The 144179-nt window shown below is 34.1% G+C and overlaps 11 protein-coding genes and 2 long non-coding RNA genes across 19 annotated transcripts in view; 6 read left to right on the top strand and 7 right to left on the bottom strand.

Annotated features, from left to right (window-relative positions):
• LOC132313532 (ferredoxin-dependent glutamate synthase 1, chloroplastic/mitochondrial-like) overlaps positions 1 to 19151 on the bottom strand; it is a 58428-nt gene extending 39277 nt beyond the window's left edge. For both annotated transcript variants that reach the window (XM_059812332.1, XM_059812333.1), the window contains exons 1-8: positions 18690 to 19151; positions 17679 to 17991; positions 11925 to 12367; positions 11704 to 11835; positions 9151 to 9249; positions 8826 to 8896; positions 4703 to 4799; positions 2377 to 2469 (exon numbers count right to left, since the gene is read on the bottom strand). In XM_059812332.1, the coding sequence (XP_059668315.1) occupies positions 2377 to 2469; positions 4703 to 4799; positions 8826 to 8896; positions 9151 to 9249; positions 11704 to 11835; positions 11925 to 12367; positions 17679 to 17991; positions 18690 to 18959 (1518 nt within the window). In that variant the 5' untranslated portion in view covers positions 18960 to 19151. The remainder of the gene's footprint in view (positions 1 to 2376; positions 2470 to 4702; positions 4800 to 8825; positions 8897 to 9150; positions 9250 to 11703; positions 11836 to 11924; positions 12368 to 17678; positions 17992 to 18689) is intronic.
• An 11219-nt stretch (positions 19152 to 30370) lies between these two features.
• On the bottom strand, positions 30371 to 32428 carry LOC132314745 (uncharacterized). Its single transcript, XM_059813567.1, has 5 exons — positions 32095 to 32428; positions 31637 to 31969; positions 31160 to 31369; positions 30986 to 31044; positions 30371 to 30826 (listed from the first exon to the last, which is right to left on the bottom strand). The coding sequence occupies exons 1-5, from the start codon at positions 32426 to 32428 to the stop codon at positions 30371 to 30373; spliced, it is 1392 nt and encodes a 463-aa protein (XP_059669550.1).
• A 3452-nt stretch (positions 32429 to 35880) lies between these two features.
• On the top strand, positions 35881 to 45067 carry LOC132313529 (nonsense-mediated mRNA decay factor SMG7-like). Of its 4 annotated transcripts, none has more exons than XM_059812326.1 (8): positions 35881 to 36094; positions 38584 to 38734; positions 39347 to 39958; positions 40139 to 40261; positions 40619 to 40851; positions 41521 to 43462; positions 43636 to 43777; positions 44460 to 45067. In XM_059812326.1, the coding sequence occupies exons 2-6, from the start codon at positions 38666 to 38668 to the stop codon at positions 43439 to 43441; spliced, it is 2958 nt and encodes a 985-aa protein (XP_059668309.1). In that variant the 5' UTR covers positions 35881 to 36094; positions 38584 to 38665; the 3' UTR covers positions 43442 to 43462; positions 43636 to 43777; positions 44460 to 45067. The 4 variants fall into 4 exon arrangements, with proteins under 4 accessions (XP_059668309.1, XP_059668311.1, XP_059668310.1 ...); XM_059812328.1 differs by having other exon boundaries at positions 38580 to 38734; positions 44479 to 45067; XM_059812327.1 differs by having other exon boundaries at positions 38580 to 38734; positions 44469 to 45067.
• Positions 45068 to 45662: 595 nt separating this feature from the next.
• On the top strand, positions 45663 to 57380 carry LOC132313530 (nudix hydrolase 16, mitochondrial-like). The gene is made up of 4 exons (XM_059812329.1): positions 45663 to 46118; positions 48610 to 48724; positions 54067 to 54150; positions 56902 to 57380. The coding sequence occupies exons 1-4, from the start codon at positions 46048 to 46050 to the stop codon at positions 57181 to 57183; spliced, it is 552 nt and encodes a 183-aa protein (XP_059668312.1). The 5' UTR covers positions 45663 to 46047; the 3' UTR covers positions 57184 to 57380.
• A 3108-nt stretch (positions 57381 to 60488) lies between these two features.
• Positions 60489 to 61194, bottom strand: LOC132313531 (sigma factor binding protein 2, chloroplastic-like). The gene has a single exon (XM_059812331.1). It carries the CDS (start codon positions 61037 to 61039, stop codon positions 60650 to 60652), a length of 390 nt encoding a protein of 129 aa, XP_059668314.1. The 5' UTR covers positions 61040 to 61194; the 3' UTR covers positions 60489 to 60649.
• Positions 61195 to 69263: 8069 nt separating this feature from the next.
• Positions 69264 to 73430, top strand: LOC132313528 (uncharacterized). Its single transcript, XR_009483435.1, has 3 exons — positions 69264 to 69646; positions 72311 to 72452; positions 73304 to 73430. It is a non-coding gene; the product is annotated as an uncharacterized LOC132313528 (long non-coding RNA).
• Positions 71930 to 77510, bottom strand: LOC132313526 (uncharacterized). The gene is made up of 8 exons (XM_059812324.1): positions 76302 to 77510; positions 76044 to 76176; positions 75567 to 75782; positions 75064 to 75219; positions 74539 to 74791; positions 73324 to 73727; positions 72527 to 72643; positions 71930 to 72431 (listed from the first exon to the last, which is right to left on the bottom strand). Exons 1-8 carry the CDS (start codon positions 77306 to 77308, stop codon positions 72096 to 72098), a joined length of 2622 nt encoding a protein of 873 aa, XP_059668307.1. The 5' UTR covers positions 77309 to 77510; the 3' UTR covers positions 71930 to 72095.
• A 4272-nt stretch (positions 77511 to 81782) lies between these two features.
• LOC132314743 (uncharacterized) lies at positions 81783 to 89244 on the top strand. The gene is made up of 3 exons (XM_059813566.1): positions 81783 to 82064; positions 82468 to 83112; positions 88759 to 89244. The coding sequence occupies exons 1-3, from the start codon at positions 81783 to 81785 to the stop codon at positions 89029 to 89031; spliced, it is 1200 nt and encodes a 399-aa protein (XP_059669549.1). The 3' UTR covers positions 89032 to 89244.
• Positions 85553 to 87620, bottom strand: LOC132313527 (uncharacterized). 2 transcript variants are annotated; one of them, XR_009483434.1, is made up of 2 exons: positions 87268 to 87620; positions 85553 to 85968 (listed from the first exon to the last, which is right to left on the bottom strand). It is a non-coding gene; the product is annotated as an uncharacterized LOC132313527 (long non-coding RNA). The 2 variants fall into 2 exon arrangements; XR_009483433.1 differs by having other exon boundaries at positions 85553 to 85822.
• Positions 89245 to 94780: 5536 nt separating the features above from the next.
• Positions 94781 to 99680, top strand: LOC132313525 (F-box protein At2g26850-like). 2 transcript variants are annotated; one of them, XM_059812321.1, is made up of 5 exons: positions 94781 to 96376; positions 96527 to 96612; positions 96929 to 97101; positions 97372 to 97446; positions 99147 to 99680. In XM_059812321.1, the coding sequence occupies exons 1-5, from the start codon at positions 95747 to 95749 to the stop codon at positions 99332 to 99334; spliced, it is 1152 nt and encodes a 383-aa protein (XP_059668304.1). In that variant the 5' UTR covers positions 94781 to 95746; the 3' UTR covers positions 99335 to 99680. The 2 variants fall into 2 exon arrangements, with proteins under 2 accessions (XP_059668304.1, XP_059668305.1); XM_059812322.1 differs by having other exon boundaries at positions 94782 to 96376; positions 96533 to 96612.
• A 1687-nt stretch (positions 99681 to 101367) lies between these two features.
• LOC132313524 (rhomboid-like protein 20) lies at positions 101368 to 112227 on the top strand. The gene is made up of 8 exons (XM_059812320.1): positions 101368 to 101534; positions 101639 to 101739; positions 104563 to 104703; positions 106607 to 106673; positions 107967 to 108118; positions 109401 to 109502; positions 110621 to 110746; positions 111572 to 112227. Exons 1-8 carry the CDS (start codon positions 101510 to 101512, stop codon positions 111737 to 111739), a joined length of 882 nt encoding a protein of 293 aa, XP_059668303.1. The 5' UTR covers positions 101368 to 101509; the 3' UTR covers positions 111740 to 112227.
• A 1042-nt stretch (positions 112228 to 113269) lies between these two features.
• Positions 113270 to 120752, bottom strand: LOC132313523 (CDPK-related kinase 7-like). Its single transcript, XM_059812319.1, has 11 exons — positions 119608 to 120752; positions 118529 to 118659; positions 117899 to 117940; positions 117701 to 117809; positions 115842 to 115920; positions 115460 to 115756; positions 115074 to 115186; positions 114630 to 114737; positions 114495 to 114557; positions 114161 to 114328; positions 113270 to 113922 (listed from the first exon to the last, which is right to left on the bottom strand). Exons 1-11 carry the CDS (start codon positions 120088 to 120090, stop codon positions 113785 to 113787), a joined length of 1731 nt encoding a protein of 576 aa, XP_059668302.1. The 5' UTR covers positions 120091 to 120752; the 3' UTR covers positions 113270 to 113784.
• A 13829-nt stretch (positions 120753 to 134581) lies between these two features.
• On the bottom strand, positions 134582 to 136470 carry LOC132313521 (transcription factor bHLH106). Its single transcript, XM_059812318.1, has 2 exons — positions 136058 to 136470; positions 134582 to 135151 (listed from the first exon to the last, which is right to left on the bottom strand). Exons 1-2 carry the CDS (start codon positions 136343 to 136345, stop codon positions 134711 to 134713), a joined length of 729 nt encoding a protein of 242 aa, XP_059668301.1. The 5' UTR covers positions 136346 to 136470; the 3' UTR covers positions 134582 to 134710.
• Between the last annotated feature and the right edge of the window lie 7709 nt (positions 136471 to 144179).

Genomic DNA, 144179 nt, shown 5'->3' with positions numbered 1-144179 from the left:
TCTTATTTACTTTCTTCTATTTAAACCTGTCCTTTGTCCTACATCAGAAAGGTTAGGCGTAAGAAGAACAGACTGTAAAGATAAATCAGGAGATAAAGGGACAGTACCCTTACTAATGATCAATGTAAAAGAATCATCAGCAAGGTGTACCTGCCCGGAGGATGCTTCCATATCCCCAAAAAATCGAGACTCACTAGTCATGTGATCAGAAGTACCAGAATCTATGACCCAAGTTGGAGGAACAATACCAAATTGAGAGGCATGGAATGCAGATGGGGTACCTAAGTGAGCTGCAGTTGATGTAGCTGAAGGGATGGTACCTAAGTGAGCTGCAGCAGATGTAGCTGAAGAGAGAGATGCCTTGATAAATTATCTCGGATAATAGACCCAATTTGTGTATGCAACTAATGCATATCAATACATCCAGGCGGAGGAACAAGTGGCTCATGGGCACCATAGGACTCGAAAATAGCAGCAGTAGAAGAAGTTGTAGTACTGCTAGATCTGAGGTGTGGGTAGAGCTGGAAGCACCTATCCTTAGCATGACCAGTTTTTCCACAGTGTGCACATATGGTAGAACTCCCCCGTCCATGGTTACTGCCACTGCCACGGCCACGGCTGCGAGTACCAGATGGTATAGAAGAAGCAACTAATGCCATCTGATCAGTGTAGCAAGAGCCATCGAAGGTGTAACCTGACATCGACAATCATCCCCATTAATAATAGAAAAAGCCTAAAAAAGAGAGAGTACAGGTGTAGTATTCAAAATTTGAGCACGAAGGGCCTCAAATTCTGGACGGAGTCCCATAAGAAACTGATAAATCTGATGCACTCGTGTCTAGCCTTAATAATCCCTGCAGCCTCTGCTGAAATATCATCAAGGGGCTCATAGTGAGCAAGTTCCTCCTAATGTGACTGAAGGAAGGTAAAGTAATCTGCAACTAGCAGCTTCCAATCGTCTTCAGTAGCTCGTGAGATATCTCGATGCAACTCATAGATCCGGGCTTCATTACAAGCATGAGCATAAGTCTTAGTGAGAGCAGTCCATAAGGTGTGTACAGTTTCATGATACATAAACATATTATAAATACACTGCTCCATAGAATTGAATAACCACCCAAGAATCGTACAATTATCAATGTCCCATTGTGAAACCGTGGGTTCAGCAGGTGCTGATTTTTTAATAGAGACCAATAAATATCCAGTTTTACACCGACTCCCTCAATAAAGTCTCACCGATCTCAACCAAGACGGAAAATTTTTCCATTTAATAAAACTGTAGTAATCCTTTGGGCTTGGGAACTATGCCCATAGGATGCATTATCCATAGTCTGAACAGATTCCATTTCTCAGATTGTGATGATATAGAATCAAATCGCAGATTGTAAATACGGATGTCTACAAGTCACAAGAGCTGGAGAAGTCTTCCAAATGAGCAACTCTGTCTGCAAGAGTTAAACTCGGCCGGACAGCATGTACTAACCTTGCAGAAGTAGACAGAGAATGAAAAGAAGCTGGACGAGGCTGGACAATTCGTCAACGGCACATAACGGCCGAGTCGGTCATTGGTTTAGAGAGAGACCCCTCTACCACATGAAGCAATGGAGGGAAGAAGAAATATCCCCGAAGGGGTTTGGTTTGCTTGGGTGTGGTTTAGTGGTTGGTGACTGAAAAATTTAAAGAACACAAAAAGAGGAGAGGATGAACCAAGAGAATATGAAGTAGAGATCAAGCAGTGGAGTGTGTGTCGTGGTGTTGGCTCTGATACCAAGTTGAATGTAAAAGGCTCTTGTAAGCCACAAATTATCATTAGCCATGCTCCTAATTTACATTAGAGACTGAATATTATATAAGTGGAAAGTAAATCAAATCACTGATCCTATGCCTCTAATAGGCACATGATGAATATCATATAAAATCAAATTAAGATAAGATCAAATCCAATCCCTAAAGATACTCCCAATATGTATCAAATCCCTATATTTTCTCCCAATAGAAACTAAAAGAATTTATTCTCGAACCATGATATTTTAAGAAGGAATCCTAGATGTATCTAACAAAAACAAAATCACATACAAGCAACAGTAAGAAAACAGAACATTGTACGTCTGATATATATCCATTCACATAGAACCTTCAAACAATAATGTTTATTTCTAGTAAAAATATTTTTTTCAAGAGAAACCTGCCCATGAGTTTTTAAAAAAGTACAAAAAAAATACATTGGAAAGTGGATTTTGACAATTCAACAATAGGGAGAATGACAAAAATCCATCTACCTTGTGCATGCATATACAATCATCAACAAACAATCCCATCACCAACAATCTTATAACTGAAGCACCAAGCAGTTATCAAATTAAACACAATACAAACCTGGCCATTCAGGAGGTCAACTGTGATCATCATTCCTGGACCCAGACGGCCCTTCATAATAATCTTTGACTCATCCACTGGTAGAACACCAACCTGTATAAAAGTAAGTTGTGGCATGATAGTGTCTTAAAGTCATTATAAGTGCATGGTGAACAATTTCAAGGCCAAGTTTAGATGCAATGAAAATATAAAACATGAGTAGATAATATTACGCATGTATAATTATCTCATTTCAGCAATCTCTGAAAAGAAAAGAAAAAAATTATTAGTTAAATTTACCACGTTTTCAGTATTTTATCACGTTAGCTTCTGGAAAAATCATCTAGAAAATTAAAGTGAAAGGAAGTCCATGTAATACAAAAGAAACTTCTGAAGAGCTTCAGTTTTCATCCATATATTTCAGCTTCTTTTTTTATTTGGGCTATTATCAATTTTAAGATTGTTAGAAATTTGACTTTTGTACAAAATAAGAACAAAGATTTATAACAAATTTGCAAGAAGGTTGTCAAACCCAATTTGTCTGAGTCCTATTGAAGCCATTGGAGTCCAACTCCTTGTGGAATCCCCCGTCAACAGACAAATTCTGAGGAAATTGACAGAACCGGAACCTCGTCGTGGTTTTGATTTGCGTAATAAATCAGCACATTTGATATGCCTTTTACATAACAATAGACAAGAATTCTATCACTATATGGGGACATCACCACTTCACCAAATCAAAACAGAGATAAGATAGTTGATTGTTAATTGTTCTCCACAACTTTCAACAAATTAGTTTTTTTTCCTTTTCACTTTCCTTTCACACAAGGATGAGCTTTTTTTTTTGAGGAAAACTGCAAAGCCTTAAGAAAAATGTCATTTTTGGTGTGGGTAGATTGTAAGGGAAAGAGAGGGGAAAGAAAGAATGAAACACAAAGTAACAAAAAATAAATATCCAGAAATGGGTGTTCTCAGATAAATCTGCAGGCTGGAAAAGAAGGGGAAGGAATAGCAAAGTTTTTAGTTACACTTCCTAAAAAATATCTGCAGAATCACATTTTGTTATTTCAAAAAGAATCACAAAATTTAGCAAAACTTCTGTTTAAAGTACAAGTTCAGAGAAAGATTGCCAAAATAATCAATTCATGTGCAGAACACAGTGCACAAATATTAGATCATATCCTTTTGCAAGAAAACATATTTCAATGCACTCATACATTTTCAATTTTTAATCCAGAAACAGTTCTCATATATACTGCAGAATTAATTTTGTCAAATGCATGTGTTTGTGTGCGCGCACGCATGTGCGTGTGTCCAGCAGATATAGAGAACACATAAGTAATCATTAGGCAAAAAACTTTTCCTTACATCCAATGTGAAAACCAAAACATTCTCGCAAGCACAAGACAACATTCTACCACGACTTCTGATAGGAGGGGCAGAGTGTTACACTTTGGAAGTAACTTAGAAGATGAACACTATAGATGTGATCAGAGCTACCAGAACACCATAATTACACCAAATCTCAGGGTGGCAATTGAGAAAGAATTAGATGTTTGCAACAATATTAGACTGCCTAGTTGTGCTTATTCAAATAAGCCTGCACATGCACATGCACATAAGTGAACTTTTTGCAACAGGGGAAAAAAGGCCAGTCATTTGAGGCAAAATTATTTAATGTATACATTGGCTTCCAGTAGATCAAGCCTGAGTGATTTGCTACTTTGCAAGCTTCTAGATTCATTAAGGCAACTATAATGATTTCAAGTTGCAATAAGAAAGGTGCCTATTTCATCGCTGTATTAGTTCTCTAAACTTCAACATCTTTAACAGGGATACTATACTGCGTGATTAATTTCTACTAATGGGAGCACTGATGCCAAATTTACAGATAAAGAAGACAAGCCACTCTGAACTGATTTTTCTAAGCAGAGCCTGGGTAATTGCGTGGGTTTTTACAGCCACTAAACTAGCATGAGGTTGGTCAAACTCCGAGAGCTGTCCTAAACATATAATTCTTATTTATTAGCTGCAGCGAACGTATTGTTCAGTGACTACTTGGCACCACTTCCGCATAATCGTAAGAAACAATACCAAAGACACTCAGATGTCTAATAAAATGATACATTTTATTAATAACCCAAATCAAATGAATCCGTTCACGCTTAAGATGACAGATGCAAGAAATTCAGCACTCAAGCTCAGTTGCTAGGACTCCTCAGAAGCCCAGGTCAAGCCAAAGCCTCAGGATGAAAACATAAGCCTCAATTATGCTCAAGTTGCCAGCACTGGCAATAGAATACCATTTTAGAAGAAATTCTCAGGTGATAAAGAAAACAGAACACACCTCAGATGCGACGTAGACCACATTCTCTATTGTCCGCCAATATCTAGCAGGGCGAAGTCCATTTCGATCAAGAGTAGCTCCAACAGTTTTTCCGTCACTGTGACACGTTGGAGGAAAATGAAGAACAATTTTAAAATTTTAATTGTATAAATTAATAGAACTAAAATGTGACAACTCATTAGAAGTTTGTTCACCCAAAAAAAAGAAAAAATTGAAAGCTACCTTCAAGATATTTTTTACAAAAACAGAAAAAGAAAGAGAGAGAGAGAGAGAGAAAGAATGGCCATCTGATGTGGAAGAAAAACCCGAAGGTTAAATTCGGGTTAACAAACTTTATATTTTTGACTGTCATACTTCTGTTTTGATCATTTCTGGGCAATATTACTATATAGACCTTTCACCATTTTTTGAAGCCATAAGTATAACTGAGTGTAGTAATTGTGAAGGGAGGAACAAAGTGAGTTAAAACATGGTCAACTGATCATAGGTTTGGATTATCATGAAATGACACGATTTACACTTCCTCATACTTCTATAAGAAACTAAAAAAACATTTATTGATGAAGAAAAGGAATAACAACAAAAAGGAAGGATGAGCCGTTCTTCTGAACGATGAAACATAATATTGCCCACGACTTGAGCTAAATATGCAAAGGATAAACAAACCTAATACCCCCAATGAGCTACAGAACTTCAAGGATGAAAATGGCCCCTCATAGTAACTAAAGAATAAGCCCCTACAGAAGACAAATCTATTTCCCATTGGTTTAGTCAAAGAATCAGCTTTCTCATTGGTTCACTTGGAGACATGTCACACATCTAATCACTGCCCCTACAGAAGACAAATATATTTCTTTCTCAGAAGTTGTCTATAGCACTATGGGTCAACCAGTCAAGAGATCTAGATTTAACCCATCTCCACTGAATCTCCCTCAGTCAAAAACAGATGTAGTTCAAGGGAGAGGGCTTTCTAAGCCTTATAAAGAGCTCGAACCTGGATTCCAACTGCCACTGATTACCAAGGGTGCAACCATCAAAGTTGAGCACAGTTTCTCAACATGGAGTAGGAGGCCAATCATGGGTACAACGCAAACACTAGAGGCACACTGCACTCTAGTCTCTCAAGATCAAGGATGGTGGTACATCTTTGAAAACTTATATAACTGAAAAGCCCAAAGGAAGCCAAAAATTGAAATTTGCTCCAAATCTCCTCAACAAAAGACCCCTTATCTTCAAAAATTATTCATTTCTTCTCAATCCAAATAACCCAAATAATGGCCATGTTTGCACAATGCCATACAGTTTTGGCTCTGCCTTACCAAGGCCCCTTAAAGAGGTTTGTAGTAAGCATCAAATACCTGTTAAGAAATGATTTTAAAAGATTGAACCTAGTAGAAGATATGGCTTATGATAGAAAAGAGTGGACAAAGAGAATCCATGCGGCTGACCCCGTTTATTCAGGATAAAGGCAAGGATGATGATGATGAAATATCTAAAACTTTTAAGTCAAAGAGAACAAGAGAGAAACCGCGGATAACGCAATTGTTATAGGTCACGTTATCCCTTCTACATAAAGTAAAGACAGGACTAAGGGCTTTATAGGGTCTCCTCTCCTAAGGCAACTCATTGGTTTAAACTTCTTATCAGCCACATATCAAACCAGATCTATGGCTTTAGGAGGTAGCTTAGCCTTCCATAGACGATAAGCCAAATGGGTATGGGATGATTGAACATTTCCTCAAACATTTGACCACCATACCAAAACAAATTTGCAAGGGTTCCTTTCAATAACTGTGAAATTTCTTACTACCTTTAATAATAGGGCTTCCAATATATCAACAATACAGCTCGCTGTAGCAACTTGTAAGAATACTTTTGCAAAAAAAAACTGATAAAGATACTAATTGTCAACATGAAATGGTATCGGTCAATATTTAATTTTTAGGTTAATAAAACAATATATAGCAACACAGTGATCAATCAGTCAAAGATTCTGTTCTTGGTTTCATTTTCTATAAATTAAATTCTACGATAGCAACATGAAAAACTGAAAGTATTTCCAGACAAACCTCATTCAGTTAAAAAACTGCTAATTTTTATAGTCACTTAACATGTAGTTGTATAATGTTCAAATATGAAGCTAATTCTCCAATATGGTCTAATATACTTAACATGTAGTTGAAACCTTAATTCTATACATTAACACTTCTGATAAATCTACATAATCTGATTCAAGCAGAACATTAAAAATTAATGCTGACTAATCATAGTTTCAGTGCTTAATGTTACATATGGTTGTGCTTGTAAGTTATAACAGAAAAGGGATATTTATCGTATAAGTAAACTTCCAGTACACCAAAGTAGGTTACCTAAGCAGGAGTGAGACCTGAAGTAAGAACGAGAAAGCGAGAAAGTAAAGTTCAAAGAAAGTTGTATGATACAGAGCAGCTGTGTATAGACCTATGTATATGCAATTGTGAAATTAATAATGTAATTATTCTAACAAGGCACATCCTACTATACTATTGTACTAACCACCAGCGTTCACTACAGCACCTTCACCCTACATAACGGAATCGAGGTCTGGAACCCCAAAACCTGGTCAAATAATAGTATAGATCATCAAAGATCAAGGAGAACAATCGTGATCTAATGGTACAATGGGAGAGTCTCCATATTACCAAGGTGGATTTGACTCATTCTGTGACAACCTCTGTGGACGGGTGTGATGTGGGCGAGCACTGGCGGTATCATGATCCCACATCGCCTGGGAAAGGTGAAATGCTATATGAAGGTTCTATGCCCTTCTATGACACAACGCGTTTTAAAGCCTTGAACTTGTCAAAACTCCAGAGTTAAGCGTGCTTAACCTGAACTAGTACCAGGATGGGTGACTCCCTGGGAAGTCTCTGATCCGAGAGAGCCAAAAGAGGACAATATTGTGTCTGAATAGGATGAGAGTTGTTACAAATGGTATCAGAGCCAGAACTTAGCTGGAAATGTGGCCAACGAGGACGTTGGACCCCATGGGGGGGGTGATTGTGAGGTGTGATGTTGCAGAGCACTGGCAGGCTACAGGGTGTCATGATCCCATATCAGCTGGGAAAGGTGAAGTGCTATATGTAGGTTCTACACCCTTCTATGACACAATGCGTTTTAAAGCCGTAATGACCGTGAACCTATCAGAACTCCGGAGTTAAGCGTGCTTAACCTGGAGTAGTTCAGGATGGGTGACCCCGAGAAAAGTCTATGGTCCGGGGGAGCCAAAAACAACAATATTTTGTCTAGATAGGGTGAGGGTTGTTACAAATTCTTTTTCATTTTTTCTGTTCTTTTTTTATTTATTTTTTTTTTTTTTCATAGTTGCTTTTTTGTTTTTTTATCTTTTTGTATTAGATACACCCAAAAAAACTCTGGGTCAAAAATGCAGTTGACTTGGTTAGACTGGCAAATTCTTACAAATTATGCAGATTAGATGAAAACTCATTCCCTAGTTGGACGGATTGGGTATCCTTGTATCCGATGAAACATATTATAGGCGCATCAGAAGATTTAGTTTAACATGCAGAAATTATCCTGTCCTAATAAAATATATATATGGAAAAACACGTGAGGGACTCGTACAGAAAACTGCAGCAGACCATCTATTGTTTATGTTGATTTTGTAAAAAGAAGCTCATTAGATCTTGGCAACACTTGTTCCATCTTGTTCCATCCAGTTCAGACAAACGATGCTGACCTTAAAATAATCATTATATAAATTTGAGAACAATGGAATAATTTATAAAATGGACAACAAGCACATGGAAGAGACCGGATGGACTAATATTGGGTCTGCTATGTGCTTTTTGTTTTATAGAGGCTTATTACTTACAGCAAGAACCTGCTGTGTGAAGCAGACAAGAAATGCACCTATTCCAAACAAACTTAGTCATGATGAGAAACTACATCAGGATGCCAGCAACACATGGCCATACTTTCGCTAGTTAAAATGATTGACTACCACAAGTTAAAATGATTCACTTTTATAAGTTTAAATTTTTCATTATTTTTAGACATGTAGTCCATTAAGATAGCAGCTGCTTGTATATTAAATGACACTAATTTCCTTTGGAAGCATTACCTGAATAAGAGCAAGGCAGGTCCATCCCAAGCCTCCATTTGACCCTTGTAATAGTCGTAAAAATCAGCAACCTAAGGAGAGGTAAATAACGAGTATTATCCGAAAGGAATATCAACTAAAATTGTGTAAGGTGACAGGAATCAAATTCAGTGTATTGGTAACACTGGAAAATACCTAAGGCCAAACACATCATACAAATTTAACAATCAAACACTTAAAAGAAACATCAAGTTTAAGTGATGAGAAAGAAAACTGAAACAGAAGACCTTTACCAAAAGCATATTAATTAATGCTTTAGAATTATAAAATGGCCAGCATGAACTACCTCAGGATATTTTATCGACAAAGTGGGATGATTCTTGTATGCTTCTGGAACAAGAATCATCAGAGCTTCCTCGGGACTACGGCCACTTCTTAGTAAAAACTGAACAGAACAAAAAGAAAGAAACCTCAACAACTAACAAAAGGAATGAAAAAGATAAATATAATAAATGAGATGGACCATCCATTTTCCAAAGATACCAACAGAGGAGAACAAAAATAGAAATTTTGTATACAGCTTATGCATCCAAACAATATCAGAGTACCCTAAATCAGTCAACTTCATGTCAATATGCAAATAATAATTCAACATGGACCTACACACTGTCAATAACTCAACTAAACCAAAGAAAGTATTAATCACGACTACTTAAAGTCAACTACATGAATTCTTCTGTGTCATCATCTTTGCTCCATGTAAAGCCATGCCCTAGTAAAAACCTTATAAAACATGCCTTTTCTCACCACGACAACTACTTTCTTTCAGCCCTCTAGTCCTACTGCTATATTGCATAAAAAGATTCCCCAATACCAAAACCCTTATTGACCTTGGTTGCATCAAAAGGGGCCATCTTTAATGATTTTCCATTACTTTCCCTCAATTGTTGCCATAAAAACACACCAATACATTCACCCATTTGTATTTCCATTGATCCATCTTAATATCCTTATATCTGTAACCATATCTTCTATTAAACACCTAACATTTTAGACCATTAAACTAATTGGCCAAAAAAACCGTCTTACAAAATTATGGCATAACTTGACATTTCTAGCAACAAAACACTCCATAGAGTCCTTCCCTCTCTAGCCTTCCTCATGGATAATTTATAAACAAGAACGAAACAATCACTAGGAATTCTCTGAGGCAATAATTTTCACAAAATCTATAATGCTCCTTCTAATTTCATTATAATTATATTTGTAGCTCTACCTCTTAAAGCGGATCAATTTTATAGAGACACGAACAAAAAAGAAAGTTTCAGAATTAGAAGCAATCTGCAAAAACCCAAGTGACTTTCTGATGTTGCAAGAAACTGCAAAAAAAAATAAAAAATGAGCTAGTGCTTCAAACGAAGAACTCAATTTCCATTCCTCGTCATAGATTCATTCCATGGCTTGCCATTCTCAATTGCCTTTCCACCCTTGACAGGAACTCTATGTCATACTGGCATTTCCCAAACCACTGCCCCTTTTGAGAACATGTTGAGAGAAACTAGAGAGTGTCTGAGTGAGTGGGTCAGCAATCAGCATGTATTTGTATGGCAAGATTTAATTTGTATGTGACAAAATTTCAGCAAAATTACATGGTGTCCCGTTGCAATGAATATCTTATCCCTGTCTAAGGAAAACTTCTATAACCACCTTCCCAATAAGGCATAATTGATACCCTTAACTTTAGCACACTAAAAACTCCCTCATTTAAAAGAACTACAAACAATCATCCAATCCTCAAAATGTTACTTTTAACTCGTATATCCCTCCCCTCACCACCCAAAAGATATAAAGGACACATCAAAGAACCACAACTTATCTCACCCAGCCAACAAAACATGATCGCCACATTTTTACCCAGATTAACTCTCAACCAAGACACCACCTCAAAGAATAAAAAGGACATATCAAAGGAACAGCAACTGATCTTGCTCAGCCCCACAAAATGTAGTGGTATCATCAGCACAAAAAAGGTGAAATATCAACAAAGGAAAACACCTCAGAGCTCAACCCAAGAAACTACTAGCAATCTGATTTCAAATGCTCGAGCCAACAACCCACTAAAAGCCTCCATTACCATGATACAAGGGAAAGGGGAAAGCAGATCACTTCAGCTTAAACCTCTCAGACCAAGAAGCTAGCTGACTTTTTAAGTGCTTATAAATCAACCCTGTGAATTTATATCGACCTATAACGACTTAAAAACAGATTATTAGACCCAATCTTGTAAAAATATATAACTTTCAGAGGTACCAAGCATCCAAACAGTTACAAGTAAAAGCAGTTAGCATTCTCTCATTTTCAAACTTGATATTAGAGAATACATTTGAAAGCAGAGAAAACCTCCAGCAAGGCAATGTAATATATTCCAAATACAATTCAGTTTCCTTCCTTTATTGTTTATCTTCCAAGTTCTTCTTAACACCACTACCAAAGCACTGCCAAAAGAACAATGTGTCACCTTATTTAAGTCAAGAAGTTAAGTCTGCTAAGAGCATCCAAACAGAAGCAAGTAAATCATTTTAATACATTTTCATGTTTGTATTACATTTAAAAAAAGAGAAGTAAAAGAAGGGATTTTCCTCCGGTAAGTAAAATCAGGTTATTTCTCTTTTAGAAATTATTTCTGTACATTAAAATTGATACTAGTCAACACAACTGAAAAGCAAAGGAAACTTCCAAGTAGACAATGTAACTATATTCCAAATGCAGTTTAGTTTCATTTTTTCTTGTTTTTTGTTTTCTCATGTCTTCTTAGTGAGTCATTTAATTTGAAGCAACCCTAAGAATCGTTGCCAGCAGAAATTACGCATATTATGTGAATAAAAGTGCTAAATCATACTTCTGCTGCACTATCAAGATTCGCTGAGTCAGATGCCTTCGGGTTGCCATAAGGACGAATTTCGTTTTCACGACCATGCCAAACAGGAGACTTCATTGAGGATTCTCGAGATTGCATCCAGTTCAAGTTACCCTGCATAAATACTTCAACGTCAATATACTACTAATAAGTAACGCAGTTATGATATGCAAGATACAGAAAATGAATTAAGAGATTGTGACCTGTATGGTATTGATCTCTCCATTGTGACCAAGTAACCTCATTGGTTGAGCAAGAGGCCATCTCGGACTAGTATTTGTGCTATACCTCCGATGGTAAATGGCGAAAGAAGATTTATAAAGATCACTTTGCAAGTCAGAAAAAAATCTTGCGAGAACTTCTGACCGAAGCATTCCTTTGTAAACTATTGTTTGGTTGGACAGAGAACAGAAATAAAGTTCATTTCCCCAAGTTTCTGAGTTGGCTGCTCTTTCAATCAATTTCCGGCAAATGTACAGTACCCTTTCAATATCATCAACATTTTCTTCTTTGGCAACTTTAACAAACACCTGCTGTATATTGGGCATGGTTTCTCTGGCATAGTATCCAACTATAGAAGTATCTACAGGAACAGGCCTCCATCCAAGCACCTCAAGACCCTCTTGTCTAAATGTATTGATAATAACTACAAAATACAATCAAATCCACATTCAGAAAGCAGATTACATGTGAATGACGTTTTAGGGCTTGCTACAACAGTATTAGTAAGTACAAAAACTAATGGAGTACGCAATATATTGCATGTCGAGAACGAAAACTAAAGTTCATGATAAGAATCCATGGTCGTGCATGCATTTGCAAATATGCCAACAAATATACGTAACATACTCCCTCCGTCCCAAAATAAGTGTCCCTTTTTGGGAATCTAACTTTTGAGAGAATGATTTTTATTATTGATTTATTGTATTAGTAGTGAATGAATTACTAAATTTACCCCTAGTGGGTCCACAGTGATGTGATTGTTTACTTTTATAAGTTCAATGCAAGAAGGTTTTGGTAATATTACAAAAAATAGTACATTGACTTTTCAAATGGGAAACTTATTTTGGGACGGATAAAAATGGAAATGTGGACACTTATTTTGGGACCGAGAGAGTACGATATAACAAAAGAACAAATAAAGGAAAATTTACATGAAAAGGAGAAAGTAAGAAAGCAGAAAATGAAGTAATGAATCTTATTAAACCATATTTCAGGTACTAATTGACCATAGCATATAAAAGCATCGTAGTTGATATTATTGATGAAGTCCAAATAACAACTTTCCTTCTATAAACTTTTTTTCTCTATTACTGTACATATTACGTTATAGTCAAAGCATATCTATCTTGTATAGCTTATATTGTTAAATTCATGTTTACATTTCATATGCTGTTAATGAATTGCTATGCTCCAGGATTGAAAATAATATTTAGAAGTAATCTTGTTAGAAACTGAAACTAAAAATTGAATTTATTGTATAAAACAGAACCAATTCTTCTTTAAATTTAAGACACAGCCAAAATTTAATATAAACTACCAGACCAAGTGAACAACTATTCTATAGTGGGTGATACAATATATACATTCTTGGGACTCCTTCTAAGGTTACAAATGATAGACGCTGACTCTTAGAGGTAGAGGTAGTCTTCCCATTATTCTCATCGATAAATCTTAAGCTGTTTTATCGAACCAATATGTTCAGCATTGTTCTTTGTGAAATCAACTAAACATTATGCAGTTAAATTGTGATTTTAGGTTGATTGTATCTGTGGTTAAAATAGTTAGGAGATCTTGGCATTGATGTCTTCTTTACTTGTAAAGGATGACTTCTGAAAAATGAAAAACAAGATAAAATTTCTTGCACGAGCCTCAGATACTGTATAGCAAAACAACAATCTGCTGTACCAAGATAAGGTGGACGACTGGTCAGACGAAGCATCAAGCAGGTAGATTCATTAGCCAAGAGATAACCTATCATTATCATTGCTGGTCCCTGCATTAAATCTTCCTTCCCCTAGTAATCCTTGCTCTTAATGGTAAGCTTTTGGTGACCTATTTTCATAAGAAGCTGCTTTCCTTTTTTTAAATTATTTCTTCATTTTGTGAACTGTTGGTCTCCTAAGAAGACATAGCAAGTATGGAGCTTTTTACCAGAAAAATAGGTAACAACCCCTAAAGAAGGGCCAACTTATCACGGCAACTTTGTGGAAAAGGAATATTAATTTTTCAATAATGACATATCACCCATGTGTCATGATGTTTGTAATGCAGTTATCGGTCACCGAAGTTTTCTGCCTGTTATACAAGTGTTTTAAATTTAAATAAATAAATAGCTTCTATAGCTGATCTTATTAACTTCCCTTAAAGAAGATGATTGAGTTTTATTGAAGAGAATAAGAAATAAAAGAAGGATAAGACATCATTCAATGAGAAAAAAGAAAAACAAAGATCAATGGCTTCTAACAGTTGTAGAGTGGGAACTTTTTCCTACATTAAGAATCAAACATGGTTGTATTAAAAATAACTCTTCTCTTGATCCAAGTCCTTACTTCATTTCCTTGAACTTACAGATGTGCATAAATATTTCAGTCATTTAATCCTTGTACATAACAAATTCAGTGTCAGTTATAACCCTCCTAACTTCTTCTTTAGCAAACTTGCATCTGTTAGGTCTTTCATCATCTCTACAAATATGTCAAACCTTATAACATAATCTTTCTGCATTAACCACTAATCAAAAATCCCTCATTCCACTACCAGTTTTATACAGCTAATGACCAATCCCCATAATTTATCTACAGGCCTCTTTTTTTTTTTTTTTGATAAGGAAAATTTATTGAAAGACGCTCCAAGGGGGAGCGGAACCCAAAGGAAAACACAAGGCCAAAAAACGCCTCAAGCTTTCAAAGAGGCCAAAAAAACAACGATCTCCTCAATAGATCTATAATCTCTCCCAAAAACCCAACAAAAAAGAGTGGAAATAATAGAGAACTTTTTTATTTTTTTATTGATAAGTAAAAATTTTATAAAAAAGCGCTCAAAAGGGGAGCGGATCCCAAAGAGACACAAAGGCCAAAAAAAGCCCCAAGCCTTCAAAAAATTGGCTTCTCCTTTCCATCAAAAAATCTTCGATTCCGCTCAAGCCAAATGCACCACCAAATACAAAGAGGCGTAGCCCTCCAAGCATCCTGAATGAGGGCCCCCACTGAAAAACCTCTCCAAACCTCAATTAGCCCTCTGGATGAACAAGGCATGACCCAAGGGATCCCAAACAAGCCAAGCATCAAATCCCAACAGTCCCTGGCCATACTACAATGTAACAGAAGGTGATCGACTGTCTCCTCATCATGCAAACACAAATAGCAACGATTAACCACCACCTGATTCCTCCTCCTCAAATTATCCTGGGTTAAAATCCTACCCAGGACAGAAGTCCAAACAAAGAAGGCCACCTTGAGAGGAGCCTTAGAACGTCAAATAGACTTCCAAGGGAAAGAACCACTAGAACCAACCGTAAGACACCTGAAAAAGGACCGAACCTCGAAGCGACCCTGAGAGCTAGGACCCCAGAGCCAACAATCAGACTCCCCAGCTAAAATCACCTGGCGATACAATAACTCCAAAAAGCGAGTAACCTCCTTAATCTCCCGATCCTGAAAATGCCTCCTAAACTGATCCCAAGATTATCAAGATGATAACAGTCAACCACGAAGGCCTGCCTATGGGGAGCAATCCTGTAGAGCCTTAGGAAAGCGAGAGCAAGAGGAAGCTCCCCACACCAACATTCCGTCCAAAATCTGATTCTCCTACCATCCCTGATCCGAAAACGAACATGCTTGCTGAAATCATTCCACCCTTTCCGAATAAAAGTCCAAACCCCCACCCTTCTAGGACCACGAACCTCAAGAGAGCTCCACCCTCCACAACTCTCCCCAAATTTGATCACAATAACCCTCCTCCAAAGCCAATGCCTCTCCACCCCCAACCTCCAAAGCCATTTCCCAAGGAGAGCCTTATTAAAAGGCAACAACCTCCTAATCCCTAAGCCTCCATTCCGAATCGAGTAACACACTTGCTCCCAGCGCACCAACCTTTTATCCCACATAATGTTGCATTCTTGACCTCAATCTTATTTTCCACCATTATCAATATATTTTCTTCTTTTATTCAATGATCCCACTTATAGATGTTTATTTGCCTTACTATTTTCATTTATTAATGCACATATTAGTATCACTTTATTCAATTTCACATCTTTTGCATCTTACCCAACCCACGCACCTATCTAAGGAGAAAGTTACTTGTAAAGTGAATTTATTTAATATTTTTTAACCGTCAGTACCTCTTTTTCTAAAGTATGTCTTTTGCTATTGTAATATCATATTCAATGCAAATTCTAAGAGTTAGTAACTGCCAGTACAAATATGTCATAACAACATGGGCATTTCTGTGTCAACTATCATCTAACATCCATTATATTTAGCCAATAGCCATTTCACCTTATTAAACAATATTTTCTTCCTTTACTTTCGCTTGGATCCATATCTCCCCAATATTGGCAAATAATGTCTGCATACACTCATACTTTGATGCACATGCACTAATCATAGTAATTGAATCCTCTCAAATCATATCTCATGTGCTGTTTTATAGCTCAATTCATGCTAAATTCTGTATAAATTAAGTGTTTATTCAATCAGACTATGTCACATAACCCATATCGGGCACACGAAACTTGGACATCAATATGAGATAGAGTCCGACACTTTTGGTTGGACATGCACCTAAAAAAAGTTCAGTAATTCAATTTTACTATATTATTGCTTAAGGCTTAGTTTGGTTTGATGGTTAGATGGAAATAGCAAGAAAGGAAAAAAATTTAATTTTTTTCAGAGTTTGGTTAGCAAGAAGAGGAAAATTTTGTGGGAAAGTAACTTTCCATAACCACCCAACTTTCCCACAAAATTTTCCTACAAAAAACATAATAAATTTTTGCTTTGTTGAGAAAACTATATGAAATCCAAATTATACCCCCCTTTTCACTTTCTAATATAAATTGTGTTAATGCATGATTTTTTATAAGAATATTATAATAGTTATCTCTCACTACATATCTTTACAAAAATTATAATTTAGATTCTTATATTACTTTTACTTTTTAAAAAAATTAAAATATCTATTAAATATAAATTTATTTACACCTATTGTCATATTTAATAATAAAAAATAAAAAAAAAAATGGACAATTTAGGTAAATCATAATATTTTCTATTACCTATGAAATGAGATTTTCTCACAAGTTTCTTGAAAAAATTCATGCTAACCAAATGAATACTAGAAAATTTATTTTCTTTTCCTTCACTTTCACTTTCCAGCATTGATTTCCATCTAACCAAACGGACCCTAAAAGAAATGAATGATATAAGTATTTTACATAAAGACATTATTTCACTCTTAAAATAAAATAGAAATATTAAATGATACAAGTATTTAGCAATTTGCAAATTTCTCTGTGTCCTTTTGTTTAAGTATTTGACAAATCCAACGTTTGGTTAGATACCCACAACCGACGCATAATACCTGGGTCCATGTAACAGAGCAATCAAGTGTGTATAATAAAACAATACATGTACCACTTAAAAGAATAAGTGCCGTAAAATTTTAAGTGATTGCAACTTCCCTTATCCCTGAACATTTCATAAATAAAAAAATAAAAAAATAAATAAGTAAATAATTCTCAATTCATAAATAGCACTTACAATTTGAGCACTTAAAATTTAGCTCTTAGAAATTTTCAATTTTAAAAACAGCACCTTACTAGTAATATTATATCAACATCATATTGATCGTGCATGGATAACCATTAAAGGACTTGTATGCTTCCTAATACTTGCAAAATCACAAGGAAGAATATTTACAAGATTAGGAGCAATTCAAAGCTCTTAAAGACTCACATGTTTTGGCTTCTTTCATAAGATCATCGTCTTTGGGAAGGAAAACCATTCCAACACCAGTTTGCAACTTATCGAAAGAAGCAATCCCCTGCTTTTCAGCCCAATTGTTAAAAAGATCCCATGGAATTGAAGTCATCAATCCCGAACCATCACCAGAGTCGTTATCTGCTCCGCATCCTCCACGATGTTCCATGCAACCGAGAGCTGTAAGTGCATCCTTAACAATGTCATGTGATGCTTTATTTTCCAAATTGGCTATAAATCCAACTCCACAAGCCCCCCTTTCTGATATTATATCATTCAAGTTTGCAACCTGAAAAGCATAAAAATCATATCATGAAGACAGATTGAAACTTGTAAAGAACTACGAATCAAGAGACGTAAATTTTTTCACAGAAACTAATGATTTATAAAAAAAGTACAGCAAACCTAGTTTCAGTAACCAAAAATGCCCTACATAAATACAGGCTTCACAAATAAATTAGCAGTCTGTCAGAAATATGTAAATGTAAAACAAAGTGAAACTAGTAAACTGCTAGTAAGGCTACAATGATTTAAACATCCTGTTCTGCGCATAGGTCGCCGTGTGGGGACTAAAAGACAACTCGCCAAAAACTTGTGAAAATGTCTCTCAAATGCAAATTTGATTACCAGTTCCCATCAAAATCCAGTCCATAAAGCATTTATAGTTTGATATATCAGTATATCCGATGGGCAACCAATGTCCAATTATACTCCCATCAACTGCGACCGGAAACATTCAATTTTCGTATGCTAAATTCCAAATAAATTGTCAAAGTTACATAATCTGTAAATCTTAGTACAAAAAATTCATAGAGCAACGTGATTCAGACTCTGCTTCAGAATTGATAACAGATTATTAAAAAAAATTAAAATGTAAAAAAAAAAATTCACCGTAATCAAGAACTCAACTGTCTAACACTTCCAACAAAAATTTACACTTGTAGCAGTTGTAAATGTAGTTGTTACTCAATTCAAGAAAAGCCATACCTTAGGTTTTGAACCGAAAGATTTTCCAGGGGCATTGGCGACGCGTTCAAAATCAACAACAGCTTTGACAGTGGAACAGTTCTTGGTCGCTAAACTCCGAACACCATTTGAAACTCCAATTCTTCGTCGAGTTCGCTTCGATTTACAGTAAAGACCAACAAAATCGACGAAGAGAGAATCTCTGTTCGACGCGAAAATTGAACTCGGTCTCGAAGACCGGCCATTGGAGCAGAGATGCTGAGGAGTGAGAGGCAATGACTGCAGAGACATGGTTGATCGATGGAAGAAGCAATTCTTGAGAGAGAATGATTATATGTGTGTGCATATAGAGAGATGTTTTAGAGAGAGAGTGTGGGTTTAGAGATAGAAGGAAATGGATCGTGTGGAGAAGGAAGGAAATGGATGTGAAGATAAAAAAAACAGAGGTCCGGAACCACCCTCCTCCTCTAGCGTCCACTTCGCCTTCGTTGATGTTATGTTATTTATGCATACATTACAGACCAAAAAGCCCAATTTAGTGAGTCGCGATGCACCTTTTTATTATGCATCAAACACTATATCACGCAATATCAAAGTCCGAATTTATCGGAGCGCCCAGGCTCGGAAAAAGTCGTCATTTTCGTGGCATTACATTATTAACTAATCAAATCATCGAATGGACGCATGAGATCTCTTGGACCAAAATATTTGATTACATCATTTTAGGCATATAAGAGCCGTGCACACCTAGCTCAACGGACAAAAGACCGCTCTCACCCAATAACTATTAATAAATTCTACTTTTGAATTTTTTTTTTAAATGTTAAATTATTAAATCATCCATTTATATTTTGCTAAATTAGATATCAAACTTTGGCTCAAATTTTCATTTATACCTTTGCAATCAGGAATTTTTTTTTTTTTTTTTTTTTTTTTGGGCATATCAACACTACGGCACAAGACACATTAAATAACAAATTGGGTAAATTACACTCATTTCTTTTTTAGTTAAGATTTATTACACTTCGTTACATTTATATAATAAATTAATTTATATTGTCAACTCTATTAACTATCACAGATGTTCAACTCTTATGTTGTAAGTATTTTAGCTTTGTGTGGTAAATACGCCCTTCAATTTACTATGAAAACAAATTTTTTATAGCCCTTCAATTTACTATGACATTCAACTACTCTTATGTGACATTCAACTCTTATGTGACAAGAATTTTACTTTCGTGTGATAAATATACCATTCAATTTTAAAATTTGCCACGTCCGCCATCTCTTACCGTTAAATAAATTACCTAGGTCAGTTTGTTACATATGGTAAGTGTAATTATCCTAGATAGATTAAATTAAGTGTAATAAATCGTAATTAAGGTAAGTTTATTGTACACTTATTATGTTTACAAATTAATTAGATATCCAATACACTTATTATGTTTGGAAATTAATTAGATATCCAACAAATCAATAAGTAGTGATACTGATACCGAACACTTGTAGTGAATTGCCTATTTTAATAAATAAAAAAATTTGACTATTTATACCAAATACAATCATGCGGGGGCTCTATTTTATTATTTATTACATAATTGACCAATTCAAATAGTATGTCTATCAATTCACTACAACTATTCAATGAAATAATCAATTTTCTAAATGAATACTTCCACCATCACATTAACTAGTCATTGAAAGAAACATGAACAATTACTATCATCAAGCAACTTGAATTCTTAAAATTACCTTTGATTCATGAAAAATATTTGAATTTCATGAACTAGAAGTGAATGAAATTCTTCAAAACCAAAAAACAATAAGAATATGAAAATAAATATACCTATAAGTTAACTACAAATATTTTTAAAAAATTGCAAAGATGAATGAGCAAGAGAACTAAATAACTCAACGGGACATAAGAAGATCTTGAACTAAATATATCTAAAAATATTTATTACCTTTGTTTCGAATAAGAGAATATCTGGTTGGAGATCAGTCAAAAAATCATCAATGACTTATTGGACCTTATTTAAACAAAAAGAGTCAAAAGACTATTAGAATATGTGAATTAAATATATACATAAATGCATATATGTGTGTGTGTAACTAAAAAGATATATACGCCAAGATTTATTGAGGGAGAACAAAAGATGTGAATAGAAGGAAGATAAAAAAAAATAGTATATTATCATTTTTCAGTTAAAACGGTGAAAAGAAAAAGGCACGAATGTAGAATTGAAATTAATAACAATTGAATTGCAATTAATATGAAGAAAAAAAAAATGTAATTAATAGCTATTGAAATAATAATTGTAATAGAAAAAAATAGTACACTTTAAATCAAAGCAAAAACTTGATTTTATTTTTCAGTTAAAACAGTGAAAAGAAAAAGGCACGAATGTAGAATTGAAATTAATAACAATTGAATGGCAATTAATATGATAAAAAAAATGTAATTAATAGCTATTGAAATAATAATTGTATTAGAAAAAAAATAGTGCATTTTAAATCAAAGCAAAAACTTAATTTTAATAAATGTAAAAAAATGTTTGGAAATCAAAAAATTCCTTACATTTTTATAATAAAAAATATTAATTTTAGAATAAAATGTAGATATAAATAGATAGATATATACATATAGATATATATGTGTTGCTGAGCTCACATTGCAAAAAAAGAAAATGTGTTGAATTTTGGAGATGAGGGTCCTTGGTATTAGTGGCTCAAGTGATTATTAGGGGTGTTCAAAAAATTCGGTAAACCGAATAATCGGGCCGGACCAAATTAAATTGGGCAGTTTGGGCTAGTTGTATAGCGATTTGGTCCGGTCCTAAGTCCAAAATTATGGAACCGTAATTTTTCGATCCGATCCTGGTTTAGGGTCCTGCTGGACCAGACCAGCTTGGACCGAACCGTTACTATGTTATATAATATATATATATGTGTGTGTATCATACCTAAAAATTAAATCAAGTAAAGTTATCGTATATTTTTATATTCTACAATTATCTTAAATTTTTATTTCTTTTGTTCTTTAAATTTATTTTTAAAAAAGTCAAATTTCCCTTTTCAAATATATCTCAATTTTATTTCCTTTCCTTTCAAATATATCTCAATTTTCTTTCATTTTTTTCTTCTTAAAATTCATCTTTTTGCATGTTATACAAATGTTAGTTGAATTTATTAGTATTATTATTATTATTATTATTATTATTATTTAACTTTGTCCCCTCTTAATTAAAATAAAATATAAACCGGTTTTTCGTGGTTTGATTTGATTTGGTTTAATGGGCATTATAGTTCTGTCTGATTTCAAAAATAGTGAAACCGTTATAAATGATTTGGTCTGAAAAAACTTTTAATTCGGTCTAAACCGGACCATGTACATCTGAGTGATTATGCTGTTTGACTGGGTGATGGTGAGGTGGTGTTAGGTTGATTAAAATAGCGAGTCATTTTGAAGGGTTTTGATCTAGATGGCATTTCGGCTTAGCAATAGTGGAGTGCAGTTGCCAAGGTGGGAAAGTGAGAGGAGATGTCCCAAATTAATTGTTTTTCTATAAAAGTCAAAGTAAATAAATTGTTTTTTATGTTTTTAAAAAATTTCAATCTTGATGACTATATATATTTAAATTAAAAATGATAAATTCATAATTTTATAAGGGTACATGAAAACCCCAAATTATCATCTATAAAGGAAAAAGAAAAAAATTTAAATAGAAGGGAGAGGAATGTTCTCTCATTGCTTCCTCCCTTATAAAATAAGTTTTTTCTTCATTCTTATATTTTATCCACTCCTCTTTCTTCTTTCTTACCAAATGGAGCATAAATATGAACATCTAACGTGATATGAAGGAAGTAATATTTGCTAGAAAATAATAATAATAATAATAATAATAATGTGTTTGAGAGGAACAAATGAAACTTTGTTGTATTAGCCGAATTGATTCACACCGATATTTGTTCAAATTCAATACACTACTATCGATACTGCAATTGCGAACCTAGTATGAAACACGAATGAATATATATTTAACGGGATTACAAAGTGTATTATTTACTCAATTAAAAATATTATTTCACTTTTTTATTCCCTAATACGTAAAGATAAACTAGTGTTAGTGGATATGCAAACTTCCAAAGGGTGCAGACAATATTATTTAAATTATTGTTTGGCCTTTAGTAAATTTTGTTGTATATAAGTAGTTATTTTTTTAAATGTGCATTTGTCCACCATTCAATGGCCAACCCTTTTTTTATTTATTCAGACTAAGATGGATTAAAATTTTATTTTGTGGGTGTTTAAGTTTTCTGGAAAGACAATTTATAAAGGTCGAACTCAGACCCTTGGGGCACTCCAACAATTTTACTACAACTAATATAATAGTATTTGGGTCATCAACTAGTGAGGTGCTGTTGTGTTTCATTTTCAAAGAATCATATATTGTTTGTATACAACTTGCTTTTCCAATGTCCTAAAAGCCAACAACCCTTTTCTTTTGGGTATTTGTTTTTTTCTCTCCTTCAGCTCTTGCTAACACATGAGACACGTCGCCGGTTTGTATAATGTTTATACTTTTCCTTTATTTGGTTTCTATTTTTGTTTTGTTTCTTTTACTAATACCATTTAAGTTCAACAGCAAGTTAGCAACATGTGTACTGTGTTCCTCTATCGCACTCTCAATGCTGATTTTTCGAAATTTATTTATTTATTAATTAATTAATGCTTTTGTTGTGGCAAACCCTGTATATATATATATATAGTCTAATTATATGGTTGACTTTGATATTAATGAATGGCAAGGAGAACGAAGCCAGCATGGGCCTATGGGCACTTGCTCATGCTGGCCTAATACTATTTTAATGTTTTTTATATCTCTATTTCAATAATTTATACAAAATGTCCCCTGAATTTTTCTTTTTCAAAGCTGCCCTCTGTAGACTGTGGTACGCTATCCTATTAAATTATTATATATTTTACGCATATAATTTATTAAATTATACAAAATGACCCCCTAAATTATGTTTTCTTTCAAAAAAAATCCCTTTTTTTTCTTTCCCTTCTTAGTCTTTTTCTTCATTTTTTTTAATTCTCTTCAAAGAAAATTCAATCAAATTATAATTTTTTTATTTCAAACTTTTACCATATTTTCTTTTTTACTAAAAAAATTATTTAATTATGTGTTAACCTGAGTCAAATTCAAATTCCTCACTCCGCCATACCAATACACAGTATGTGTGTGTGTGTGTTTTTTTTTTTTTCGTGTATTCTTAGCCTTTAGTTTTTAGTTCTCAATCGGGTGGTCTAATTTAATTGTCTTTTATTCCATAAATTGTATATTGTAATCTCTTATATATTATCAATGGAATTCACATTAATATTATTTTTCAACAATTTAAAAATACGTTACTATTTGTATAATCTATGGGGGATCTAGAAAATGGCCCGACAAGAAAAAATAATGATAAAACTTGCTCGCCCTTTAATGACCAAGTTGAGTTGGGCCAAGTCCTAATTTTTTATTTTGACACGGGCCTGGTTGGACTTGCTCAATGTGTTCTTAAACTGTGATGGCTGGCGGCATTTTCCAATTACCCAACTAGAGTAACATTTTGAACCATTTGAATTCCAATAATCATTCTGTGACTTATATAGAGTGCTATATGACACCACTATAGTGAAAATAATAATAATAAATTTTGGCAATTAGATTTAAAATGGCTTGCCTTATGATCCGTTACTAACATATTTATTTTAAATAGTTTAAGGTGTGAGTAATAATTATGATTTTAATTATTTGTTTTAATTAATCAAGTTATTTACAAGGTGAAAACTAACTACAAAATATCGTGGTATATATAAGCGCATGGATTGATATATTAAACATGCAGATGATTCGATAGTCAGGTGGGTTAGTATATGACGTAAAAAAGTAAATATATAAAAACGATTTGCAAATTAAATCACTTAAAAATCATCCTAATGAAATAAGTCGGCATGCGGTGGGTGTTTCAAATATTTTTTTTGGTATTTATAAGTGGGAGCTTCTGATAAGCTAAAATACTTGAAATAATTTAAAGGGTCAAGTGCGAATAAAACTCATCTACTATTGATATAGTGCAAAATAATCCACGTGGAGTGTAAAACACTTTTATACTATTGATTTGGTATAAATAGCCCACTGGAGATTTAAAATGACAATAATACCCTCATTTCAGTAAAATAAATTAATAAGTATAAATACCGGCTATGCAAATGACCATTTTATCCTTCTATCATCTTAAGTTACTACCTCGTTTTGTCCAAACGATCTTCTTTTCCTCTGATTTCACGAAAAACCCTTTGCTTACATTAAATATCCATATATATGTTTATTTCTATCGTAATTTTTGGCAATGATCATATCTATTTCTTCCTTTGATTTCAATTCCTGGTAATCTGAGATGTTTCCAATTTGAGATCACGCCTATTTCTTCTTTTGATTTCAATTTTTTGTAATCTGATATGTTTCTTTCTTTGATTTCAGTTTTTGACAATCTGAGATCCCGATCGAATATATATATATCAATAATAAAAAATTTCTCATCTCTCACTAATTTTCCTCAAATCTCATTTTGTCTATTGATTTTCCTTAATATATACATATATATTTGCACATGCCTAATCGACGCCCACGACGGTTGGGGCCTACAATTAGATTTCATTTGTGGGGCTAATATCAGCTCCCTTTTTAAAACAATTGGAGAAGTCCTTGTTATTTAAGGCTTTGTTAGGATAATACAATATTAGTTATGAGAGAAATAAATAAAATAATAACTTCTATTCATTTGATAAATTATTTATAATTGGACAATAAAAAAAAATGAAATGATAATATTCTTATTTGGAAAAGGTAGATGAGAGAAAACAAAAAAAAATGAATGAAATGAAAACAACTAAATTACTCCCGTACCCTCAATAGCAGCAACTTTAAGTCTTTAACATATAATCACTATCCTTTTCTTTATTTTCTAAATCCATCAATCCAACACAAGCCTAAGTGAAAAGTGTTGTGTTGCTTGTATGGTTGGGTTGCCCTCCGTATCTAGAAGTCCGTGTTCGAGCCTTACACCCTCCCTCTCCCCTCTAACAACTAACTACTAATCCCTAATGTTACATTAACGCTATGTTTGGTGTACAGGAATGGAATGGAATTGAATGCCCAGTCCAACCATTCTTTTATTTGATGCGCACGAATGAAATGGAATGGCCATTTCATTTGAATGACAATTCATTCTACAACTAAACCTATAAAATAACCATTCCATTCCCAAGTAATTTTTTTTAAAAAATCAACTTCCCAAAAAACCCTCATGTTTTAAGTCAAAAAACCACCATTACCGTCCACCACAACTACTTCCGCCTTACTCACCACCACCACTACCACTGTCTTCCACCCCTACCCCCACCACTTTCCACCACTACCACCGGCACGGCCTTTCACCACCGCTACCGCCCCCGTTTGCCACAACTACCACCGCCGGCTTTCACACCACTACCGCCACCATTTGCTACAATTACCACCGCTGGTTTTCACCATCACTACTGCCACCACCTTCCACCACCACCACTGTAATATCCCTAATTTCAAAAGGATAGTCCTGGTATTTATTATATTGTTTACATTGCATTTTTTTTGTTTAATTATTTATTTGATTATTTATTTAATTGTTGTTGTTTATTTAACTGACGGTTTGATTATATTTGCATTATTTGAAATTGTTTATATTTACATAAATTGTATTGAATTAATTATTAGATAATTGTTTAACAAATGTAATTTAGTTGTTTTAATTGAATTAAGTTAATTATATTTAACTTGTTTTAACGTGACTGTATGGAGGCACATATGTATTTATATTAGGGTTTTAGTTACACGGATGTAGCCGACTTAGGGTTGGTTTTTATTAGAATTAGGGTTGTGCTAACACTTATAAATACAGTATTATACGTTGGTTTAGGGTTACATAGAAAAACCCTATTCACTGATACGTATACCGTGAGACAGAGAGATACAGAGAGTGAAAACTGGTAAGGTTGACGGAGAGGTTCAATGATACACTGGACGGAGTGGTTCTGGATTGAACCAAGAGCACTTGAGATTTAGAACAGGAGTCTCGAATGTGGATAAAAGTTTCAGAGACAGTAGTTTAGAGTTTTAAAACTCAAGGTAAGTCACTATTCTATTCCTTCCATTTAATTCGTGTTCTGTGCATGCCTATTTAGACCCCAGGGATTAATCAAGCATTAAAATGGATTAAATTAAAGTTAATATTGATCTTGTAAGCATGTTTGAATAAATTTTTAAATCGTTGCATAAATCTATTTTGTGTAAGAAGTTATTATTGTTTAAGAATCTGTTTGCACTGGTTGTAATCTTACTTACCTTTGTGTATTTTGGATTGAATGCATGCTTTTAATAAATTATAGGACATCAATTGAACCCTGGAATAAATTTTAAAAACTGTACGGTGACTCTGGAACTCGCCGGAGGCGAATAAGACGAACAGGTTAGGGGATACGGCTCTCAAAAGAGGAGAGCTGGCTCACCAAAAGGGTGGAGCCGGCTCTAGGGCTTGTATAGCCGGCTCTACAAGGGGTAGAGTCGGCTCCACATAAGGTGGAGATGGCTCCACGTAGGGGGGGAGCTGGCTCCAATGTTCTGGAGGCGGCTCCAACCCTATTTTCCTCCGGTTTTGTGATTTTTCGATGGTTTAGGGTACTGCTGTGCAATTTGGATTAATTTTAAGTTGTTTAGATTTCAGTTTATGGTCTATATAACTCTTATAAGCATGCAGAAATACTGGGAAGCATGTTAATATAATTATGTTATAGCATGAAACAACACAGGGTTAAACAGGAAGCCTGCATGTGGAAGGTTGAACAATTACTTTAAATGGCTTACTGAAATTTGTTTAGCAATTTATGTTTATATGATTTAATACTGTTAATCATGTTGTAACACTGTATTGAGCATAGTTGGTTACTTGAAATAATTATGCTTAATTTGGAGTGCTTGATGTGGAAATATACATAACTATGTAAATCTATGGACTGGTTGGAGGAGTAAAATGCGTAGTTGTACTTCGTTAATTTAAAGGATTGGAACAGGATTTCTAAATCTATTATTGAATGCATGATTCAGTTTTACGCATGTTAGATTGTAATTGTGCTTATTTTGGAATGTAGTTAATAACTATTTAATTGTTTTGTCAACTATGGTAAATGGAGGATGGTGTGCAACGGTATGGGACGGTGGCATACTAGGTATGGACTAGTTCAGACACTGAGCCTACCTAATCTGGATTAAGGTTCGGATTAACAATAAAAGTTAAGTCCTACTTCTGTTGGTGTTAGGTCAGTAAATAACTGAATGACATAATCGGATTTATGGGATGAATTATTATACAGATAGCAAGCCATTATATCAGACGGATGATATTTTGTACTAGGAGGACACGGATTTTATATATTTATGTTATGGTGCCATGGTATGAGCTTGAGTCTCGGGACCATGGTTAGGGCGCGTATATCGTCTAGGATGGATAACTGGACATAGGTGTTGTTCCCTGGTAGGTCTAGGCACACATGACCACATTACGTGCGATTTGCATAGTATCTCTACTCAGGCTGAGACAAACCTACTAGACTAGCGAGCGTCCTATAGTGTGTACTATATATATACATATGCATTACTCTAGATATTATTGGGTCTTCCTATGATGTATCTGCGTATCAGATTACTGTATGGATTGTAGTAGAATAGAACTTGCATGTGGGCCTGACCCACTCTCTTATTTTTCAGGTGTTCGTCAGTTCCAGGGTTAAAGCTTGGACGTGCAGTGCAGATACGGACATTCATTCCTCAGACTACGTAGGAATTCTTTCTATGTTTAGCTTTAGATTTTATTTCAGTTATTTTAGTTTCTATTGGGATTATTAATAAGGGGCCTACTGGATGGATTCCTGGGTTGTTAACCTTATGGAGTTTTGGAGTATTGGATTTCAATAATTATATTTTAAGGATTTTCAATTAGCAATCTTTCAGCTTATTATTTTCATTTCTTATTTCATCTTGTATTATGTGTTCAATTACGTATTGATTGGTTGATATTTCCCTCGGGTTTGGGCCTGGGCCTGATCAACCCGTGTCTCAAATCCGAGGGGTATCACAACCACTGCCATTACCTTTCACTACCTTTCACGCCGCCATCGCCTTTCACCACTGTCATCACCTTTCGCCACCATCACCAACTTTCGCCACCACCACCGTCGCCACCGCCTTACACCAACACCACCACCACTATCGCCACCGCCTTCCACCACCACTATCGCCACCGCCTTCCACCACTTTCCATCACCACCACCTCCGCCACTACTTTCCACCACTGCTATCGCCTTCCACCACCACCATCGTCACCACCTTCCACCACCGCCACTTCCACTGCCTTCCACCACCACCATAGTCACACTACTATCTTTTTCTTCCACAACCACCACACTACTGCCACCGCCTTCCACCAATAGCACTGACACTTTTCACCGCCACCGCCACCTTCTAACACCACCACCTACACCATTACCACTCTCCACCATCCACTACTGCCACCATTTATTTTTAAAAATTATTAAAGAATGTCATTTTGTTAATTTGATTTATTTGTTAGTAAGAGATATATTTTGGAGAATTCAATTAGAAATTTATTTCATTCTAAATTTAAAATTAGTTCAACCAAATAATATAATGGTTATTATCATTTCATTCCTACACATTTCATATTTATAACCAAATAATAGAATAATAATGGCCACTCCATTCCATTCCCATTCCCACTTGCATTCCTGCACCCCAAACATAGCATTAGTGTGCAGGAATTGAATGGAATGGAATTTTCATTCCAACAATTCTTTTATTTGGTATGCAATTTAAAGTGGGAATGGACATCCATTCCACAACTAAACATATGGATTGACCATTCAATTCCCATATATATATATATATATATTTTTAAAATTAAGTTTTCAAAAAACCAACATGTTCTAAGTTCAAAAACCACTACCACCGTTGTACGTTACCACCTTCCGCCACTATCACCGCCACCTTTCACCATTGCCAACTCTATTACCTTTCACCACTGTCGCTGCCACCGCCACCATTATTGTTGCCTTCAACCACCACACCGCAACAGCCTCCACTGCCTTCTACCATCGCCACCACGACCACCACCATTGTTACCACCACAACCTCCATTGCCTTCCACCCACCATCATTGTCACCACCATAGTTGTTAAAGGCTCAAGGCGCACAAAAGCGCAAATGCCTCTTGGAGCCTGAGGTGCAAGGCGCAAGGCGAAGCGCGCGCCCGACTGAAGCAAGGCGCACGTTGGAAAAAAAAAAAAACCCACCCAATAAAGTATTAAAGATGCAAATCATGCAATAGTATATAGAAAGATGTAAAAGTCAACTAAATGAATTACTTAAGTTAAATATTCAACATAAAGATGCCAAAACCAAGTAAATCAAGTACTTGAGTTCAAAACAGTGAATAATCAAACATATTAACATAAAGATGCAAAAGTCTACTAAGGAGAAGTATAAGATAAAACTAAAACAAACATAAACATCATTCTTCCTAAGAAGACAACACCAATGAATTTAAATATCATCCTCGTCATCAATAAGCATAACATCATTTTGATCGTCACTAAATGATTCATAATTCTCAGGATTCTCTTCTATCTCATCTGAATCATCCTCATCCTCATCCACAAGTCGAACTGAAGAACTTCCTGCTCCCTTTGTTGGTAACCGTGAACTATAACTATATTTTGATCTAGTAGACCGTTGCGGCCTGCTTGCCTCTCCAATACCAGCAAAATTAGCAACATCACCCCATGTCAAGGAATCATCTTCATAGACTAGATCATGTTCTGCATCAGAATCATCCATCTTCCCCGTCAACCACTCGTTGCTCTCATCAATGTCATCGAGTAAAATGGGATCAAGAGTGTCACGCATATTATATCGACGCCTCAATGCTCTATTATATTTAATGAACACTAAATCATTCAACGTTGTTTGAGCGAGCCTATTTCTTTTCTTGTTATGAAGCTGCAATAAATTCAACTTTAACTAGTAAGTATAAAAAATTAAAATTTTAATTTTCAACAATTAAATTACAAACCTAGTTAGTAAATAGTATATACTTACATGCTCAAACACGCTCTAATTTCGTTCACAACCAGAAGAACTGCAAGTAAGGCTTAAAACCTTTATAGCAAACTTTTGGAGAAGTTTTGTTGACTTGCCATAAGCTTCCCACCAATTCGCTATTAAAAAAAAATTAATAATGATGTTTAGCAACTTTAGCTTCATCTTTCTATCGACTCTATTGTCAAAATAATTTTAACACTTAGCTATACTAAATATACTTTACCACTTTACCTGGTCCTCGTGTACTTCTCTGTCTAATAGCAAAGGGATTACCAAAGAGGCCCTCAGCTTTAGAATATAAGGACAGCTCCTCAGTAATTTTGTCTTGATCTTTGACATCCGGGACTAACCTTGCAATGCATGCATACAAACCCTTTGCAATCTCTTCATCTTCTTCAATTTTCGAATTTGAATAAAAGTATTCTGGGTTCAAATAATAACCTGCTGCATGCAAAGGGCGATGAAGTTGAACATTCTACCTCTTATCAATTATTTCAAAAATATCTGAGTATTTATCTTCTACTCCCCCAAATGATTTTGCAATGGCTTCTTTAGCCCTATCCATAGCCGCATAAATGTATCCCATGGGAGGCTTTCTCTCGCCATCAACTAATCTCAAAACCGGAATAAGAGGACCAGAAACCTTAAGGCTAAAGACAATGTTGTTCTAAAAGGAAGGCATCAAAACATAAGAAACAACTCTTTTACCGGCTTCCTCTTTCGCCCATTTACTATGATTCCATTCTTCTGAAGTAAACATCTTTCTCAAGTTATTCTTTTGCTTGTGAATACTTGATAATGTGATTAAACATGTAGCAAATCGAGTCTTAGCAGGCCTAAGCAACTCCTTTTTGTGAGTAAAGTTCCTCATAATGTTCAACAACTTTGGTCGCATATAAATATAACTATTCAACTCCACTGCCCTCTGCATTGTTCTAGAGATGGACGGTATTTTCCCAATGTCTTCCAACATCAAGTCTAAGCAATGAGCAGCACATGGGGTCCAATACAAATGTGGGTGTTCTTTCTCTAACATCCTCCCTATTTGAAACCAAACGAAAAAAAGAAAAAATGATATAAAGAGAATGAGTAAATCAAAATTGATTTAAATTATATATTTGTAAAGAATGTAAACTCTAAAAGTTATAAACATTGAACATTCTTACCGGCATACTTATTGCTTGACTCACTATTTGTGACGACTTGGACGACATTTGCTATTCCAATGCGGTTCACAAATTTATTAAGTAAGTCAAACATCTTATCACCATCCTTTGAAAAAGAAGAAGTATCTATCGACTCAATAAACATGGTTCCCCTTGGACTATTTACTAGGAAATTAAGCAATGTTCTCCCTCTCTTGTCTGTCCACCCATCTGCCATTAATGAGCATCCAAATTTTGACCACTCCTCCCTATGGTCATTCATTAAAGCATTGGTATTATCCAATTCCTTCCCAAGCAAAGGAACTTTCACCTCATGATAACTAGGTGGTTTCATGCCGGACCATATTGTCCACTTGCTTCAACAACCTCGGCAAAGCTATCATACTTAACAGCATTGAATGCAATTCCTGCATCATACATCCACCTTGCAAAAGCAGCACACGCTCTTCCTCTCAACTCTTTCTTACATGCATCATTAATGGCTATTTGTTTTCCCCCCTCCTTTCTTTTTTGTACCACAATTTCCGGTCTGGGAGTGAAATATAAATCAATCGGTCCCTTTTGCTTTTGCATCTTTGAGGAATTGACACTAGCACTGCCACTGCCTGCACTGGCTACCCTTTTTCCTCGATTGTTAACTTCCATAATGTCATCCTCATCCTCTCCATCAATGAAATTAATTTCATCACTAGGTAACAAATTTATTTAATCTTTTTCTTCCTTTTTCTTACTCATGTATTCTTTGATTTCTTCTCTAACACTAGATGGGCATCTTGGGCACGCACTCACAATTCTATACCCTCCAGTTAAGTGTTATTTAGCCCGATAAATACCTCCTTTTGTAACTTTTGCACAAAAGTTACAAGTGACGGCATTTGTATCTTTCGGATTCTCCAAATATGAGTAATTCCATGCCGGATCCTTTCTTGAACCATCACTAGGCATCTTTTAAAGTACAAACTACAATCAAATTCAAGATAACAAAATAATAGCATCATGTAATTAGTGTCTGCAACAACTCTGGCAAATAAATAAATAAATACAGAGCTTCAAAGCAATTAGCAATATTAACATTTCAATTTAAAAAAATAAATACAAAGCTTTGGCAGAATGCAAAAAACAAAATATTATTCTTTAAGGTCTCATACTCTCATTAGAATTTGGTTACTAGCTCAAATTGGATGAATGCTATGAATTTATTATTATTATTAAATGGTAAACTCTGAATGTGCAAATCCGGATATTGAATAATTTATTAACTTTTCATTTGTTTTTTTGAGTGGGTAAGGTAATGTATTAAGTATTGACAATGTGACGGCTTCATTGGCAAGAGCAATCACTTTCGCTTGGGTGCCTGCTTTCCTTTCATTCTCTTTCTGTTCCAAACTTCCATGTTGAGATTGATTGTGCTTTTTGAGTCCACAGTTAATCAACACATCTTATGAGTTATGATCACTTTGCATGTATACATTTTAAATTTTTTTAATGAGAATATGATTCCGTATACACCATAATTTACATGTTTCCATTTTCACCGAGCAGCCGAGCTTAAGTATAATTTAGTGAAGAGCAAAAGAATTTGGAGAAAAAGCAGTCCGTGACACGTGATTACTGGCCTCACCAAAAATATTAGTTACTTTCTATTCAGCAATTTCAGCTCTTCATGGATTTAACTCAATCATTACCTTAAGAAAGTGGTATATATGCAAAGCACTTTTTTATCTTCGATTCTTCTTTGTACATAATGGTCCTTAATACTCGAGAATATTAATTATCACAAAAGTTTAAGCTGCCAAAAATTTCGATCCAACAATGTATACCAAGATTTTACAAAATTAGAGTACACTTAACTAATTATTAGAGTACACTTAACTAATTATTTCATTTTAACAAAATTAGATAAAAATGCATTTCCTCAAACCAACAACATGTTAGAATGGAACAAATACAACTGTTCACACAAATAAATCAGATTAATATAAAGTACCTCACACAAATAAATAAATAAATAATAAAAAAATGAAAAAAAAATAAAAAAACTGGAGTAAGAAAAAAAAATAATAATAATAAAAAGAAGAAAAAAAAAAAAAATCTGCCAGGAGAGAGCCGAGACTGAAGAGAAGAGAAAAAAAAAAAATCTGCCAGGACTCAGGAGAGAGTCGAGACTGAAAAAAATAAATAAATAAATAAATAAAAAGAAAAAAAAAAAAAAAACAAATCTGCCAGGAGAGAGCTGAGACTCAAGAAAAGAAGAAGAAAAAAAGAAAAAGAGAAAAAGAAGAATAAAACTAGAGGAAAAAAAATAAATAAAAAAAATAAAAAGAAGAAGAAAAATAGAAATAAATGACATAAATATCTAGCAAGAAAGAGCCGAGAGGCCCCAGGGCCCGGACTCGAGAGAAGAAAAGAAGAAGAAAAGAAGGAAAAAAAAAAAATCTGACCGAATCACCGATCCGGCAGATCCGAGAAGAGAAGGAGGAGAGAAGAAGGAGAGAAGAAGAAGAACTAACCTGGAGAGAGCCGACGCAGATCCGAGAGTCCCGAGTGAGTACTTCGCTGCCTCTGTCAGTCTGTGTTCTTCTTTCCTTTGCTTCTTTTTTTTTTTTTTGTTTTTTATGTTGCAAACTTGGAATAGGCTTTGGCTTTGAGCTTTTAAGTTTAAAATAATACAATACAAAATACAAATAATATAACAATACAGACTACAAAGTCACAAAGAAAACAAAAAAAAATAAAGAAAAGAAGTTAAAAACAAAAGTTTCATGCGGGCGCGCCTTTCTAGCGCCTGTAGCCTGGCACCTTGATCCTAAAGGCGCACGCCTTATATAACCCAACCGCCTTGAGTACACTCAAGGCGCTAACCTGGCGCCTGGAGGCGCCTTTAACAACTATGGTCACCACCATTTACCGTCATTACCACTACGGCATTCCACCATCGTTTTCCACCTTCACCACCATCCAATAGTACCACAATATATTTTTAAAAAATTATAAAAGAATGTTATTTTGTTAATTTAATTTATTTGTCACTTACAGGGATATTTTGAAAAATTCAATTTAAATTCATTTCATTTTTTATTTTAAATTGGTCAAATCAAACATTAAAAATGATTATTATAATTATGTTTAGGGCTGGCCCTAGCCCAAGGCGACCAAGGCGGTCGCCCAAGGCCTCAGAATATAAGGGGCCTCCAAATTTATAGGCCCATGTATGATGGGCCTCAAAAAAAAAAAATTTACTACCAGATGCAGCAAATCAAAATTTATAAGTCCATGAATGTTGGGCCACACAAAAAAAAAATTATAACAGAAGCAAAGGGGATCAGGAATGATGGGCTACCCAAAAAAAAAAATCTAACCAAATGCAGTAAAAAAGGGTCTAAAAAAAAAAAATTAGGACAAGCATATCACTTATGTATAGAGGGCCTCACATTTAAAATCCGCTTAGGGCCTATCGAGATTTTTTCAATATCAAGATTGACCTTGATTTTATTCTTACACATTTTATATTTACAACCAAATAATAAAATGAGAATGATTATTACATACATTTTATATTTACAACCAAATAATAAAATGGGAATGATTATTCCATTTACTTTGATTGCATTCCGTTCCCAGTACCAAATGTAGTATGACATTATTGCCTGTTATAAAAGAAAAAAGTAAAAAGCCCAACCATTCAACTAGAGAGGTGTAATAATAATAATAATAACAAATAAATAAATGAATAAATTAAATATTTTAAGTATGAAATTAGTCGTAGAAAGTTGGATTTAATTAAACGTAGATAAGAAAACCTTGGGGGCGTAGACCTCTTGGACCAAACCAAGTTAAATCCCAATAAGCCTGAGGTGGTATTCATGTTTTGATTGCCAAACCGTAGACTTCTCCAATCGATTTCTTTCGGGTTCTTTTTTGTCACAGCATCAAAGGAGCAATTCGTCTAACATTCGGGTGATTCTTTCCTCCACACGACCAACAGATCCGGTTTGAGAAGGTAACATTTTGGATACAACTTTCATATATATATATATATATATACATACATATATATATTTATAACCTTTGGCGTGATTCGTTCGAAAATCGATATCTGGGTTGTTGATTAATCGGTCGATGTATTCGTTATGGGTTGTATAATTTTGGGATTCTAATAGTTTGATTGATCGATCAATTTATGATGCTGCTTTTGCCTTCTTTTTAATATGGAAATTTTAGTGCGCGCGATAGAGAGAGGAGGATGGGTTTAGAGAGAGAGAGAGAGGACAAACGTGTTGGTTGAATTGGAGTTCAAAAGCACAAAACCTCGCATTCATGTTTATAATCATAATAACTTGAGAGGGATATTGTAGAGAGGGACAAACGGACACCGAGAACTTAGTCTTAGTTTGAAGAAAAACTCAGGAGGCTCAAGTTCCAGATATATTTTGCTTCATTCTAATTGCGGCTCTCAGTTGCCTTGCCAGTACTGTATCAATTATAGTAATGCAGGAGTCCTGAATTCGACTGATTTTGGTTGTTCTTAATTGGGTGGTGATAGTTTGAAAACAGGAGGTCGTGGTCCTTATCTTTGTCTCTACATCCATACACATGCGCAACATTTTAGTATGGTGTTAAAAAGCTGAAATATGCTGGGATTTTTTTTTTTTAATTATAAGCAATTTAGTGATGCCCACACTGATCCTTAGACTTAGTTGGGGTTGTTTCGGTTGACACAATATGAAAGGGGTTTGCCTGTTTGCTGAACTGAGAGATCAGGGTTCCCTTTTTTGTACAATGTTTGTTCCCTTCTATTCACTTTATGTTCAAAATCCTCTATCTATCCAAGGGATGGAAGGGCAGAGGCCTTTGGTGTCCCCTCCAGTCAAGAATTGGGGCCTCACAATCACTAGCCAATATTCTTTTCTGTCATGCCTTTCTTCATTCATAGTTCGATATTATGGTGTCCTAGGCGTAGAGGAACCACACCAGTCCATCCCGAACTTTGTGGTTAAACTCTACTGCGGTGATGATACTGTAGGGGAGGTCCTGCGGAAAAATAGCTCGACACCAGGATGATAAAAAGCTTAACACCTCTCATTCTTATTATTTTTTCAATATGACAAAAAAAAAAAAAAAAATTCAAAATGAAAAAGTTTGTGCAAGGATATTGATAGGCCATAGCGATGAAGTTCTTGATGCACTAAATGAATGATATCACACTCGTAGGAGATATTGGTTTAAAGCAAAAGTCTGTATTGAAATGGATAGAAGTTGAGAGGTCAATGGTTTATCTGAATCAGCTCTAAATTCTATCAATACATTTAAAAGTTGTTGGTGTATGTCGCAAAGGAAGCCTTTGCATGATGGAAGCCACTTCTTGATGTATTCTCTCAAATATGTGTTAAACACATAATCTTTGTCCGTCTCGGGAATGAATGAATTAATGGTCATTGTGACACAGGGGCCAGAGGATAAAGGTGAAAAAGTAGTTGTAATATGAGTTTATTTCTAAATTGTCTTTTACAAAATTTCCCACTAACATATACACTGCCCTTGAATCTTAGTTTTAGTCTTTGGAACTTTTCATGTTGGAACTAGGAAGTGGTGCATTTATTCCCCATCCTTTTTAATAGAAGCAACTCTTCCTTTTTTATATTTGCTCGTGTTCTGGTCAATATTGAACTAAGAACGTGTGAAGTATAAACTATATGAACCCTGAACCCATAACAATTGACTCTAAGCTTCAACAATTCAGTTACATAAAGCATCACTTTCTACGCACAAGATCACAAAAAGTTTACTTTTTTTTGTATAATTTATAGAATAAAGATGTCTCCACGTTATTGTTTTTCAACTTACTGTTTCTATCTCCTTCCAATGGTTGATACCTTTTGTACTGCTGGGCTTTTCCTCCCTTTTTGAAAAAAATAAAAATAAAATGGACTGAATGATATTGTTTCTGTCCAGTTCACCTGGGCTTTAAGATACCTAATAATGACTGTATTGATCTAATTCATTTGGGCACCTAATCCACGAGAAGTTATTAAAAGCTGATAGTCTGCGTAGACTTGAATCTGATAAATGGAATAACTAAAGAAGTTAATATGCATTAATTCTACATAAAGCTTTCTATTTGCACAGCTTTTTCAGAGTATGCTTCAGATCTCCTCTTTACATTAGCAGGTTGAAACAATGAGGGGGTAACTTAACTGCCACATTAGTTTTTTATGCTTCCTCTATTAACTTCTCTTTTCACGAGGGAAAGAAATATAAGGATTTTTCGGGATTGTTAGCATTAGGGACTAAAAAATGCAAATGGTCACTGGTGTCCACCTAAATATTTTCATTATTTGAGGTCCCTTTTTGACATACGCCATTTAGCAATATTACTTTTCAGGTTCAAACCTTATTAATCCTTTTGTGTGTTCATGTTTGCACTTGCGTTTGTGTATCTTTGGCTTCATTTTTGATTTTTTGTGTCTGATGAGGTTTTATGGCAGGCAGTCTCTCTGCAGACTAAATATCATATTTTGCTGTTCAAGTTGCATGTTTTGGAGTTGAATTTTCTCACACTTTTTGATGGATAATGACCATTCTGATGGATAACGCCGCGGATATTTCATCCAGGGAGCACGTGCTCCGACTTTACAACAAGGTATGCCTCCAATTTTTTTAATATATATTTTTTTATAAGTAAAATATTTTTTACATGATTGGATATTGAGAACTATACTTACTATTGTTCTTGCAAGTGGGTATAACAATCTACCCATCTTTCACACAAAAGTGGGTAATAGCGACCTGCATGTTAACTATTTTGGCCAAACACAGATGAAAAAAAAAGGCAGGGGTGACAATCGTTGAGACCCCCTTGTTCCCCCACAGGAAAATAATATCCAAGCCCCCTATGTATGGTCCCTCTTAATAGTGAGTTTGGAAAATCTTAGCATTTGGTCCCTCCAACCGAAAGCCCATATGAAGTTTTAATTTGGGCTTTTGAGACTCTTTAAAGAAAATCAAAATTTAAGGAACAATTGAGGGCCCATTACCAAATTATAACACTTTGTTATGTTATATACAATATATATCTATATTTATTTCAGAACAGTAACTGTCTCCTTATATGTACCTATGAATCTCCTCCTTACACCTGATGTTTCATTATAGTAATGTGACAAGTCACAAGTGTGATTATTATCATCATTTTTGTTGTAATTAATTATATTACTCATAGTTAGCCATTCCCCCCTTTCCTTCTCTCCTTCAGAATGTTGAGTTGGAGAATAGGCGTCGGAAAGCAGCACAAGCCAGAGTTCCCTCAGATCCCAATGCATGGCAACAGATGCGGGAGAACTACGAAGCTATAGTCCTTGAAGATCATGCTTTCTCAGAACAACATGAAATAGAGTATGCCTTATGGCAGTTGCATTACAGGCGGATTGAGGAGCTACGTGCACATTTAAATGCCGCTCTAGCATCAACGGGATCGATCACATCTCATAATGGGAAGGGTTCCACACGACCTGGATCTGGTCGAGTCACAAAAATCCGTTCCCAGTTTAAGACCTTTCTTTCAGAAGCAGCTGGATTTTATCATGATTTGATGGTGAAAATTGGAGCCAAGTATGATCTACCACTGGGTTATTTCTCAAATGATGCAGGGAATCAGATTGTTTTGTCTAAATATAAAAATAGATCTGCTGAGGTGAAGAAAGGTTTGATATCCTGCCACCGTTGTTTGATTTATTTAGGGGACCTTGCTCGTTATAAGGGGTTATATGGGGAGGGTGACTCAAAAGCTCAAGATTTCAAAGCAGCATCAAGTTACTATATGCAAGCTTCTTCACTTTGGCCTTCAAGTGGCAACCCTCATCATCAGGTGTTTTCTTTTGATCAATTTTCTTTTTCAAAGTCTCATATAGCTTATTTCTCTCTCCCCCACCCCCCCCCCCCCCCCCCAATCCGAAAAACACACACACATGCACACCCCATGAGTTTGTATCAGATTTGATTATCTTTCTGTGATAATTTATGTTAGTCATCCTTTGTATGTTCTCAGTTAGCCATACTCGCTTCCTATTCGGGGGATGAACTGGTGGCAGTTTACCAATATTTTCGAAGTCTGGCTGTTGATAACCCTTTTACCACTGCAAGGGACAACTTAATAATTGCATTTGAAAAGGTAATTGGTGAGATTGTAGTAGTGTTCATTGTATTTTGTTTTTCCTTTCTTTTTGTTGCGCGTGCAAGCAAAATTTGCATCATCAATTGTAAGGTCCCCTGAAGCTTATATTGTGACTCTTTTATAGTATTAAATAAAACAATGAGATAGTTAAAAAGTTTGGTTCATAGGTTATCACGCATCATTATTTGTTGGCACTGTTCTACTTGGATAAACTATGTTCATACTGTTGTTACTTTAGAAAACTTTGGATCTTTGTCTGGTTCCGATGCAATAAACCTTGTCTTCTGTTAATCTCTTTATATAAGATTTTGAAGGAATTTTTTTTACATTACACCAATATTATTTTTTTCACAGAACCGTCAGAGTTATGCTCAGCTGCTTGGAGATGCCAAAGCTTCTTCTGTCAAGATGGCACCTGTGCGGATGACTGGGAAAGGAAGAGGAAAATGTGAAACAAGGCCCCCATTAAATGATAGTAGAGTTGAAGCAAGTATTTTCAAGGAAAGAGAATCCAGTTTACCTGAAACTTTTAAAGCCTTCAGCATTCGATTTGTACGCCTAAATGGCATTCTTTTTACTCGCACAAGGTATGTCTTTATGTTATTGAATTTGGTTAGTGTATACATGTGAATATGACAAATCCTTAAAGAGTAGGTTGCGCATACAATGAAGATATGGCAATTTATATTTTTATATTACATATAATATATATCATATAGAAGTAACTTTCTTTGGGTGAATGTTTCTGGGAGATGTAGACACCGTAGACTGGGTACAAACCTAGTGTGTAGAATTACTTGCACAAAGTGGCTGCTTTCATATGCGAACCTGTGTCTTTTGCTTGGAGACATGACAAGGACAGTATATAAAACTGTATGCATGTGTAGATATGTAAATTTATGTGTAAGAATAATTTGATGACTCCTGTCCTATTTCCATGCCCACTCAAGGTTTTTATCTTTTATTACTTGAATATGCACAAAGTTTATAGAAGAAAGACTTGTCCAACTTGCTGGGCTCATTGATCACATGTTAGCACATGTTTTAGAATTTTCTGCCATATGCTTAAAATTAAGAATTTTATTATTAAGTTATGCAAACTTACAACTTGTCTCAGACACATGTCCAGGAATGTCCTATGTGTTGCTGTCCAATATGCGTCCTTTAAGGACATGACCCCTTATTAGTGTTCCTTCTTCTTAGGACGGCACAAAAAAATTATGAAGTAACACTTCTCTATAACTTTCTTTTGCCAGCTTGGAGACATTTGACGAAGTTTTCTCTATGGCTATAAGTGATTTGCTTGAGCTTCTTTCTTCTGGTCCAGATGAGGAGTACAATTTTGGTTCAGACGCTGCTGAGTCTAGACTTGTGATTATTAGGCTTATAGCCATTCTCATTTACACTGTTCACAATGTGAATAAGGAAACTGAAAATCAGTCATATGCTGAAATTTTACAGCGTTCAGTTTTGCTTCAGAAAGCATTTACTGCTATTTTCGTGTTCATGGGGCATATTTTTGAGAGGTGCATCCAGTTGAATGATCCTTCAACAAGCCGTTTATTGCCTGGGGTTATGGTTTTTGTGGAGTGGTTAGCCTGTTGTCCAGATATTGCAGTTGGCTGTGATGTGGAGGAGAAACAAGCTAGTTCTAGATCATCTTTTTGGACCCATTGCATTTCTTTTTTGAACAAGCTCTTGGCAAGCGAGTTCTTGTCTGTTAATGAGGACAAAGATGAGACATGTTTTTTCAATATGAGCAGGTATGATGAAGATGAAACCACCAATCGGCTTGCATTGTCAGAGGACTTCGAATTGAGAGGATTCCTGCCTCTTCTTCCTGCACAAATCATCCTTGATTTTTCGAGGAAAAATTCTTTTGGAAGTGATGGTGGCAATAAGGAGAAGAAAGCCCGTGTTCAGAGGATTATTGCAGCTGGAAAGGCTCTTGCTAATGTAGTTTGTCTTGGGCAACAGGGGATCTATTTTGATCCAAAGGCGAAGAAATTTGTTATTGGCATCGAGCCTCAAATGCCTGATGATTATTCACTCTCTAGTTCTCTGGAAAGTCCTGTATTAAATGGTATCGGTCAAGAAAATCTTCTTGAATGTCAAAAAAGGTTGGGAGTCTTGCAGTCAAAGGCACAATTATACATGGAAGGAGAAGAAGAGGATGAGATGATTGTCTTCAAGCCATCTGTGTCTGAAACACATGTCGATAGGATTGCTTCAGAACTGACTTCTTATAAGGTTCTTGGGTCCGGTGTTAATGCCTCCAAGGTTGATTGGAGAAGTCATGTTGGATCTGTTTCAGAATCACATGATGGTTTTGCTTTTCAAAATGCATTAAATACAAGTTCAAGGTCACCCACATCCCTTGCTAACATTCCTGTGCAGCATATGCAACCAATACAGCCAAGTACTTCTAGGTGGCTGGTAGAACAACAAACTTTTGCTGCGAATGGATTGAGCAATTTGAGCTTATTGGACAGTGGGCTTCCTGTGAAACCTGAGTTGCAAGATCATGTAGGAGTTTTGCAGTCTTCAGCTTTTTCAGTTCCCTTCCCGCAGTCTGTCAATCTTGGTGCTGGCAATAAATATCTTGTTCAGGTCCCAGAAACTGTTGTACGACCTAATTTTGATTCTATTATGTCTTCTGGAGCTGGTGTTGATAGCTTGTCCATAAAGTCGTCAGAAGTCATGGCAGCAGGTTTGAGAAAGAATCCAGTGAACCGACCTCTTAGGCACTGCGGTCCCCCACCTGGATTTAGTCCTCTTGCTCTCAAACTTGTGGATGAGTCATTGCCTGATATGAGCTTGAAGAATGAAAATCGACCAATGGATGATTATATATGGCTAGATGGATATCGGTTGCCATCATCAACACAAGGCATTAGGTTCAACAATTCTACTAATTACTCAGCACACGGAGACCACCTTTCGAGCAAGAGCAGTAGTTCTTTGGGGACGGCAGGCTTTCCTTTCCCTGGAAAGCAAGTCTCGACATTGCAAGTCCAAGTGGAAAACGAAAAAGGCTGGCAGGACAATCAGTTTCCTGAACATTTGAGACTGTACCAGGACCAGCAGCAGCAACTTCAGAAAGGAAATCAACAGTCTGTTGCATTCCCGAAGCATTATCAAGGACAGTCTATCTGGGCAGGTCATTTTGTTGTGTGAGTGATTATGGGAGCGTAGAAGGTAAGATGGTCTGTTCAGGCTCTTCTGATTTTATTACTGATGAATCCATTTCTTTGCTTTTGAGTTGTCAACTGATGATATCCTGCAACTTTCATGAAAAGGATTTTTCTCAAGAGACTTCACCTATAATTTTCTATACTGATTTATTTTGGTGATCCATCTTGTTTACTAAGGTTTGAACAAGCTACCATGTTGAACGTCTAGTGGCCTTATGCTACCACTTCAGCTGTCAACGTAGCAGTGTGGCCAATGTTATTGTGTTTTTGTTCGAGCATGGATTGTCTTGGAGTGTCGCAGACACCTGCTGTTGAACAGGTCTCTCTCTCTCTCTCTCCTTGTTAGTCTTTATTTTTGTTTGTGTTACCTGAAATTGAAGGACATTTTATCAATTTGAAGAATGAAATACCTAAAATGTCCTTAAGATAATATAAAAATAAAAAACACTGATTGCAGTTTCTAAGGGTATATTAAGCGTATTTTGATATAAAAAAAATGGTCAAAATTAACGGTCAAACAGATATTAGTGGACAATTTGCACATATTTTCAAATGTATAGAATTTATATGCACATGCTAAATAGTAGGGGTGTTTTTTTACATATTTTAAAATATAGCAGGGTTTTTTTTTTTTTATTTTTTTTATTTTTTGTGGCACTTTACCATTATTTATTGTGCTGTTGGCCATTGGGCACTTGGATTCTTTTGAGCTGGTTTCTGGCACTTGCACTTTAATGTCAATGCTATCTTAAATTTATCATTTTCTTGGTTTTCTCAAGACATATTATTGTGTCAATAGGGATCATTGCTTGGTGCAATGGTATTAAAATCTCGAATTGACAAGTTTGAGGGTGCTGGTTTAAATCCCAGAACAGCGACTCTCTTTGCAATATGATAACAAAAGTTATGTTCGTCGCTAATCTCTGGGTACATAAAGGAGGATTTACAGTTGGTAATTGCTAGAACAATATTATTATGGTGTTTTCGTTTTATTTATACAGCTTGTGCAGAGCTTTCCAGACCGGATGAATGGATATCATGAAGTCATAGTTGCGGGAAAGTGAGATTGTCTGGTGAATCGCTTAGCTGGTTGGATGGTTTGGGCATATTCCGTGTGCGGAGATATCTTCAGATGGTGCCATGGTGGTGGGTAAACATATCAGGTGGATGATACGACGAACTATTCCTACTTGACTGATAAAAGATAATTTGTTATAAGGGATTATTAGTAGTTGTTCCCATACTTGCCATGATCCTCAGTTTCTGGGAGGCGAATTATTATGGTAGATATGTTGGCAGTTCCTTTGAGCTGCCTAGAAGTTCCAGGAAATTTGACTTGGGAAAATAGTGGGAAAAAGTCTTTGTTGGAAATGTGAATGTTAGATCGCAAACAAATATGCTGAGTACAGACAAATTTGGGTATTTCAGCTTTGATGATTACTGTTTTTTTTTTAAGTCCAGTGTTAGTTACGTGCTATGCTTTTGGGGGACTTAAAATAGTTTCTCTCGTGTTGCTAAAGCTTGTGTGAATGATACAACTTCAATTTGGCTTGCCTGCTTCTGTTCGTCTTTGATAATTCATATATAAGAATGCCAGGTTTTTGTTAAATCGCCTTGGGATCAATTTTGAGACATTGAAATGTATGGCTGTATCTATTTATATGTTCATTTTTGAGATGATGAAGACAGTAAAAGATATAAAAAGGTAAAACATGAATTTATTTTATCCATGCCATGCGATATGCAACTCATCCAACCAGTTAATGAAATGGGATATGCTTACAAAGGCTTATTATGATGAGTTTATATAAGCCGAAAAAACAAATTCAATAATATTATAATATATTGTATAAACATCTAAGCTCTATAACGTTCTGGCAATTGGGGGATTGCAGATATTCAGTGTTTGCGTTTTAACCAGGAATTTAAAGGATATAAAATGAAAATTACTACATTCTTGTCCTCATAGGTCTTCAAATAAAAAAGGAGGGGGGGTTCTCAAAGGAAACCGGTGCCTGTTTGTTTTGATGTAAAATAATTTATATATATATTTTTATATTTGATTGTCAAACTTTTTTACATATTTTTTAATATTTGGTTGTTAAACATAACAAAAATAATTTATACATTAACTTTCATAAAAATTAAAAAATATTTTACCGGAAACAAATGGAGTCAAAATAAAAGATGTTTTTGTTCAACAGAGTTGCGCAAGGCCCTGCCAAATGGGCTCTACGGTTGTGTGAAAATGCTCCGATCCATGCGCTAGCCTCACTCAACTAAAGCGAAGCACGAGCACCTCCCTCCCGTTCTCTCTCTAAAACCGCAAAACAAACCCAACTCCCAACAACACAACAGAACAGGTTGGACCTACCGATCGATGGCGGTGAGTGTGATGAAACATTCTTGAGAGAGAGAGAGAGAGACAATCTTCTTCGCTTCGGTTGTAAAGAAAGAAGGAAAGAAGGAGGAAGAAGAAAGAAAGAAATTGTGGTGTGGTTTTTAAAATCAAGAAACAGTATGATAAGGTCAATTCAAGTTGAAAGTCATATACTAATTGAAAGGGAGTGGTTGTGATATATAAGGAAAATGTCTGAATTGGTGGCCCGCACTGGTCGTCATCAGCAGCGTTATGAGGATGGTTGCCGTTTGGTTGCCGGGTGATCTCTCTCTCTCTCTCTCTCTCTCTGTGTATATATACACATACACACACACATATAACCCTCTCAATCTTGTTTTTTCTTCCCCTTAAATTTTTGTGCAAATGCTGTTGTTTTATGTTAGGAATTTTGTTTCTGATTTCTTGAATGGGCCATTTTCAGGCATTACATTTGTCCACCAAATCCATCTTTTGAATTGTAGTTATGTCCACAATTGGCCTTTTTGGATGATCCTTTACAAATTTGGCTTAGGTTGATTTGTCCACCAAATCCATACATTTATTATCTTTATAAATGAAGAGGGGTGTTCTTATTTGATTATAATTTGCTGCGAGGACTTGAAAGTTACCTACGGAATTTAGTGTTTGGGAGGCCAGAGATACACCTAGTCATTCTATAACAGTTAAAAATAGTTTGCTTCATCTGTCAATGACAGAGATATGCCATTTCTCTTTGTATGTCATCATTTGGATAGATTATTTGAATGAAGTATATGTATATTGTTGTCCTGATCTGATGTCTCATTTGTCTGCTGTTGCTTGTGTTCTGGAAGAGTTGTTCTCCTGCACTTTCAAGGAAAACGATTTTTAGATTTTGGAAAAAAAGAATATGTTTTGTTTATGAAAGGGGAAAACAGAGAAAAATTAGACTGGTTTGTGCTGTATGCAATCTAACTGCAAGCTAGTTATCTAAACTTGATTTTTGGCCCATGTTTCCATATTTATGAGCAACTTAGGAATGAGTTGTAATGGACCAGATTTTTGTTCCCATTGTTGTTTGCTTAATGCTTAAGTGTTTTTTTTTATTATTTATTTATGAAATTCTTGTTTGTATGGTTGAAAATTAAGAAAATGAATATCGAACTCCATTGATTTGATGATTTCTGTTTGGGCTAGTTTTGGATCTTGTTTGAGTGGTTTCTTAGCAGAGCTGGTTCTGGATATTTGTTTAGTTCTCGATCTTGTTTGAGTGGTTTATATTTGGTCCTAATTCCTCCAAGAGTTGTTGATATTTAAATTACTTGGAGCTCTAATCTGGCACTCCGCGCTGCTGTAGTCTGTATTACTCGCTAGAGTTTGATGATGCAAGTAATATAGGAAGCACAGTTGTGTAAATTGTGATAAATTGATGGGTCATCTACGTTTTACATGTCACTCTCATTAGTTAGGTCAACATGATTTTGTTGTCACCAAGATAAAAGAAAAATGGAGAAGACATTAACAAGTGTTGTCCCTTTGGATTCATAGTGATGGGAGGTTTATTTATTATAGGCCTAATTGCTTGATTTATTTGCACCAAGTGATTGTCCTCATACTTAAAATTGTGATAGTCCGAGCTTCTACCATCTCACCAAGTATGGTTTCTTCATCTAATATGCAAACATTACGGAATTGGTGGTTATGTCAGCAAGTGTCTGCAGCTGGTTTCGGATGGAAATTCCCTCCACATCACTCGGTACATTTGTAAAGAATGCTCCATCTTAAAGGGCAGTGTTTTCGATAACTAAGCTGAAGTATGAGTTTTAGTTTACTCATAATTCAGGGATCGGGAGGAGGGATTAAAGCCTACTTTAGATTCTTTATTTTCTTCCCTTATTTTTCGTAATTTGAGTTGCCATATGCTTTGACCAAGAGATTTGGGGATGGACATTTACTATCGTTAAATGGAGGAATTAGGGACATTGCTTTGGTGCATTTCTAAAAGCTCAGACTGCAAATGTAAAAACGTTTTCGAGTTTGACAAAAACCATTTTGTGCAAATAATGATGAATGTTATGTCTTAATCTCTTCTGCTCCTCTCAAAAGTTTTTTTCTCCCTTTCTTTCTTTCTTTCTTTTTTCTTCTTTTTTATTTTATTTTTTATTTTTAAATCAGGAACAACTCTAGTAATGGCCTTTAGTTCGTGGAGAGAATTTTGAACACCCAAGTATAATCTATCTATTGTGGTTTGTTTTATATGTGCAAGTCCAAGTTGCATGGTTGTGTCCCTTTTGGCACCTTTACTGGATTATATATTCTTATCTGAAAAATAGAAATGGAGGAAATGGTGTTTATCTTCGAAGTATTTGAAGAAATTTTTGGGCAAATGCCCATATTTTCTGGCATCTTTTCTTCTTACTGTATGCAATGGATGAAAAGTGTTTATCTTCGAAGTCTTTGAAGAAATTTTTGTGCAAATGCCATATTTTATGGCCAAAAGTGAATCTAAGCTGATGTACTTGTAAGCCACTCGTTAATTTTCATTACTATATTTTGTAACCCCTTTTAAATTTTAATCCGAGATTTTGATTTTTGGATAATTTTTTTTTCCATTGGGAAATTCTATAATCATGAAAATATAGGCTGTTTTTTAAGAGAGATTATAGATTGGAGCTGATTGACAGTATTCTCAACTATTATAGATTGGAGCTGATTGATAGTAATCCACAAATACAGATATGTCAAGTATTAGTGTACTACCATTATGTTCTCACTCTCACAATCATTGACAGGTGTATTCCTTTCAAGTATAGAATTTCTGAAGAAAATAGTGGTGCCACATCAGGCAATATTGTTGAGGTACTAATGATCAACTCAACTAGTGGACCAGGTCTTCTGTTTCCAAAGGTATTTGCGAATATTGTAATTTTGGGTTCTGTTTATATTTATGTTATTTTGCTGTCTTCATCACTGCTTCTATGATTATAGGGTTCTTACACCAAATTATATTTCTTACTGAAACATGTAATATGTAGACTTTTGCTGATTCTTTAATCTCTATGATGGTTATCATCTTATTATGTCTTCTCATGGAAATGATTATTAGATTTTTTTCCTTTTCTTTTTACAATCTAATAATATTAACAACTTTGAATTGTCTATACTTAATGCACAAATATGTCACTATTGCTTGTGTTTTATTCTTTTGCATGAAGCATATGTTGCTTTGTTATTTAATGTCATTTTTTTAAAAAATAATCTTGATTGAAATTAACAAAGTGCATTGTACTCTAGAAGTACTTCTCCATGTCATTAAGATACAATCCTCATCCCACGGTCCTACCCCACCCACAACCAAACACCCCCATCCCCCCCAAAAAAAAAAAATAAAAAAAAATAAAAGGAGGAAAAAGAAAAAAAAAAAAGGTAATTGCAATGTTCATCTAAATTTTGAAAAATTTGAAGTTGGTCCTTCGGAAAGGATAGAGGACAGGCAATATATTTAATACTTTATTATTGGTGCTAGATTCAGGTTTGGAGGCTAGGTTATGCTAAGGAAGGTTTTAGACGTATTTCAGTTCCAGTTAGCTTTTGGTCTCCTATAATATAATGTATGCTCCTATAAGTTCAAATATGCTGTATGTATGTAAAGAGAAAAATCCATTTGATTATTGCTGCGACCTTAATAATGCTCCCAAGTGCAGGATGCCGGGAAGTAATATATACTTGGTGAGTCCGAGGTTGAATCGCAGGGAAAAGGGAAAACAATTTATGGTGAAACAAAATAAAAATATTTAAAAGGTTTTGAATATTTGTAGGGTTGGTAGTAAAGAATTGATTGGAGTAAAAATAATATTTTGGAAGCACTAAGGTTTCAATGATCCACACACAACAAATCCATGGTATTTGCTAACGATTTTATTCTCTAGCTCAATTTGATTCATATGAAGGGTGATCCCAACCGGATGATATTGAAAGTTATTTTATCAAAAACATTTCCACAAGATGAATTCATAAAATTGATTGATTCTTTAACTTGACAAAACTGTATTTTAATTCGCAGGAATCCTAAGCATTCACCGTGCCCGGAGTCAACGATAGATCAAAGAATTACATAGAACAAACACTTTTTCCAAAATAATAGAATCAATTCAAAAATATGAAAACTTACAGTGAAACCAAGGTAATCGTTTAGCACAACACCATAGAAATTGTTGTAGCTTCACTCCTAGCCTTAGCCAAAAGTTTAGTAACTCATAAAAAGAAAATAAAAATAATAGATGAGAGATTATAATCTCTGCACGGCGTCTCTCTCTTATATATATATGATGTAGGGTTTTCTTCTAGATGAAGTAAATAGGAAATTGTAAAATAGGAAATCTGCAAAATTCTACTTTCCAAATTTGAGTCGACTTGCAGCCCCGTTTTGACATAGTACATGTGTTTTTCATGAAGTCTTCTCTCCAGAGCCACCGAGTTTGCGTTATTCCAATATCTGAGTCAAAAGTTATGACCAAAATACTAAGACAACTTCAGAACTTTCCTTTCAAGTTTATTTCCATCGATCTATAGGTAATGGTATCTTCGATTGATTGGAGATATTCATTGCATCAATCAAAGGCTACTGGTCTTCACGATCTAAGTTGTTCATGGGGTCGATCGATCAAAGCTCTATAGTACTTTGATTGAATCTTAACTGCCCATTGATCGGAGCTCTTCATTACGTCATTACTTTGATTGACCTACAAGAGAAATAATGCACTATGAGTCTTGATATTAAACTTGTATATGATAGACAATAAAACACATATTTTTATGCATTAACAAGCCATTATAATCGTGAAATTATGCAACAACAGAGAAAATGAGTTTATTCTATTTTTGTGTAAAAAATGGGAATAAATGCAAAATAAATGCAATAATGCCTATTAATAATACTATGATAATAATGCAATTTTAAGCTATTATCAATTATAATGAGATGTAATGCGAAGAAATGATTTTGGTGGACAACACGTTATAATTAGAGGATTTCTGTGGTGTTGTTTAGTTGCTGAGCTTAGATTGTCTTTACATCTCTAACAGGGATCAAAACTAGTTAGCGGTGGTGATGACAAAACGAGGATATAGTTGTGCAATGGGACCAACAACTGAGCAAGTGATATGTTAGGGTTGAGTTAAGGACATTTTGCAATTGTTAGAGACTTGCGAAACAAACAAAATATTGATCATGAATTTATGGGAGTATGCATATTTTACGGTGTCCAATGTGGTTGTCTAAGTGAAAAGAATGCTCTGATGTGGCTCCATAGACTGAACTAGAACTAGATGAAACTTTTGTAACTCTCTCTCTCTCTCTCAGTATAGTTGGTTCAGTTCACTGGTCGGTTTGATTGACTGGGTCGGTTTTGTATGCTCATTGTCTGATTTAGTTGGGCTCGATTAGAGTTGTGGATTGGGTTGTATGAGCCAAATCTAGGTCTAGTATAGAGTTAGGGAAAATCTGGATTAGATATGAGTGGGTCTGAGATAAATCTGGGTCGGCTATTTTTAGGGTTCTGATCAAGGTGAAAAAAAGGTAAGGTTGCACCTGCTGTTTCACTCCATCCCTGAATTCAGTGGAAAACCCTAGTTTTCTCTTCATGATGATGATCGACAATGACACTGAGGAATGTGATGTTGGTGAGGTAATGAGGATGGCTTGTCGACAATGACATGTGGGCTCGACTGAACAGTGTTGGTGTGTTAACGACAAGATGGTGTGATAATGGCTGATGATGGTTGACGGGTGGTTGACGACAAATTATAGGCGGTTCATCGAGTCTTTCTCGGGAGGGCTTAAGCTGCTTTTGCCTTACCTCCTATTGTATTAGTAAAGGGCAAATGTGGGGCGTGTGAAATGCCTATAATTTGTGAGATAACAGAAAAGCCTTTTCTCGAATCCGAAGATGTTACACAAATTATGACTCTCTTTGCTGGGGTAGAGTTGATGGATGAGACATGATGACGACGACGATGAGGGAAGTGGTGTGTAGGGGCGGAGTTAGGATTTATAATTCGGGGGACCGAATGTGCATTATGTAATTTAATTTGATTTTTATTGTTATTTTTAAATCAGTTGTAATATAATTTTGTTTATAATATCTAGTCATAGTATATATACCTTGAGAAAATCCAAAAATTAAAAAAAAAAAAAATGCAACCTAAATCAATTTTTCTTCAGCAATTGTTTCAATTTTTCTCCAACAATTGTTTTCCCTTTTTGGAAAAACGTTTTGAGTAGGGAAATATAGCAGTTGATGAAAGATTAAGAAACAAAATACTTTTAACTAAATAAAATTTCGGAAGTTTTAACAATTTTTTTATTATATTATTTTAGTAACTTATACAAGAAGTAGTCACACAATTTGTAATTTAGCAAGTAACAATTAAAAGTATTAGTGTATATTTTTAGATAAAGACTGCAACAAGAATGAACTGAAAATTTTGTTTTACAAGATTTGGGCTTTCAAGAGTATGGTTCAAATGGTCCTAAGTTATTTTTTTCTTTTTAGAAGTTTGAAAGGATACAAGTTAAATTTATTTTTAAAATCTCTATTTTGGGGCCAATATATTAGTACAAAAAGTTAAGTTTTTTGTGAATTAACTATTTTTGTGGGGTATTATAAAAATTTTGAAAAGTTTTTGGGGGGCCATGGCCCATCCTGGCTCTGCCCCTGGTTGTGTGGCAGGTTGGGGTTGGGTCCAATGTGGTACTACTGCTTACGATAGTTTCAAGAATGGTGATGATGTGTGTTTATTTTTTATGTCTAAAAGAAGATCACGTTGAAGAAGTCCTTGAATCTATCTATTTGTGAGTGTGTTTATATGCATATTTATATGTATTCTAAATCATCAATTTGCAGTGATTTTCCTGATCAATAAATCCATTTTACAACTGCTAAAATCCACATTTCTACATTCATCAACAAAAGTAGATTGATTCCCCGAGAAATTTTAGTAGAGATTCTTATTGAGCAATCATTTTTCATTGCATAATATATAATTGTAGTTGTGAACTTATGAGATGAAACATATAGATTTAAGTATTCATTGCATGACAATTATGAAATAGATGTCTATGGAGAGGTCAAGAGAAGTGGTGGTGTAGTAGTGGAGAGCAGAGAGTACAAAGAAAGAGGAGAGAAATTTTAGAGAGAGAACTGGTAAATTTCAGAGAGAGAAAAAGGGTATGAAAAGAAAATAATGAGGGAAAACAAAATGCCTTTTTAATAAAAATGGGGCATTACCTAGTTCTGGTCCTGCTACAACAGAGTTCTGGGGAGGGAATTTTTAAGGACCTAACTTTTGGTATGTTCAAGCATTTTCCTGTTAAACCAGGGAATGATCCTCAAATATATACCTATGTTAATAAAATAAGAGAAGGGCAAAAGAGTCAATTCATACGAATCGTCTAACACTGTTATTTCAACAAACTCTGACAGGAAGGCTACTGTAATAAACACGCGTGTGTTTTAAGGCATAGCTCAGAGAAGATCAATGTCATTTATCCTTTTTTCCCCTTGATGCTAGTTGAGTTGCTCACGATCTCACCTGCGACGTTCTCGATAACAAATAATATGCCAGAAAGTTCAAGTTTTAATCCCACAATTTTAGTTAAATTGTTTATTGTGGATCTTTTTACACTAAGGCAGTTTCAAAGGATTTCCTAGTGTACAATTCACCATTATGACAAGAAAGACGAGTACATTGAGTTATGAACAGCATAACCTGTTTCCTTTTAGATTAAAAACTCTCCATAACCTTTCATCTGTTACTGTACAGTGTCACACACACATATATAAATGTGTATATCAATTACTGCGGCAATTAATAATTAATTCTTTTTTTGTTCAATTTTAAATTCTAACAAAATTGGTTTGTTCTGATATGCATTGCTTGGAGTGAAATGGTGACAGAAAAAAACTTATTGTCATTAATTTTTGAGATGCATTTTTCTTTCTTTCTTTTTGGTAAGTAAGAACACACATACCCAATTCAATGCACACACCCACTATGCCCCACGGGGATTTGAGCACTCAACCTTTCATTAGCGAAGGTGAGGACATACCACTTAAGCTAGAGGCTCAGTGGTATGAGAGACATTCTTATCTTTATTTATTTATTTAATTGTTTTTTTCTCAAGTAAATTATAGAATCAGAGATACTAAAGTCATAATTTATTTGTGACTGAGATTTCTTCATTATAGGGTGGATGGGAAAATGATGAAACTGTTCAGCAGGCAGCAGCACGTGAAGCGTTAGAAGAGGCTGGAGTGCGAGGAGATTTAATGGTAAGGCCCCCCCCTTTTTTTCTACCTCTTCATGCTATAATATTCTGAAAAAGTACATAAAATTTTATGATAAATTGTCATAATTAGTACTTTTGCTTTCTTAGAAGTCCAAAGTGTTAATTTCTGATCAATAATAAAGAAAAGAGATAAAAAGAAAAGGAAGCTGAGAAGTAAATGTTATAAAGCTGCAAAAATATAATACATAAATAATTACAGAGAGATTTATAATGAATTCCTAATACGCTTACTAACAAGAAAATAGAAGAAAAGACTACTCTACCCTTTCTACAAAAGAACTTATAAATAACTCTCTAACACAAAGGATGTGCTATAATTTATCAATTTGATCATATTCCATTATTTGAAAGGCTTTTATTGTGGTCTACCTTAAGGCTTGCAAATGGTGAAGCTGTCCTAAAATGCCTCAAGGCTTTCAAAATTAGGTATAAGTGGCTCATAAGGCATAGCCTTATGAGACCCAAGGTAGAGAAATAGCGTTTTGATGCATTAATTGATTAGGTGTACGGCTCATGTGTCATAATATATTTCTTACTGTAATAAATTCAGTGACCAAAACAATTGTGCTTTTGTTATTGGTTATATTGAGTCAAATAACTATTTACTCATCCATGTATTCATGCTATCTGTACATAATATTATTGTTTACAGTAATCATACTTTTAATGATTATACTTGTCATTTCGAGCAGTGTTTCATTTTTTTTTGTTTTTTTGATAAGTAAAATGTATTAGTAAGCGTTCAAGATGGGAACGCATCCCAAGAGCTGTACAAGAACCAAGAACAAAAAAAGAAAGCTTAAGGATCCAAAGATCCCAAAAAGACCAAAAGCTCCTCAACAGAGGAACAATCTCTCCCCATACCCCAACAAAAAAGAGAACAAATAATAGAATACTTAAGAGCCCCAATGGATAACTCCTCCCCAACAAAGGATCTTCTATTGCGCTCTTTCCAGAGGCACCACCAAATGCAAAGGGGAGTCGCCCTCCAGAACGAGCAGTGTTTCATTTTGAACCTCTGCTTTATTATTTTTATGTCGAATATTATATTAGTGATAGAACATCAGTCTAAATGTAATTGATGTGTTAAAAAATAATTGATTTCTGTTTATCATTTCTTTGCCTTTTAAACTCTGCTGTTATTATTTTAGTTACTTGTTTTGATAATAAAATTGAGACAATTTTATCAGTATGCTGAGGTTGTTGCCTCACCTTATGGGGAGAGAACAGTTTGCATAATGCTATTACTTTTAAAAACTTGGCTTTCTTTTACATCATGAAATAATTTTATCTATGGGTTTGTTCAAAACTTTAAAACTCGAAAAGCATTAGCTTCACCACCTTACAGTTTTTGCCTCACTTTAGGGGGACAAAACACCTCATAATACATTTTACCTCTAAGAAGTATGTGCTTGGGCATATCTTGCACACGCGTGCACACGCGCACAACACTATCTTGCCCATATGCATGGACCCGATCAAAGTTCCTTGTGTGAGTATGTGTGCAAGTGTTGTATGTGTCAAATCTCATGGGACACAGGTATACTGCTAAATGTTTATATCATATAATATATTCATTATTTTCTCAAGAGTGAAGGAATGTTTTTGCATCACATAGTTTTCAATATATGCATCAATAATGTAATAGAACTGAATTACTTAATGTACTTTTTGCATGCATGTTCAGCTAAAGGTGTTGGACACATCTTGTACCCACGTCAGAGGTATCGTGTATCCAACATGTGTACTTCATGTATTATTGAAAAATCCATGTTACACAGTTTCAAGCCCAAAATACCGGAATTGTCGGAGTGTGAAAAAAAAAATAAAATAAAAAAATGATCCATGCTCGTATCCCTCTAAAGGCTATTGCTAATGTTGTTATGATTTTTAGATATTTCATATGTTATCACTTGCAAAATCCGATATTTCCTACAATTTATCTTTGGACTTTGGGTATTTCAATATACCAGACTCTTGTTCTTTCCATTTCTTTAGTTTGGTAGCAGTGGTTTGGTGCATCTGGAATTCAGGATTATTTTTCAGTTATTATTTTAAATTTGTACATAGATAAATATATATTTAAAATATATACACCTCTACATTACCGTGTTGAGTATCTGTGTCTTATTTTTTTTAAGAAGTTGTTGCATCACTGTTTTGAGTACATATCTCTTATATTGCATCGTGGTGTTACCCTCACAGATTCAATCTTTTTCATGAGAGTACATTTCTCTCAAGTTTTATGTCTCAAACTATAGTTTGATGAATATAATTCCACAGTGAAATCTAAGCAAAATAGAGTAAATGCCTAGAAGTGCTTGATAACTTTTAAATGGATACAAAAGAAATTTTTTAAAAACTTGAAGCCATTTTTTACATGGGTTAGAATATTCTTTATCTCCTATAGTTGTTGGGGTTTTTGTTGTGTAGACGTTTTGGTATAAAATGGTCGTAATTCTCATTCCATTCTTGTTACCAAATGACCAGTAAGATGTGAAGTCACAGATATTGGCAATTCCTAGGCCATGGAAATAGGAATAAAGATTTTTTTTCATTCATTTTTTTTTTTTTTTCTTTCTCTTGACTTCCTTTTTATTTTGTTTTCCAATTATCTCATTGTCACTAGAATGATAAATGGTTTCCAGTAAAAATAGAACTTGCAAGACCAGCGGTTTCATATAGTGTTATTATCTGAACCTTAATCCTCTAAAGTGCTCTTTTGTGTGTTCAGCATTTTCTGGGGTACTACAAATTCAAAAGCAAAACACTCCAAGACGAGTTCAGTCCTGAAGGCTTGTGTAAAGCTGCCATGTTTGCTTTGCTTGTGAAGGAGGAGCTAAAGTCTTGGCCAGAACAGAGCACTCGCCAAAGAAGTTGGCTAACAATACCTGATGCTATCAAGTGTTGCCGGCATCCATGGATGCAAGAGGCTCTTGAGGAAGGTTTCTCCAAGTGGCAAGCTGATGGTATGATGTGCACTGTGAAGGAAGAAGATGAACATCTTGTTCCTTGATCTGCTCTCTAGCTCTCACGACCAACATTGATTATGTTTCCAAGATGCATACCTAAAGAAACATTTTGGAGCTGATTTTGCTGCATTCTTTATTTTTAAATTTTCCATTTTTTTCGGTGTAGGAGGTTAGAAAGGATACAAAGCAGTGCTGTTCTAGATTTACAACATTGTTTAATGGGAATTTCATTTTGGTGCTATTTTTGTTCTTCTTTCTCATTTTTGTGGGTTAAGGAGGTAAGAACAGGATACAGGATACACAGAGCAGTGCTCTTTTAGATGTGCAACCTTGTTTTCATCGCGAGACTGACTTCTTAAAACATGTTTATTTTCATACAAGACAGACAGTTTTGAAACCTTTCTTTGTTTTTTTAAACACTTTATATGTCAGACAGACGTGTGACCATCCCCAGCCCTGGTGGTCGCGTGGACCATAGAACCACGCGATCATGGTTCATCCACCAGACTTGGGTTCCTGTTCCCTTAGAAACTCAAGTCTTCTATTGGTGTGGGAAAACAACTCTTAAGGTTTATAAGCTTAATTGTTATCATAAATAAATTAAATGCCACTGTTATTACTTTTTGATAATTGAAAAATTGTGGATGTTGATAAACAGGGCAGATAGTTGTTTTTCTTATTGAAATAGAGGGCTGCTAATTAATAATAAAGGATAGTAGTTGCATGAATCATGTGTCCAAATGAAATGTGATACTGTTGTATAACAGATTTTCAACTTTAGGTTAGTACAGCTGCCAACGATTGCAATGTAGCGTTCCTATTTGCTATCAAAAAGATAAAGCATCTAAAAAGGTTTTTGTTTTGTCTTTTATACAGACTATGAGATTGTTATGATATATATATATATATATATATAGTGGGAGAGAGAGAGAGAAAATTAATTTGAAAGGAGCATTTGAAGATGGTGTGATTGAAAAGATGGCAGTACGTGTCTCTAAGGGGGGATGAATGCAAAGAGACAAAATACTGCACTAGTACAACTAGCTTTATCTAACGTGTACGTGAGGGCATGCTATTGTGTTGTTTTCCTTGTTAAGATAAGATATGGAGTTTTTATTTATTTTTTAATGGTTACCAACTAAACATGTCCCTCCTTTTTGTTTTTGTTTTTTTTTTTTTTTGACAACTAAGTGACTCATGGGTCGTATCTAATTAATTACGTCTCTAACCAGTAATAATTAAAGCAATTCTAATTGATATGAAGATATAAACATGGTAATGAACTTACAGTATCTATTGATGAATTAAGCTGACATGTCCAAACAAACACCATCTACAGTCGATGGAATCAAATAAACCAACAACCAAAAGGAACAAGTGAAAATCTCAAACCAGACAACACATACAACATATACAATACCAAGTCCAAAAGCAATCAAGCAATCTAATCGAAAATGTTGGCTGACTAATCAATGCAAAAACACAGTGACTAAATGGATACATTCCCGTGGAATCCACGTTATATCATACAATACCCATATATTGGATAATCTTCATTTGTACTTTGTTTGTAGTTTGTAAGTGATTTTAAAAATTCAATTACACTATTATTTTGTAAATGTTACACTTATTTTCTTGAGAATGCAATATTCTTACCCCGAGAATGCTAATTATAAATTTATTATTTTGTACGTCATTCATTTTCAAAATAAATAAATCTTATTTTCAAATATTGATGCTTCATTTTCAAACACTTGAATTTAAATGATATGTACGTGATTATATATATTTAAAATTTTTCTACCCAAGATCTAATAACATAATTTTACCTTAGTTCAGTCTCAACAGCTAGCAGCTATAAGATATTCACTAGAATGATACTTTTTCAACTTGCTTATGTTTGATGATGTTTAACAATATTAGACTATTAGTTTTCTTGGGCAAGTAAAAGTAATTATATCGATGAAACAAATATTAACCATAATAGTTGATCCATTTATATGTATAAATTGCTACAGTTGAAACAGTGGACTCCGAGAAACTGCAAATAAATGCATGAATCTAGGACAGAGGGAGAAAAAAATGTCCTCTCTCTCTCTCTCCCTATATATATATATATATATAGTACAGTACCATTTAGTGACTGAACATAAGCCGGAAAAAAAAGAGGAAGAATAAAAAAAAAGAAAAGGAAAATAAGGATTCATTTTGAACATGAAACGCAGATAAGTGAATGCTCTCTCTCTCTCTCACACACACACACACACACAAGTGAGTAGCCAATGCTTCCCGAGTACGGGCCGGAACTATCCCCATCAATATTGGTAAAAATTAATAACCTATAAACGTTAAGTACCATTGAAAACACAAGCTTTGATAAATTTAAGATATTTTTCTTTTTTATCTTAGCTTTTATTTATTTATTTATTTTTATTTTTGTCCGATAAAATCTTTCTTATTTTACCTTGCCAAAGTTGGCTGCTATATATATTAACTTACACCAAAATGTATTAAAAAAGTACCAAATAATAATTATTAATTACAGTAGTTGGCAGCAAGTACTTTCTTTTTTCCCATTATGTGAGAAAAAAATGAAGCATTCGTGTGAAATCAAATACATTCTGATTTTTCTACTGCATTTTAAGTATTAACTAGATCTAAGATTTTGTAAAACCACCGTGTTTATGTTTATTTTGACTTTTGACTATGGCTACATTGGTTCGCCAAATAGACTTTCTAGCCTTAAATTGTTAGCTAAAAGAACTAAAGAACGACCATTTCCTTTTTTAGTGTGGACCAAACACACCCTCTCTTGATATATATCTTCATCTCATGAATATCTTCTTTTTTGGAAAGTAGAAATTAATTTCCACCACCGATTCTCCTTTTGTTTGACATCCTCATTTTTCACAGCCGTACGTCAATGTATATTGTAACCACAATTAATTAATTAAGGACGTGTTTGATTTCAGTACGTCGATCTGGTCATGCTAAAGTCTTTCTTTAGCATGACCAGATCTGTTTTGCTTTTGTCACTAAGAATGTATTGGGTTCCCTTCTTTTTGGTTCAATTTCAGCCCAACTTATATATATATATTTTCTTCTGATAAATCAATTTGAGACCAACTTAAAGATAGATTGTATTAGTTATAACATATACCGTTATATCTATTAATTTTACTGATTTACCTTTGTTACAGTGACTTTGGGGTTTCAGTTCCCAAAGCAATGGATCGAAGAAGGGAGATTATATAATAATACCAATGCAACTGTTTCCAAACACATCCTAGCTAGCTAGCTAGATCTTCAATGGCAAAGACATATACTGGAATAGTAATTGTAACCCCGATTCAGTTCAAATAAAACATATATAGGAAATTAATATGAATAAACAAAGCATATTAGAAAGTTACATACAACATGTTTAACATGATACATATAACACATTAACCCTAGGCCTAACATGGCTTAATTCAAATTAACATCATCACATCAAGGCTTGTAAGCACATCAATACGAAAAAGACTCGTACAACAAGCTGGATGGCAACAAACCTGTTAAATTCTCTAGCATCTGAGGAGTAAAAACATCATCATACGGCTCAAATGGAAGATCAGACCTATTAGGTAGCTCATTGCTGCCAGGGTCCACTGTAGGGACTTGTATAGCCTCATCATCCGTGACCGTTTGATGATCAGCAACGTCATCAATCGCCACATACCTAGATGGATCCGGCTTATCGGCGTTTTGGCCGGTGAGTTCTTGCACCAAGGCTCTGAATTCTGAAGCACTAGTCTTGACCTTCATGGGGTTAGAGATATACACAACCTTGACAGGTTTTTTCTTGGTTTTGGTCTGTTTGGTTGCCTTCTTCTGATGTACACACTGTGATTTGTCCATGTTATAAGAGAGAGATGACCTCAATATTCTCAAAAGGGTTCACTTCTGCGGGAAAAAAACGCTGGTAGTGGAAAACTAGCTGTTAATGTTCTAGGGAGAAAAAATGGGGGGAGAGAGAAATGGACATACTTGTACAACAAATGAAAATTACTAACAAATAAATGTGTAACCTGGCTTGATTAGACGTACCATGAAAATTACTGACAAGTAAATGTGTAACTTGGCCCGACCGGTTAGATCTATCGTGAAAATTAATGACAAGTAAAGGTGCAACTTGGACGAGTTAGACGCGCGCCGTGAGATCAAACAATAATAACAAGAATATTTAAACTCCAAAGAAATTGTGCTCTGGTTGCTCATGTTGCCCATGCTCATTTTTGGTTTGGCTAATTAGGTTGGTCTGATTAATGAGGCTCAGATTGATGGTGACGAGGGATTGTTGATAATAATAATAATAATAGAAAAAGATGTGGGTGTGTGCACATATTTTTCCTTAAAAAAACGGAAAATCAATAGTGATATACTTTAACCTCAAAGATTGTGCTTTAATCATTCATGTTTCTGCGCAAATTCATTATACGATGAACTCGTCTTACATTAAATTAAAAAATTATGCTCTAATTAGTCTTGTATGTGATGTTGCTGTTGTCCAACTCCAATTTGAATTGAAGTTGAGTTATAAATTTTCAATTCAAACTTAAAAACTGTGTAAACCACTTAAAGGATCACATTCACCACTCAAAGTGATTTACACAAGTTCGCATTGGGAGTAAAAAAAAGAATATGCACAGAAGTTAACTTGAATTAATAGTGTACGTGATGCTTACGCGCTCGATCTAAACGTGAGATAAGATAAGCTTTACCCCCAACCGTGTATAAATCGAATACGTGGCTGCCTGGGAACCCTGTCTTGAAGTCGTGACGCTGCGAAAACGTCATTAAATGACGTCATCTATCTACGTCACTGTTCGCGCTGAGTTGGATTTTATACCATGGCTCATAATTGTCTGAGTTGGCTTGAATTGAAAGATCAAGCGGCAAGTGGCAATTGGTATCATGAAATGGCATGATTCCGCATTTCGTTGTACGGAACGCGTGGGTGTGTGTAATTTTATTTTTACTAGTATTTTTTAGATGTCAGTTACATATTAAATCAAAATTCAATAAATATATATATATATATATATATATATATATATATATTTAAAAACGAAACTCAAATACCGAGAGTTGACTGCTTTACTAATTAGTTAACGTCTGACACTTTCCAAAAAAATATTCAGAACATTTGCATATTGATCCTACATTAGAGAGCTCAAGGCTTGTTTGTTTCGACGTAAAATATTTTTTTTAGAAAATATTTTTTTTTTTTAAATAAAATATTTTTTTATTTTTACTTTATTGGTGTTTGACAAAGGTCTACGTCGAGATTAAAGTCGAGTTCATTGGACTGGACATGTAAAATAACTTGTCAAAAATTAATGAATAAGTTATTTTGTTAAATTTTAATATTTTTTTTTCTTCGTATCTTTTTTTTTTTTTTTTTTTTCCCTCCTAATTTTAACTTGTGTCATGTGAAACTTCTAAAAAAAATTTAGTTAACTTAGGATCATTTCAATGGTACTCCTGAAAGTTCAAATATTGTAAAACAAAATCTTTAATTCATTCTCATTGTAGTCTCCACCACTGTCGCCACCGTCATCAACCACTGCCACCATTTTTTTTTTAAAAAGGTTTTGTAGAAGAATGTTATTTTGTCAACTTAAATGATTTGTCACTAATAGGGACATTTTAAATAATTTAATTTGAAATTCATTCTTTTCTAATTTTTATATATTTTATATTTGTAATCAAATAATAAAATGAGAATGATCATTCTCATTCTCATTTCATTCTCATCTATATTTCATTCCATTCATGTGCACTAAACAAACATTTAAGTAAGATAATATGCTATTGAGGAGAGGCCCTATAATATCCTTCATTACACTTACATGTATACATAGTTAATATTTGATTATTTTTTATAAAATGTTTATATATAAGTCCTCATTTCACATTTAAATGTGAACTTTTAATCATTTCACCTAGTGATTGAAATGACTTAGAAAATTTGTGGCAAAATGATAAAAATCTCGAATGGTCAATTTATATCACAATCTCCTCCGGATAGTTTTTCCACGGATGGCAATAAAATCCCATGCATAGTTAGCTATTATAATGAGCGTGATATTTTTTTAGTATGGAGTACTAAAACGATCGTTACACCACAAACGTTGGTGATTGCACCAAATGGGGAGTTTATACAATATGTTTGTATATAATTATCATATGTGATTATACGTGTATAATATAGACAATTTATGATACACACAAGAAAATCAAATACTTACTCCACCAAATAATAGGATTGAATTGACGAGTCTATTAAGGGACCAAGAGGGGCCATGGCCCCTCAAAGTTTATGAAAATTATGCTTACCCTCACCATAAAATTTATGAAATTATATATAATAGATATTTAATTTTAAAAATTTGATGATTTTTATTCTTTAAAAGATCGCTTAGACACAATTTTAATAATAGATATGTATTTCAATTTGTTTGGTATATAACTAGATATATGACAAATTGTTTTTTTTTTAGTCCATTTTTTTTTTTTATAGTTTAATAAGATGTCAAGTCGATGGGTCCATTGTAGATTATGAAATACCAGTACCTTTTTGTTTATGGGCAACATAATATTAGATTTTTGTATATTAAAAATATTTACTAGACCTTCTACTAAAGAACAGTATGTAAGACATTATAATTTATTTATTTATTTTTCTTTTAAAGTTGTATTTCCGTGTTACTAATTTGCCGCCCCCAAACCAAAATTGGTGGGCCTGCCGGACCTGCCCTGTTACCGAGTTGTTTGCACCGAATTGGACTACCGTGAGCATAACATTTTTGTTTCACAAGTGGCACAATCTTAATTGCACAATCATCAACTTGTTCTTTGTTGTGTTCAACAGAAAATACGTATTTGTCTACATCTACATATGCATATTTTGTTCACAAAAGAGTAGGATTTCTATAAGATTTTCTTCCAAAACTTTACCTTGTCTGCAGTTGATCTTTTCTTTTTCCTTATTAGAGATGATTGAGGATTCGAGGTTTTAATGGAACAATTTACTTTAAAGAAAAGAAAACAAAAGAAAAACTGCAAATTTTAATCATGAAATTACCCTAATTTCTAATTATATAGTATAATGGACATTAATTCGAATGAAATAATTTTTACTCTTCAAAAGAAAAGTTGAGAGTCCTATCTCTGCTAATCACTTACCGGTGGATTGAAAATACCAATCTCAAATTGCATTGATGATGAGTATCACAACTTCCTCTTCTTCTTAGTGTTTTTATTTTTATTTTATTTTTATTATTATTTTTTTTTTCATGATAGAGGTTATCTTCAAGATAGTTTTATAAAAATAGATATTTTTATAATTAAATTTTTTATTTTTAACTAAGCAAAAGGACGTTATATTTTTGCTCAAATCCTTAAGATGAAAGAAGAAAATAATTATTATATACACAGTTATTAAGTAAATTACTCATGTTCTGGAGGATTCTCATGTCCACCAGCATAAGTAGCCAAATTAGGAAGATGATTCCTACCTAGTTTTAGACCCATTAAAGGAAACGTACATGTAGTGTGGGTCCCCACAATTCGATCATTGTTCATTGTGGAAAGTGAAATTTTATGAATGAGTGGTTGCTGTTTGTATGCCTAGAAAATGGATCAATTACTTTTGAAGTTCACTGTGTATATATGCACTGTTCGATAGGAAATTAAATGCCAATATCCCATGCATTTTGATTCGGCGTGGTAATCGGGAAGGTTCAATGTATTTTGGATTGACTATGAATGTGTGAATCAAAAATAAGTTAATAATTTATTATCAACTTAATTATTATGGATCATAAAAAAAATTTGAGTGTTAAATGAATAAGTTAACACATACCCACTCTAATTATTTATATATTTTTAGACATAAATTGTCAAATTATTTTAATTGTTAGAATACCAAAAAGTATATAATTTTTTTATATATTAAATTTATTAATTTTTTGGTCTCGAGCTTTACAATTTTTTTTTTTTTTTTTAAAGTCACTGTATAATTTATTTTGAGAGTTATTACAACAAAAAAAAAAAAAAAAAGAAAAAAAAAAGAGAAAAAACGTACGAGGAAGAAAAGGAGAGGAGAGGGAGAGAAACAGGGTGAGAGAAAAAAAGGAGAAGAGATAGGAAGGGAAGATTTATAACAAAAAAAAAAAATAATATATATATATATATATATATATAGAGAGAGAGAGAGAGAGAGAGAGAGAGAGAATCAGGGTGAAGAGAGAATCATGGAAATGAGATAGAAAGGGTGGAAAGATAAAAATGATAATACAGGGAGATAATGTTGGAAAATATATGTTTCAAATGACATTTAAGATATAATTAATCTTATATTAATATTGCATGAGATAATTAATAATATGTTAAAAAATAATTAATTAAATATATAACTCTGTATTTAATTAAACATGTAAATTAAAATAATAAAATAATAATAATAAATAAAGAATCTAGAACGAGGCTAGTATTGAATATTATGTCTTTAAGACAATTTACGGTATGGTGTTGACGGACTTTGTGACGCTTGTCTCCTAGGATACAACGGTCTACATCCACCAATAGCAGCACTACAAACTCGTAGATACGACGAATCTCCTCTGTGTAGTTCTCTCTCTGACTAAAAAATGCATCTATACTATATAAATGCTGAATTGGGTGCAATCCGAAACAAATGGTTCGGACCAATTTTAATATGGCTCGGTGAAATTAGATTATGGTATAAGTGGCTTGGATCATTTGACCTATGGCTTAAACCTACTTAAGTTGGGTTCAAGTCTAGAGAGGGAGATAGAAGAAAACAAATTGAGTGAATTACAAATGGCATCCCAAGGTAGGGGTGCAAGTTGAGTGGGTTAGCCCAGCCCAACCTGAAAATATTTGGGTTGGACTTGCATTTTTAAATTATGCGTGGGGTTTTTTTAACAAGCTCACTAAGTACTCGGCCGGCCCCCCAAACCAATATACACTATATTGTCCAATAAGATTTTATTTTATGGCCTAGGATTAGAGAGTAGTTACGCATTGTATATACCAAATATCTATGGTATATTTGCATATATAAAATCAAAACTAAGATGTCATATGAGTCTTTATAACCATTTTACTCAACCATTTTACAGACTGGTCACTACCAAATAGGTACTTGAAGTACCACTCTACTCACCAAACAAGTTAAATAATTCAATGCAAGCCAACCCTTAGTTGCTCAACACTCACACTGCCAATACCTACCCATACCCATTTAATGGAAACATTAACTATTATAAATGCTTGAGAAAAGTAGGAAAAATTACTAAACCAAATACAGATTTAAAATTTTCCAGAAGCACATTCATCTCCAAGATCATTAGCAAGATGATTTGAACATAGGTATGGTTTTTTCTTAATTTCTTTTTATTTTCTTTTAACTGACCTAGCCATATATTGTTAATGTGATTTTTGTTCTATATTTTTGGTTTTGAATTTTTTTTGTTTTGACAATACCTATTATTGTACTGTGATTATGAGTTTTGATTTTTGCTCTAATTTTGTCCCCCCAAACAAGAGGTTTTGGGTCCGCCCCTGCTTGCACCATTCATCTCCTCTCTAATCACTAACCTCTAACATTTTTGTCATAAAAAAAAAAAAAAAAAAAAAAAACCATTTTATTGAGGGCAAAAGCCTCAAAACTGTCCGTAAACCGGCAAAAGTCTATCTTTTAACTATCTCAATCTCTTTTTAAGGTACCAAATGGGCTAATAGCCCAGGTCCAAGCCCTCCTTTTTAAAGCAGATATTGGGTTTTTGAGCCTAAATGGAGGAGCAAATGCGAATATGAAATATTAATCAATTTTTTAGATCTGTGCAAGAACTCCTAGTCTATTTTTTATTACAAAATAATGAATTCATTAAAACATAAATATTATCAAAAAAATTATATTTATTATATTTCTTAGAAAATTATATTATCTTATTATCGTGCAAGTTGTTCAACATAAAATGAATGAAAAACTCTATTTGGACCCACCAAAATGGTGGCCCTTGCCAGAGTACATAATGACAGAGACCTCGATCGTCTAATTAACTAGCCTTTTCTATATTTAGACCGAGCCATGACCAAAATAAATTTCCACCTATGCATCTATTTAGATTTATTTCATATTATAACTCTATCATTAAACTAGAAAACTGATGTAAAGATTCGCAATTGAATTGAATTGAAGTTAATTATGAAAAAAAAAAAAAAAAAAATTTGAATTGAAGTTGAAGTAAATGTCTATTGTGGTGTGAAATTTATTTAAATAAAAATAATAATAGTTACCTTGTAACTTGCATTGCTTTAACATAAATATTCATTTATAAGGATTTAGATCATCTCCATTAATTTTTCTCTCAAAGTATTTTACCAACGGTTATGAATACGGCACATTGGCACAAACATGAATTATACGGTTACATGCATAGTTAAATCTTAACACGGGTGGAGTCAATCTACGCCCAAGGGGTGCATGTGGCCCCTGCTTGGCCACGCCCACGGTAATATAATCCTATATGGATAATGCTTAAGTCCTGCCTTATATCATTCATTTCATTTTTGTTTCTCTTCCCTGTGTATCCAATTTTTTTTTGTTTCTCTCACATCATGCTCCCGTGTTCCTAGGTCTTGCCCTCACCACATACTGCAGAATTTATAGAATAGCAATGGAGGTGCTAAAAGATGTAAGATTTATTATTTTTTCGGTTTATGAATTACAATGAATTCTTGTTCTTTCCTTGAAGGTTAGAATTTGAAGAAAAAGCCTTTTCACTTTACCTTTTTATTATTTATTTTTTTAAAAAAGAAAAGAAAAAGAAGAAGTGATGATCAGATCACAATTATATAGAACGTTTCTTCCCTTCTGCTAAAGAGCATAACTATATATATATATAAATAAATAAATAACATAATTGAATGAAACTTCACCCTAAAACAATCAATACATTTTTTATCTAATCAAAATGAAGAATACCATTTAGGAAAAAAAATAAGAAGAATATCCTCTTTTATTTTTATTTTTATGGAAAACAAACCTAAATAAGTATGAGAAGAAAAGGAAACAAACAGACACCTTTGTTTTTGAAAGGAAAGAAACCCAAAATTCATTTTGAACAAAAATTCAAAAAAACTCATACTTGATTTAAGGTATTTGGAAGAAGAAAAAACAAGTTGCATTGGAAAATATAATGTTTGAATATATATACCTGCTTCAAGAATGTGAATCAAGAAATTTTTTTTTTTTTTTTAATCAATCCTTGCCAAGAATAGAACACCGTCCAAAATCAAGGATGGGAGCATAATGTGAATGAAACCAAAAAAAAAAAAAATAGAAACATATGCACATGGGAGGAGAGAGAAACAAAAAGGAAATGATCTATCCAGTCTAATTCTAAGTAAATGGATATAACCCATGTTTTGTATTTTTTTAAGTTAAGAGAGGTATTAGCCTTTCATTAGGCCAACTAAGTTTACAGGACTAAAATTGTCTTGATAAGGCAGGACTCAAGTATTATCCTATATAAGATTACTTTTTTTTTTTTTCCCTCCTTTGCTCCCTTGGATTTGAACAATCTATATTTATCATGTTAGTTGATTTTTTTTACACTGCACCATTGAATTGAAATCCTGGCTTTACCACTAAATCTTAACAAAAGTGATGCCATGACATGTTTATGATAATTGGATGATAGGATAGAGATGCTCGGAGAAAAACTAATGAATGGAATCCATTAGTCATTTAGCTAGAAGATGCTTGGAGAAAAACTAATGGAGAGATTTCTTATATCAAAGAGAATAAAACCCTTAAATTAAACATATAGTCTTGAAAAATAAGTCCAAGTATTAATATTTTTTAAAAAAAATAAATTTTACACCAATTAGTTTTGGTAAACTGGCAGACTTAATGCTTATAATGGGTCATTAAAAAACAAGAAAAAAAAGAAAAGAAGAAGATGAAGAAGGATCATCCTTCCATTACTTGTATTATGTATGAATAATCAATCAAAATCACTTCTACTATATTTTTTTTTAGGTAAAAATCACTTCTACTACATTGTTTAAATTCAAAATCCAAAAAGACAAAGGAGAGAGGACAGTGTTGGCCCCACTACTCGAATTTCGGAAAACAAATCAATCTATTTATTTATTTAAAAAAAAAAAAATTACTTGGGAAATGGCATGGGTCGAAACTTCCAATGACAGCCAACATGTGCAATCATTATTGAGAGAATATCCCAACAATGTATCCGAATCAGTTAACATTCCAACACGCCAACTAAAATGGAGAACTACAAAAACTATAAACAATACATAAGCAACACCAACTACTTTTTCTTCATTTCTTGATCCTCCGAAACCCATTACAATTTTTGCGAGGCTCTTGTTCGTCTTTCTATATCAATTTCTTCAACTTTTATAAAGGTCAGTTCTCTCCATCGGTCGTTATCATCTATCGATGTCCAAATATGCTTATTCTAGCTATTCACTGTGATACAGTTCAAATATTTATATAATTAAATAAAGAAAACCCATTAATCCATTGATGTTTGATCGTTGTTTTCTTACTGAGTCCACAATAATGAGGTTTTATATGGTGTAGAAATTTGATTCTGCGATCGGGAAGTCTGGTGATTCTTCGTAACTATCTGATTTTCCATAATCGTATTAGTCTAAAACTTACAAGTCTATTATTTAATTTTTTTGTGGTTATTTTTTCTGATCATATCTGCTTTTATTACCAGGCAGTTTAGGGCAACAAGATAAGTCAACTTGGTAGTGCACAAGCATTGTTTGATAATATGCTTAGACGGTTCTGTATTGTTGAAATTTAATGTATTATTATTCTCTTCAATGTAGATTACGCTGGTTTAATTCTTTTGATGATCAACTATCCATTTCGTTTTGAAAGAAAATAAATACCCCGAAAAGAGAAGGTAGAATTAGGTGCATATTATTTTTGTTAAAATGCTGGTACGTCGTTATTTAGTGGTGCTAACTTATTTACTAGAAAATTTTATTCCCAAAATTGTAAGCAATGGAAAGTGTAAAATAATCTTCTTTCCTTTATTTTTGAGGATTGAAAAATTTGGCATACAATGAAAATTAATCATTCATGTGATAACAAGATGGTGGGAGATCCTATAACCATTCCTGGACTTGTTCTTTCTAGTATCAAGTGGGATGAAGTTTTAACCGATCATGTTTTTGCACCCTAAAGGCTTCTTAAGCACACGATAAGTTGAAATCTGTTGGGCTTAGGGAGGATGTTATGGTCAAATTATTATTATTGGGTTTTGCCAAAATCATTTTTTTATTTGTAGTTTGAGGTAAATCTATCATTGAAGCTGGGTTTCTCTTCTTTATATGTGCATATTAGGAGACAGTTCAACAGTTTTTTTAGAGGGATAAAACTTTGGATTGTAATGTTGGAGAAGGGGAACATTTTGGGTATGCATTGAAAAGTTTTTAATGTTATGTTTGGCAGCACCAAATTGGCATTTGGATTTGGAATTGGAAGAAATTTAGTTAAAACTTTGAACTAAATATCCTACCATCCCGAATTTAAAACATTGATTCGACGCTCCCAAATGCAACAAAAGAGTAAAAATAATAGCAGATGGAACCTGAGGATACTGAACTTCGTCTTGGGACGTGAAAGCTGATAAAATCAGAGTTCACCCAATGCAATTGATTCTGAGTAGATTTTTGTAGATTCTATCAGATTTGGTCTGTGGAAAACTATAGAATCTGTTTATTTGACTATGTATAAAAAAATTCAGATGTAACTTTCCCAGAAGAAGGCCAGAAAAACATTCCTAATTAGTCATTCTTATATGATTCAAACTAGTCAATTATTCAACCCATTCCTTAGTCTCATTTTTGTGTTAGTATGTCGATGTGGTCTATTTGATGCAAATGTGTTTTCTAAACTTTCTGTTCGTTGGGTGGGGAAGATATTTGGGGGTTCCTACATATGCGCCATATATAGGAGAAGATCATAAACAGGATAATGCCTTTAACACCTTTTGTCAACAAAAATTCCTCTTCTAGAATATATAATTGGTTGCAATAGAATCTAAATCCATCCGCTTTGTTCTCAATTATATTGCATGTGAAAGACCTAGAAGAAGCTTGTTCTTGCACAGCTACCCAAAAGCTAATATCCAAGGATTGGATGTGACTCTGATACCAATTATAACAGGTAGGACAAAGCTTAAGATATTGGGCAGTGCTGCATACTCGCCCATATTTACCCAATCTCTTCCCATACGGATCTGATCTGGGACAAGACCCCTCTAACAGATACCTTATAATAAAATGGGAAGATGCTGTCTTTGCACTGCCATAATTAACTGATTAACTGTTATCATAAACTGGTCTTTGCTAGAAACTTCTTTGTCTCTGCATGGGATTACATAATTTGTATATGAGATTTATGTAGAAGGACTTAAAATTGTAACACCTTCAATTTCACTTATGTTTAACTTCAGGTTTAATTGGATCATGCCATTCGTTTTTCTGTGTAGTTGGAATAGTATTAAATCTATGTATAAGCTTAGCCACCAGCTGTGGTTAGTTTTAGTATTTCCTGGTGACACCAAAAGAGGAAGGTTCAGATTTCGATGCCTGGTTGGGAAAACAGTGTCTTTGTGTCTTACTCTTAGGAGGAAAAAAGGAGGGGGGAAAGAAAAATAGAAAGCTCCATGAATAAGCCTACAAAAGATTTTCTTATAAGCACAATGTATTCAAGAAATTGAAATTATATCATTGAACATACTATTTGAATGTCTAATACGGTAAAGTGGTGGTGCAAGAATCTTGAAATGGTCGACAAATCCATAACATTTTCTACAGAATCTGTCTTACTGTTTTACAAAATATTGTATTCTCTGAGGTTTTTCAAAAATGTATCCCCGATAATAGAGTCAGCCTTGACAAAAATGGCAGGATAGCCAACTGGAGCTTCTATCCAAGCTTCAGAACCTTGTTTCGTATATATTTTTCCTGTCCAAATATGTTTCCATGAGCAACTTTCTCCTACTGGGAAATAGGCCTTAACATTATTTTTGCCTTTGTCAAGAACAGGCACCACTAGGATTTCCGTACCAACAAGAAATTGCTCATAACTCAGGCTATGCACATGCTCATCTTCTGGGTGGTGAAGAAATAGGTGGCGGCAAACAGGCAGGCCTTTTTGAGAAGCTTCCTGTTTTGAAAATCACACACGGTATTAGGTTCTTTACTGAAACTACAGTGTTATTAGCTTCAAAGAGTATTAATGCTATGAAGTTCTGACATTACCTTAACAAGTTCGATCCTGTAAAACTTCCAAGCTTTATAAATTTTTGCAAAGCGTGCAAAATGTGATAAAGTCCTGTGGTTTGTGTAGAACTGACTGTTGCAGGATGGTTTATTTCCCTGCTTCGAGGATATTATGTACATCAGAAACATGTAAATTGACACAGGATAGTTTTTTTCAAAAACGGATCAATGCCATTTAAAAAGTCCAAATTTCACATAGCAAAATAAACATTTTTTTTCCAAAGTAAAATAAGCATATGTTCATGGATGTCAAACTTGGATCCTATAAGGAAATGAATAGCATGTTTCAGGGGAAAGTAGGGCAAGTTACAGGTGTCTTTTCTTTTCTTCTTTTTTTTTTTTTTTTTTCATAATTGGTTGCAGGTGTCTTTTGGTAGCTTAATGGAAGAATAAGTTTCCATGGAAAGCCTTTATATTGAACTTCTACAAAAGATTTTACAATCGTGTTAAAATTTGAATTTTCCTGTAGATATAACTAATTTCTAGATGAAATTTTATTATGTTCTGTTGTTTGGGATCGCTCAAAAGGGACTTTGGGTGTTATAAGAAAGGAATTTCACTTCCAAGTTAAATGGCTGTGTAATAGTTTCATTGTAACCACAATAGAATACCCTTAAAAGCAAGCACCAGAAATTATTACTTATAAGCTATGCGTCATTAAAGTTCCTTCCATTGTCAAAATAACCTAAACTTTTTGAATTGTTAGTGATCATGATGAGGATGATGCTTCAATGTTATATGCTTATGCATTTTCAGGTGCCAGCTTTTTAACTTACTTCATGGGTCCGGAAAACTGTCGTGAATGCATTTACTTCCATCCACCGCAACAACAACTCTTCACTTCTCTGATACTTCTTAAGAAAAGGCAAGTTTACAGCACAGTAGCCTCCAATATCGCTGTGGTTAAAAGCATACCCTGAAAGTCCACTGCTCAACAAGCCAACAACAGCACTCTTTATCCCATCATTAACCTGCCAACTTACCATTTGATCCCCTTCCCAAAATAGCATGCCCCATTTGGGACTATCTCTGAAACCAGCCCGCATAAAGAAAACCAAGGCCTCTTCCAGATCCTCCCTCTCCTTATCCATACGTGTACTTTTCCATTCTTCCACAAACTCCCGATTTATTTTGGCCCATAGCTCCGGGTATCTGTTGTGTGCAGAAACAGGATCTTCACCTAAAGGGAAAGTAAGTCATGCTGATTAATTTTGTTATACTTAGAATTACAGTTATATTAATGTCTAGTAGAAGTTTGCCCTTCTCTGACATATGCTGGTAGAGGGGAACAATCTATGTCCATGCATATTGAAGCATGCACAAGTACAAGTACATAGAGAGAGGGATACATAAATATATATGTCTAGAAAGAGAGAGAGAGAGATATGCAAGTGCGCACACACATGCACATTTGTGTATTTGTTTTTGTATGTGTATTTTCATGCCTGTTTGGTTAGAGGAGTAAGGGAAAACTAATTGTATTGGAACTTTTGGTCCATGTAATCAGCTCAACCCTTTCATAGAATGGCTATAACTTTTGCTTGTTAAGTCCTGGTTCAAGTAGGCACCATTAGTTTAATAAATTTAACCTCTCCATTAACTAGATAATTTATTTTTAAGAACTTCCATAGTCTGAATATTGTCAGTTTGCAACAATTTATCATTCTTTGTGCTCTGGATATAGAAACTAGTACAATATTCCAAATATTAAAAGAAAAAAAAAGGTACAAATGAAGTTGTCATAATTTTCAAATTATAAGTAGCATCTGGTGTGTTGATATTTTAGCTTTTCTTGGTGACCAAGAGCTTCCCACTTTAACCCTTTTTGGATAAATTCCTTCTTTACAAATTTTGTCCACAGAGAAAGAAATTGGGAAGTACAAGCAGATTATGCTTTTCTACTGCTTGCATTATAGGAGTCCTGGTGTGGTTCTGTATGCCTTACATAGGTGGCATAATAACTCTGCAAGAAAAAAGTTTGAATATCTGACCTGAATAGATGGAAGCATCCACAGGCAGGCCTTCACCAAAATCGGCCATCCATCCCCTGACTCCATCGTCCACCATTTCTTGTAAAATCTGCTTGAACCAACTTGCAGTACGCGGGTGTGTCAGATCCAACATTCCCACATCAAAAGCTGTGTTAGGAACCATGTATGGCCCTCCATTCTTGTCTTTCACTAAGATGTCCAACTTCTTTGCTTCCTCAAACAGGTCTCTCCTTCTATCTGGCTTCTCATTCATCTGCCATTGCAAGTGAAAGAAACATAGTCAATTTCCTCAATCTATCCCCACTCACAGCACAACAAATCTGTGCACACAGTTCTGACATCGTTTTACTACTATGAAAAGAAAAGAAGTCTGTGGGGTTCCAAATTCATACCAACATTTTGAGAAAAAATTTATCAATTCCTTTATACAGTATTTTAATGGTGCAAACAATGAAAACCAAGCAATCATCATAATGTTACTTAACATGAAAATAGTGGGAAATTGGTAGAGGAAAAGATAAGTACCAGAGCTAGACAAGGGTTGCAGTATGTCATCACTTTTATATGCTGAGCGCTGAGATCTTTAAGTAGTTCCTGCCATCCCCAATACCTTCTTGTATCCACTTCCCAGTTCCACCAAAGTTGTGATCCAATCACCGTCTTCCTGTGCCCCACCCAGTCCTACTCAAACGAAATCAAATGAGATTTTATGCATGGAGGCTTTGTTATTTTTGGTTCTTTTTTTATATGTTTATCCATATACTAGCAGATGTTTGAATATCAAGCACGACATCAGTTTTTTGTTGAAGTGAAAATTATTTCCTGAAATTTCACTAGTTTCTGGAAAGAGCAAGTTACAAATCTGATACAGCTTCAAGATATATATATATATATATTCCTTCCCTGTGAATGATACAGCTTAAAGTTGATGGACTATATAATCTTCAAATTCTTTGTTAAAATGAAGGTGAAAACACAAAAATGTCATAAAAAGTGATTATATGTTTCTCTGTTAATGCATGCATTACCTGCAACCAGAATGCTGAAAGGGGTACATCATAGGTTCGAAGTTTATCCCAAACGTTGTGTACAAAATCTGTTCCCCCCTGCATCCCAACCACAGCACCAGATATAATCCATTTAGGAAGCTCCGGTGGTCTCCCAATAACTTCAGTGAAGTGTTCAATGAACTCAGTAGGTGCATTCCCATGCAATATCCTACCTTGAATAGAATCTCCATATACCTGCAACCTTACCCAGAATATAGAAATGAGACACAGCAAGTATGCAATTTGAGTGAGCAATAATGTCACTACAATCACTGAGAGAGAGATTTTATTCTTATGCTTTTCTGGATAAATGTCTTCATTTTACCCAAAACCCAATTTTGTTGGTGTGTGTTGTTTGATTAATGTAGATTCTTCACTAGTTCTACTAATTTTCACTAAATTCATTTTAGTGATTTTATAATGAAAAGATATGTTTTTTGGTTTTATTTACATTACCTGTATCTGAACTCTGTCATGCCTTGATAGATCGAAAACGGAATAGTTGTATCCTTCAAGGTAAAGAGACCTCATCTTCGATGTCATATAGAATGGTGAAGGCGCATAAGTTGTACTCCAATCGCCTGCAGCCCTGCACTAGAGGAGCACAGTTTTTGTAAGTAACAAAGTGACTAGTGATTAGTTAACATTTTAATGAATTGAAGATATAGCAATTAGTCTTCCTATACTTATTCAAATTAGCTGCAAACATAATACCTGTAGCTAACCAAGTTAGCAGCAAAAGTAATTGGTTGATCTCCTCTTCCAATCCCCTGTTCTTGAACAAAAATTGGTACCCTTTTGCCTTTAAATTCCATGTGAGAGAACTGCTCACCAAAACCATAGAATTTCTCATTTTTTTCACTTGAATATGTAAGACAGACCCTGTTGAAACCTGCAAATTTTGCAGCTTTCATTCCTACATTTTCCTCTGATGATGAAATTGTGGCGAAGCCTTTTCGCCTTGGAAAGAAGCCACACCACCCAGCTCCACGTCCCTGAATTCGATCAATCTTCCTGAGAAAGCCACGGTAGACTCTATTACTTCTTGGAGGAGTTCTTTGGTGAAAATGAACATTTGGTGAGCCAAGCTTCACTTGAAACCCAATTTGGTGAGTTCCTTTCTGAGAAAAGAAAACCCAATACCTTGCAGAAGTGGAAGATTCTTTCTCCACCAATTGTGAAGTCTCTTGAATGCCAGAATTCTCAAATTTCTTCCTTTTTTTCACACAGAAAATCCAACCTGTTATTAGCAAAACAGGGAATTGGGTGTCCTTCAATTCAATTTTCTGATTCAATTCCGCATAAGAAGGAAAGTCGTCGAATTTTGCTTCTGAACTCCAATCAGATTGGTCGATCACTCTAATTTCTTCAACTGTTTGGTGATTACATACCAAACGAACATTCCTGTCCTTGATTACAAATGAACCCCTGCTTTCTTCTATCTCTGTTTCGGCCTCTGCTGCAGAGACAAAGGGTTGCCCTGGGATGGTGGTCCACATGGGCTTGGTAGGTTGAGATTGATGAGAAATTGAGAGAGACCCACCATTTTTGGATCTCCAAGCTAGCTGAAAATCCTCACCAATACTAAAGATCTGGTGTGAAGGGACTGTTTGGGGATTGAAGTACAGAGTTCCCTGTATAAAAGGGAGAGATCTTGAAGTGGAAGGAAAGGGGTTATTAAGGCGTCTATGGTGTTTTTTGGTGGTTTTGAGGGTGGCCATACTACTGGATTTGTAAGCAACAGATGACTCAAAAATATGTGTGTGTGTTGTGGATATATATATACAATTTCAGATCAAAATTATCTGTAATTTTCATGAGATTCCCAATAAGCATTCCTTTTTTGAACGGAAAGAGGATCTTTCTTGTAATCGCTTCTGGGTTTTGTTTTGGAAGAAAAAGATGTTTGAAAGCTTATTTGGAATTTGTGTGACATGACAGTAATTTGTGCAGTTGTGCTGAATTGACCAAGCTGCCCTCATTAATTATTACTGTATTTAGGACATGGAAAGCAGAATTTAATTTTCTTCCTAGTTTGTCTGGTTAGTAATTTGACAGTATTCCCCAAGTCTCTGGATTATTCAAATGATATCCCTCTATTTGGGAAGATTGTGCAACTTTGATCACATTAAATAAGAGAAAAGGCAGTAAGTAGAAATATTGGGTTTGTTTGGTTTATAATTTTAAAAATAGTTTTTTATTTTTAGTTTTGAAAATAGTACAAATTTTTTTACATGATTTAATTTTTTAAAAATTTAGTTATAAAAAGACTTATTTTTAAAGAATTGTCTTTTATAATTTTTTAAAAATATAATTCAAAATTATTTTAAAAATTACAAACCAAGCAAATCATATTACTTGATAGGTAAATAAGAAAGCAAATGTTATATTAGCTAGTTTGGTCCTGTTAGTAGAGTGTGGTTTGTATAAAATCATTAAAATGTTTACCATCAAATCCTAATCCACGGTGATGCATTTGACTACACAAACGTCTGGGTTTATAGATCTTTCTCTTTAATAGTAGTGAATTTATTAATTTCGAGTTTAACTTTATTTTATCTAAAAAGAAAAAGGCAAAAAGGAGTTTGAAATAGTCACATTTTTTAATATTTTAGGCTGTCACTTGTTGCCTTCAAGGTAGAAATCAGGAAATACCAAAAATGCCCTCTTCATGCAACTTATAAAGAAATTGGAGATGATAAAAGAAAAATAATTTGGAGATGACCGACGGATGAAAGTAATAATTATTTGCAATTATAGTAAATTTTTACTTAGGCTCTCCCAAACGGCAATCAACATGTGATGGGGCTTATATATAAGTTATATATAATCCAATTATACATAGAATTGGGACCATCTAAGTTCACTCCGATTAAATAGAAACAGTTACGGCAGGACTATCTAATGACCTGGTGTATTCACAGAGCTTAACGAAGTGAGACATGAATGCTAAACTTTTTATCAATCACAAATAGCCAATTTGATTTTATTACCACCTTTTCTTTTAGTAAATTGTACTGACATGTTATATATATATTTATTTGTTTCTTTTACTTATTTATAAATTGCATATATTTTGGTTGATCGACCCTTTTCATATCCCATCCATTTGATCAAATCATGAATCATGTCAAGGTGGCCAAACTAATTTGGTTATGATATATTATTATTTTCTTAGCTAGCTATTTTGTTAATTGGTGGGGCTTCATGCATGACAAGATTGTTATCGAAACCATTACTTTGTTGGAAGCTAGGTAGAAGACGTGAATCATTCTACCATCCAACTTGTATTTTGTATCTTCCCTTTATTATGGTTCTGTTCTAAAAGGTTTCTCATCATTATGTATCTGCCCATCTTCTCTACCAAGATCCAATCTCTCTCTCAAGCTCAACCTTAGGAAATAATAATAATAATAAACAGTCGAACCTTCAATTTTTCAAGCATTCGTATTCCATTTTTATTTTTCGTCAACTATATATATATATATATATATATATATATATTGTGCGTCTTCTTGAACTTAACTCACTTGAAGTGCAAAAAGTTGAAAAGTAACAATGGAATAAGGATTAATTATTATTATTATTTTTATATAGTTTTAAAAACAATACTTGAGTTCAATTCATATTGGATGAACTTCATCTAACCTTCTAATGTGACCTAATAATTTTAAAATAAGTGTCCAAAAGTAAAAATTATAATTTAAAACACATGTCTAAAAATAAAAGTTAGGCAATGTCTAATTTAATTTTAACAATTGTCACAATTTATTAGACCACATCAATAGGTTAACCTGAGTTTGAACCCAAATATTATTCTTTATTCCAAATGCAAATGATACATATCAACTTTCTTGTTGCATGAACTTGTCTAATACAAGTTGGATAGTAAACCATGCATAAAACATGCATTATGAACATGGACACGATATATGTCCAATGAAGTATGGCATGTTTTTGGTTGTATTCTTGGGTTTCGTTTATGAACATGGACACAATTATGGTCACATTCATTTTGTCAATTTTATGAACACTGAACTTCCTTTCCATATTGATTTTGAATCTTCCCATCTTCTAGGCTTTATTTGGAGCCATTTGGCCTCCACAATGAATCTAAACGTGTTACATTACAAGATCCAATCTCAATTGTTTTTGAATCTTTTCGCCTTCACCCACGCCTCATGACAATTTAATCAATGACACATTTCATGAATCATAACATGTTACCTTTCTTATTTTGATTTTTTTGTAAACTTTGAGCAATTGTATAACATGACGTGTTGGCCCAATTCAAAACATGAGACATCTACAATGGGCTATAAGGATAGGCCCAATTCAAAACATGAAACACCTACAATGGGCTATAAGGATAGGCCCAATACATGGTGATCCAATGAAACTGCGAGGCATTTATCCCCCAACATATGTTACGGTTAATACATGACGATCCAATCCAAGTGTGAGGCACTTATGGCCCAACATAGCGCTTCCGTTAACAACGGAAATCAATGTACTCGGTATGAAATAGCCGTTACAACGGCTACCATCCCTATAGCATATATAGAAAACATGTTACTTCTTGAATGCATAAACATGTAGAAAACTATCTTTTTTATGCGCAAATCCATTTGCCACTAAAGATTTGCACATGGATGAAGCTATTCTAATACACATCAAGTTACCAACAATGGAGAAGAAAGTCGTATCGAAACCGTCTTAATTGGGTAAAAACTCTCTCTTTTCACTCTCTCTTTCATCCATTCCCAACTCTCTCCATTGTTCTTCTTCTTCACCTTTCTATCTTTCATTGCTTCCCAAACCCGTGCCCTCCTCATACATTCAACATATATATAATATAATATATATATATATATATACACATATATATATAACCCAAAAATAAACACATAAAAAAAACAGACAGAAATTGAAATTAAAGGACCCAAAAGCTAGCATCGATTAATTGAAGAGAAACCCAAAACCCCCAAATCGATGAGAAGATGGATCAAACCTTCTCATCCCTTTTCTGATCCAACAATTCATCACTTTTCTTCTTCAATCTGATCTTCCCCTTGGCCTTGTCTTTGAGCGGCATAGTAATCCAGAGAACACCATGGTTCACCTCCGCCTTGAACTGCTCCACATCACAGTCCGGACACTCTTCAATGGTGCCTCCGTACAACTGTCCCTTATACTAGTATTTCGGTAGGCTCTTGCTTCTTCCCTCATACTTTATTTCTTTCTTCTCGTTCACCCATACTTTTAGATCCTTTGAGTTTAGACTTGGCATATCAATCTTAGCGCACATATAACTGTCATCCACCACTTTCGACTCAATATCAATCAGTCCTGCATAGATATATGTTCAATGGGGCAGAAGAGGAAAAAGAAAAATAACCCAAACACGAATCTGACTTGTTTGCTCATTGATTAATGATGTTTCGTGGAGGTAACAAGAAGGATGGGGTGGAGAAAGAGGACGTGGGTTTGGAAATCGATTAAAGAGAGAGAAAAGAGGAATTTCATGAAGAAAAAAGTGAAAGGGTGATTATTTAATTAAAACGGGTTCTGACATTTATTTATTTATTTATTATTATTTTGATAGTTTTGTTATTAAAGTTGATTTGTTATTTTGTTATTGGAGTATATAAAGGTAAGGCTTCGTTTGGATCGCGATAACACTATATATTATGGTTTGATATGATATGAAATCAACCGTTTTGGTATTGATATGTTTTTAGTAGAAATTGTAACCATGTTTGGTAACGAAAATATGTTATGAAAATTTTGAAACTGAATCTTGCGAAACATATTTGGTATGACGGAATGTTTCCAAAAAAAAATAAATAATAAGTCATAAATTTATATTAAAATTAGGTTAACATTGTATTTTTCAAATAATGTGAACTGCGAAATTCAATACAAGGCTTAAAAATATGATTTTAGGGCTTTTCATATTGGGGAAAAATTACATAATTACATTATTGATCAGAACCCACAAGGATCACTTGAATAACAGATCTGGGTATTGTGGCATAGTATATGTGTGTGTGTGTGTATATATATATATATATATATATATATCCATTCTTCAGCAGCAGATTCGTCACTTAGATTTGAATACCTTTATCACCATTCATCAACAGGTTGGAGAAGGGGAAAACCAAGAAAGACACAAAATAAATAAATAGATAAATGTCTAATTGGTCGGATTGCAGTGAAGCACAGGGGTGGTGTGCGAGAGATGTCGTCTTCTCCGCTGTCTCATCCCCCATCAACTTCGACGCCGCCGGCAAGCAGAACTTGGGATCTAAGAAAGAGATGGTTTACAAAGATTGGGGAAAGATTTGTGCTTGCCAAAACACGAAGATAGGGTTTCTCGATTCGCCTCTAGAATCGCTCTTTCAACAGTTGCGGGAAGAGAAAGAAAATAGGCTTTTCAAAAATAGGCTTTATATAGCTGTTTTCTATGCTACAGTAATTTGATATGAAAATAGAGACACAGAAAATAGGTTTTATATATCTGTTCTCTATGCTACAGTAATTTGATATGTGTTTGGACCGCTGTCGTGCCTATATCATCCAACGTTACCAAATTGATGATATTGGTTTTGGTCCAAATCTGGTAATGTTTTGACACTATTTAATATTACTTCAAACATGATATTGGCTCAAAATTAAAATTAATATAATATTAAATATGAATTTTTAAATAGGCTTAAGTATGTTTTATTAAAGTTGACGTGTTATTTTGTTATTGAATTATTGAAGTAAAGGTAGGTCGCCAGGCATTGTCCTTTTATATATATATATATATATATGTATATGAAACAACTCTACAGTTGACTTAGATGAGAGAGATGGAGATTAAGCATTGTAGCCACCCACACCCACTGATGGTTTGTCACTGGAAAACTGGACTCAGCTGCTCCGGCTGCGATCGACCCCTTCTGGATCAGGTCTATGGATATGGTTGCACAGCCTGCAACTTTTACCTCCACAAATCCAACACCCTTCCCACCCAAAACACCCTCTCTCTCTCCACCCAAAACCACCCCCTGTTTTCCCTTTTCTTTCCAACCAAGTCTGGTGTGATGCTTGTAGGAAGACCAATCTGAGCTTCACCTTCCACTGCAACGGCTGTGCTTTCAACATCGACATCGATTGCGCTTCCCTAATCCCAACCCTAAATTGCCAACTTCACGATCACCCTCTTGCTCTGTTCAACAACTTGAGTATTGATCACAAATGCCAAGTGTGTGGTTCGCTCTGCAATTTCTTTGTGCTCCGATGTGTGCCTTGTAATTTCAATGTCCACGTTCAATGTGTTGCGACGTTGCCACAAACAGTTCAGATTTCGTGTCACAGACATCCGCTGACGCTCACTGATTCTCTTTTTGAAGACGATTCCGATGTTGATGAATTCGTCTGCGATGCTTGCGAACAAGAAAGAAAACCCGGGCAATCCGTTTACCATTGTGAGGAATGCCATTTTGTTGCTCATGTTTACTGTGGTGTGTCTGAGGTATGTCCACTTCTATGGTTGAATATGATAACTTGATATCATTTTGTTTATTTGTTACTTACAGTATTGTTGAATTGCCCTAATTTAAACACCATATTTGTTTTATTAATTTTAATAGAGTACTACATTTCAAACTAAAATTTTCTTGGTGCGACAATAATATTGCTTCATTGTGACGTGAATGTCACAAGTTTGAAACTGAGCCTCATGCACGTGGCTAGCGTCAATTTAAGTTTATTATCTTTTGGGTTAAGTACAATGACCTCCCCTAAGATTTGGTCTAATAACTTTTGCCATATTTCACCTACTATGTTGAAAAAGTTTGTGGAACAAGATGGTTTTGTAGACTCTGCCCTGGCAGAACTAGACAAGGAGATGGCTGTATTATACGGAGAATCAGAGACAATAACAGCAAGTCTAGAGGTAATAAACAAAAAAATTAGAGGTACTTGAGAAGGAACGATTGCAGTATCTATCATCTCAGCGTGGGGGAGGGATTTCATCCAATCCATCCACATTTCTCAGACCGTTTTCGAATCCCTTCCCTCCTATGTTGTAAAAGATAACGAATATGAAACAAAAATTCCCATATTCTCTTGTTTACTACCTATTCTTATTTGTAATAATGAATAAATGTTCATTGTAGGCTTTCCACAAATTCTTTAAATCGTTTGTGCATTTTTTTTTTTTTTTTTTTAAGTTCATGATAGGCATGTTTAGATGATTAAAGTCTGTTTTAGTTCACATGAACTTGTGTACGTAGTATTAAAAAATTGTGGAAGCAAAAAGATGATTTTGCATAAAATTGGAAAGATATGGAAGTTGAAATTAATGAATTTCACATTATAATTTTACACTTATATGATAAAATATGCTAAGCATCGATTTATTTAAGTACTGAGAGGAGGATAACTCTTATGATTTGACTTGTTGGGAAAAACAATAAGAGTTGAAAATTGGGAAGGCTGCCAAGTAATATTTTATCATATATTCCAATTGCTTGAAGGTTTAATATTTTATCATGGCAATTGCTTTGAAGTTTCCCCTTCCGTTTAACTATAATATCCTACCTCAATTCCTACCCCATCTGTCCTAAAGGAAGAAAACAAAATAATAATAATAATAATAATAATAATACTTACTTATCAAAATAATAATAATAATAATAATACTTCCTTGATCAAAACTTTCTTTTTACTAAAATTATTTTATGTGGGTGTTTACCAATTAATATTTGTACAGGATGTATAGAGAAGTGGACTGAATAAAAATATAAAAAGATTACAAAATCTTACTCAAATTTGCATTCTCATTTTGAGTGGTTGTATTGAAACATTTGACTGTGGGAGTCTCATTTTGAATGGTTGTAGTTGAAAATTTGTTTCGTATGAGCATGTGAACATTTGATAGTGTGATACTAGTTGCCATTTCATAATTTATTGTGAATCTTAGACAATGCACATAAAATATTTGAGATTGTCTCTTGGGTTGAGCCAATGACGAACAAAAAGTTTTCCTTTATGTGTGGAAACAGCATTTGACCTAAAACTTATGTTCAGTCAACAAAGCTAAGAAGAAACTGTCAAAATTTTTGCATTTCAATCATCTGAAATAATTAGAGACACAGAAAGAGAGATGGAGATTCAAGATTGCACCCACCCTCATCCCCTGACACCATATGACAAGAAGAATTGAATTCCCTGCTCCGGGTGCGAGCAGCCCCTTTTAGGACCAGTCTATGGGTCTGTTGCCTGCGATTTCTTCCTCCACAAATCATGTACTGAATTGCCCCTGGAGATCCAACATCCCTTTCACCCACAACACCCTCTCTCTCTCCTCCCACGTCCACCTTTGAATGTGATGCCTGTCCGGTTTTGGTGTGATGCCTGCTGGAAGACTTGCAGCAGCTTCACCTTCTACTGTCATGAGTGCTCTTTTAACCTGGACCTAGACTGTGCTCTCCTAATGCCTACTATAAAATGCGGACTTCATGAGCACCCTCTTGCCTTTTTCAAGAGCCTAAGCCTTGACAACAAATGCGATGTCTGTGGTGCTATTTTCAATGCTTCTGTCCTTTGTTGTGTATATTGCAGTGTTGGTTTCCACGTCCAGTGTCTTGTGACATTACCACATAGTGTTCAGCTCGAATGTCACAGACATTCCCTCATCTTCACCAACTAACTCTCTTGTTGAGGATGACTCCGAGGAGCTCTACTGTGATGCTTGTGAGGAACAAAGGATCCCAAATCAAAGTGTATAACATTGTCTAGATCCAGAATGCAATATTATAACTCATGTTTACTCGCCATCAATGAGGTATGTTCTCCTAATTTATGGTATAGTATGGTAATATCAGTAACAATGAGCAGCACACATATTTGTATGAGCATGAACTTTTTTACACAGAAAGTATGTGTTATATCTGTTTTGATTCGGCAACTATCAGAAGAAATTTAATTACTTTGGAATTAGATTGTACAATTCTCGTCAACAACTTCCATCAATCAAGAAGGAAAATGAACACCAAAATGCAAGTGATTTTCCTCCTAACAACAAATTTCCTCAATGGATAAGCAACAATATTACATTCTGTTGGCACACATGCTAGAGCTAAGCCTCTATTCTGCATCAGATAGCTTTCCATGTCATCCAAGAACACTGCCACTTCTAACAGACATGAACTCATTCCCATGACTGCCTTGGCATCAGGCTGTAAGATTGAGGAATAGCCAATAATTGATCACAAAATAAATGGTCACCCGTAATTGGGTTTGTAACGACCCGAAAAGATACCAAAAATAATAATAAAAATATAAAATTTCGGCATGACCTCCGCAGAAAAAGTCCCTCTACAACCTGTTGAAATACAAAAAAAATGCAATGGCCTCACTGGCCTTAAAAAAAATAACCTATCCTGTGCCAACGCACAATACAGATATTATATCACATTTCTAAAATGACTACATATATACAAAAATTCCGTTCCTCCATCTCATCCAAACAAGGAACACACTAAAGTTACATCAAGATACAGTCTATAAAACGTAGCTAAAATTTAAAAGTCCATAACTTACAACATTGTACCAATTAAACTAAAGCTTCTCAAAATAGTTAATATTACATTTACAAAATATTAGAGTTCTAATACAAAAGATAGCAAAATAAAATGAGTCTCCAAGCTCGTCTAAACCTGTGGTGGATCGTCGTCCGTCACTTCTTTTCCGTGTTATGAAAAATGTTAAAAATAATGGGGTGAGCATAAGCTCAGTAGGAAGTGTCTAAGACACTCTTCTTATGACCCCGTGAATCCACATAAGGAAGAGGTAAAAAGAAACGGGGTCATACTATGGGGAAAACATATTCTCAACCACAACAACAAATATGTAGCAAATGTCAACCAATCACAGATTTACTAAAATGCCATGAAGTGCAATGTCATGCAAATGTCGCTCCCCATTTCCGAAACAATTCCGTTTCAACAACCAAACCGTTAGTGTAATCCGACCCAAGGCACCTCTAAGGCTTCACGAATGGAGGGTTGACTAACTATCCACGACCACAAGGCACCTCCAAGCTGTCGCATCCAGCCTAGTTAGCTCAACCATACTCCCTTCTAGACTACACTAACAACACGGACCACTAGGCGCCTCCTAGGCATCCGGTTTTCGCAAACTCCTTTAAGAAAAATATTTTTTCCAAGAACAAATTCATTTATTTTAAAACAGTTCCCCCCCTATTTCTTCCCCAATGGATGCATGAATGTTTTATGCTTCATTTCATCAATTCAACTATAATGTTCCCACATACTTTTTCAAATAAATTAATAAATTACTAAAAATACACAACTCATTTTCTCATCCCACATTTTGATAGCAATTTAAATATACAATTCACAAATTTATTTCCATAATTATAACATAAATTTTCATTGCAATTGAAATCATGAAAACAAACCAACACTAAACATGCTTCTTTACAATTTAAAAATCATCATACTAATAAGCCCAATTAACACATAACACACATTTATCACCATCAATATAAATAACCGTAACAAACATAATCACAAAAAATTAAAATTTAGCATGCTTAAAGTCAAATTAAAGGAGAAAATTCACAAGAAATCTAAGAAATAGTGGATTAAAGCACTCCTACCTCAATTGAAAGAAAACCCCCCAATTTAAGCCCTAATTTTGAAATCCCTAGGCTTGGCTAAATTGTGCTTGGCTCCTATCAAATTGACGGCCTCGACGAGCTCTCCAACTTTGTTTCACAAGGTTCTACCAAAATCTCAAAGCTAAAGGAGGGATCAAACTTTGAATGGTGAAAAGAATAAGAAAAACCAATGTTATAGAGAGATAGAATAGAGAGAGAGAAATGAGTCTGTGTAATGGCCTTATGGCCTTTGTGATGTTTTTAATATATTAGTGGGGCCCACTTACTTTTTGAAATAAAAGAATTATTTTATAACTTTAATATATATGTACATATATATATAAAAAATTATAACTATTACAGGGTTGTTGGAGGGGCAGACTGGAGACTAACTTAAAAACTTTTTAAATAAGATTTGCATAAATTGACTGCTCTAACAATTGAACCCACATTCGAATGCTTTGCAGAACAAGTTTTTACCATTCCACCAAGTAGTGGCCTTATAGTCAATCAGCTGATATAATACTGAATTGCATTTGAGAAAGCTTGTGTTAGCAAAGGGTGTTGTAATTTGGTTGTATAATTACTAATGATCCCTAAACTTGAATAGTCTTAATTAGCATTCTCATGCAATGCTTATGACAACTTCTAGTTTCCTCACATGCATAACAATTAATCCTTACCACTTCTATAGTAAAAATAGACTTCTTTTTTTTTTTTTTGTTTTTACTTTCCATGTGTGAATAAGGCACTTTACATGAAGCACCTCATTATTGTCTGCATGGATCTCCTCTTAAAAGTAAACTTGCCCCTGAGATTTTAGTGCTGACACATAGTTCTTTCTTTCTTATTCTCATGATATCGATAATAATCTTTGAAAGAATCAAACTCGTTTACAGTTGCAGACATGTTCGTCAACATAATTCTATTGTTAAGTGCATCAACAAGCTTATTGGCAACTTGTGCTTTGACACAAATTTGCTACTGGGAAAAGGAAGCTCAGTTTGCATGCCTCTTATCCAAGTGCTTTTGGCTATTGATATGCTAGCTCCAAGGCTTTATGATCTAAGAACGAAGTAAACTTCCATTGTATGAAATAATGTTAACCAGTGCCTCACAGAGTTTGAATGATTACATAAAGTTATTTATCACAACTGGTGTATATATTTCTGTCGCCTTTTATTATTTGATATCTTATAGTAAAATGCGAGTCTCTTTCTTCCCGACTTAGAAGAGCCCCATTTTTTATCCTAAATGCTTCACACACCACCTCAATTATTTTCTTTGAAGTCTAATAATGTGAATTATGTACTGAACATGTGTTTAAATTCTTCAATATATATGTCGGAAGCTCTCTTTAGCTTGAACTGTTCAAAAATATGTTCTGAACATTTTTTATCCATAATATGTGTGTGTGTGTAAGATACCCTCTATTCAACTTATTCCATGGATTTCGTACATAACTAATTCGTCCTGAAATTTTGTTGCTAGATACTACCAACTTTGTTTAGGGCAAGTGAAGAAGACCAAGGTGGAGCAGCTGTATATCCTATTCTTGCCAGACTTGATAATGAGATCAGAATACTCCGCTGTGAATCAGCGATGCTAGCTGGAAAATTAGCAGAAGTAACGAGAAAATTAAAAGAACTTGACGAGAAAAGAATGGAGCTTGTTGCAACTGCATTGTCCAGGAGAATTACTCCGAGTTCTCAAGTCCATTTAAGCAACATATGCGCATTGTTAAGAAGCCTGATTTTACAATAGGGTGTGTCAAACAATGGTTAGTTTTTTTTTATAAAATTATATTTATATCTGCTGCAAGACACATGCTCAATGTAAGAGAGATCACTCCCACATCAAAACTATGATGCTAAAGTTTAGTAAATATTAGTAATAGCTTGAATTTGTTGTAAATTTGTTAATCAAATTACTGTAGCAAATAAAGTTGGTACAATTGAATGAAGTGTGGTGAATTTAGAGCAATATGTACCTAACAAACAAAAAACAGAGTGAGAAACACAGTGTAAACTGTCCAAGACTGATTTTGATAGATTGAGCCGACCTGTGTAGCATGATCATGAAAGGTTGGCTGGCCAACACTGACATTTTCTCTCTTTGGGCTTTTGGGACCATTTTTCAATAACTCAATCTCGTTACATATTCCGACATTTCCTTAAAGTTGACAGAGAAATGAAAAGAACTTTAATGCAGAGGACGAAACGATAAGGAGACATGAGATTTCCTAGCTTGAGGCCTCTTAAGTGGATGAAAATTGACATCGAGAATGACGCTATATAAATGCTTTTAGATTTTAGAGAGAAAAATCTACTTGTCGTGTTCCTCCTTATATATTTCACTTGATCTAAGATTTTCTAAATTTGTTGAATGTAGTGAAAAAAAACAAAAAATTAGAGGATGGTAGTAATGAAGTAACTCATAATAAACCCTTTTGAACCCTTTGTGAGGGCTTCCAAATGTTCTTGTACAGAACATTACATTTGCTGATTTCTAACAGAACTTTCTTAGGCCACTATGAGATTGTGACATTACCAAACCTAGTACATTTTTTCAAGGTTAGAATAATGGTATGGTTGTAATGATGTGTACCTCATTATAACTTTTTCATTTTCAATTCATGGATATATATATATTCATTTGTCTTTTTTGAGAATCAAACATAGTCCATTTAATCCACTGCACATTGAGTATTAAACAAGGAAAATAATAAATAATAAATAAACAGAGCAAAATATGATAGAAGTTCATAATAAAATTTTAAAACCAAGTTGAGTTTAAGAGCATCTCCAATGCTAAAACTTATTTTTGCATGTCAAATCTATATTTTGACAGGTGTTACAATGCCAAAATGTTACATTTTAGCAATTTTGCTCCAATAGTACATTTCACGCAAAATGTTATTTTTTAACACAAAATGCTATTTTTTAACACAACCACTATTTTTTTTTAACTACCAAGTCTACCATTCTCACCATTCATATTTGTATTAGTAATATTAATATTAGGCACATTCCAAGTCAAGTTGTAAATATTAGAAGGAAACTAAAATTAAACCTAATTAAAAAGAAGTACAAATCTAAAATATTTAGTCAAAAAAAAAAAAAAAAATTTATAGTTTTTTTACCACTATTTGTGAATTAATTTTTTTATATAATTTTTTTTTCGGAAATTTATATATATTATATATAATATATGTATATTATATATATAATATATTATAGAGATGTGAGTGGGTAATGACTGGTGAGAAAAGGCACCGTTTTGAGAAATGAAAAACTTGTCAAAAAAATTTTGCAGCTGCCATATATGAGAAGAAATTTGAGAATCTCAAATTTTAAGAGCTTAAGTAATAACCAATTAGAGAGGCCTTTTTTACCTTACTCTCATATTTTGAGTTTGAGAAGCCCAAATGAAAGAGTATTGGAGTTGTTCTAACAATATTATCTGAGTTAGTCATTACAGAACTGTAATGTCCATGTTTGCGACAAAAAGAAGCACCACCGAGATATTAGTGAGACTTTCTGGTCCACTACAATTCAGTCTTCTTCGTCTCTCAGTCACAACATTTAGAGTCACTATTTCAATCACTATCCTCTTTTATACCTACTGTTCGAGATAGCTCTCCACGCTTATACTCCTAAACCTTTCCTTCCTTGCCTTGATCTGACATTTGATTCGTATGTGAGATACCATTTCTTTTTAACCTAATTTTTTTTTTTTTATAAATAAAGTTCATAATTTTTTCTCACTTATTTAATGGAACTAGAATGAATCACAAAATTCATAATTTTGAATCAAGTTGAGTTTGACTAACCTCAAAAATATTTATTTTTATTTTAATTTTATTTTCTACTTTTTGGCAGATATATAAGGAGATATAAATGCGTGACCCACTTGATGCCAGTACCTAACTAGTTGATTTATTGATTAGGGACGGTAACCCCAACTCCACTTAACTGCCATGAAGAGTCATTTAATTTGGGCCCTGCCCTCATCATATGGTATGTATACATGTGTTTGTGTGGTTTCCCATTTTCTATGGACCCCCTTATAATTAAGTTTGACAACTTGACATCTCATTCACACATATCTACTGTCCCCCAATAATGCTTTAACTTCTTTCTTTACATAAGAGATTATGCTATATTGCAATTTGCTAGAGGACTTGAGAATATTTGATAGTACCAACTCCAAAGTGCACTAAAGATTTGGAGGATCAAATATCAACCACTTTCTTGCTCAATCAAGGTTCCTTGATGCACAAGATCTCCCTCTACATACACTGCTATCATTGTTTTTTTTTTTTTTTTTTTTTTTAAAAAAAAAAGAATAAAAAAATTGTTTGTATAAGTCCTGAAATCCAACAACCCTAGTTGTTTGTTGGTCTCATAAAAAACTAAAGGAGGAAGAAAAGGAAAGGAACTAAAATAGGAATTCAAGAAGGAAATCCATGATATCTCTAACTACACACAAAATGAATCTTAATATTAATTATTTTTAGGATTGTAAGTTTGTAACTTAGTAATATTTATCCGCCACTAAAGCCCGAGTGTTCAAGTTCCATAGAAACAACGTCTCCCTTCCTATAGAAGTAGCATTTAAAAAAAAAACTAGGAATTGGGGTGCCTCAAGATTTTTTTTGGAATGCCATTAGTTAGATAGTGCTTAGTAATACACGCGCGTGTTAAAGTGATGCTGAGCCTCCTTAAGAATTGAAATGCTTTCTTTTGGAGTTTTGGGACTTTTATGTTCCATGGTGGATTCCATGCAGATATGTTGACATCACACATTATTTTTCAACCTAATAATGGTGGGACTCTTAGATCAGACTAATGCTTATCGATGACTTCTATCTTTCAGAAACCATATACTACGTATATATACTAACAAGAAGAGCATCAAAGATTTGGAGGATCAAATCTAAATGTCTCCTTAAAACATGATTCCATTATAATTAAGATTCCGTCTCCTCCTTCCAACCACTATCTTGCATCATATAATTCACAAAATAAAATTGAAAATGATAATAATAATAATAATAATAATAATAATTCTTTTTGCACCAGTAAGAAAAGGACATTTGCTCATATTTGACAAATGTGATAGCTAGGCTAGAGCATTAATTAGATCTTCTAATGTTACTTTCAGAGTCATACGCTTGTCAGAAGTTTCTTTAGAAATTTAAGTGAGAATGATTTCACTGAGGGGCAGCCCATATGTGATATGACAGAGCAACTTCTAACATGACCAAGAGCGAGTAACCCACCAAATTAATTCAAAATGCTGACCCATATCGTACTTTGTGGGTCACTTGAAGACCCTACAACGCAATAACCAGAACACTCTAGATCTAGATGTACAGTGGAGGCAATGGTCTCCATTCATGCATGACCACCACACTTGACTAGTTCAAACTTGAAAGTAAAGAGAATAAATTAGGGTTATAATGTAATGGTATTTTTTTTCTTTTTTCTTTTAAGGTAAAAAATTGAGGATTTTAAGTCTATTTACAGGTAAAGTAGCGTATGAATAAGTTTCTTGTTAAGTTAGAAAGAAATAAAAAAAATTTATTTTACTTTATGTTAATTTTAATTTTTTAATCCTTAACAAAAAATACACTATAGAAATTTGATTCTTTAACCTTCTACTTTGGAAAGCGAGTAACACCATTGAGCTAATGTAACCCCTGGTAAGGGGAATAGGAAGAACAAGGAGAAGGAATGGAAGGACTTATTCATAAAAAGAAAAGCCAAATTTTGAGGGAAAAAAATAGTTAAAAGAGAAGGGTCCCTTTTTCATCTAATTTTGTACCCAAACCAGAGGCTGACATCCTCCTTCCTCTTTCTATCTCCTTCCCTTATTTTAGCTCCTTTTTTTCTTCCCAAGTAATTCTTCCCTCCACAAATTTTTTTTTTTCCCTCCAAAGAATTGAAAGCAAAAAAGCATACTAAGAGTCAAATTAAAAGGTCATTAGGTAGTGTTATTTCCGTTGATCGAGATTGTTGAGGGGTGAATTATGTTGATGACCGCGTCATGATAGCTGTTTAGGTGTCGCCACTTCTGCAAAATAGGCACAACTGGACACCGCTCACCTGGCGTGCCCATAATAAGAATAGGTATCCTCGAACTACCTATTCAATAATTGGACTTGCTGGCCAAGGAAGGAGTTGCTACTCTTCCTCTACTGTGGACGTGCCCCGCTCCAGTCGGATGGGCTCCTCCCCCCTTGCTCGCTCAAGGTTGTTTTCTGAAAGGAGCAACCTCGGCTAACCTGCTTTACGAATCTCCCCTTTTGGCCATTGGGGACCTCGGACTATAAAATTGGGATTAAGCTCTGCGAGGTCATGAAGGCAGGACCTCGAGGAGGGCCTTCTCCCTCTGGAATTCGAGAATCTGAGGACATGTGGATAGGTGGCTGAGCTCCAAGGGATCACCTCAGCCCGAGGCCAACACAAGGGAGAAAGGATACTCGGTACCCAAGCTCGAGTAAAGAAAGATAAAGAACACATTAATTACGAAAGATGTTTGATAAAATCCATATTAATTAAGTAGCACCATTACCTCTTTTGACTGGGGGGCAAATCATTGCGGCCCATCCATCAATGTCTCATCCGTCAGAAGGAAAGACCCTCAAACCCTTGGGTAAGAGCGAACTCACCCAAACGACTCAAAGACATTGACCGATGAGGTAAACACTATAAATAAGGGTGTTAATCAGCCTTTAAAATAATAATTACCACATTAATAGCTATTTACGGACAAGCTCGAGCTCACACAATACTGAGGTCGGCCTTCTCTTTCTTAGTCTTTGTATTCATAGAATTCTTTGTATTGTTTGAATCTCCACTTATATACTGATGTCAAAATTCTTAACTTACGTGAAACGATTCTCTTATCCAACCCACGAACTACCCAACAAATTAGATACAAACATAACTCTAAAGATTTTGAACATTTTACCTAGTCCACCAAGCCATTGACGTACTAGAAGTCTAAAAACTAAAGTTAGCAATAGCATCATGATGGGATAGTTAAGTCTTATTTATTCTGGACGCGGAAAACTCATCATGGAAGGTGGCACATTGAAATCATCGTTGAGAAACACGGTGAAAGGTCGGCAGTCTCCGTCAATGTTTTTATGACAAACAATGTAACTCATTAATTGACCTTTACCTATCCTTTTATTATGAGAAAATAATTTTAAAACGGATGAGTTATAATAAAGTGATAGACCAAATAACTTTAATTGGTTATATATACAAATTATAAGGACAAATGTTTTTTTGATAGCCCAATGAATCAATACTTTTAATGAATTTTAACAGATCAGCTCTCGACTTTTTATATTTACCAAAGGAAAATGACTTTCATTTTTTTGTATGTTACAAATTTAACCAATTAATAATGTTTGATCAAGTAATTCTCTTAAACAGTTTGGGCGTAAGTATTAGTGGTCTTTATTATATATGAAAGTCACAACTCCTCTGGCTTGTGTGGTGAAATCGCTTGCCATCTTTCATGGTGTGACCTGTGGTCTGTCTGACTTGTGAGGGGCTGGTACAGTTTGGTGGATGTTAGGCATAAATCAGATGGCCTTCCATGACGGTCTTGTGCCTTCAACTTTAAAACTTGACACCCGCCCAAAAACCCATCAACCAAATAGCACTCCTTTCTAATTCTCTTCTCAAAAGCCCACTTTAAGTTCATCCTCATCTTCATCAATCTACAACTTTCTTCTGCCAATTTTATTGTTCTTTTGGTAATCATGGCAATCATGTACAAAATGGTCATTTTCTTCTCTAGTTGTATTCTTGGGTGAGAGAGAGTTGGCTGTGATAGAGATCTGTTTTGTCTTTTGATTTCCGCAAAGATTTCAGGTTGTTAAAACCAAAGCTCATAGATTTGGTTCCATGTATCTACACTCATCCACGTGGTACGCACTTTAAAAGTCTCATTTCTGATCAAACATGTTATTTAGATTTTGTTCCTATTTCCAATTCAAATCTTCCAATCTCTAACTTACATCTGTCCATAAGTCACTGTCCGTACAAATTTTGGTTCTTCCTATGCATTGGTGGCAAGTTCACTGTATCTAGATGCTAAGACATTTTTAAGAAGCAGCCTTGGTGTCTGCTCTTTTTTTTCTTTTAAATACGCATGGTTTTCTAGCCACCAGCATTCAAAGCTTGTCGGTTGCAGTGTTTACAGGTGTCCCTCTTTGTAAGTACCCAAAACTCGTGAATTTCACCAATCCTAAACACTTTACATTGCCTCGATGGATAGTTCTTTGTCCTGATTGGAAAACAAATTTTATTTTAGTTTCTTTTGTTTTTATATGTATACACAGTTATCTATAGTTGTAATCGCCATTTCTTAATTTGTTTGCAATTGGTTCCTCGGTTAATCCTCTTCTCTTTTGGAGCATATTCAAACCAGCCCATTTAAAATTTCCCCCAGTCTAATGTTTTTCTTCCTGATCTCCTTTTGCTCTTTCATCCTACTTTCATGGAAGAGTGGGATGAGGTTGTTGTCACTGCCCTGGTTTTGGAGAGAAGTATCAAGTCTTCTTCTGTCGTGGTTCGGAAAAAGTAGATTTGCTATTGATTTCTTTCGAGTTTCCATTGACATTCCATCGATGAACAAGGCTGCTTGTTCAAGAGTGGGAGACTTGGAGGAGAATGAGGAGGCTTCTTGTTTATTGGATTTACCCGAATTGGCCTTGGAATGCATTCTTGAGCGGCTTTCGCCAGCTGAGTTATGTACTATGGCAAGAGTATGCAGCTCTTTGAGAGATGTGTGTACAAGTGATCATTTATGGGAGAAACACATGAAACAAAAATGGGGTAAACTGATTGGTGATGCCGCCTATCGTGAATGGAAATATCACAATGCTACAAGAAAAAGAACAACCCATTTGGATAGCAGAAAGCGTAAGGGTTTGTTAAGGTATATTCCAAGTTTGTGGATTAAGCCAAAATTGAGATGTGTTATTGATCAGGGGAGTTCTTTATCAGTTGATTCGATCATGGATTGGTATCTCTCCCTTGAGAGTGGCCGGTTCTCGTTCCCGGCTCAGGTCTATAACCGCGAGGTAATCAGCTGGAATTAAAGTGGTTGTGAATTTGCAGAATTGTTTATGTTGAGAATTTTTATATTTCACCAAAATTGTTGGTTTTGTGGTGGTTGTGTTGTTTCTATAGCTGTTAAACAGATTACTAATGATGTGTTTCATTCATTTAAGGTGCAGAATGGCCATATCGGGTTTATGTTGTCATGCTATGATGCTGCAATTAGTTATGACTCCTGTACAGACACATTTAGGGCAAGGTATGTAAAGACGTGTTCTTCAAATGGCTTGTTCATTGTTATTGATTGTGAAAATACATATTCTTAATTGTTTAAAATTGTTATTGAACTTTGGAAATGTTTACATTTTGTTTGTCTTTTAGTAAATTTGGATTTCAGTTTTTCAAATTTTCATTTTTTTTCTTGACTTTTCTGTTGTAAATGTTTCCAGTTTTCTGTTGAAAATTTTGAAACGAAACAAGATCGTATTCAGTTAATGCTAAGACAAATTTCAGATGCTTAATAAGATCAGAGATAGAGGTCCTGTATTGAACTTCAAATGCATTTGACATTGTAGGTACTCACCACTTGGGGGGCATACAATAGAGGAGAATGTAGAGTGGAAAAGGCTAAGAGCACCACCTGTTGATACTCCTGCACATGTTCTTCATGTCTCTGATTGCTTAAATGATTTAAAACCCGGAGATCATATTGAGATTCAGTGGAGAAGAAACAAGGAGTTCCCTTACGGTGTGTTTTCTGGAACCCTGTAAAGCATTCTCCATAAGCTTAATTTGAATTCCTTCTTTTAATGAAATAAGGTTTTGTTTACCATCTAGGCCAACCCTGTGTGAAATAGTGGCTTCTTTTGAAACTCCTCTGCCTGAAATTAAATAATTTTTTTCGGGTTTTTATTCCTCTTAAGGAACCAATGGATGCTCTTTGTGTTTGTTCATGGGATTTCCTAATCTTGTGCTTGTAGATAGATGATCATAACCATCTGCGTTAAATGTATTGCAGGTTGGTGGTATGGAGTTGTTGGTCACTTGGATTCGTGCAGTGGCAACATAATTCATTGTCGATGCCATAGTAGTGGTAAGAAGACCATTTTTATTTTTTTGAAGTTCATGTCAACTTACTTTCAGTTCTAGTGTGGGAGATAGATTGGAGGTTTTCCTTTTGTTCTCAATAAAAATAAAAAATAAAAAAATAAATAAAAAAATAAATTGTGGAGCAAAAACAAAATGAATGAAAATCATTCAAATTAATGTTAACACTTAATTTCTGATTATAGAAGCATATAATACCTATCTGAACCTGCACTATGTGATTAGTGTGGTGCACTTTTCCTTGTCAATGCATGACAGATCAACACAGCACCTGCATCCTCAAAATGGTTCAGGCACATGCTGACAAGTTGCCTTCAGTACTTAAAAAATGAGCAAAAGAATAGGCACATTATGTCATAGTTATTACTTTCTACTTCTTTTAATACTTTTAGGCATTGATGCTTAAGCCATACACAATGCTGTTTCTGTCATGGTTAGCATATTTGTACTTGATTATCCCACATTGTTTCTTTTATGTTCCTTCCACACACACACAAAGCCCGAATGCATACATAAATGTATATGTGTATGTACATGTCTGCTTGTGTATTTCTTTATGAATACATACCTATCCTCTGTGTCTAGATTTTGAAGAGATGCCATGAGTGACAATGTCTATGTCAATGCAAGTCATCTATTTCCATACAGAAACATATAAATTGAATTGAGTGTTCAAATGAAATGTCTAGGGTGAGAGTTCTGTTAATGTAGTTCTTTGTTTTTTTTTGGCTCACAGTATTAATTTTATGCATGCCGAGGCTTTGAAATTCAAGCAATTTTTTTTTTAAAAAAAAAAGAAAGAAAAAAAGAACAAGATACTTCCAAACCTTCTATAATTAATTCTACTCCTAGAGAGATTGATCATGAAAATTTATAGTACATTTTCTTATAACCCATGTGACCAAAAAGAACAAAAGGCTCTATTAGAGCAGTAAAAAAACTGCAGTTTAGTATAGTTACTGCACAGATACTATTGCTGTGTCCACATGAAAATGAATTCTCTGGAGTGATGAAAAGGGCAAAAAGTAAAGCTTCTGTCTTACATAAGGTACATGCCTATATAGATGGTTTTGTCTCTGACTTTGTCAACCATCCAGACTTCCAAATCAACTACATTTGTTTTAGTAGATTGAAGGTTAGCCCGCAGACAACATTCCAAAACCTAAGCTTACTTACAATTGATCCCTGTACTTACTCATTTTAGCTGACTCTTTCATAGGAATTTTGTTATGCTCTGGATGTGTTAAAACTTTTGTTTGAATTGTAGTTGTCTGATTGTCTACACAGGGCATCTGGCACAGTGTGTGTTGCCCTGAATCTATCGGTGCTATTTAATATTTATGATCTCCTAGACAATCCTTGTTTTGTATCTCTCAGTAGCATCAATTTGGGGTATCAAAATGTCTTATGGAAGTAGAGCCTTAAGGAGAGGGGTCACGAGTGCATTATGTTGCCAAGACAAAAGTTTCCCCTTCATCTTCTTAGAATTTGTAGTGTGCAGATTGTCTTCTGTAGCAGTAGAATTAGCCCATTTCCTTATACATCTCTTATATTTCAAAAAACTGCCACATTTTAAAATTTTGTTGGTCGTACTGATAGTTATCCAACCTTATGAAAACATTTTAAGTAGAAACATAGTTTACTGCAGTGTTAGTTATGATTCTCACAATAAACTGATGCTGACAGACACGGTGATACTGGAGTTCAAGCAGTACACCCCTGCCTCGCGATGGAGTCTGGCAGTGATAAACAGGAAGGACCACCGAGAAGTAGGCAATGAAGTGGATGGCTTTTATGGAGGCATCAGAAAGCTATACCGCGAGGAGGACATCTCAATGTGGCTGCACCTACAGCCACTCTCCGTCTTGGAATAAAATGCACACAGCATTCTACTAACACTCATTACTCATCTGTAATGAACCCTATAGCCAACCCCAAGTCTTGGAATAGTATGCTGCAGCTTGCACACAGCATTCCACTAACACTCATGACTCATCTGTATTGAACCACAAGCTTCTCTTTTTTGTTTTTTCTTTTTTTCTCTTCAAAATTCGAAAGAAATGTTTGATCATACAACTGTACAAGCAGTTTTTTAAGACACCATGGTTAGGCTTTCGCTTTGTTCTATAGATAGGGAGGCCTGACCGATGCAGAGAGGATGTACCACTGTATGATGATATCCAAGTTTATGATGAAAAATGCTAATATAGTTTTGTTGAAGTTTCAGATAACTAATTCTCCTGTTTATGTTTGGCATTGTTTAAGAAGCTATATCTATATGTTTCTTCATCAGAATTTGAGAGCATTTTAACTTTTTCTGGAAATTTGTGATTTCAACTGATATTACAAATGATTTTGTTATCCTTGTTTGTTATATCAAATTAAACAACTAGAATTCACTTTGTTTTCTTGAGATTTCTGATTTTTCTATAGATTCCATTCTATATTTAGTGATCCTGTAATGAAACAAAATATTTGATCGTGTAACAAGAATTAATACCAACTATGGGAAGATAAAAATATTCATATATGTTAGAAGAGTACCAAACTTAGAATTCCAAGTTACAACACAATGAATCTAAACCAAAAAAAAAATAATTAGGAAGAGTTGTCACAGTGGCAAAAGGGAGGTGAGTAAAACCAAGCTTTTTATTTTTGAAAACTTAGGCTTTGAAAAAATCCGTCTTCGCGTAGAATTCACCTGTATTCGTGTAAAATTATTTTGCATGTATAGCCTTCTCTGTATTTATCTAGTTTATATATGGTCTTATCTCCATTCATTCATGTAAAGTTACTCATGTACTTATTTGGACTTTGTAACTCACAATAAACACTCAATTCTTATTATAAACAAATCAAAATCTTTATAATATCTAATTTATGCACATAAAGTAAAAAGGAAAAAAAGAAGACGCTCTGAATTAAACACCAAATAGAATCGTACAATAGTTTTGATTTTTGGTATATTCTCAATTCACATGTCAACTCACAGCAATGTAATTTAATCCACTAATTAGACAAGATTCTAATCAAGTCCATTTCACAATTAAAGCTATCAAAACTTGTTCAGAAACGGTCCACCAGTAAATTATTTTTTTAATCTCTCCAACCAAGAATAATGCATGCAGCATAATAGGTAAACAATATTGGGCTTTTGAAGCCTTGTTTATGATAAACTTGCTTCTAAATTCTTCAAGGGTCACTTTCTTTTTATTCAACACTTAGGTGACCATTCAAGTTTGATAAGATGGTAGGCAATACTTAAAACAATTCAATTTTTTGAAGTCACACAAACCTACCACCCTAGATTTAGGAGAACCACCCTAAACTTGAATGTGATTTAAAGTGAAAATGTCGTGTTTTAATTTAAATCAATATCTCAAAGAGTACGTATTTAGATATAATTCCTCATCTTTAAGTGTGGTTCTCGTGAATGTAAATTTTTTAAAAAATTACTAACTTATGTATTTAAAAAGTTTAAATTATCAAAGATGATGTAATTTTAATATTTAAATTTTTTTATATTTTTGTTATGACTTAGTATGTTTCCGTCTCACCTTAACACCTTCTTTATTATGGGAGAAAATTTTCAAATTTATAATTATGCCATTTCTTTTTATTTCGGTAAAATAAAAATGGTTTACTTATAGTTTTTTTATAAGATTACCAACTATAGTCCTTAATAAACTTTTTTAAATATTCGAACAAATTATTAAATAAATATTAATGTGAGAAAATTAATTTAAATTTGTTATTTGATTTAATATAAATACGGACATTTTAAATGAGTAATAATATTTTATTATAAATTTCATGCTATTTAAACCAAAAAAATTTCCACCTTATTTACTTTAATTTTTTACCGCCTGCCTTTTCTTCTGACTAAACTGACAGACGAGTCTCCGAGAGAATACAAAATGATTTAAACGAAGGAAGAAGAAGAAGAAGAAGAAAGTGAGACGATAGAGGAGAAAAGGGGAAAGTAAGAGGGGGAGAGAGAGAAATACCGAGGCACAGAGGAGAGAGAAGGTCGTTGGTTTACTTCGAAGATGATCGGTGGTCCGTCTGGTTTCAGTACGTAATCTACTACAATTTGCAAACCCTACCTTTATTTTCATTTTATTTCGTTGGTGATGTATGTGTAATTCTCTATCTGTCTTGTTTTGATCTTGTCATAGACAATGCTCCAGTCACAAGAACATTTGTTATTGCTTGTGCCCTCTTCACGATCGTCTTTGGGATCCAAGGTCGTTCAAGCAAGCTTGGGCTATCATATCAGGTATGCCCTTTCTGGGTATTTTTGCTTGTATCGATTTCTCCGTTGCTCATATGTCTATTTTGGTGTTTTTTCATGTAAATATTGATTTTCTTCTTCTCAATATGTATATGCAAGTGTTCTTGGTTGGTTGAATGAAACTCTCACACCCACTTGTTCATTTCTTTTTATTTGATATTTATACGGGATTTTATTGTGGGTTTCATGACTTTGGTTTTCTATGTATAGGGTTTAAATTTATAACCTATATATATACATGTACACAAATAATTCGATGATTCCTTTTCTATATCAATGCCAACTCTTTCAATAAAAACCTTATATACTTTCGTTTCAAACTTTGTTTATAAGCTTTAGTATGATTTTTCTTAATATTTTTATTTTTTTATTCTAAAATGATTTTATATAAACCTTTAATTTGTTTCTTTCTTAGAATTATATATTTTTTATGGAAAAAAAAATGAAGGTGGGTTTGCCCAGACCCTCCCCCAGATCCGCAATGCGGGAGCCCCATGCACGGGTTCCCCCCCCCCCCCCCAACTTTATTTGTAAATCATTGGTGCATCTAAGATGTGTTGGATATGTGCTCTTTATACAATATTTATTGCTTCTGGGGATGATGTGTTTGTTGACAAAATGGATTAAGCTAAAGTATGCGGTTGAGGCTGCAAACTAATATGTGATTATTCTTTTCGCCCTTTACCATCATTTAACACATTTGAATTAATCAGTCGTTACATTTATTGAGTTTTACTCGGAATTTTTTTTGTTTTGCACAAAGAAGGGGGGGAAAAGGGATTAAGATTACATATAAAATCATTTAAAAAATCATAAATGTTCAGTGGGGACAGCTGGCTATTCACCTTGTGTGGCTCCACCATTGCCTCTGGCATCTTCCCTTTCTCTTGATTTCCTCCTATAGCTGTTGCCCTCCTCTTCTTCTTCCTTCTTCTTCCTTCTTCTTCTATGTTTTCTTCTTTGCTTGCTGTCTTGTGCTCCTCTTCTACTTATTCTCCATGGACACTCTTCTTCCTTCGAAGGTGTTTCTGCTGCTTTAGAGCCTACAACTGCTCTAGTGGCTTTGCAAAGTGTCAATGCGGTGCTTGAGCAAAATCAAGCCAAGGATGATAATATCTCAAGGATGATAATATCTCCTGTGCTATCATTCCTTATTCCGGAGAGCATGTCTGTCTTGGGTTTAGGGTGAATTCTTTCCCGATGAAGCTTTAGCTTTGGAATCTTAGTTTGGTGAGCTCAGTTCTGACAGTCCCTTCATCGCAATGGAAGCTCGTCTCCTTCTGCAAGAGGTGGGTGAAATAATGGAAGAGGGGGCAGATCTGCCCATGTTCTTGCTCAAAAACCTTCTCAGAGTGTGGTGTCGCGTGATGCTCAAATGCTGCCAAAGGCAGTGGACATTCCCTCTATGGCAAAAACGAAAGTCATGTTCGTCAATGTATTGATGTGGCCTTTTGGGCCAAACAAGACCTCGACACCTGTCCCCAGGCAACAAGCGAGCCAAAAGTTGAAAATTCAGGATTAATAAGATAACAAGCAGTTTACATCTACACGAAACTCTGGGAATATGCATATGCATCTTCAAGATGTGAGCTAAGCTACGTTGCATGGACTCGAGTACGGGTGTCGGACATGGGTATGTATCCATGTGTCGGACACGGGTATATATCCATGTGTTGGACATGTCAAATCTCCAAACAAAAGGACATACGGACACGGCTAAATATGCATTTTATTAATTATTTTATTTTATTTTCTAGAGTAAAGTAATGTTTTTATCTAATATAATGTTCAATATAAGCATTTAACTCCTTTAAAGTAATAATATAATGTAATTGAATGATTGGATATGTTTTTTAAGTACATGTCTAACCGAAAGTGTCGGACACATATCCCATTCCCATGTCCGAGAGATATGTGTCTAATACGGGTACTTCACTACTTTTGAAGAGTCCATATAATAGAGGAGCTAAGTGAACCGAATGTTTATTCTTTTGTTCTATTGATCTGCAATTTATTTTTAAAATAACCGAAAGACAGAAAGAAACTAATAATGATGTTTCATTAAAAAATTAACCAAGTCATTTTTGAATAATTATCAATAAGAGTAACAAATTATGGAAAGTTTGATACACTTTTTTGTTGGGCTGGGTGTTGAATGATAGTAAATTTTTTTTGATAAGTGGTGCTGAATGTTAGTATGAAATTCAAATTTTTTTTTTTTCATTGGCAATATGAATTCATTCAAAAGGCAAAGACTGACAACTATTATTGTCATATAATTAATATGACTTTCATTATTATTAAAACTTGAGAGAATGGATAGAGGGCTTCTAGCTGCTGTCCTTTCTTGTTTCTTCTTCTTCTTGCCCAACCAACTTTATGAGAAACCTTTCTTATACAACCACTAAGGTACCAGCCTGATTCTGATAAAGAAACCATGCCCGCTCAACTTTATCAAAAACCTTTCTGACACAGCAACCACGTTACCAGCCCAATTCTTATGCAGAAGCCATACCCAGTCAGTCAACTTTAAGCTTTTCCCTTAATGCTGCGTATATCATGGAGAAAAGTTATATTTTTCAGTAATATTGAGTAGTACTCATCTTACAATTCTGCCAAGGCACATGCTAGAAGTCTCTTCCGTTGAACCTAATGAAGTTAAAAAAAGGGAAGTGGAAGCTAATCGTTTGATGTGAATACAAATTTGAAGTCAAAATCTCATGAAGTCACCATCATATACAAAATTTGAGCTCTACAAGTTACATTTGTGATGCCTCCTAACCTATATGATTGTCCTTTTTGTAACAGGATATTTTCATAAAGCTTCGACTTTGGAAGTTAATCGCGTCTGTCTTTGCGTTTTCATCTACACCAGAACTGATGTTTGGACTATATCTGCTGTACTACTTCCGTGTATTTGAGAGACAGATAGGTTCCAACAAATACTCAGTAAGTACCTTATTCAATCAAAACCTCTTATGGACTATATCTGTTGATGAAATTATTTAGGATGTAGGGTCCCAAGTAGTTATTTCATTACTCTAGTCTTTTTTTCCCTCAGAATATCCTGTGTTTCATTTAAAGCTAGTGGGATATGTCGAAAAAAGAAAGCAAGAAAAATTATTAGAAATTATTATTATAGTAGTATTATATCCTTACTAGAAAGCGTTAATGAGTATAGGTGAGGTACTCCCGAATGTGCTTGATTATCAATGTGTTTCCAAGAAGAGGTCTAATTTTTTTTTTTTTTTGGGAAAAAAAAATTATTGAGAAAGATCAAGAGCAAGGGCAGTACTTCAAAATTGTTGTCATATTGACAAAATATCCAAGGCACTACTGTTATGGTGACTATATCTAGCATTTAAAATCTAGTAAGCTTGAGAATCTGATTATAATTGCTTTCTACTGGTTTATATCCCTTCAGTTTTTAAATGTCTTATGCGGGATCAACAAAACCTTTGATGTGGGTTGTCCGACTGCTGGATTGTTTCATATTTGTAAAATTAATGACTGGTGAAGTTAATATCTTGTCAGAATTGATAACATATTTGTCTTTTAAGAGAATGAGAGTTGGGTTTCTTTTTTTTTTTTCTTTTTTTCTTTTTTTTTTTAAATAATAATAAACCATGATTTGCAATATTTGAGCAAAGTTTGTAGTGGCATTTTGGAGGCAGTCGTAGGAGAGTCATTGCAACGAAGTTTTATAAGATTTGATAATTAGATTTGGTTGGATGGGACCCTGGTTAGACTATTATAACTGTTTTTTTTACTAAGCACATGTGTTACATGGAATCAGGTTTACAATGGCAATCATTGAGTTTTCAATGTCCTGCTCTTACTCATCTGGACAAGATTATAAGTTTAAATAATGTGCTGGTCGAAATTTTCCTGCTGTATGTTAAGATTGAATCTATACTTTGATCCCCAAGACCCCTGCTCTCCCTTCTTGGCAGTACCATTATGTTTCTAGCTTGCTGATTCGCTGAATGATCTGTTGATTATTTGAAAAGATTAACGAAGTATATCTTAATATATAAATATGATGAAAATAATAAGTTGTTTTGCTCAATGTTGATTATACAAGAGAGATAAAAAAAAAAAAAAAAAGTAAGCATCTTGGACAGGTTCCCAGTATCAAGTGATGCTAAGTGATTGCTCTTAATAATTTCAAGTTTCATGTTTGAAAATGTCATTATCATGCATGGTGCCTACTGATTATTTGTCAATGTTACCATTGTCAAATTTCATTCCAACTGTTTTAAGTGAAATTGCACGGGTTTTGCTCTACTAGTTAGTTTGTATGGATTTATTATAGAATTTTTCGCTGTCTTCTAACTTCACTACCCACCATCTTGGCTTGACTACATTACAGACAAGTGTTGAATATTTGACTGAGTGACTATTGATTGTTTTGTCTTTATATTATTGGCATGTGTTATCTTAATTTTTAATTTCCTTAACCACTTTGCTTTATCTTGTTGCTTTTGGTATGCCTTCAAATTAGTTTTACATGGATAATTTTTTTCATTGAGATGTGAATTAATGTATATGAGGTATTTGATGAGTAATTGACATTAGTCTGTTGTATTTTTTAGTTCTTTTACCCTTAATAATTTAAACAAAAATAAAAAAACAAATGATCACTCCACAGATCCAGGACGAACCTTGCGTTCTTCCTGCAGGGATGACGAGATACCAGTGACGGACCCAGAAAATTATGTGAGAGGAGCGACCTTTAACAACAAGATATATATATTTAAAATTAAAAAAAGAAAAAAAAAGTGGGAGGCCGTAGCTCTCACTTTTCCTACTGAATGTTTCAACTTTCTAACATCAGCTTCCTGTTGTTCAGGTGTTCATCTTATTCTCTGCTATCATGTCTCTACTGTTTGAGGTCATTGCCCTAGCTCTCCTTAAAGGTATCTGATGTTCATTAGAGTATCATATGGTGGTTTTTTGGTATCTTGATAGCATGATTAGCATGTGGCTTCTCTTTTATCATTTTGTTTCCAATTTGTTTTTTTAGCTCTTGTTTACCCTTGTTATCCTCTTTGTGGCAGTTGCCATTTGCTGAAAATCTGTAGTTTTATCGTAAGAGGAATATTTTCACCTCAATAATTGGTAAAAATATCAAATATGTGTAATTATTGCGTGATTCATTGCCTAACCAGAACTTTTTTGTCATTACTTCCACCCATTTCTATGCAGAAAGTATCTATCATATAAGTGCTACTAAAAAGGACCATTTTTCCTTTGGAAAGAAGTTTTACCTTTTACTGTGTGTGTGGAAGGAGAAATAAAGATGAGTACAAGTCAAAGAAGGGACAGAGAAGTGTTACTACAAAAAGTATTTTAAGAGGTTCAATTGAGCTTTAAGTAGAGGAAGAATTAAATGCATTAAGAACTGTTACAAACAAGCATAAGCAATGTACTTTTGAGTAACATAATGTTTTCTTGGAAGGTCTGGGCCAATTGAAATGCTTTCTTTTTTGAGAGGCAACCCGGCATTAGGGAAGGAATATTTCATCTGGCCATAATTTCTCGAAGAAGTTATGGCATCGAAGCGAAAGCATTCCCCGCTTCCTAGAGAAACCTCGAATCAAGGGTTTCAACTATCCTACAACGAGGAATTGGATGGGATCAGTGGTGCTGAGGTTGGCCATGTAGGGGAGGAAACCTTGGAATGGATAATGACAAACTCTTGAGAGCTAACTAAAGGGATGGAGTTATATTATGAAGGGCATGAGGAGGAGGCAAAAAGGTTATTTGAGACAATGCACTTGAGCTAGAAAACTAGGGTGAGGGAGTGAATGATGGAAAAGAAGGAGCCCAACTCTCAAGTGCTGGATGAAAATGGCTCTGATAGCACTTGCTTACCTCCTTCCATTGACATATGTGTTATTAGAAATGATGGTCCTATTTCTGCTCTACATTTTGTTAACTGTAACCATGTTGAATTTTTATAAATACCAAAAACAATAAAGTGGATACAAAGTAAGCCAGAGTGGAATTAAGGGCACAATTTAAAGATTTAAGTTATTGACATCGACGTTTGTTAGATTGCTATTACCATGCTTCTTTTTGTTCGTAGTTCAAATATTTTCTTTTGCAGTCTGTTTCATCATTTTAGTATTTTTAACATAATTCTTGTGTGCAAGGTGCTTATATTTAAACAACAAAGCTCATTTAATCTTATTATCTTAATTTTGCAGATCCCTTATTGAATACGCTCACCTCTGGTCCCTATGGTCTTATTTTTTCTTCATTCATACCTTTTTACCTCGATATTCCAGTTTCAACTCGGTTTCGTGTATTTGGCCTTCACTTCTCTGACAAATCTTTCATATATTTAGCTGGTCTTCAGGTAACTCAAATTTTAATGTTGCCATGATTTATTTTCGTATGTTTATATAGTACATGAGCTAATTCAAATGCCCCCACCAACTCTTCCACGCTCTTCCAAACTCCTCTAACAAAGTGGTGGGCCTCGAGTCCCTATTTGCTTCTTCAAAACCTAGTTTTGCTGTTATTTGACTCAAACGGGAGTATCAAGGACCATGGCTCCAATCTGATCCAAATGGAAGCTAGAATCTCAACATCCCCAAATTTGAGCAGACTACGTATCCACCTTATGTTGGTTCTCTCTCTGTGCTAACGTGATGAAACCACCTCATCCCTCCATTGCTGAAAGCAGTTTGCAACACCAAAGATGAGTCTACGACTCTGGAGCATAAATCCAATCACTTTTTAGTTCAGCACCAGGTTTATAACAGACTCCAGAGGAAGTCATCAGACCAGGGACATTATCTTGTCGAAGTGCCTCGGTCAGATCATCTCCCGACCGTGATGCCCACTGGGACCTTCCATCTCTGTACGCCCAGATCTGAACTGTGGAAACCTCCGGTACCAGAGAATTAACCTAGTCCACATGCCTAATCCAACATCTTTATTAGAAACTTCAAACTCTTTACTAGATTCAAGCTCCAGTTGAAGGTCACAATCTAACCGCAAGGCTGGGTTGAAACCCTCAATGATATCGTCAGTTTCTGTTAGCTTTGTGACATGCATATAAGATTCTCTCCCCTTACCAGCATCCTTTTTGCCAACACCCTGAAATTTCTGGACGGCACCAGCGTTCTTTGAATATCCTTTACCCTTAAAAGTTTCTGGAATTCAGAAATACACTGCCTTTCTACCATTTATAATTTCCAGATAGAGTAGAGTTCCATACCTCACTGACTGCACATCCTTTCTTCTCCTTTCCACCAGCCTAAACAGATTTTCTGTCTGTGTCCATCTATCCTTCAGATTGAAGCTCTTCCACTCTGACTGAACTATGATCCTCTATCACAGAAACTATCAGTATCACTTAAGTGGGGCTCTAATTCATTAAGGAAATATCCCGAATTAGAGAAGCTCTGAGAAAGATGATGAAGAGTAAAATAGAAAGAGAATAGGACCTGATGGTATAATAACTGGGCCTTTAAATGGATGACAGAGTAGGTTAATGGCTTGTACAGAATATCAAAACTGAATTACATTAGTCAAAGCCCTGAAATATGTATAAATGGACATTGCCCCTTGCTATCACCGCTTCTCCTGCTCGTATTCTTTTTCCATCTTTAACTTGAGTTCTCTTCTTGCAGCTCCTTTTGTCATCCTGGAAAAGATCTATTTTACCAGGGATATGTGGCATCCTTGCTGGTTCTTTGTATCGTTTAAATGTGTTTCGCGTTCGCAGGATGAAGGTTATCTCCTATACTAATTCAATTCTAAATTTGCTAGTCTCCTTACCCGTATCTGCATTTAGACATTTATGTGACTACTTAGTAATCTGTTTTGGTTGTCAAAGCATTCATTTCAAGAATTTTCTAATATACCATCGACTTCCTTTGAAAAAAATAGAGAAGTGTGATATCTCCTGCCTAACTTGAGAGTTTTTTTCTGTCATCTCATAAGAGGTAAATGCATGGTTGAAATCCTACTTGAGGACATGATTGTGTGAGTCCTACTTATCAAAAATGGAATAAACTGAAGTAGAAAATTGTGGGTTTAATTAACCCGTTCCAGTGTCTATTTTTGTGGTTTTTATTCCTCTGTGGATTCTCTATTTGCTTATCAATTGATGTTCATACACAGATGGAACACATTTCATCTGAGCTGCATACCTGAATATGTGATTTAATCACCACTGGACTTGCCACTATCTCATAGTGGATCCACCCCAAGTTGGTAATTTATGTGATTGTTGCTCTGTCTATAATATGGACTGCTAATCTCAGTTATGCTAATCTACCGTTCAGATGACACATAAATATTGAAAAATAAAAAATAAAAAAATTAATGGATTTCATCAGAGCTAGAAAATTATGGAGGAGCGGATAACTCAATGAATAGGAAATATTATATTCTATAAGCCGGCCAGTCGGGACAAGGTATTATCTCTAGCTTGATCTCTTGTACACTGGTGCAAAAGAATATGTTTTTTTAAAAAAACTTGGAACATCTAATAAAATAGGCTGAAGTAGTAAAACAATCGCACAGGAAACATAACTAGAAAATCGTTCCCACCTTTTTTAAAGACAAAAAGCTTCTTAATCTAAACTTCATCTCTCTCTCTCTCTCTCTGTTTATATATTTTTATAAATCACTAATTGCCAAAAAAAAAAAAAAAGTTGCAGTATTATTATAGTTTTTGTTACTCTTTTAATTTTTTTTTTTTTTAATTGCAATACTGCATGCATATCACGTGTGCCCTCTTGGGCCTCTCTTCTAGTGTATTAAAGTGTTCTGTAATGTTACTTTATACGTCTAAAATTAAATATAGTCTAATTTTAGTCGGTGCAACTATATTTCTCGTTGTCAGTTTCCAGATGTTATTGCCTCATTCTTTTTGCGGCTTTGTTGGCCATCCATGGGTAACACACCACCTTCAGCAACAAGTAGAAGTGTTCTGGGAAATGTGCCATCTTATGCAGGTCGCCAAGTGGAGGCAAGTATATTTTATATTCTCTTCACTTTATTATATGTATAGATTTATTTGTGTATATTCAGTTTTCTTTCCCTAGTTTTCCCTTTTTATTTTGTTTCTTTTTTAGCTTATTGGACCTGTCAGACGGTGCATATAATGTTATTTTTCTGTGCAAATGCTATAGTTTGTTGGCTATGAAATATCTTGCCTCTCACATTGAGCAGTAATTGGAAATACTCTTGGTGTTTTCCTCTTTTTGAAGCCATGTCATAGTCTATCCTACCAAATAACCAACTATTCTAGACAAATGTTATTCTGTATTATTCCTTCCACCATACAATTGAAATTTCATGACCCTTTTAAATAGTACAAATATGAATATCATACTAAATCGAAAAAAAAAAGAAGGTTGGATAGCTTTTTGAGTGAGATGGTTAAATGCTCCCCTTGTTTCTCTTGATGCCCTATTCTCTTGTCTCTGGGGGATAATTATATGCTTTGTGTGTGCACCTTCTAGTTTACTTAGTAAATCGAATTTTGAAAACTTCAGATGACAATCATTTGTGCAATCTTCAGATGGTTTTTTCCCTACTGTTTTCCAAACTAATGAATAGCTCATTTTTCCGGGAGCGCTTACAGAATTACGAACAGAAGTAATACCCAATTACAAATTTTAGGAACTCTTTTTCTTGTTCATGCATGTAAATGAATCTTGTACTTGAAATAAAGTTAACCTTTATAATTCTGCTGTAATTATTGAGCGTATTAAATTTTGTCGAGATTGTGATTTTTTTGTCTGCATTAGTAATGCCCTGAAACAAGTATGTTTTCCTTGCTTGGTTTCAGCGAAACTACGCTGCTCCCATGTCTTCTACCACTGAGCCACCGGAGGACTCTATTGCTACGCTAGTTTCAATGGGTTTTGACAGAAACCATGCCAGACAAGCGCTTATGCAGGCCAGAAATGATATGAACACAGCCACTAACATCCTTCTTGAAGCACAGTCTCACTAAGTGAAATGAAAATTCTTGATTTGAAATGTGAAACCTGGATCTGGAATCAAAAGATTGAATCCTATCAATGGCTGGAGATAATTGTGAAACAAATATGTCCATTTTCCAGTACCAGATTGGTCAGTTGCACGCAGGTACGGTCGAGACATTCATGCTATCCATCTTCAGAAGTTTGACTCTCTTCTTTTTGTCTCCAATTGTCTCGGATAGTAAATATCAGTTTCAAGAGCTGCACATTAATACTATCCTTGAAATTAGAGTGTAAGTTGTTTAGACTACATTAACATGCATGTCTTCTTTCACAAGGTTCAGATATATATATATATATATATATATGGTTGTACTTTCAAGCATGCAGGCTCTCGGGCATATTCGTACTGATAAATGTATCCATAACCTTCTCCCTCGAAGTGGATTGTATTTGTTCCCTATTGGGTTCTCCGCGTAAATTTGGTGGATTAATGTGCGACTGATCTAAATTTGCTTTCTGCTCTGCTCACTATTATTGTTTAATGAATTTGTCTTTTAAGAATTTAAATATATGTCAAAGTTAGTTAAAATCTTAAAAATACGTATTTACTTCTCTCCAGGTCTAGTTTGGGACTTTGGTGTACCGACATATCAGAGCCTAGGGTTCCGCACCTCCCTTTAATCCTCTATGTCTTTTTTCCTCTATGTGTTAATGCTTCTACTACTATGTTATATAATTTGGGGTGCATCCGTACCTGTTCAACACTCAATTCAATCGGAACTAAACTGGACCATACCCTTTGGCTAGTTTTTGAGATTTAATTGTTCAGTCTCGATTTCAAGTATAGCAAAAGCATCAGGTTTTGTTCATTAATTATTAGTTAACATCATGATGTAGTCTCGTAAATAAATAGAACCAATCAGGCCACGCATATATACACACACATATAATTAAACTCATCGTCTTGTTCTGTTCTCTCTCGCAGCATTTCCTCTCTGTTTTCTTTTACTTTTTCTTCTTTTCTCTCAACATCTGCAATCCATTGCCATCCCACTCTTAATTTTCTTGTGAATCCTCACTGCCCTTATAAGTATTTTTTACTTGTCTAGCTGGTATATCCTAACGTGAAGGACTTACAACTTCTTTTTCAATGAGCCATGGGTGCATATGTATATATTATGACTTGTGTATGTGTATATCATATAATCATAACTTTGGTGGGACCTCTTAGTCTTTTTTTACCAGGTTATATCAATGAGCCAGTTGTGGATGTGATGATTAGGTTAAAATTTATTACAAATTTACAATACAGGCAAACATATGCATTTTATATATATCTAGTTAGTGAGACTGCAGATATGATGTTTTGTTGTGAATGGACCTGCCAAATTTCGGACAATATATCTTTAGACCTTTCTATACATTAATAATAGTACTAATGTTGGAAGTTGCAGTTCAGGGAAAACAACCAAATTAGGTAGTTTTGAATTTAAAATTACCGACCTACAACTGAAATTACACAAACTATGAAGCTTTTTGAAAATTACCAAATTAGGCGCCAGCGGTTTGTAAATTTACTTGTACATTTTATTTACAAATATCAGCAGTTCAGTGGGATGAAGTGCAACAACAGGACAACAGTGGCAATTACGGGTTTCTGAAACCATTTTTTATCTGTGATCGTAAAAGCTTCTTGCAGATCACAGTAAGATTTTATTAAGAAACTAATAGTTTTGTGAACACAAGAGATGCACCCAAAACCTACAGAACCCGCTTCAGTCTCAGTTCTGACCCGAAATACATTATGTAATCTAACCTCATCTGTACAATCCTCTTAACTTTTAATTTCACCGGATATATTGAAACCAAAAAATTATAAGGTAGAAAGGAGACATACTGACATGAGAAGTGCTGCAAATGGCTTTGACTGCCACTCATGCCGCATAGGCCAAAGCTTCAACTTGAAACAGTTTTTTTTGTGCCGTTAAGAGTTAACTCATGCTTATTCAAGGTCTCTCCCTCGAATTTGGCTGACTTTTTGTTTCTCAATGAATTTGTGTAGTTTCGTTTTGATTCAAGCTTTAAGAAATGCACGCGGAGAAACACCGTGGAGAAGTCTGACAAATCCCAAGTAACTGAGCTTCCCATCCGAGTGTCTTATCCAGTCTTGTAGAACCACATGAATTGGTACTGACGGGCTAAGTCCAAGTTCCTGGTCAAGAAAATAAAAGAACAAAAATTAAAAGGAACCAAATTATAGGAAGCTCATAATTTTGATCTGCTACTTTTGTAGTAGTAACATGGTGCTAAAGGGGGACAAACTTTGCTACAGTCTTACTAACAAGATGGCAGGGAAGGCCTAGAAAGATTGCGGGAATTTTAAAATTATATGAAGAAAAATGGTAGTTTAATAAAATAATTTCTTTTGCAGAAAGAGAGAGAGAACATACTGAAGCAAGTTCTTCTATCATAATAGGTCTGTTTCCATCCTTGTCAAACAGCTCATAGGCACGGGGTGCAAATTGCTCCCAGCTTTCCATTCCTTCCAGCTGATGCACGCTTATGGCTGCAGCACAAAATTCTTCAAAATCCAATTTTCTATATTGAAGAGAGCTCACCTGCAAAATATTTAATATATTCAGGCACTATTCAGACTCTCTCTCTCTCTCTCTCTATATATATATATATATATGCAGTCAAATATGCTTAACTAGACACATCTATCATAAACCTAAAAGAGAAGGAAAGAACAAGCAGGGATGGAAAAGGTCTGCAAGTTGTTACCATGTTGACATAATCTAGAACCCGTGAATCCTTCATGGCATTGGTAGAGTTCTTCATCACAGCCTGCCAAGTCCACATACATCACTCAAGTGAAAACAACCAAAACCAAGGAACAAGGAAAGGGAGAGAGATTACCGTTCTAAAGTTCTGCAGGGAGATAAATCCGCTTTTGTTTGGCCCTAATAATGTAAATTGTTCCCGGAAATAAGCTAGCTGGGGTGCTGTCAATGTCTTAGCAAGAGCCTGTCACAGTAGGAAAACACTTTCACTTGATATACCTGTTGGTTCTTGCATTCTATACTTAAATGCATGGGAATTATATGAATGGTAAAAGAATATAAAGTTATTTTTATTTTAAGAAATCAGGAAAATCTCAAAATTCTTGCAGTTAATTTCGAGTATGTCTACTTTAAGATAAATGTTTTCATTTTTGCATTTTTGTTCGAGGCCAGTAGATAAATGAGAAGTGAAACAAATTAATTATTGAGCAACTGTCCATAGTATTTTACAAATATTTCTTACATGGCCATTTTACCAAGTTTTTGAACATGAAAACTTCCTCAAGGCAGAATTGCATACCCCCAAAGCCGCTCTTCTGAGAGAGGATGAGCATATATAAGATTTTACAAGTTTGTAGATTATCATATCCAAAGGAATCTTCACATCATGATGATTGGCCAGCCATGGATGACCTGACCATGAAAATCAGAGTGCAAAAATTAGAACTCCAGCATACTATTCTGTGTGTGTCTACACACACACTCATCATCCTTGGTAGACAATGCCCTTCTGTTTTCTCAGTTGACACAAGGGAGAGGTACCAAGGTATTGTACTGTTTTTGGTTTATAAATAAATATATATATAACAGTTAATTTTTTGCACAAAAAATAAAATAATACCACTTTGGTTAATGATGGGTGGCAAAATCAGGAATATTACGATTTATATTATCCAAGTAACTTACTAAGGGCCTGAGCAGCAGTTAATCTCTTGCGGTAATCTTTGTTCAACAATCTCTTCACAAAGTCTCTTGCATTGGAAGACAAAGAAGGCCACGGGGCTTCATCAAAGCTTGGGTCTGCCTTGAGGACAGCCCGGAAGATTCCAGATTCTGTTCGAGCCCAAAATGGTCGGCTTCCACATAGAAGAATATAAGCTATTACACCTATACTCCACATGTCTGCTTCTGTTCCATACGATCTATGTAGAACTTCAGGAGCTACATAATATGCGCTTCCTACAATATCATTTAACCGTTCATCTGCAAAAACCTCCAACAGTCAAACCCTGATGCAACTTTTTTCTAATAATCTTAAGGAATAAGGCTTTGCATATTAGGTTTTGACCTGGCTTTACATAATCTGATAGTCCAAAGTCAATGGCCTTCAGTGGGGAGTTCTCGTCTTTAGAAGTATAAAGAAAGTTCTGAAGCAGAAATTTTAACAAGTCAAAATCAATAGAAGAAAAAATATATATATATATAGAAAAGAAATAATAAGCAAAAGTATTCACAGTGCATCCCATTTTTCAATTAGTCAATGAAGGACAAAGAAAGATGAACAATTGCTGAATCTATCTGTTGATCCAAAAACTGGAATCGATGAAGTCAACATAAACAACAAATCATCAGATATAAATTTTTATCAGATATACAATTAATGAAGAAGTTTAGTAGTATTTTCTTCTAGGTTAAGAAGAATAATGGCCCAATTTCAGATTAAGGAGAAATTATAACAATCCTGTCAATGCATCTAGTTTGAATTATTTGACATCCAAAAGTAGGCATAGGATCAGTGCAACCTGAAACTTCAATTATAAGCCCATCCAGGGGACTCTGGAATATTAATGCTGAGACCAGAATTCCCAAATGCTTGTTGGGCTACACAGTGAGGTCATCAATGTGGACTCATTTAACCAAATGTAAGTCCACAACGGGGAATATATAATGTTTCAAATAGCAATATAATCCTTTCTTAAACAGAAGATGATTTGCCATACAAAAAATAAATAATAAATAAAAAATTGTCTTGTTCTCCTCCAACTCAAATTCACCCCTGCATCATTATTCTGCTGAATTTCTTCACTTCAACTTCACTAACTTCCACATATTATTCTTCCATTTAATTCTGATATTCCCAGTTACATACATTTAATAACTACCAACTCCTAACTAGGAAAAACAAATAACTACCAACTCCTAGTTTAGTCACTACATGATTAATATATAGTTCTTCTCATGGACGCTAGTTTTCCATCATCAAAATAACCATTAATATCAGGCAACCAACAGATAACACCTGTAAACCAAAGCATTAATTTATTGCAGAACACCAAAATTAGCAAATGCAGCATTTTGCATCAAGTTCTTATAGAGAAAGTGTGACACTTAATCTGCAGTTGGCTATTGGGTATTTGATTGATGGGTGGAGAGTGTTGTCAGGTTGTGGAGTTTAGTGTTTCCTTTTCCTTCATAGGTGTTCGATGGTTCCTGCCTTGAGTTTTGTTTGTATTCTGCTTTTGTATATTTTTCTGGTTGTGTTCTTTTGGTTTCTGTTCTATTGTGGTTTGAACCAGATAGTTATATTCTTTCTTCTTTTAAATAAAATTTCATTTACCAAAAAAAAAAAACAAAAAAACAGGCACAGTGGCACCTCAGATGAAAATCCAAATCAGCAATGAGAGCAGAACTGCAGAAGTACAATAGACTTAAGTGAAACTGAGAAAAATTAAACACAAAGGAAGAAATATATCTGAGGGCTATGTGCAAAAAAATTATTTTTGGTTCCATAATATATTCTACTAGCTCATTCAAGGAAACCGAGGCCAAAAACTAATCTTTTCTTTTCTGGATATCTTCTTTCTTACGAAATTAGAATGTTTTCCAGTGATGTTTATACAACATAAAAAATGACATTTATCATGGGGACGCCAAGCTTCTGATGAATCAAGTGTTTGAGTGGCAGATGAAAACAACCATTTAGATGTTAAGAAAGAAAGTTGTCACTAGAATGGGCAGGCTAACCATAAGTGAAGAAAAACTAAGGAGGAATATGAATTAATTCCATTTTGAGCATCTGCAGTTCCAAACGTGAAACTCTATAAGGTTTTAGTATACTTTCCAGGCAAGGTAATAAATTCCAGAGGTTTAAGCTTCCTAAAATATAGGGAAAAAATTAAATTTGAAAAATGTGTATAAGTCAATTACCTCAGGTTTCAGGTCACGGTGAACCACACCTTCAAGATGACAATAGGCAACAATGCTTAAAATCTGGACCATAACAGCCTTTGCATCTTCTTCTGAGTACTTTCCACCCCTAGAGAATGCAAATAGAAATTTTAACCAGTTCGAAGGTTGCAGAACAGGCCAAATTTTGCTTTAAAAACAAACTATATAACAATATACCTAGAAAGTATCCTGTCTAATAATTCCCCTCCTTCGCATAACCTGAATAACATAAAACAGGGATATAGTTAATGATTCCTTGTCATACATAAGGCTAATAGTACAGGGATATATCTCATTTTATTACTTTAGGAGATCATAGATATTCAGACAATGAAAGAGGAAACATGTTGAAGGCTGATAACAGTATAACAGATGCTAATAGAAACCACTAGGTTGGTCCCAATGGATGTTACAAGCCTAATGGTTGAAAACTGACTGGCTGCATACAACTTGGCCGGCTCATCTCATTTTTTACAGAAAGCATATGTAAGTGAACTATAAAGATGCTTGATGATTTCGTATGGGAGTTAATAAGTTGGACGTCAACATTCCATTGGTTTTGGTGTTTAGCTTAATGAACATTAAAATTAAGTACTTCCAGACACATGCACAGTTCACATGTGCTTCTGTGGCATTTTCACATGTTGTTGACAACAAATGAGAGAAAAAGGTAATGAGTGTCCTTTTATTAAAATCATTTCACATTAACACACTACCAAGTGAAAAACTAACAAAGAATCTCCAAGTTAACAACATTATGTTTAACACGAATAGAAATCTAATAAAATTAAAGAAGTCTAAGCTTACTCCATCACAATATAAACATTGTCATCATCCTCATAGACGTCATAGAATTGAACTAGATTCTTATGTCCTGTTAAAGCCTGTATTATTTTCACTTCTCTTCGTACATCCTCAATGGCAATTGCAGTAGTCATCTGCAAAATCATATCCCTTTTAGTTAGAACATACTAATAGTTACATTGATCTCTACAGTTATCCACAGCTAAAAGGACAACAGTTATTACTGCATAGTCTATAGTTAAGAAGACGACTTTAAATATTAATGAACTATGAAAGTAGTATTAATGACAACGGCAATGATGATATGGAAGGAGTTTCCGCGTAAGAAATGACATAAATGAAAATCAAGGAAGTTCTACATTTTGGTTTGACATCATAACATTAGCATAAGTGTAGAATATATTAAATCACTGTCATCTGGATTGATTTAAAAACAACATCAAAAATCAATGGTCTTGACCCTACAAGAAAGCACTGAGCTCATGCCAACCATATGTTTTTTTGGTAGGTAAGATAAGGTTTATTAACCTGAGTGGATACACCTGAGACAAAGAAAATCCAATGTCAACCAAACGATTGTCGATACCTTCATGAAAGCTTGCCAATATGGCATCACATTTTTCTTACTTTACATTATTTCAATCTGCTCAGTTGAGATGGTATTCAAAAGAGTGATAATGTGTTAGTAAATAAAAAAAATTATTGTCTTTTACTATTCAAATTTCACCTAAGGGTAGCATTGAACATCTGCTTTAGCTTATAGATAGGATAACTCTGAAATGACCCATTCCACCTCTATGTTTCAGTTTTACCAACAATGCAATCAATTCCAGAAGGAAAAGACAAAATCAGTAAAAAAAAGTACACTGCAAAATTATTAGAACGGTAATGTGAAACACACAGCAATTTACATGAATTGCGAATACACGAGCAGTAGCAGTTAAAATCTGATCAAACACTCACCCAGCAGAACTTTCAAAGAAAAATAAACATATCTATGCATGAAACTAACATAAGTCACACAACAAATGTAGAAAAACTACAAAGAAGCTGATATTAGAGCAATGCTATCAAAATCAGACCTTTGATTTCGGGATGACCTTGACTGCCACATCCTGCCCCTTTAAGCTCCCTTTCTTTGCCTTTGCTGAACAAGTATACCCAAAATGCCCGCGCCCCACCTCTTCACCAAGCTCATAATGGGTTATGAAATGTTTCGAAAAGCCAAAATTCTTATCCAACGCAGCCTCAAACTCATTTCCTTCAGGAATTGAGGCCTCATTAGGCTTCACTGAACCGTGCCTTCGAGCAAGCAGCGCCCGAATGTGCTTTGCCGGCGAAGGAGGAGGAAACGGGCGCTTAAAGATGCGAAGAGGGGTTGAACTCCTGCTCGAATTCGCTGGCGAATTCTTGAATGCACTGGGCAAGGGACTTGGGCTGTAAAAGGGGAAGTTTGATAATTTCCCAGTTCGGGAATTCACTGCCTGCTCATTGTCACCGGGAATTGTTGTGTTTTCGGATAGATTTTGTGGGTTTTCAATAGGTTTTCCATGACAAAGTCCCATGGAATCAGAAAGCCAATGGAAAGAGAATTACAGCAATCAACGAGAGACACAGAAGTGTGCTTGTGATCAGGTAACAAGAAGAAATTCACATAAAGTTAAACCATTATGAGGAGATGAAAAAAAAAAATTAAACTCAGTAAATTCAGAGCTCAAGAAAGAGAATTGAAAAAGAACTAAACCACAAAATAGTACATAGAATTGCAAGAAGCTTTTGGAAACCCAGAAGAGTAAGAGGAGGGAATTCTAATGCTTGAAATGAAAATCCCAGAAAGAATTGGCAGAGAATTCTTAGAAGAAATATAAATCCCCAGATGGAAACAGAGGTTATAAAGAAGCCCAACGAGGAAAGCAAATAGAAAAATGAATTCACCAAAAGCAAACCAACTTTCTAGTCAAACAAACAATGCCCGCCAAGAAAAAACCCATTAAAATCACATAATTAAGTAACAAGATTCAGCTGAAAGTGAGAGAGTTGTAAACTCCAAAGCAAGAGAACCCAGAAGAATTCTCAACAAGAAGGTAAAGAATGAGAAATGAACACGAAAGTGAAGGAAAGATGCTTAGCAGAAACTCCAAGAAAAGAAAAAGGAAGTAGAAAAAGGAGGAAACGGAGCCCCTTTGCTTCTCTGCTTTTTCATTTTATTCTATTTTAATTTTTTTTTTTTTTCGTGTGAAAATTTTGATGAGTCACCTGTTTATATATTATCCTATTCATATTAGTGGCATTATTAGGTTTGGATCCTTCCAGCCTGTCCATATTGTGAAAGAGAGAGGAGATAGACTTGTATTTTTCTCACAGTTGTAAGTATTTTCTCTCTGTGTAATTCGAGCTTTGACCAGCTTTTGTGGAGTTTGAACTTTGAGGGCACTCTCTTAATTTTGTTTAGGGTAAAGTAAGGTAAATATCTTAATATTTAAAATTTGGACAAATAACATTATTAATTTTTATTTTGATTATATAAGTCGATTAAGTTTTTAAAAATAATAAATAAGGACTTAATTCATATAATATGTCAAAAAAAATCACAAATCATGTGTGTTGCACATGCCTATATTAAACAACAAATTTTCTAAACCACCCTTCTGGTTTTCCCAAAATACTTTCAGACCATTTTACCTACAGGCACCATTTCCCTCTCTTTTGATTAGTACTTTGGTCATTTTACATTTATTTTGTTTTTCATCGTTATTTTTTTCAAATACATAAGGGCACTTTAGCTTTTTTTATTGCTTTACTAATAAGCCCTTATTCACATCAAAAGTAAAGATTCTTGACTTTTAAGAACCTAAAAGGGATTATATACCTTATTTGCATATCATAGAATAGAATAACCATTCACATTCTCTCGTTTGGTTATGCACAACTTAAAAAGAAAAATTAATCTATATATATGTAAACCAAATAAATATATATATATGTATGTGTGTAAATATATATTTTCGATGTATATTTGAAAATAGAGGGAGGAATATCAAGAAAAAGTTGACTTTTATTGGATCTCTTGTTTCGTATTTTTTTAAGTAGGGAATGGAATGTCCATTCCTCTTGTTGGAAAGTGGAATAATTTTAATGAAATGACCATTCTCCGATAAATGTGAAGAATGGACATTCCATCTTTAAAATTACTTTCTAAACAAAATAATGGAATTAAAAGTATTTCATTCCACTTTATTCATTCCAACCATTCATTTGTAATGAAAACTCATTCCATTACTAAACCTATGGAATGGTCATTCCATTCCATAGTAAGATTAAATATTTTTGTAATATTTCCAGTAAGCCCTTCATCATTTTTGTAATATTTCCAATAAGCCCTTCATCATATTCCAATAAGGCAAAAATCTTTCGCATAAACAAAAAAAAAAATTCACATTCCACTTTTCACGTTTCTCTCGAGTTTCTTTATTAGGATTTGGATCCTCTAAGTTAAATATTCTCTAAGTTATGGTAAGTTGAATTCGCTACAGAATGATACGTAACATTAAAAACCTATCTATTGCCGGTGTTATATCACGTTAACTAATTTAAAGAAATTTTGAAAACTGCACCGTTTTGAGATAAGTAAAATTTTCCAAAGTTTAAAAACTGCATCGTTTTGAATTAAGAAAAATTCACTATGCTCTAACGATGTTTAACATTGTTATCTCTCCCTTATTTTTTCCAAAAAAAAAAGATCATTCATCTCCCTCTTTATTCATATCTGAAATAAGTCGAGTCTCTATTTCTCTTTTAAGTAGTAACAAATTTTAGATTTTTTTTTTTTTTCCTAATTAGTACTCACACAATCCAGGTTCCAAAAGGATTGTTTGTACAAAATTTTAGATTTTTTTATCATTTTATTTTTTGATTTGGGTAATACAATAAAAAGGTAATGGATCTGTTAAAGCACAATTCAACTCAACCATAGGCATGATTAATATCACTACAAATAGTATTTTGGAGCAGTAGCGTAGATCAAGATATCGTGCATTTATATTGTCATCATTCTACATATAAATCATGCATTCAGCAGTAGCAGAGACGCGACTTATTTCAGATATGAATAAAGCACTTATTTCATATATGAATAAAGCAGGGAAAGAGGGAGGATCTTTTTTTTAAAAAAGATGAGGGAGAGATAACGATGTTAAAATATAGTGAATTTTCCTTAATTCAAAATAGTGCAGTTTTTAAGTTTCTTTAAATTAGTTAATGTTTCTTTAAATTAGTTAATTTGATTTTACACCAGTAGATAGATTTTTAATGTTACGTTGTAGGGAATTCAACTTACGATAACTTAGAGAATATTTAATTTAGAGGATCCAAGTTCATTTCTCTTTTAAGTAGTAACAAATTTTAGATTTTTTTTTTTTTTTTTTTCCTAATTGGTACTCACACAATCCAGGTTCCAAAGGGATTGTTTGTACAAAATTTTTAGATTTTTTTATCATTTTATTTTTTGATTTGGGTAACACAATAAAAAGGTAATGGATCCGTTAAAGCACAATTCAACTCAACCATAGGCATGATTAATATCACTACAAATAGTATTTTGGATCCTCTAAATTAAATATTCTCTAAGTTATCGTAAGTTGAATTCCCTACGGAATGATACGTAACATTAAAAATCTATCTACTGGTGTAAAATCAAATTAACTAATTTAAATAAACTTAAAAACTGCACTGTTTTGAATTAAGGAAAATTCACTATATTCTAACTACGTTTAACATCGTTATCTCTCCCTCATCTTTTTAAAAAAAAGATCCTCCCTCTTTCCCTGCTTTATTCATATATGAAATAAGTGCTTTATTCATATCTGAAATAAGTCGCGTATCTGCTATTGCTGAATGCATGGTTTAAATCTTTTTTTCAGCAAAAAAAAATCTTAATACGATATGTAGAATGATGATGATATAAATGCACGATATCTTGATCTATGCTACTGCTCCAAAATACTATTTGCAGTGATATTAATCATGCCTATGGTTGAGTTGAATTGTGTTTTAACGGATCCATTACTTTTTTATTGTATTACCCAAATCAAAAAATAAAATGATAAAAAAATCTAAAAATTTTGTACAAACAATCCCTTTGGAACCTGGATTGTGTGAGTACCAATTAGGAAAAAAAAAAAAAAAAATCTAAAATTTGTTACTACTTAAAAGAGAAATAGAGACTCGACTTGTTTCAGATATGAATAAAGAGGGAGATGAATGATCTTTTTTTTTTGGAAAAAATAAGGGAGAGATAACAATGTTAAACATCGTTAGAGCATAGTAAATTTTTCTTAATTCAAAACGATGCAGTTTTTAAACTTTGGAAAATTTTACTTATCTCAAAACGGTGCAGTTTTCAAAATTTCTTTAAATTAGTTAACGTGGTTTAACACCGGCAGTAGATAGGTTTTTAATGTTACGTATCATTCTGTAGCGAATTCAACTTACCATAACTTAGAGAATATTTAACTTAGAGGATCCAAATCCCAAATATTAATCTCTTTTATCTTCTGAGTATATCACTTCTTCTTCTTTTTTTCTTCTTCTTCTTCTAATTTTAATTTTTTTTTTTTTTGAAATGTTTGTATAATTTCTCCATCTTTCTCTCTTCGAACATTTATATATGGAGTAATGATAATATAAAATAAAAATTAACGATCGCCTGAGTCAAAAATAATATCTCATTTTATTTTAAGGGTTTTCTTTATTTTTTTCCATGGCAGTATTGGGCATCTTATAACATTACAGAATATTAATTAAATTGATTTTATTAAAATAATGTAAGCCAATGAAAATGGTATTTTTGACAAAAATCATTTAATTCCAAACTTAATGATGATCAACCAAACAATAGAATGATAATAATCATTCCATTCTATAATGATTCACTGTGTTACACCAAACATAGAAAGTGAATACTGTTCAGTTCTATTCTATTCTCATTCTCATTCTCATTCTTATTCTCATTCCCATCCCCTGCACACCAAACGTAGCCATGTTTACCCCTCGCGACCCTTTTGTACTAAAACCACATCGAGTTGGATCTATCCAGAGTTTTGACCCATGATTTTAGGAACAGTGACCCAAACAACAACAACAACAACAAAATGACTCGGTTTTTGGTGAATTTAGATCCGATTTATAATTTATATTACTAATTAAATGAAAAAAATTCTGAAATAGAGAGATAGAAATGATGTATTGAAAGTTAGGGTTCGAGATAATTTATAAATTTTTTCATCTTTAGCGGTGAATTATTTTTTTTTTTGGATTATTTCTTGACTGTTTTTTTGTGCTTTGTCTTGATTTCCCACACGGTATAGTTACGTAAGTGAATCATTGAAAACATATACTAATTTCAGTATATATTTATTTATTGTCATCCACGCAAAGAGTAAATTGTTTCTTCACTTCACATTATGTAACAACAATTTACCTACTTTTAACTTTTGAGCATGTATTTTGATTAGCAAAACAAAAGGCATCTCCCTCATTCATCATAGTGACGTCATTTCGTGTGTGAAAGGGTGAGAAATTTATTTCGTTTTGTATCAATTTGTTGCCGTAATAGCAGCTACTAACATTAGATTCAACAACTAAACATTTGACAATGGCATTTTTTTTAAATATTTTTTAAATAAAAGGCTCCTACAGCACTTCAATCATTTTTCTACATGTCACGTTTTGGTATTGGGTCATTACAAAAATAAAATTTTTAATGAATGAAAGCGCAAAAACTTATTAACATCTTCATAATAACAACTCAATCACTGATTAAGAAGAAAATAATAATAATAATAATAATAATAATTCTAGGCCGAATGGTCAAAATATTAATGCAGGCTAACTAATTGTCAATGATCTCAACCCAATACCCACTAATAAATTGAATCAGTGTTTTTTTTATTTAATTTTGTTTTTTTCCCCTCAAAATATACATTGTGATAGTGAGCAATCAATAGATATAACTATAATTTTCATAGAGTGGTTTATGTGGCCTACACATTTTACATATTGGAAATTAACATCAAAATATTCATTGCTTCAGCTAAGAGAAAGTGTTGTTGACTGTTTAAAATTTATAAAGTTTTAAACAGTCACTGCCAATTTGGGTTGATTATTATTATTATTTAATTTTTTTTGTTTGGCTACAGACATCTGGTACCTTACTCTATATCTACTTTTAAAGCCGGCAAGAAAGGCATCCTAGATTCCTAATGAACCACCAATCTTAAACATTACACACAACAATACTCCTCAATGTTTCACCATCAAAATGGTAACAGTACTCGCTCAAAAAAATAAATAAAAATCACAATCTAGTATTTATGCATTTTAAGATTTTTATTTTTTTATTTTTATGCAAGTCATTATTTAGGTTTTTTTTTATTTTTTCATTTTTCAATTCCAAGGCACAAGTGACAAGTCCATGCAACCGAACTAGCATTATTATTATTATTTTTAAAAATGTGTTAAAATAGAAAGAAAAAAAAAAAATGCTTAGTTCATGCATGAAATTCATCTATATGTTTAATTCATGATTCAAACAATGGTCTGATTTTAATTATATATATAATTTATTATGAACTTTTATTATAATTTGTACAAAGCATGATTCGTCGTATCGATCAATACATCAGTCCGGTTTATAATTTTTTTTGTTTATAACCCTTTTTTTAGGAGTACAATTTAAGAATCTTTCTTAATTAATTAATTATTACTTAAAGAAGTGGATAAGCTAGTGCCTGGTATTTAATTATATGGTTTTTAATCGGAAGGCCCATTATAATAAAAGTAGTTCATTTAAAGTCAAACAGGTTGATTAGAAGATTAGACATGGTGGTGGTCACTATTGTAGTGGAAAAGCTATGCGGCCTTATAATAAAACAAGATCACTAACCTAGAGACAAACAAATTAGAAAATTAGAATTAAATATAGTTGGTGGCATTGCTTGCTATGTAATGACAAGTTTCTTGAATGAACAAACCTCTAAATCACTAAAAAAAAAAAAACTTTTAAAAAATAAAAAAATTAAATTATTATTAGTAGGCCTGTTTGGGGCCACTATATATATAGAGAGATAAAATAAAACTCTAAATAAATAGAGAAAGTTGAAAGAAGTGGTAAATTGATTCCACATTTTTTGCACAGTGGAGCTGGCTTTGTGCAAGGCAATAAAAATTCTTATTCTTTGATACCCTTCTCCTCTCCACCCCATCTTTTTCTAATGGAATAAAGCTAATAAATAAAGAGATAGGGTTCAAAGAATAAAAGATTGCATATATATTCTTCCACACACACACACACACAAAGTAGTTGGTATGAATTGAAAATTTGGACATGAACATGAAAGAACATGGAGTACAGATGTTTCCAAGCCACTCCATGCAAGGATTTCTTCACTAAAAAGACAAATTAATTAGTTAAACATTTTGGTCAAAGATTGTTAACACCCATTAGTAACGAGAATCCAATGGTCCTGAAAAGGATTTCTGTGACGGTTTAGGAGAAAGTGTACACATGATACCATCCTCGTGAAAATTCTCAACTTCTCCATTATAAAAAAAGTAGATAGTTTTCATTGAAAAGAGTACTACATGTCAAAATATCTTTGAGTACTGTTTATTTTTTTAGGACGTTTTGATCTTTCTCGTATTGTTATATAGCATAAGTGTGGTTGAGAAAAGAACTTCAAAACTTGTTTAAATTTGATTGTAATGGGGTTGAGAAAGTGTCACTATTATTGACTAGCTAACTATATTTTGACAAATTTATTGTGAATTTGGTGCTCACCATGATATTGTTAGCTGACCTACCACATGGAGAGTTTTCACTTTCTGAATAGGCAGACCACAGGATATAAAAGGTGGAGAGATGAGGAAAGTGACCACTATTTATTTGGTGTTCTCTCATCATTGAATTCATCTCTTCTTTCTTATTATATTCATTCCTTTGTGCTTGTACATTATTTTTATAATTCGGATACATGAAATTTATTCCGAAATTCATTTCATTTAACATATGCTCAATGGGTTGTTTTAGCATTCATTTGTTACAATTAACTTTAACTACACTTTTGGCATAAGGTTAAAGCTAAAAGCTCCCTCTTCCACGGCAAGATAATTTATCTCTTAGGTTCCAACTTATTAAAATATTTACATTTTGAATGAAAATTATACATTTCCAAAGATACCCTTCTTCTAAATAGACTCAATTTTCCACATATTCACAGATGTGGAAATGAAAAATATATACATTTCCAAAGATAACCAACCCTTCTTCTAAATTAGTCAATAGACACGATACATTCACAGATGTGGAAAATGATAACTTAACTCTTGATTTGCATAATAGACATCTGATTTGAATCATTCTTAAAAGAAAAGATGGACCAGTTTATGGACTGAGGGATACATATAATGTCCCTCAAAATCTGTGGTACATTATAAATATATATAAAACACCATTGGGCTTCGTAATTGGGTCAAGTATAGGCCCTCCAGTCTCTGCAAGGAGTTTGGGCCCAAATAAAAATTAGGGTTAATTACAATGACACCCCCTGAGGTTTGTCATAATGACAACCATATTCAAATTGAGCCTTTTTTTAACAATGACACCCCCTGTCAAAAAATGAATCCAAACAATCCCTTAAAAGATGTGAAATGTCAATATTACCCTTAAATATTTTATTATAAAATATTAAAATTCTTAAATGACACTTTTACCCATCATTAAACCTTACCAATCTCTCTCATCTCTCTTCTTTCATCAGAAGCCCTTCTCTTTCTCTCTATATATATATATATAAATATATAGTATATTATATATATAAATATATATGTATATCTTGAATCCAGACAACACACCACACCACACCACCACCGACCACCAACCCCAACTTCACTTCCATCCCCACCGTCCTCCACCAACACCAAAGGTATTTTTATGATACAAAAATAGGGAAAAAAAATAATAATACCACAAAAATAAATAAAAGGGCATTCACATAAGAGGGAGTGGAAAGATGGTGAATTTGGGGGTTTCCACGAAGAGGGAGTGGAGGATGGCGGATATGGACACGCATAAGGCTTTCATCTGGACGATAGAGTCAGCGGAGTCGCTGAGATTGCATTACCGATTACCGACGAGTTGTCGGAGTTCCACACTTTTGTCCTCGATCTGCTTCCTGGTACTGGCTCCACATTGCGGATCTCGGAGATCGGCGGGAAGAACGATTCAGCTTGTCTGTCTCGATTGTTTCCCCCTTCGCCGCCGCCGCCGATGATGGCTCCATCAGCGGCGGATGGTGACGAAGGTGGGTGGTGGTGTTTCGCCGGATTACTTCTTAGGCACATGAGGAACCGGCCTAACATCTTTTTAATCAAAATCTCAATCAATATCATTCCCGGCGAGCTTCAGAACATCAGTACATAACATCATCCATCTTCTAACCGAGATCCATCATCTTGGCCTAAAAGCTTCAGCGGACTAAATCGATACCATAAATATACAGCGTGCGTCAATCCAGTGAAGAGCTACAGTGAACTTATAATCATCACCGTCCAAACCAGTGAAGTTCTAGTGAGTTTCAGGTGCGACAAACTTCATGGTGAAACAAGAACAACCACGGCCAAACCCTAACCCTAAAAACCCACCACCAAACTCACGGTCTCTCCCTCGAACCCACCACCAAATCGTAGCCCTTTTCGTCTCTAAATCCCTCACCACCACCGTTGCCACCATCACTACAAAAGAAGTGTATAGGTTTTGGTGGCGGCGGCAACATCCATGAGTAATTAAAGTGTGTATAATGGATGATATTGGAGAGAAGGAAAGAAAATAGTTTTTCTTTTCTTTTTTTAATTTTATTGATAAAGGTTAGAAAGGTAATTTCATTACTCAATTTGGTCAATTTATAAGTCAAAAGGTAAATTTGTCAATTCAGATGTGGCATGCCATCATTGGAGTGTCTTTATTACCTTTATCAATTTTTGAGGGGTGTTATTGTTAAAAAAATGCTCAACTTGTATATGGTTGTCATTATGGCAAACCTCGGGAGGTGTCATTGTAAGTAACCCTAAAAATTACAGCATCAACTATTCTTTGGGATCCTGTGACTTTAATCAAAGCTATTCTGTAATTTTATTTAGATTAAATTATCCCTTCTTGTCTATCAAATTACATTGACTTTCCATATCAAATTTCAAGGGAGATAAATGTAACCCACCACCAAATCGTAGCCCTCTTCGTCCCTAAATCCCTCACCACCACCGTTGCCACCATCACCACAAAAGAAGTATATAGGTTTTGGTGGCGGCGGCAACATCCATGAGTGATTAAAGTGTGTATAACGGACGATATTGGAGAGAAGGAAAAAAAATAGTTTTTCTTCTCTTTTTTTAATTTTATTGATAAAGGTTAGAAATGTAATTTCATTACTCAATTTGGTCAATTTATAAGTCTAAAGGTAAATTTGTCAATTCAGATGTAGCATGCCATTATTGGGGTGTCTTTGTTACCTTTATCAATTTTTGAGGGTTATTATTGTTAAAAAAAGGCTCAACTTGTATATGGTTATCATTATGGCAAATCTCGGGAGGTGTCATTGTAAGTAACCCTAAAAATTACAGCATCAACTATTCTTTGGGATCCTGTGACTTTAATCAAAGCTATTCTGTAATTTTATTTAGATTAAATTATCCCTTCTTGTCTATCAAATTACATTGACTTTCCATATCAAATTTGTTAAGTTTATAATTATATTTTTGTCCTTATATATTTTATTGCAGTAAACTTGTCTTTCAAGTATAGAATTCAAATTTGCAACTTAAAAAAATTTCTGATCAGCATTTTTCATCATTAACCGTGTTGACTATTTACATACGAGAAGTCCATGTTATTTAAGTACAAATTTCCAGGGAGATAAATGTAATTTAACAGGAATGTTAATGTAATTTATCTGAAAAGGCTACTCATTAAACTGATGCCTTCCAAAGAGAGCATGAAGAAAGAAACTCAATCAAATGATGATCTAATAATTGAGGTGTGGGATCAGAATACAATAGAATTACTCTGTTACTACAACTTCAACCAAACTGCATCCACCTTTGCTAAGCTCTTTATTTAAAAATATATTTTCCTAGGCTAATTATTGAGTTAGTTACTAGGAAAACAAATTCAAAGTCGAAGAAGCATTTATCAAAATCAAATGGAAAAGACAAGCCCATATATGAGAGAGAGAGGCCCAAGCCCGTCCCACTTTAACTCGATTCTAAAATTTCAAACTTGGTTTATCTTCTACCGTTCACTTATTTGCAGAAACTTTATAAATGGAGGACCTTCCAAAGAACAATTACTTATTCTTATAGACTCCATAGGCTTGCTCCATAAATATTGGGAGTATGAGAAGTTAATACATTTGGATATTACTTAGTGGCCTAATTGATAGAGGGAGCTGAGTGTCGTGTCCGACTCTCCCTTCCCCCTTAGTTTGCCAAGAGAAAAAAAATAAATAAATAAATACATTCATATATATATATTGGGCAAGTACACTGTACACATTCATCATATACCAAGTAGTTAAAGTAGTTAGCTAATGCACGACAAAACTGTTAAGTTGTTCAGAAGGTTTTCATGGGCTGGAGAGAGAGATTTAAACTGTTACGAATGGCAGGCCTGGAATAAGCCCAGCAGTATACAGCTAGTTGGCCCAGTTTCCGTTCTTCAAGTGTTATGGGCCAACACTGCTTAGTCAGAATGATGATTTTTTTCTTTTTTCTTTTTTCTTTTTTCTTTTTATTCCTTTTCAATACTCTCCACAGTGCTCAGTAACAATGATTTTTTTTTTTCTTTAATTTCATTTAATTCAATAACAAAAAAAAGGAGCAACACAATAGATGATGGTGCATGAATGGGAATGGGTAATTGAGCAAACTCGCAGCTTCACGAGCATTAGCGTTAGAGATTGAGCCATCACAACTATATTAGTATCCAAATTAAATTCCGACATCTTCAAATTGAAATGAAACAATTTTCATGTGAATTTTAAAATAGAACTTACTTCATTTGAAAAAATATGTATGTTTTTGGAAACGAAAGTTTCAACTAATTAGTAAGGATAGAAAACTATACTTAGTGTATCAAATATTTGATGGTCATATTTTTTAGTCCTCCCAAACTTTGGAATTAACTAGTATTATTACTTCCTCTTTTTCAAAATGAAAGATAAAACTTTTAAATTTGTTTTTTTTTTTAAATAAAAATAAAAATAAAAATAAAAATAAAAATAGAGATGGGGCTGAAATTGGCATGATAATTTGTGATAAAACTAGTGGAAGTCGTGTCCTAGATAATAGTAGCAACATTATTAAAGCTCACTAGGTTTGATTGGGGGGGGGAGTAAGAATTCACATCACAGATATGGTGCCAACTGCCAAACATTCGGATGGGGCAGCAAAAAGAAACTCGTAATGATTGCTGCGTGTGCACGCAATATTTTAATAATGCAACTGAGAAAAGTGGTGAGTAGCAGCAGCGGCGCAGCGCTCGACAACCAGCACGCCAGGAGGCAGACGCCAGACCACGTCCCTTCCCCTTCCCCTTCCCCGACATATACCATCCCCGCGTGACTCCACTTTTCGCCTCCCCCAACAACTTATTCAACCCACACCAAACCCCCTTCTCTCTCTCTCTCTCTCTCTCTCTCTCTCCATATATATATATATATATATATATATATAATTATACACACATGTGCATACATGCATACATGTCACTGCCCCCCTCTAGTCTCAATCAATATGGGATAGGGATGTACAACATTGTCCATTTTTGTCAGCCTCCTCCAACCACTCTCCCCAAGATTCCACACCCCCTCTCTCTCTCTCTCTCTCTCACTGTAATAAAGCTATGGTATTCTCTTACTTGCCTTGAATACTTTGAGTTTTACCCTGGATATAATATGTCAGTGTGTGAATTGGTATTGATTTAAGAATATTTTAAAATATTTTTTTTTTAATTTTATAATGACAATGGGGACTAATTTCTACTGCCATGAGTCACGACGTAACATCTATTTCATTCAAAGACTAAATGGTGTCATTATTTGTGACCCTTTACGTTTTTTAAATTTTCCTTAATTCTCTTTATAGGTAATAGATGTCAAGTCATGCTTAATTAATTGTCTATTTTCTTTTTCCCAAATGACGTGTGTTACACACTCATTTCTAACGTGGTTAGCACTAAGAGATCCATGTTAGATATGCTTTTTTTGCTGATGTACGTGTGTAATGGAGATGATGTCATAAATGACTCCAATGCAGCATTTTCAAGCAACTAAAATGAGTTCGGAACTACTACGTACTTATTTTAAGATAGGAAGGGTAAGCTGTGTTAACAAAGAGAGTATGTACAAACAAGCTACTAAAGAGGGAGCAAACAAAGAAACAACATTACAACAGGAATGGCAAAACAAGGAACGTACATACCTAAACAAAGCACGTATGTATGCAAACAAGGCATGTTAAAAGAGTAGAGCAAGAAACTAAACTAAATAACAAGGCGATGGATCACAAGACATCTATTACCAAACAAACTCAGCAAAACAAAAGCGTGCATCAACCATCTCCATCGTGTTTTAACCAAATTTCTTTCAATTTTAAGTCCGAGACTAATTCGATACTCCAAACACAACATTAAGTTTTTGATTAAGAGAAGTCTGCTTCTTATAGATTCTCTTATCACCTACATGATTGGCATTGCTTTAGCATTCCTTTGAAACCAAATGGTATAGACGGATGAACAAGAGGGATATATCCTGTCCACTCCTCCTAAATGGTTAAATAGCGTACTATATTTACGTTCTCACGACAAAATGTAACATAGTTCAATACTAATGAAGCGTAGTTATTGTATAAGCTATATAAATGATTGCACAAGTGATATAAAGGTACAAGACAAATCACATAATGGGGCGACACAGGAGATGACCCAAATTCGTAGATTGATGTAGTTAAAGTTTTAACAACTGCAGAAATCACTCATATATGTGTTTCTCCTTCTCATTTTCCAATTTTCTTTTTTATGGTTACTATTATTTGCGGGGAAGATCCATGTTAAAAATCTCTAGCTAGTCTTTTGTTTAGATAATGACACCACCCGACAATCTTAAACAAACTCAATTATGCAGAGATAAGAATATAAGAAAGTTATAACTGGATCGAACAATGGAAAAAGAACAGATAATAAGTTACATGATTACCTTTTTAATTGAACACTTTTTGCTGGGTCAAAATAATCATCTTGGCTATTTTACAATTTAATGCTTATCTTTTTCTTCCCTTGGAAAAAGGTCTCACTTTCACAGTGTATATCGCATAACTTTGACGTGTATTTTTGACCAAATTACTATGATAGTGTGTTCTCACGTTGTAAACAAACAAAACAAGCAGGTACGTGATTAACAAAAAAAAAAAAATGGCTTTAACATACAATTATGGCATGAAAAGTGCTAGCTAGGTTTTCTCCACTCAAAAAATAATAAACTCTGATGTGTTCCACTCCTGAACTACTTACCATATTCACATGGCAATTTTTGCCTATTCCATTGACCTTGGTTTTTTTTTTTTTTTTTTTCCAGTAAAGATTGCATTTTTTACCCTTTAAATATTACATATCGACTCTGGGAGAGTGTTTTTCTTGTGTGTCTTTGCATATTTCCAAATTCTCAGTTCACAAAACCAATTTAACCAACAAATTAACCAAAAGTTCCTGTCATTCATACAACTTTATTGTCTCCCCAACAGTGTCTCCAAACCACAATAACTCCACTTCTACAACACCTCAAATCTGACTTTCATTGAGAAAACTAAAACCTCTCTGAAACCCTAATAACGTACTCCTAACTTCACCATTCAAATTCTCTACTTTTCCATTCAAATAACCTAAAATCACTGCATGTTCCGACCCAAAGAAGCTTAACTATTCAGGTTCAATGATTCATGAGATTCTAATGCTTAAGAAAAACTCAAAGAAGCATTTGATTTTTACAATCAGCCAATGCCCACAACAAATATTATTGCATTTTGAATTATTCATTGAACAACACAAATACAACACAAACCAACCCACATATGAAAATGGAGCTAAAATTGTGAGAGGGAGGGTCCTGACCTAAGAACTCGTCGCCTTTTAGTCTGCCCACCAAAATCAGAACCCAAAGGCTGGACTACTGATTTTAATGCATCTTTTAAGAAATGAACCAATTCGTCACTGTTTTCTTTATCTCCGGCGACGATCAAAATGTTCCTGATTCTCCCTCCAAGGGTCACCATCTCTGCTCGGAGAGGATTCAGACGGAGCGATTTCAGTGTTTGAATTAGCTCAGGAATGAGATCAGATCGGTCTTCACAGCACCAGGATGCTCTAATCAATAATCTTCCGTCACTCAGACAATCACCGGAGGAGGAGACTGTGATTTCGTCCGTCTCGGAAGGGAAGGTTTCAAGTTGAATGGTCTCTGAGCTCTGCTTCTTTAACTCTTTCACTCGTTGGATCACCTTTGCCAGCAGTGTAGCTTTGTCTGTCTAAAAAGGACAAAATAATGGAATAGAAACTTAGAACCCTAATTTAGAAAAAGTTTCATAACTTTCCCAAATTTTTATTTTTATTTTTTTAAAAAAAACCTAGAAACCACAAAGGTTTTTGTTCTCTTTCTTTGTCAGCTTACTCTGCTCAGAATATTTGGGTTCAAAAGCTTCAAAAAAACACCTTTGAATCTACAATTCAGAAACTGAATCCAAAAAAGAAAGCTATTGAGTGATTCTCTGTAATTTCTATTATTCTCACAGTTTCACAACAACTTAATTAAATATATATGTATATTACATGTAAACATACAGATATAATCTCGATTTTCTGTCAAATTAAAGATCTTTACACATGAAATCTTGTAATTTAAGAAATTTTAACAAATGAAGCATCACAACTCAGCTCAGTCAAAATTTTGAAAGCTACTATATATAGAGAGATGCCTAGAAACCATAAAGGTTTTATTCTTTTCTTTTTCAGCTTTACAGACTCAGAATTTGAATCCAAATGCTTCAAAAAAACACCTTTCAATCTATATAATTCAGACATTGAATTTTTCATGTTGCATTTGACAGCATAGAATCTAAATTTTGGAATTAGAATCAGAGGAAAGTTAACTTAAGATTTGAACTAAGATGCTCCAAAATTCAAATTCCAAAAATTAGCAGAATGAGTGATTCTCTGTCTTATTCATACAGCTTCGATATATACATATAGATACATATACACATCCATGAATATATATATATTTGTAATTCTTGATTTTTCTGTAAAAGCATACACATGAAATCATGTAACTTCAAAAATTTAGACCAATGAAACATCAAAATAGACTCAAGTCAAGATTTTCATTGCTAGTGTAAAATATAAGGTGTGTGTATATGTATATGTAGAGAGAGTACTCTGGAATTGCAGGGGAGAAGGCTTCTTAGTCTATCAAGATGCGAATTGATTCTCTCTCTACGACGCTTCTCTGCCTCTTTATGATTCTTTGAGGCAGCGAGAGCTCGGGCTTCTGGCGTATCCGTAATTCCGGACGACTCCCAAGGGTAAAATGAGGAACTACAAAAGCTTTGGACCGCCGGAAATTCACAATTCTGTTGAAATCCGTACTTTCCAACGTCCATCACAGTTTCTCCGGCAAAGAACCGGTGGAATTCTGAACCTTCCGGCAAATTTCCTGGTTGCATGTTTTGGTGGTTTATTTTTTAGCTAGGGTTTGCTGCGAGTTTTGTAGTCGTTTCGGACATAAAAGTGTCGCAATTTTTTCTCGATTAATTGGCCTTTCTTTTATCTCTCGATTAATTGGCCTTTTCAGTGATAATATTGTAATGCCTTTTCATATTTCGCAATGTTAACGAAATTATACATATATATATATATGTATATGTATATGTATATGTATATGTATATGTATGTATATGTATATGATTAATGCACAAAGTGGACTCATTTACAACTTACAAGGTTCCAAATCCCCCCCAAATAATGGCATCTATGTATTAACCAGTCCTTTTTGTATTAATTACTTAGAAAATTTTAATTTAATATTTTCCTTAAAAATATCATTGGTGTTGTTTTGAAGCAAAAAATCAAATGTCATTAAATAATAATTTAATGTTCGAATTTGACAGTTTACCGAATTTGATTTATCTGCGTTGGTGGCTCATCATACGATGTCATCATAACGTCATACGATAAAATTCACCATCCTTCTCGTATAAATTAAATTCAATAATTGTCGAATTTGGTTTCTAAATATTATTTGGTGTCATTTTAGACCAAAAATAAAGTGATTTGTTATTAAAAGTTGTTTGAGCAATTGTGAATAGAGACACTCTCTCATGGAATAGATATTCGGTTTGCCGAGTGTACTTACTCATCGAGTGATACATATACAACACATGTCCATGCATGCACGACACATGCGACTCAAATAAGCCCGGTCCATGGCCATTTGGTGTCGTTTTAGACCAAAAATAAAAGTGATTTGCTGTTTAAAGTCGCTTGAGCAATTGTGAATAAGCACTCTCTCATGGAATAGATATTTAGTGCACCGGCTCATTTGAGTCATATATGTATAATACGCGTGCACAACACATATGGTTCAGATAAGCCCGATACACTATCATTTGGTGTCGTTTTAGACCAAAAATAAAAGTGGTTTGCTATCTAAAATTGTTTGAGCAATTCTGAACAGACATTCTTTCATAGAAGAGATATTTGGTGCGTCGGGGGCATAATACACTAGCTCATTCAAATTGTACATGTACAACACGCGTCACGCTGCATCCAATACCTTCTCCTCTCTCATGAGTCATATAATTAGCCACGGAATCATTCCTATGTTTTTCTAAAGCGCGATAGCTCATTACCCGATATCTCACATGGAAGAGTGTCTATCCACGCAGTTTTAAATGGAGGTAAGTACATGAATAGTTACAATTGGACTTGATGCCTTTAACAACATTCTTAAGCTCGTTAAATATATATATATTAACAACATTCACACACTTCTTAATTATTTGTATCAAGTGAACTTAGAATCTTAAACATGATAATTCATGAGATATCACGATTAAATTATTATTTACTTAAAAATTCAGTTGAACTTACAACATTTTTTAACTTCTCTCATTAGATTCATGAACATATCTCTAAAAAAAAAAATAATAAAAATAAAAATAATAAAAATAAAAAATTGTGACTAAGCAAGAATTATGCACATTCATGAATGAACAATAAATAACTTTAAATTTATAAAATAATATATATATATATATATATATATAAGCTAAAATTAAGTCCAAATAAATTTTTCTATTAAAATTATGGGAAAAAAATAGAATAAGAAAAATCATCACTAAAAACTAATAAATACAACAAATTAAAAGTATAGTCAGATTAGACTTTTAACATAAAATATAATAAATTGGGGGTAATTTATATGCGTGGGTCAGCCAGCCCTTCGACAGTCCAAACGAAAACTTGTGTGTTTGAATAGGTAGGAGAGAAAAGAAATGAAATGACAGTATTAGTATTTGTTTTTTTTTCATAAATAAGACAATATTAGTTAGGAGAGAAAAGAAAAGAAACGATAATAATAATTTCTATTCATGTTTGGATAGATAGAAATGAAATGAAATAATAGTATTCTTATTTGGATATGATAGAGGGGAGAAAAGAAGAGAAATGATATTATCATGTCCTTTAAAATAGATGGGATATGAGTGGAATAATAATTTTCTCCTTTTAATTGTTGAGGGCGCGCAGTTTCCAAATTATTACTCAAACACTATCATTTCTCTCCCTATTCTCATTTTTTGAGGGATAGAAAATGAGAGATAACTATCTTTCCCCATCCTTTATTTTCTCTCATTTTAGCCAACCCAATTTACACTATCCTTTATTTTCTTTTTTGTCACTGTCCCTCCAAATTTCTCAATACAAACATTATTTGAGAATGAACTCAAATTAGTTCTACATAAAAAAAAATTATTAGGCCTTTTGATAGATAATAATTTTATCTTATTAACAATGCTTTTAAACTCTAACTTGAGAATGAACTCAAATTTTTTAAACTAAAAAATAAATAAAAAATAAAAAAAAATTATTAGGCCTTTTGATAGATAATAATTTTATCTTATTAATAATGCTTTTAAACTCTAACTTGAAAATGAACTCAAATTTTTTAAACTAAAAAATCACTAAACCAGACAAAGAATTAGTGAACCTAGAGTTTACGGCCAAACTGGATGACGCAAGGATGGTGGAAAGTGGTGGGTGGGGATCAAACAGCAAAATTAAGGCATTGGGTCTGGAGACTCCTCCAATATGGGTCCAAAAAGATAGTATCTATGGGCTTCAGCTCCAGGTTTTGTGCTTTAAAGCCTGGACCATGGTTTTTAACAACCTCAGCCCAAAATTGAATTCTTAATGGTATAGCTTGGCTGGTGCTCCTGAATTTCTTTTTTTCTTTTTCTTTTTTATTATTAATTTTAAATGGATCCTCACCTCCCTCAAAAAATTTGTGATATGTGTGTGTCAGCATTCAATATATATACATATATATATATATATATATATATAGAGTGCAAAAAACCTCCCTTTATTATTGATATAGTGCAAAATTGTCTGCAAAACACCTCTATGCAATATTTGGTGCAAATAACTCCCGGAGACTTAAAATAACAATAATACCCTCATTTCAATAGAATAAGTTAATAAGTATAAAAACAGGCCATGTAAACTGATCATTTTATCCAATTTGTGTAAGAGTATGCTTGTTTGGGATAAAAATAAAATAAACCTCGTGTTTTATAAATACTTACAGTTTATTTGTTTGGGATAAAAAAATTATATATTTTGTAAATTAAGCTGAAAAACTATATATTTTTTTATATATATAAAAATAAGTTTTATTCAAATTTTTAAAAATATTATGAATCTAAATATAGTCATTAATATAATGACAATCTATAGTCATTACTTAATAAAATTTGATTTTTTTCTCATCAATTATATATATATAAGTTACATTTAATGTTTAAAACTTATTAAAAATGTATTATGAAATATTTGAGAAGTATCGTATACGTAGTCGAAGTATTGGATACGTGTTAAAAATAAATAAATAAATAAATAAATATATAAATATATATATTAAAAATATGGATACATTTTAAAAGTATCGAACACGAATCTGTAAGTATTGATATTCAATACGTATCTGATCTGATACGAATACGTCATTCTTGTAGAAATATTAGTACTTTAATCCCTTTCCCATTCTTTTCACTAATTTTTTTATATTATTTTGGTTTAAAGATTTTTGTCACCAATTTGTAAGTAAACATAACAGTTATTATACACCGTAAATATACATTCTAACAACATGTGATATCTCCTGAATTAGTATTAAATATGCCATCAAGTTACAAAATCTTATTTGCTAATTTCAGATTAAGACTTTTAATATATTTAACGTGATTAGGAAATAGTTATAAGGTGTTATTTAAACATGAATTATGACAGTTTAATTAAAAGAAACATATACTTTGTGGTCACATTTGATTTTTAACTATGGATTCCCAATGTGAATATCTAGCTTTACAACAGCTTAATAATTCTATGATGAGCGAAGAGTTTTTAATCCAAATTGAGTTGAATCTAATTCCACTTGATAAAAGAAATAATTAAATTACATATAATTTACCCTTGGAAAATTAACAAAAGCTAACATAAATATAACCATTACCTTGATTTAATGTGCCTACCAAATCTAGGAAGCAACAAAATGCAAATTATTTAAGGTCATTTTTTTTTTTTTTTTCTATTTATCATACATGTTTTTATTTTATTTTATTTATTATTATTATTATTTTTACGCAGTTGGTCTCAAACTCAAATAAATAAGAGGGTTATGCATACAACCTTTTGTAAAACATTTGTCAACATGAATCTCACCAATGGAACAAAAAAATAAAAAGGAAAAGCAGTAGTTATGGAGAGAGAGAGAGAGAGAGAGCATTCATGAGGAAATGAGTTGGGGGGAGGGGTATTATGCACATTATGTGAAAGGCAAAATAGAACCACAAAAAGGTAAAATCAGATTTTTAGATTTATTTTTTGTTTAAAGTGATCAGAGGGACTTATTTGTACATTTTTTTTAATATTATGGACTGAAATGCACTTTTTCAAAAAGGAAATAAGGACTTATCATGCACATAACCTATATTACATGAAAATTTTTGGCACTTAACCCTATATAGAATAATGAAAATAAAAAAACCTACCCAACTATCAATATTCTTTGCTTTATAAGAATGATAATACATTTGCCGAAGACTATGAAAAATTATGAGATAATCCTTATCCATTTAACACTTGATAGACTAATCTAATAAAAGTTATGTTGGAAACGGCATTAGAAAACGCAAACTTTGGAAGGATTTTTAAAAAGATTCCGCTAAGAATTTTTTACGAATCTATTGATGAGCGCGTTCCTCTCTGCGAGGAGATGAACGTGGTATATTTATTTTCTCAAATCCGTTTCCGGGTGAATGAGAAATTGGCTCAAAAGTAAGTGATTTATAAAGCCTAAATGGGTGTGAATAAAGTGGGAAATGCTTGTCCCACATCGAAAAAGTAGCAAAGCAACCTTGAGTATATATATGTCTAGTATGGGATTTGGGTTTGGGCCCAAGGGCACCCAAGTTTTTAAGAGGGGGAGGACCTAGGCTAGCCTGGATCCGAACCAACTACCACACGCGCGCCGCCCGCCCGGTCCGAGCTAGGGCGGGGCTTGATTGTGAAATGGGTTTAACTTTTTACCCAAAGTTGGGATGGGCCTGTGTGGTTGTAATTTTATTTTGTTGCTGGACTTATCAAAATGGGCCTGTTTACTGGGCTGAATTAATGGCCGAGTTGGATTATTTGCTTGCTGGACTGGACGAAATTAAAGGGCTGGGCTGGATCAGAATTAAAAGGATTCAGTTTTAAATTTTGAACCAAGAGTTGCACCCCTTACAAATTAAAAACCACCAATAGTTTTTTAATTCTGATTGGTCAACAATGGTTGCACCCATTCAGAATAGGCACCAACAAGCCTATAAATACCCATCATTGGGTTCATTTCAATACACACCAATTTCAGAAATCTCTTCTCTTCTTCTGAATTTCTTCTTCTAATTCTTCTTTGTTTGGTTCAGCCACTGGTTTGGGTTCAACCTAAACTGGTTTGGATTGGGTTCGAACCTTGGTTTCCAAGTTTAGGTTCAATCTTGGTCTCCGAGTTAGGGTTCAATCCTGGTCTCCGAGTCTGAGTTCATCAGAGAGTACTACACCGAGCCGGTTCGCCTATTCCATTGGTTTGAAGTGCTACTACCAAAGGAAGGAAAGTCGTTGTATCCTGGGAGATAGACGCCGAAGAGTCCGTTAGCACCGTAGCGGGGCGTATCTGTCTTAAGGCTATAGAATTAAATTCTAGCCTCGACTTTATCAGGTTCTTTTATAGTTTTATTTTCTTGATATTAAACTATATAAATATATATATATAGATTATTATAATAAATATTATATTTACAAATAATATTTAAATAAATTATACTATAGTATATGATACATTATTTTCTTTTTAGATCAACAAGTTAATCTTAAGATTTCTGTGTAATATATTAATACACTCTTGTGCTGTTATTTTTTCACCCCTATAGTATAAAATTAAATAGTTTATCAAGTATCAATGGTTCAGGATAATCTAATAATTTCTTCGATGCTATAACTAAAAATTTTAATCGAAAAGTCCTTGGACGCAATGTAAGTGTGTACAATGGCTTTCCACTTTAGTGATATTTACTCCTTATATGAAATCATTTATCTAGATTTCACGCATACATAAACATACATATATGTATTATGAATAATTTTGTTTGTGTAGACACACACATTATAAGTACAATCTTTCATGTGATTTTCCAACTACAACAAACATTATAAAACTTAAACGTGAGGTGTGGATCATCCAACATCCAAAGTAGGCTTCTACTTTTACCAAGAAACAAAAGGCAAAAACCAAACAAAAACTTTAAAGGGTGGATAGTGACTAAGAATCGCATGTGATGCACATAGTTAGAACTTAGAAAGGTCACCACCAAAAAAAAGGAGGACTAGCTGGTTTTAATCATTCCCTTCACAAGCTTATTTGCTTTTAATGGTACGGTCATGTTTCTTGGTTCAATAAATAATGGGAAAAGCAATTGTAAAAGCCCTTAATTTTACTAACCAAAACCAAAAGTTGTCTTTTTTTTATAGAATAATTTAATCAAAAGTTGTCTGCTTTGATTGAGATTGGGGTCGATTAATTAGACTAATTAAAAAGCCTTAATCACTATACTCGACAACTTTTGTGGGTCGTGAGTGAAAAGCAGAATTGTTTCATATCAAATTCTACTTTTTTACACACACATTCTCTCTCTCTCTCTATATATGTATTTGTAATTGTCTGCTCAAAGATTAAAGACCATGCTTTACCTGAAAATGCGGATGACTTTTGGTAAATTGAAATGATGGAAAGTAATTGTTTTGCCAAACCTAGTTAGTGATATCAGATGAAAGAAATCCCATCACATGTACCAAAAATATGAAGTTACTTAAGAGTTGGTAAATCACTCTGGTATTTTAAAATCATTTTTCGGACTAAATATGAATTTGTACTTTAAATGTTACTTGTATTACGGTTGGGGCATCATTTCAAAAAATTTGAATTAAATTTTTTTTTAAATTTTATTGTGAAGATATCAATCCAATACTCTCAAGAGATCAAACTTAATATGAAAAAAATATTAAATATTCTAAGAGTATAATATCCTAAACACTGAAAATCGTTGAATCATGGATGAGGTAATAGACCTCATCACATTCAAAGCATAGAAAGACCCGATCTACCATACCCCAAGTATTTTTTTTTACTTTCTTATCAAAATGGTCATTAGTTCTCTCCAAGATGATATGCTTGCCTCTTTTTTTTTTAAGTAAATGTATGAACTGCTGATCTAATGAGGCAATAATGAAGGTAGTCAATGAAATCTATACAGCTCTCCGTTATTTATATACCTAGACTGGGACAATAACAAAAAAAATGTCAGTGTACAATCTGAATAGAGGAACAGTGTTGCACAAATTGCCAAACACTGCATTGTTGACACATTTGCAGAAAAATAGACCATAATATATGCTTTAGGAAAACTCATAAATGGACTTATTTCAATCTATTTAGAGACAGATTTACAAAGAGAGGCAAGAACCCATCCTTTCAAAAACCTGTCCAATTTAGTTATAAAAATAAATGTAAATATTGAACTACAATTTATTATTATTATATTTCATGATTTTTTTAGATTAAGTATGAAATTAAGAAAAATTCTGATTCATTGTCAAAAAAATATATACATTGAATTTTTCTGAAAAGTATCTTCTGATTCCCTTAGAATTAGATTTTTTTTTTTCTTTCAAATTTATGCATAC

Source organism: Cornus florida, unplaced genomic scaffold (assembly GCF_030987335.1).
Source record: "Cornus florida cultivar Cherokee Brave unplaced genomic scaffold, ASM3098733v1 CherokeeBrave_3.0.0_Hap2_Chr06, whole genome shotgun sequence".
Lineage (NCBI taxonomy): Eukaryota > Viridiplantae > Streptophyta > Magnoliopsida > Cornales > Cornaceae > Cornus > Cornus florida.
The sequence above is the reverse complement of the archived record's forward strand: the minus strand, read 5'-3'. Positions and strand labels throughout refer to the sequence as shown.

What these genes read in the sequence shown, in the direction of transcription:
- LOC132314745 (XM_059813567.1), bottom strand. Translation starts at nt 32,428, where the DNA reads ATGAAACCACCTAGTTATCATGAGGTGAAAGTTCCTTTGCTTGGGAAG. An exon ending in ATGGGCGAAAGAGGAAGCCG is followed by an intron (nt 31,370 to 31,636) that starts GTAAAAGAGTTG and finishes TGCATGCAGCAG; the next exon opens with GTTATTATTTGAACCCAGAA. An exon ending in TCCAAAAGTTTGCTATAAAG is followed by an intron (nt 30,827 to 30,985) that starts GTTTTAAGCCTT and finishes AATTTATTGCAG; the next exon opens with CTTCATAACAAGAAAAGAAA.
- LOC132313529 (XM_059812326.1), top strand. Translation starts at nt 38,666, where the DNA reads ATGACCATTCTGATGGATAACGCCGCGGATATTTCATCCAGGGAGCAC. An exon ending in TGCTCCGACTTTACAACAAG is followed by an intron (nt 38,735 to 39,346) that starts GTATGCCTCCAA and finishes TCTCTCCTTCAG; the next exon opens with AATGTTGAGTTGGAGAATAG. An exon ending in TAATAATTGCATTTGAAAAG is followed by an intron (nt 40,262 to 40,618) that starts GTAATTGGTGAG and finishes TTTTTTTCACAG; the next exon opens with AACCGTCAGAGTTATGCTCA.
- LOC132313530 (XM_059812329.1), top strand. Translation starts at nt 46,048, where the DNA reads ATGTCTGAATTGGTGGCCCGCACTGGTCGTCATCAGCAGCGTTATGAG. An exon ending in GGTTGCCGTTTGGTTGCCGG is followed by an intron (nt 46,119 to 48,609) that starts GTGATCTCTCTC and finishes AATCATTGACAG; the next exon opens with GTGTATTCCTTTCAAGTATA. An exon ending in GAGTGCGAGGAGATTTAATG is followed by an intron (nt 54,151 to 56,901) that starts GTAAGGCCCCCC and finishes TTGTGTGTTCAG; the next exon opens with CATTTTCTGGGGTACTACAA.
- LOC132313531 (XM_059812331.1), bottom strand. Translation starts at nt 61,039, where the DNA reads ATGGACAAATCACAGTGTGTACATCAGAAGAAGGCAACCAAACAGACC.
- LOC132313526 (XM_059812324.1), bottom strand. Translation starts at nt 77,308, where the DNA reads ATGGCCACCCTCAAAACCACCAAAAAACACCATAGACGCCTTAATAAC. An exon ending in ATGACAGAGTTCAGATACAG is followed by an intron (nt 75,783 to 76,043) that starts GTAATGTAAATA and finishes GTAAGGTTGCAG; the next exon opens with GTATATGGAGATTCTATTCA. An exon ending in ACAGGATCGAACTTGTTAAG is followed by an intron (nt 72,432 to 72,526) that starts GTAATGTCAGAA and finishes TTTTCAAAACAG; the next exon opens with GAAGCTTCTCAAAAAGGCCT.
- LOC132314743 (XM_059813566.1), top strand. Translation starts at nt 81,783, where the DNA reads ATGTCTAATTGGTCGGATTGCAGTGAAGCACAGGGGTGGTGTGCGAGA. An exon ending in TAGCTGTTTTCTATGCTACA is followed by an intron (nt 82,065 to 82,467) that starts GTAATTTGATAT and finishes TAAGCATTGTAG; the next exon opens with CCACCCACACCCACTGATGG. An exon ending in TTTACTGTGGTGTGTCTGAG is followed by an intron (nt 83,113 to 88,758) that starts GTATGTCCACTT and finishes TTTTGTTGCTAG; the next exon opens with ATACTACCAACTTTGTTTAG.
- LOC132313525 (XM_059812321.1), top strand. Translation starts at nt 95,747, where the DNA reads ATGTTTTTCTTCCTGATCTCCTTTTGCTCTTTCATCCTACTTTCATGG. An exon ending in CTCAGGTCTATAACCGCGAG is followed by an intron (nt 96,377 to 96,526) that starts GTAATCAGCTGG and finishes CATTCATTTAAG; the next exon opens with GTGCAGAATGGCCATATCGG. An exon ending in TTGTCGATGCCATAGTAGTG is followed by an intron (nt 97,447 to 99,146) that starts GTAAGAAGACCA and finishes TGATGCTGACAG; the next exon opens with ACACGGTGATACTGGAGTTC.
- LOC132313524 (XM_059812320.1), top strand. Translation starts at nt 101,510, where the DNA reads ATGATCGGTGGTCCGTCTGGTTTCA. An exon ending in TGCCCTAGCTCTCCTTAAAG is followed by an intron (nt 106,674 to 107,966) that starts GTATCTGATGTT and finishes TTAATTTTGCAG; the next exon opens with ATCCCTTATTGAATACGCTC. An exon ending in TATATTTAGCTGGTCTTCAG is followed by an intron (nt 108,119 to 109,400) that starts GTAACTCAAATT and finishes CTCTTCTTGCAG; the next exon opens with CTCCTTTTGTCATCCTGGAA.
- LOC132313523 (XM_059812319.1), bottom strand. Translation starts at nt 120,090, where the DNA reads ATGGGACTTTGTCATGGAAAACCTATTGAAAACCCACAAAATCTATCC. An exon ending in AGGTCATCCCGAAATCAAAG is followed by an intron (nt 118,660 to 119,607) that starts GTCTGATTTTGA and finishes ATGATTTTGCAG; the next exon opens with ATGACTACTGCAATTGCCAT. An exon ending in TTAGACAGGATACTTTCTAG is followed by an intron (nt 117,810 to 117,898) that starts GTATATTGTTAT and finishes TGCATTCTCTAG; the next exon opens with GGGTGGAAAGTACTCAGAAG.
- LOC132313521 (XM_059812318.1), bottom strand. Translation starts at nt 136,345, where the DNA reads ATGCAACCAGGAAATTTGCCGGAAGGTTCAGAATTCCACCGGTTCTTT. An exon ending in TTCTCCCCTGCAATTCCAGA is followed by an intron (nt 135,152 to 136,057) that starts GTACTCTCTCTA and finishes TGTCCTTTTTAG; the next exon opens with ACAGACAAAGCTACACTGCT.